The 128,707-nt window shown below is 38.6% G+C and overlaps 11 protein-coding genes, 1 long non-coding RNA gene and 3 pseudogenes across 14 annotated transcripts; 4 read left to right on the forward strand and 11 right to left on the reverse strand.

The window, feature by feature from the left end:
* Positions 1-16,685: 16,685 nt before the first annotated feature.
* Positions 16,686-18,415, forward strand: LOC106377851 (fasciclin-like arabinogalactan protein 1). The gene is made up of 2 exons (XM_048748696.1): positions 16,686-17,141; positions 17,786-18,415. Exons 1-2 carry the CDS (start codon positions 16,686-16,688, stop codon positions 18,413-18,415), a joined length of 1,086 nt encoding a protein of 361 aa, XP_048604653.1.
* Positions 18,416-18,968: 553 nt separating this feature from the next.
* On the reverse strand, positions 18,969-20,733 carry LOC106379864 (putative pectate lyase 21). The gene is made up of 3 exons (XM_013819721.3): positions 19,832-20,733; positions 19,613-19,751; positions 18,969-19,381 (listed from the first exon to the last, which is right to left on the reverse strand). The coding sequence occupies exons 1-3, from the start codon at positions 20,629-20,631 to the stop codon at positions 19,157-19,159; spliced, it is 1,164 nt and encodes a 387-aa protein (XP_013675175.1). The 5' UTR covers positions 20,632-20,733; the 3' UTR covers positions 18,969-19,156.
* A 3,480-nt stretch (positions 20,734-24,213) lies between these two features.
* LOC106380882 (protein TIC 20-v, chloroplastic-like) lies at positions 24,214-25,272 on the forward strand. Its single transcript, XM_048747143.1, has one exon. The coding sequence runs from the start codon at positions 24,494-24,496 to the stop codon at positions 25,127-25,129; it is 636 nt and encodes a 211-aa protein (XP_048603100.1). The 5' UTR covers positions 24,214-24,493; the 3' UTR covers positions 25,130-25,272.
* A 12-nt stretch (positions 25,273-25,284) lies between these two features.
* LOC106380881 (inactive beta-amylase 4, chloroplastic) lies at positions 25,285-28,135 on the reverse strand. Its single transcript, XM_013820720.3, has 10 exons — positions 27,767-28,135; positions 27,532-27,660; positions 27,193-27,439; positions 26,870-27,090; positions 26,711-26,788; positions 26,472-26,631; positions 26,105-26,358; positions 25,931-26,000; positions 25,661-25,729; positions 25,285-25,563 (listed from the first exon to the last, which is right to left on the reverse strand). The coding sequence occupies exons 1-10, from the start codon at positions 27,970-27,972 to the stop codon at positions 25,411-25,413; spliced, it is 1,587 nt and encodes a 528-aa protein (XP_013676174.1). The 5' UTR covers positions 27,973-28,135; the 3' UTR covers positions 25,285-25,410.
* A 14,177-nt stretch (positions 28,136-42,312) lies between these two features.
* LOC125582150 lies at positions 42,313-43,569 on the reverse strand. The gene is made up of 2 exons (XM_048748697.1): positions 43,500-43,569; positions 42,313-43,397 (listed from the first exon to the last, which is right to left on the reverse strand). Exons 1-2 carry the CDS (start codon positions 43,567-43,569, stop codon positions 42,313-42,315), a joined length of 1,155 nt encoding a protein of 384 aa, XP_048604654.1.
* A 400-nt stretch (positions 43,570-43,969) lies between these two features.
* On the forward strand, positions 43,970-46,479 carry LOC106377856. Its single transcript, XM_048748699.1, has 2 exons — positions 43,970-44,057; positions 45,501-46,479. The coding sequence occupies exons 1-2, from the start codon at positions 43,970-43,972 to the stop codon at positions 46,244-46,246; spliced, it is 834 nt and encodes a 277-aa protein (XP_048604656.1). The 3' UTR covers positions 46,247-46,479.
* Positions 46,480-46,807: 328 nt separating this feature from the next.
* On the forward strand, positions 46,808-49,749 carry LOC106380886 (cleavage and polyadenylation specificity factor subunit 6-like). The gene is made up of 2 exons (XM_013820726.3): positions 46,808-48,953; positions 49,167-49,749. The coding sequence occupies exon 1, from the start codon at positions 46,996-46,998 to the stop codon at positions 48,949-48,951; it is 1,956 nt and encodes a 651-aa protein (XP_013676180.1). The 5' UTR covers positions 46,808-46,995; the 3' UTR covers positions 48,952-48,953; positions 49,167-49,749.
* A 356-nt stretch (positions 49,750-50,105) lies between these two features.
* On the reverse strand, positions 50,106-54,497 carry LOC106380885 (DEK domain-containing chromatin-associated protein 4). 2 transcript variants are annotated; one of them, XM_013820724.3, is made up of 12 exons: positions 54,397-54,497; positions 52,705-53,828; positions 52,596-52,629; positions 52,354-52,436; positions 52,210-52,269; positions 52,003-52,116; positions 51,826-51,909; positions 51,674-51,748; positions 51,016-51,529; positions 50,796-50,896; positions 50,663-50,693; positions 50,106-50,573 (listed from the first exon to the last, which is right to left on the reverse strand). In XM_013820724.3, the coding sequence occupies exons 2-12, from the start codon at positions 53,803-53,805 to the stop codon at positions 50,392-50,394; spliced, it is 2,379 nt and encodes a 792-aa protein (XP_013676178.2). In that variant the 5' UTR covers positions 53,806-53,828; positions 54,397-54,497; the 3' UTR covers positions 50,106-50,391. The 2 variants fall into 2 exon arrangements, with proteins under 2 accessions (XP_013676178.2, XP_013676177.2); XM_013820723.2 differs by having other exon boundaries at positions 54,357-54,492.
* Positions 54,498-66,317: 11,820 nt separating this feature from the next.
* On the reverse strand, positions 66,318-67,435 carry LOC125582151. Its single transcript, XM_048748700.1, has 3 exons — positions 67,356-67,435; positions 66,890-66,972; positions 66,318-66,805 (listed from the first exon to the last, which is right to left on the reverse strand). Exons 1-3 carry the CDS (start codon positions 67,433-67,435, stop codon positions 66,318-66,320), a joined length of 651 nt encoding a protein of 216 aa, XP_048604657.1.
* Positions 67,436-70,504: 3,069 nt separating this feature from the next.
* LOC106379264 lies at positions 70,505-71,708 on the reverse strand. Of its 2 annotated transcripts, XR_007319150.1 has the most exons (4): positions 71,220-71,706; positions 71,032-71,117; positions 70,828-70,950; positions 70,505-70,727 (listed from the first exon to the last, which is right to left on the reverse strand). It is a non-coding gene; the product is annotated as an uncharacterized LOC106379264 (long non-coding RNA). The 2 variants fall into 2 exon arrangements; XR_002655763.2 differs by having other exon boundaries at positions 70,505-70,950; positions 71,220-71,708.
* Positions 71,709-73,424: 1,716 nt separating this feature from the next.
* Positions 73,425-76,354, reverse strand: LOC106377857 (annotated as a pseudogene).
* A 23,437-nt stretch (positions 76,355-99,791) lies between these two features.
* LOC106380271 lies at positions 99,792-100,846 on the reverse strand (annotated as a pseudogene).
* Positions 100,847-103,594: 2,748 nt separating this feature from the next.
* Positions 103,595-104,389, reverse strand: LOC106377858 (annotated as a pseudogene).
* A 1,223-nt stretch (positions 104,390-105,612) lies between these two features.
* On the reverse strand, positions 105,613-107,584 carry BNAC02G12900D. Its single transcript, XM_013820727.3, has 6 exons — positions 107,273-107,584; positions 106,683-107,043; positions 106,508-106,592; positions 106,333-106,419; positions 105,988-106,239; positions 105,613-105,900 (listed from the first exon to the last, which is right to left on the reverse strand). Exons 1-6 carry the CDS (start codon positions 107,428-107,430, stop codon positions 105,824-105,826), a joined length of 1,020 nt encoding a protein of 339 aa, XP_013676181.1. The 5' UTR covers positions 107,431-107,584; the 3' UTR covers positions 105,613-105,823.
* An 8,002-nt stretch (positions 107,585-115,586) lies between these two features.
* Positions 115,587-117,806, reverse strand: LOC106379874 (pectinesterase QRT1). Its single transcript, XM_013819725.3, has 5 exons — positions 117,293-117,806; positions 116,601-116,796; positions 116,318-116,521; positions 115,988-116,223; positions 115,587-115,881 (listed from the first exon to the last, which is right to left on the reverse strand). Exons 1-5 carry the CDS (start codon positions 117,643-117,645, stop codon positions 115,734-115,736), a joined length of 1,137 nt encoding a protein of 378 aa, XP_013675179.1. The 5' UTR covers positions 117,646-117,806; the 3' UTR covers positions 115,587-115,733.
* Positions 117,807-128,707: the final 10,901 nt, after the last annotated feature.

Below are 128,707 nucleotides of genomic sequence, written 5' to 3' on the forward strand. Positions count from 1 at the left end.
TATGGATGATTTCTCTGTCTACGGATCTTCGTTTTCTGCTTGTTTGTCAAACTTGTGCAGGGTCCTACAGAGATGTGAAGACACCAACCTTGTGCTGAATTGGGAGAAGTGTCACTTCATGGTCAAGGAAGGGATTGTGCTGGGACACAAGATTTCAGAGAAGGGGATTGAAGTGGATAAAGCCAAGATCGATGTTATGGTTGGTTTGCCCCCACCAAAGACAGTGAAAGACATCCGGAGTTTTCTTGGTCATGCTGGGTTCTACAGGAGGTTCATCAAGGACTTCTCCATGATCACTAGACCTTTGACCAGGCTGCTGTGCAAGGAAGCCACTTTCAGTTTTGATGTGGAATGTCTACAAGCTTTCAAGAAGCTGAAAGGTGAACTCATTAGTGCTCCAATTGTCCAGCCACCTGATTGGGATCTCCCTTTTGAGATCATGTGTGACGCTAGTGACTATGCTGTGGGAGCTGTTTTGGGGCAGAAGAAAGATGGCAAAACCCATGTGATCTACTATGCCAGCCAAACCCTCAATGATGCTCAGATACGGTATGCCACAACAGAGAAGGAGATGCTGGCAATTGTTTTTGCCTTTGAGAAATTCAGGAGCTACTTGGTTGGGTCTAAAGTCATTGTCTACACAGATCATGCTGCTTTGAGACACCTTTTGGCCAAGAAGGATGCAAAACCCAGGCTTTTGAGGTGGATCCTTTTGCTTCAAGAGTTTGATATGGAGATTAAAGACAAGCCCGGAGTTGAGAATGGTGTAGCTGATCATTTGTCCAGGTTGAGGGTAGAGTCTGGTATTCCTATTGACGAAGGACTTCCTGAGGAGCAGATCATGGCTATTGAAGCAGTGATAGCAGTTTGTGAGACTGGTAGGAAGCTGGAAGAAGTCAAAGCAACAGAAGAGAAGGAACCTTGGTATGCTGATTTGGTGAACTACCTAGCCACAGGAAGAGAACCTTTGAATCTTGTGGGCTATGCCAAGAAGAAGTTCTACAAGGATGTGAAGAGATACTACTGGGATGAACCCTATCTCTACATTCTCTGCAAGGATCAGCTTTATAGAAGAGTGGTTGCAAATGAGGAGATTGATGGGATCCTTACACAGTGTCATGGATCATCTTATGGAGGCCACTTTGCCACCTTCAAGACAGTTGCGAAAGTATTACAAGCTGGATTCTGGTGGCCACATATGTTCAAGGATACACAAGACTTTGTCTCAAAGTGTGATTCTTGCCAAAGAAGAGGAAACATCACAAAGAGGAATGAGATGCCTCAGAATCCAATCCTTGAAGTTGAAGTGTTTGATGTGTGGGGTATTGACTTCATGGGACCATTTCCATCATCTTTTGGAAACAAATACATCCTTGTGGCTGTCGATTATGTCTCCAAATGGGTGGAAGCTATTGCAAGCCCCACCAATGATGCTAGAGTTGTAACCAAGATGTTCAAGAGCAACATTTTTCCAAGGTTTGGAGTCCCAAGAGTTGTGATCAGTGACGGAGGTTCCCACTTCATTAACAAACTGCTTGAGGGACTTCTCAAGAAGAATGGTGTGAAGCACAAGGTGGCAACCCCTTATCACCCCCAAACAAGTGGCCAAGTTGAGATTTCTAACAGGGAGATCAAGTCTATCTTGGAGAAGATTGTGGGGATCACAAGGAAGGATTGGTCCAATAAGCTCGATGATGCACTTTGGGCTTATAGGACAGCGTACAAGACACCACTGGGCACCACACCTTTCAACCTAGTGTATGGGAAAGCTTGCCATCTGCCAGTGGAGCTTGAGTACAAGGCACTATGGGCAATAAAGTTGCTGAACTTTGACATCAAGAGTGCCAAGGAGAAAAGGATTTTTCAGCTACATGAGCTTGATGAGATAAGAATGGATGCTTTTGAGAACTCAAGGATCTACAAGGAGAAGACTAAAGCTTTCCATGACAAGAATATCCTGAAGAGAGAGTTTAAAGAAGGAGATCAAGTTCTTCTCTACAACTCTAGGCTGAAGCTATTTCCAGGAAAGCTTAAGTCAAGGTGGTCAGGTCCTTTCAAAGTCAAAGAGGTTAGGCCATATGGAGCAATAGTTTTGTGGAGTACTGATGGAAGAGACTTCACAGTCAATGGGCAAAGGGTTAAGCTCTACATGGCTACTGCACCAGAGGAAGATGGGGTTTCAACTCCACTGTCTGACCCTACCCCGGCCTAATCCAAAAAGAGGCAAAGTCAAGCTAGAGACTTAAAACAAGCTCACTTGGGAGGAAGTCCCATGCGTATCCTTGTATATATTGCATTGGTATTTTCATTTTCATCTTATAAAAAAAAAAAAAAAAAAAAAAGAGAGAGAAGTCGTGTGCAGGTGCTTGATCGATGCAGGTTCGAGCAATTGTCGTGCGTGGGAGCGACCTCACACAGCGACACTTCGAAGTCGCTCCAGCTGGGAGCGACGTTACGGGAGCGACACCTCGAGGTCGCTCGGCTTAAAGACGTTTTGTGCTCCAAACACGCTCTCGGAGCGACCTCTCAGAGCGAGCACATGAAGTCGCTCCAACTGGGAGCGACGTTACGGGAGCGACACCTCGAAGTCGCTCGCGTTTTCGTCGTCACGGAGCTCAAAAACTGCCTCGGAGCGACGTCCTAGAGCGACACCTCGAAGTCGCTCCAGCTCCAGAGCGAGGTTTCGAGAGCGACACTCCAGAGTCGCTCGCGTTTTCGTCGAATCACGACGCGAGAGAAGGACTCGGGAGCGACCTCTCGCAGCGACACCCTCACGTCGCTCCCGAACCGGTCCAGGTAAGTTTTCTGACTCTAAACCCCGGTTTACTTCAAGTAAACCGACCCTAACCACCCTAGACCGAACCGGACGACCCTAAACCTACCCCCAGCCCCCGCGAATCCATCTCTATCACTCTCCCCTCCTCTCACAAACTCTCAAACTCTCTCAAACTCACCCACACCAAAAATCCCAAAACTTTCTCAATTCTCACCCAAATCGACTAGTTCTTGTTTCTAAATCCAAGCTTTCGCCCCTGTAGCCTATTCCTCACCACCCATTCACCATTTCTTTTCATCCAAAGCAAGGTATTGAGTTTTAAAATTCAAATTCGTAGGTCCATGAACCCTAGGATTTAAAAATCGAAATTTGGTCATTTTCTTGCTAGATTGTGGTGAAATAGACTAGGGAAAGCTTATCTATCAAGTTGGGTTGTCGAATAAACGGTGAAATTGAGTTTAATTTGCACTTTGGCAAAGTTAGGGTTCATGGATTTGGGGGTTTTCGAATTTGACCTTAATTGGGTGTGTCTGTGAGTGAACTAGATGCGTTAAGGTGTTACAAGAGTGAGAATCATTGCATTGTGTTGAACTTGAGTTTAAATTGATAATTCATTTGTTAAGTTCACTTTTGCAAATTTTCACTTGCAAAGTCTTGCCCTTCTTTACTTCCATCTACTTATCCCTTTTCAAGTTTTTAATTTTTCAGGTGAAAATGGTTAAGAAGACAAAGGGAAAGTTGGAAGCTGAGAGGCAAGAAGCTGAAAGACAAGAGTTTGCACTAAGAGGAAAAGCTTTGCCCTCCGAGCCAACTGGCTCAGGGACGCAGAAGACTGTTCGACAGCAGACCTTGGCTGCAAGGAAATCGAAAGAACAGGAGAAGAGGGCAGGGAAAAGTGTAGCAGTTCCCATCCATGAGGAAAGTGAAACTGAGAGTGCTGATGAGCAGGCACCTACGAAGAAAGCCAAGATGTCCAAAGGCAAAGGGGTTGCGGTTGATCGAGATAGGGCGAAAACTCCATCTGTGGAGGAGCTGTATGATCACTTGAAGAATGAGGTCACTTGGACTCCAACCAGGTTCGCCGACCTTGATCTGCTGAAGGAGTTGGGTCTTGACTCTGACATTGAAGAGATGCTAGGACATTTGAAGATGCCAAAACTCCTCACCATGGCATATCCTTTCTACAAGGATGTCACTTGTCAGTTCTTATCTTCTCTTGCGGTCACTTACCACGACACCGCGCATGTGAGGCAAGGATGGGGAAAAATCAGTTTTAAGGTCAATGGACGAGAATACAACATGAACTTCAAGGACATTGGGAGAGTCATGGGGTTCCAAGACCTAGAAGACCACTCCCTACCCAAGTGTGAGAACCTTCCCACGGAGCTTTGGAAGTTGATCACTGGAAACAAACACACTACCGGGGCTGACAAGAATTCACACATCCGACACCCGTCCGTACGTTACCTCCACAGGATGCTAGTCCATGCATTCTACCCACGGAAGCAAGCTGGTACGGTTACTGAGGAAGACATGCGACTGCTCTGTCCGGCTATCCGTCCCTACGCCCAACCTGGAGTTTTACCCCTTCCCAGCACCGACATCTATGCTACCTTCGGGATGGTCAGTTTCTTTGTGGGTCGTCTCCAGCACTACAGAGACTGGGCGTGGTCCACCACTGACTCGCGCCCAAAGATGGGGATAGGTGGAATGATCACACCACTGCTCCAATTTCTGAATGTTCCCTTGGGAAAGGACGCAGTGGGACCGAAGTTCATTGATGGCACCTACTTGAGGATTGCTACCTATTTTAGTGGGATGTATGGGAAGGACTACGTCTACCACTACTATTTGCAGGGCAAGCCAGTCGAAGTGGTTCTTCCAAACCGGAACCTGACGAGTTTAGAGATACCTGGAGCTATTAGCTTCAACATACCCCAGGAGTACTTTCTTGGAGAACACGGGCCTCTCGATCCAGTTAATGCTGCTCCATCAAGGAGAAGAAGTGTTCCTACGCGACATGACTCGCCTGTTGCAGACCCTTCTGAGCATATCTATGGACCTCCGCGCTACTACTTCAAGCCACATGACGGAGTTCTTCCCCCTGGAGCTCTTCGTGATGCTCATGACCACATTAGTCGCCTTCAGAGGTGGAACAAGGCTCAGGACAGAACGATAGAAAAGCTGAAGGATAAGTGCAAGGCGCTAAGCAAGACGGTAAAGAAGCAGGCAAAGACCTCAGCCAAATTCATGAAGAAAGTAGCTGATGTCTTAACCAGAGGGGATAGCTGGATGTAGCTCAGCAGACTTCGCTTTCGCGAACACCTCGAACCCCCAGCCTCCACCTCCGCCTGATGCTCTTGGCTTCCCCCTCACTGCTGCGCAGCTTCAGCGTAAGCGGAGGAACCCACCCACTCAACCTTCCATTTCCGGTAACAAGTCCCCATCCCTCGCTTCTTCTGATAGTGAGGACGAGATTGACGAGGTTGAGAGCCACCCTTGGTATGGAGGCTCCGGTTCAGCATCCGGTGGTTACTATACCACCTTCCCACCTGACGACGACGATGCTGGGGCATCAGCCCCCACCTACTATCCATAGGAGGTACTTCTTTCTCTCCCTTGTATATACCATTCCCTTTTTGCATATTAGTTTTCATTTCGGTATCTCTCTCTTTACTTGACAACACAGAGACTGTGTAACTCAAGTTTGGGGGAGGTACCAAGCATTTGATCATGTTTGCTTTGATGTTGTTTCATGAGTCATGCATTGCATACCTATTTGCATAAAAAAAAAACAAATTCATTTAGTTTGCATCATTTTGCATTTCTAGGAGAGTCTAGGGCATATAGGTTGCATTCACTTGCACTGGGAGCAATGATTTTAAATGCCTTATAAAGAACACTACGTTTCACCTGAAAAGCTATGCACCTCTCGAAAAGACTTGTATGTTTCGTGCCTTGAAAACTCTTCTTGAAACTTGTTGATTGCTGAAACCTACTCTTTGAAGCCAACTACAACCCTATTTGAACTAAACGAACTTAATGCTTCTTGCTTAGGGTCCCTTGTGTACTGAGTCATGGCTATACACACTTGAGTTGTCACATCTTTTATGCCAATCTTTTTTGACAAACTCTAGTGGTAGACCACTCCCAAAAACCTTTCCCTCCTTTTAAGCTTTCATTGTTTGATGAGTGAGGCCTTCTTAGGAAAGTCTTACATGTGCATAATGTTGAGAGTATCGGGAACGACAATGCTTGATCTTCATTCTTGCTAGATTAGGCACATCATTGTCTAGCCATAGATGGGGGTGAGTGTTGTAAAGTTTGATTTGGGAGTTTGAGAAAATGGAAGGAAAAGAGTGAACTCTTGTGCTTAATTGGCTAGTCTTTATGGGATAAGTAGAGAAACTTCTAGCTCAGTTTATGAAAAGTCTTGGCCCCCGAAAAAAAAAAAAAAAAAAAAAAAGAAAAAGAAAAGAAAAAGAAAAAAAAAAAAAAAAAAAGAAAGGGGGCTAGCAAAACTGTTTAGAGCTAAGTTTTGTTTTGAAGTTGAGAAAAATCCTTATGAGATTTCAAAGAAAAGAGTTTTGTCGTGCAAGGTGTTCTTGAGATCTTTTGGTGAGAGATGTGAGTTGGGCTTGACATTTGGGAAAAATTGTGTAATTGTATGTTTGGGAAAAGGGTAGAACAATGGAGATTGAGCATTGTATGCATGAGTTGGTCCCTTTCTTAGATATATTATGTGCAATGTCAAGGCTACTTGTTTCGAGAGTAAACCACCGTAAAGATTTTATGTTTCGAACCTTTTGATCACCTGAATAAAAGCCTTCCCTTACCCAAATGACTTGGACCGACTGACCATTTGCAAGAATTCACTAGATGTTTTGTGCTTAATGAATGTGAGAGTTGGTTGATTTGAATGTGTGGATGCTTGATGACGAGTGTAGGGACAAAAGGAGTTGAGATAGGCCTAGAGAAGCTAGAGTGTAATAAGAGAGTGTGCTAATCGTGTTTGCTAGTTGTGTTTCTTTTGGCTATGAGCTCCCACCTTCAAACCTCTCTCCCTATGAGTTCTAGAAAGTTCACTTGTGGACAAGTAAAGAACAAGTTTGGGGGAGTTGATATCTTGCATATTTCTAATGTTTTATCCATTCACCCATGTGCATTTTGATCATATAGATTAGGATTTAGCCATGTTTAGGTTGCATTTTGCATACATGAGTCCTTATCAGGTATTGGAGTACCACATGGAGTTCTTGGAGACATTTGGGTGCAATTGGAGTCCAAAAGAAGTGTTTAAAGTGATCATTGGGCGAGCACCTTACCGGAGCGACCAGTCCGGAGCGACACCGTCAAGTCGCTCTGATCTCCCTATCAGAGCGACCTTACCAGAGCGACAGGAAGAGTCGCTCGCGTTTTGGTCACCCGGAGATGCGAGAACGAGTCCGGAGCGACCTCTCGCAGCGACACAGCGAGGTCGCTCCCGAAGCATGGAGCGACTACTCGGAGCGACGAGCGGAGGTCGCTCGCGTTTTCATGTCCGGAGCGACCTCTCGCAGCGACACAGCGAGGTCGCTCCCGAAGCATGGAGCGACTACTCGGAGCGACGAGCGGAGGTCGCTCGCGTTTTCATCACTCGGGAACGCGAGAACGAGTCCGGAGCGACCTCTCGCAGCGACACAGCGAGGTCGCTCCCGAAGTATGGAGCGACTACTCGGAGCGACGAGCGGAGGTCGCTCCGCGTCTTATTTCTGCTCGAACTTATGATTTCTCAAGGGCCTTTTGGTCATTTCATGATGCACGTTTTTATTTTCTAAACCTATGTTTTAATACTCTGTAAGCCACCAGGAGGCAGATCATCTTTGTTCTTAAGAAAAACCACCAAAAACTCTTGGAAAGTCATCTCTTGAATCAATTGATCAGTTTTGTTATTGAAATTCTGTGTTCTTATATTTATTTTCTTTGTGTTTCTCTACATGATTAATCTGAAATCCAACATGGGTTTAAGAGGAATCATGGAGATTAGTGAGTAATCCCCCTTTGAATTCATGGGTTAGGGAGATTAAGGGTGATTAGGTTAGAGCTAGGATGTTTTAGTGTAGATCATTCATATTTCCTTGCTAGCAGAGTGAACCTAATGCATCTTCTGAGTTGGCCACTCAGTTGTTGATTCTTAGGCATTTCTCACCCGAAAGGTGTTCGAGGAAATGCCCGAGACAACTCTTCCTAGCTTTTAGCATACTTTGCCAAAGACATTTGTTGTTAGAGGTGCTAAGATAGCCATTGGACTTGCTAGTTATGATTACTTTCATATCGTTCAACCAAAGACATTTGATGCTTGGATTGTGTTAGTAAATGAACATTCATCTAGACATAGAGTTTGTTTAGGATTGTGTCTAAGCTTAAGGTTGATAGTTTGATTGATCGTTTGCCATCCTTAGTTCGAAACTTGATCACCCGATGTCTAATCCCTATATCCATGAGTTCTCTTTTCCCATAGTTAAGAGAGTATCATTTAGTTATCCCTTTTAGTTAGTTATAGTTTAAAAACCCTTTTATAAACCATTGGTTGCACTTAGATTAAGTGATTACTTGCATTCTCGGTGCTTTCACATCTCTCAGAACTGGTTCGACAATCATTTATACTACAACATTTGTCTTAGGAGCCTTGAAAACTCCTAACATCAAGTAACCCTACACTGAAAGCGAGATCAGGTCGGGTATGAAGAAGGTATCGCAAGCACCCAATTGTTCTTCTATACTCCTTCTCATTGATGCATCGTTATCTAGGGTCTTTTGAAAGCTTCAAGTTTAACTACATAGGGACTTGAGAAGCATTACAATCACTCAATCCAGCTTTTTCCAAAATCTTCAAGGCATATCTTTCTTGTCTTTACATTATGCACCCATTGGTCTGAGATACTTCGATACCAAGATAGTAGGTTAATCTCCCAAGATCACTCATCTCGAACTTTGTAGCCATTTCCTCCTTGAACTCGATGATCATCTTCACATTGGTACCTGTGATAAGCAAATCATCTACGTACACAACAACTATGAGAAGATGTTCTCTCTCTTTTCTTCGTTGGAGTGATGGCTCTTTTAAGCACTTCTCAAACCTCAATCCCTTGAGTATCTCGTTTAGCTTATTGTTCCAAGCACGTGGAGCTTGTTTGAGGCCATACAACGCCTTCTTCAACTTGTCAACTTTATTTTCTTCTCCTTTAATCTCAAATCCTTCGGGTTGTGTCACGCACACGGTTTCCTTAAGTTCTTCATGTAAGAATGCAGTTTTCACATCAAGGTGATGAACTTCCCAATTGTTTGACGCTGCTAATGCAAGGATGAAACGTATTGTTTCAACACGAGCAACAGGGGCGTATACCTCATCAAAGTCGACTCCATATTTTTGCACATACCCTTTGGCGACCAATCTTGCCTTGTATTTGTTGACACTGCCATCAGGGTTTCGTTTAACCTTGAAAACCCACTTCAAACCTATAGGTTTGCATCCGATAGGTGGATCGACTGTGTCCCAACACTTGTTCTTCGTTATGGAATCGATCTCATCCTCACAAGCGAACACCCATTCCCTTGAATTCTTTGCTTCATTGTAATCCCATGGTTCCTCAATGATCATGAGAAGAAGCCACTCTCCCTCTACTTCAGTAAGACAAATATAGTCGTTCAAATAGTCAGGTTTCTTACGGATCCTGCTTGATCTTCTTGGCTGATCAGAATCCCCGTGATCTTGATCTTCATCTCCATTGCTCTCACTCAGAGCGGTATCATCTATGACCTCTGTCCTTTCATCGTTCTCCTCTTCTATCTCACTAGTACTCTCGGCATTGCTCATAACTCGAGCAACGCTATCACGCTCAATGGTAGCTTCATCATCTTGCAAACCATTGTTACCAACTCTATCACGCTCAATGGTAACCCAGAGTCTCTGTTTTTATCTTCTTTATTATTCCACTTCCATCCTCTATTTTCATCAAAAATAACATCTCTACTGATGACAATCTTTCGTGTGGCTGGATCATATAGTCGATAAGTCTTTGACCCGGGCTCTGTTCCTAAGTGTACCAACGTCCTCGATCTATCATCCAGTTTCTGTCTACTGACAGCCTCAGTTATGGCAAAACTTACACAACCGAACACATGAACGTGTTCGAGACTCGGTTTCTTCCCCTTGAACACTTTGTATGGAGTCGATACCACCAACGATCTTGTTGCGACCCTGTTTATGAGATAGGTCGCATGTCTCACATCCTCTCTGCATAAATAATTTGGCATGTTCATGTGTTTAAGGATACTTCTTGTCAACTCCATTAATGTTCTGTTCCGTCTTTCCACCACGCCGTTCTGCTGCGGTGAATAGGGCGCAGTTAAGTGTCTCTTGATGCCTTGCTTCTCGCAGTATTCTTGAAACTCATGACTAGTGAACTCGCCATCTCTATCTGTTCACAAAGTTTGTACAGTAGCATGCGTCTCTTGCTCAACTATTGCTCTAAATCCTTTGAACTTATCGAAAGCTTCACTCTTTTATCTTAGTAGTACCGTCCACATATAGCGGCTGCAATCATCGATCAATACAAACACATATCTCTTATGTGCTGGTGTAGGGGGTGTGATGGGTCCACACAGATCACCGTGTACAAGCAAGCACTACAAGCATGTTTCCTTTTCTATCGTCAGCTTCGGTATCCCTGTTACCAGCTCTTTATTGATCATTGTCTTCATAGTGTCAGTGCCAATGTGTCCGAGACATGCGTGCCATTTAGTTGAACCGGAGAAAGAAACCAGTTGTAGACACTTGACTTGTTCGACCTCAAGAATCACTTTGTAGAGTCTGTTCCTTGACCTGTTGATCTTCACCAATAGTTGACCAGTTCAATCATATAATACCAAGAAATCATCTTTCATACGAACTTCACAGCCTGCTTCAGTGGCTTGTCCAAGGCTGATGACATTACTTTTCAAGTCTGAGATAAAATACACGTTGTGTAACACTTTCTTCTCACCATTCTTGAATATAAAGCGTATTGAACCCTTTCCAGCAATATCAAGACGAGAATCATCACCAAATCTCACTTTTCCTGTAACCGTCTCATCAATATTAAGGAAGAAAGATCGATTTCCACTCATATGATTGCTGGCACCATTATCAAAATACCACAAATTGTCTGTATCCATATCAGGTTCAAACATGCTCGGCTTCACCTTCTTCTCATTTAAAAACACCACCTCGTGCATCATCAGATTGTCAGCTTCCTGTGTCTCATCATCCTTCTTCTCAATTGCTTTTTGAAGCTTTAGCAATCTATCAGGTTAGTCTGAAACATAGTGTCCTAGTTTATCGCATCAGTAACACACCACTTTTGAGTCATCTCTTTCACCTCGGTATGACTGATAGTAGTAGGATCGACTACGACCTCTTCCTCCTCTCCAATAAGAACGACCACCTTGTCCTCTTCCTCTGTTACCTCGATAGTTCTCTTGAACAGGTTGTCTTGATTCAGTATTAGCATACATAAGCTTATTTGAGTCGTCTTGCTCTTCTTCTTCACCAATTATTTCTTCATAAGCTTTCAATCTCCCTACAATGTCTTCAAAGCTAGTTGTATTGAGATCAAGGACCTGTTCAAGGGCTGAGATGATATGGATGTATCTCTTGCGTGGCAAGCTTTTCAAAAATTTCTTCACAAGTTTTGGTTCGTCAATAGTTTCTCCAAGAGCTGTTGACTTTGATGAGATTTTCGAAAGCTTACCCACAAACACATCGATTGTATCTGTCTCTTTCATCTTGATTCGGTCGAACTCTGTCATCAAGGTTTGCAATCTAGCTTCTCGTACTCGATCAGCACCCACATGTCTTGCCTTTATAGCATCCCAGACGACTTTCAAACTGTCAAGCTCTCCTACTTGTAAGATCAATGCTTCAGGTATAGATTGAAATAACAAAGCAATTGCATATTATTCTCGTCTTCGTCTTTGCTCCCATGCTCTATCGTCTCCCATACTTTGTTAACCTTTAAAGCAATCTTCATCCGCATTGACCATACTGTATAATTTGCAGCTGTTAACATAGGGCACTTAATGGAGGACGGCCCGGTCTCCTTCTATTTGGTCTCAACGATTTCTTCATCCATCTTGTCTCCCACGATCGATTCTTCTCACGTTTGAAGTAGTGGCTCTGATACCAAATAAAGTCTAAAGGATTGTATAAGTATAAAGAATAACTCTCTTTATATCAACTTGATAAAATAACTCAAAACTCAAGAACACAATACAATCTCTTTAAACTCATAAGTTATGCAACACCCTCGCATCTCCTTATATAGAAATTTGATAACTCATAATTTCCTAATCTCTATGAGTTTAACATATTTTTATATTTCCTTTTCATAATCCATAACTGGTAAAAAATAGGTAACTTGCTCTTCAAGTTATTTCAAGCTAGTCCGACAGTCCATAGATATTACAATACACATTACACATCTACATGATAAACTACATAAAATAATTACAAAATAGATTTTCAATAATTTAATGTTTACATAGTAGGTGGGAGCAGAGTATGACATGGTCACAATTCACAAACTTACAAGTCCATAACCATAACTTAAATTCATAGTTGATAGTATTAAATACTAAAACACAATCATAGTAAAAAATTAAATAAACACTTAATGGTACAATAGTAACGGCAACCAAAATCCAAAGTCGGTATAAGAAAACATCATCTTAGTTTCAAGTTCAGAGCTCACACTCTCTAACAAATCTCTCAAAATTCCACACATAATATTGTCTCTCCACAGTCTCAACAATGGCGAAGAAGATGAGTACAATAATCACCTCCAGCATTCTCCCCTTCCTCCTCCTCCTCCTCGCCCTCGAAACACACGCGCACAACGTCACCCGCCTCTTAGCAAACCACCTTTTTTTCTCCTCCTTCAACCATCTCCTAACCCAAACTCACCTCTCCGACGAAATCAACCGTAGAACAACCATAACTGTAACGGCCCGATCCCCCGGCGTCCGACCAGAGTTATCGAAAGGGCGTTATGGACATGTGTCTACTCATTTAGACAACCCTACGTGTCCCGTTAGTGGTCCCGAGAGCCGACGGGCGCATAACCTTCTTTGAAATACCGTCACACCCACATCCATATACTTCTACTTACAGTCCTGCACACAGGGAAATGGAAATGGAGGAGTGAGCAACAAGTTACTCAGTGAAGTGGCTCTAGACCAGCCTGCCCGCATGACACTCTATACTACTCTATGCGGGAACTAGGACTGACTAGCCACTACAATCAGGTAATGTATTTTTATCATTTCATACTGTCATCACTAATTGTCCACATTCAATTCCATACATTTCTAGCAACCTAGTGATCAATCATTACAATGAACTCACTCATTGCCACACACGTTAAACCCTAGACTTAACCGACTCATCATACCAGACCAACTCGATCCTATGACACCTTTAACTCTCCGTTACCCGACCATGATGCACGTTTTTATATCCCGCCTCTCGCGGTTGGCATTTCGTTCTTATCATCAGTGGGTAGCTCCCACTAGGCTTCTACCCCATATTCATGTGGATTCGTCACATCTCCTATGGGTGCTTCCATATTCTTGTGGATTCGCCACATCTCCTATGGATACCTAGCGTGAACTACTGCCACACATACTTTCCTTAGACTCTATATGCTTTCCCCACCCATGCTTAACCGTAACCTTATTCTTTCATACTTTCACTTATCCTTTCACATCCTTATCATTTTCACTTATCCCTTCCCATTCTCATTCGCTTTCCTTTTCATTTAGACTTGTACTTGGACTCATTCACTAGACGCCACCCTGTTATCGGTGCCACACACAATACACATTGCACTCAAGTTCTACTTCAATAACATTAACAATCATTACTCATCTATCAGCTTAGCATTCATTTCTCTCTAGCATCCTAGCTTTAATCACAAACCACTCATGGGACTACACATCCAAACATACAAGCATAAATTACCAATCAATCATCGCTACCACAACTCCATTTCAGTTTACTAAGTCCCATTTAACAATATGAGGGTTCTTATGCATCGTGTTCCATTCATCTAACATCCTAGCAATAATCATGATCTATCATCCTAGCTTTCAAACAGGGTCTAATGAACCCTAACTCCAACATAAAGGAGTATACAGTACATGAGAACGAGATGGGTTCAAGACACTCCACCTTAGCCTAGATCTGGATCTGGATCTGGATCTGGAACAAGAGACAAAGGGGATGAGATCTGAACAGATCTGGAACAAGTAAACAAGAGAGAAGAGATCTGGTCACCACTACAACACCACACAACCACCACCATCACCACACTCGGACGACCACCCCACCACCGCTTGGACGACCACCACCACCACCGGCGGCTCGGCTTGCTCTCGGGGTGACTCGCGGCGAGGAGAGAGGGAGAGATCCAACGGGGAGAGAAAGGAGAGAGAGAGGCGTGAGAGAAGAAGAGAGAAATGGAAAAGATAAGCTTGGCGGCTAGGGTTTCCTAGTCTCTCTAAATCTCAGCAGAGTCTCTGCAGAGCTTCGCTCAAGTTTCAGAATGAGACAAAAGAAGGGGCTGCAACCCTTTTTAAATGAAAAGGTGAAGGGAACCCTAGGTTTTTGTCAAATGGGCTGTAGAGAAACCCATTCTTTTACGAAAATTTTTGGGCCAGGAAGCGGGCCGTTACAATTATCCCCCTGTTAATCAGAATTCGTCTCCGAATTCCAAGCCCTAGACTTCCAAACTTAACATCCGATATCGAAATGGACTCACACAATCACACATCAATCAAGGGAGGCATACAAGGCGAGAACAACATTGCTCGGGATCTTTAAAAGAAAACAATGAATGAACTAAGCTCAGAAGAAATTATGCAAGTAAAATGGATCTGATCAAAACCATAATAGACGTACATATATAGTGGGTGGTTTTGAAATCGTTTCACAACTTTTAGGGGAATCAAAACTTTCACAAACTCTTTTCTTTTAATGAAAACAAGTTTTTTTTTTTTTTTTTTTTTAGAAAATGTCGGAAATGCTAATCCCTTAGGACATAACTAAGGGATCTTAACCCGCTCTGATACCAATTGTAACGGCCCGATCCCCCGGCGTCCGACCAGGGTTATCGAAAGGGCGTTATGGACATGTGTCTACTCATTTAGACAACCCTACGTGTCCCGTTACTGGTCCCGAGAGCCGACGGGCGCATAACCTTCTTTGAAATACCGTCACATCCACATCCATATACTTCTACTTACAGTCCTGCGCACAGGGAAATGAAAATGGAGGAGTGAGCAACAAGTTACTCAGTGAAGTGGCTCTAGACCAGCCTGCCCGCATGACACTCTATACTACTTTATGCGGGAACTATGACTGACTAGCAACTACAATCAGGTAATGTATTTTTATCATTTCATACTGTCATCACTAATTGTCCACATTCAATTCCATACATTTCTAGCAACCTAGTGATCAATCATTACAATGAACTCACTCATTGCCACACACGTTAAACCCTAGACTTAACCGACTCATCATACCAGACCAACTCGATCCTATGACACCTTTAACTCCCCGTTACCCGACCATGATGCACGTTATTATATCCCGCCTCTCGCGGTTGACACTTCGTTCTTATCATCAGTGGGTAGCTCCCACTAGGCTTCTACCCCATATTCATATGGATTCGCCACATCTCCTATGGGTGCTTCCATATTCTTGTGGATTCGCCACATCTCCTATGGATACCTAGCGTGAACTACTGCCACACATACTTTCCTTAGACTCTATATGCTTTCCCCACCCATGCTTAACCGTAACTTTATTCTTTCATACTTTCACTTATCCTTTCACATCCTTATCATTTTCACTTATCCCTTCCCATTCTCATTCGCTTTCCTTTTCATTTAGACTTGTACTTGGACTCATTCACTAGACGCCACCCCGTTATTGGTGCCACACACAATACACATTGCACTCAAGTTCTACTTCAATAACATTAACAATCATTACTCATCTATCAGCTTAGCATTCATTTCTCTCTAGCATCCTAGCTTTAATCACAAACCACTCATGGGACTACACATCCAAACATAAAAGCATAAATTACCAATCAATCATCGCTACCACAACTCCATTTCAGTTTACTAAGTCCCATTTAACAATATGAGGGTTCTTATGCATCGTGTTCCATTCATCTAACATCCTAGCAATAATCATGATCTATCATCCTAGCTTTCAAACAGGGTCTAATCAACCCTAACTCCAACATAAAGGAGTATACAGTACATGAGAACAAGATGGGTTCAAGACACTCCATCTTAGCCTAGATCTGGATCTGGATCTGGAACAAGAGACAAAGGGGATGAGATCTGAACAGATCTAGAACAAGTAAACAAGAGAGACGAGATCTGGTCACCACCACAACACCACACAGCCACCACCATCACCACACTCGGACGACCACCCCACCACCGCTTGGACGACCACCACCACCACTGGCGGCTCGGCTTGCTCTCGGGGTGACTCGCGGCGAGGAGAGAGGGAGAGATCCAACGGGGAGAGAAAGGAGAGAGAGAGGCGTGAGAGAAGAAGAGAGAAAAGGAAAAGATAAGCTTGACGGCTAGGGTTTCCTAGTCTCTCTAAATCTCAGCAGAGTCTCTGCAGAGCTTCGCTCAAGTTCAGAATGAGACAAAAGAAGGGGCTGCAACCCTTTTTAAATGAAAAGGTGAAGGGAACCCTAGGTTTTTGTCAAATGGGCTGTAGAGAAACCCATTCTTTTATGAAAATTTTTGAGCCAGGAACCGGACCGTTACAATAACCCTCTGCGCCGTCGACAACGCCGCCATGTCCGCCTTAACCTCCAAAGGCTACACCATCTCCACTCTCAAAAACATCCTCTCCCTCCACGTCCTCCTCGATTACTTCGGCGCCAAGAAACTCCACCAGATCGGCGGCGGCTCAGCTCTCGCCGCCACTCTCTTCCAAGCCACCGGAGCTGCTCCCGGAACCACAGGATTCGTCAGTATAACGATGCTGAGAGGCGGCAAGGTCGGCTTCCGTCCCGACGGCGGAGATATGTCTTCCTTCTTCGTCAAGTCAATCAAAGAAGTTCCGTACAACATCTCCGTTATACAGATCAGTAGAATATTGCCGTCGGATATTGCTGCGCCGGCTCCGACTACGGCTCCGGCGGAGATGAACATCACGGGGATCATGTCGGCTAATGGCTGTAAAGTGTTCGCCGAGACTCTTCTGTCGGAGCTTCAAAAACCTATCAGGTGCTTACTAAACCCTAATCAAGTTACACGTAATTAGAAAATGATTATTTCAGTAATTAGCAATTTCGTAATCGAAAAACTAATTAATTAATAAATGCATGTCAATGTACGTAGAAATTAATTACAAAAATAGACGCTGGTACTAACATTACTAAAACCGCGCGTGATTAATTTTGATGTTTTGCAAATACTACCCAAGCATGAAAATAAAACATTAATCAAGTAATAGATGCATGTGGCGATATAAATGTACAATTTAAATTAAAAGAAAAAGACATCAGGTACTTTCACTAATTAAACTCTGATTAGTGAATAGTGATAGTAGTTACTCTAATTGGAAACTATACTAATTATAGTATTAATTCGCATTGTTATTATTATTATTATTTTTTAACACATTTTTTTCGCATTGTTAAGTAATCATATTTAATTAGATAGTATGCATGTGGTTGTTATGTTAGCTTGTAACCAAAAGTCAAAAGGTTTTGAGAGTGTTTAGGTAACCAATGTATATAGTCAAACATATTGACTTCATTACCAATTTCATTTATTAAAATTCCATTCCATTCCATTTCAAATTAAAATTATAATTAAAAGTCAAACCTATAGACTGGAGAGATTCAGTTGTTGTTTTTTTTTTTTGGAATGTGTTTATGTTTGTAACAGGAGAGTGTAGAAGGAGGCATGACAGTGTTCTGTCCAGGAGATGACGCAATGAAAGGATTCTTGCCCAAATACAAGAACTTGACTGCTCCAAAGAAAGAAGCTTTCCTCAGTTTCCTCGCTGTCCCGACCTATTACTCAATGGCCATGCTCAAATCCAACAATGGTCCGATGAACACACTTGCCACAGATGGAGCCAACAAGTTTGAGCTCACTGTACAGAACGATGGAGAGAAAGTTACTCTCACGACAAGGATCAACACTGTCCAGATTGTTAACACTCTGATCGACGAGCAGCCATTGGCTATCTATGCGACAGATAAGGTTTTATTGCCTAAAGAGCTGTTTAAGGCTTTGGCCGTTGAAGCTCCGGCTCCTGCCCCGGCACCAGAGGATGGCGATGTTGCGGATGCTCCTATACCGGCTAAAGGGAAAGCCAAAGGGAAGAAGAAGAAGGCTGCACCGTTGCCTGATGATTCTTTTGGTGAGTCCCATTCACCTGCGGAAGGGCCTGATGGAGATGCGGATGATGAGAGTGCTGATGAAGCCAGTGCGGTTAGGATCGTGGGGGGAGCTAAGGCTGGTTTTGTGGTTGGCTTGCTCTGCATGTTTGCTTCTTCTTGGCTTATATAGGCCACTTCTTGTTTCTTCTCTTCTTCTTTGTTTTTTCTGTTCATTCTTATAATATAATATTCTCTTCTAGTTTATAGCTACTTCGGTATTTTCCGTTAACACTCCAACTTCTATAATGGTATATTTAGAAGAATTATATAACACCAAAGAATTTTAGATAGAATCAAACGTAAATTACGTAATAATGCAAATGAAACCACTTTAAAATGAGTAAATGACAATCAAATAATATATAAAATGAGAAAAACTGAACTTACATCCTTCTTATGTTTCACAAAATGATATTTTTGTTGAATGCACAATTATTTATGTAACTTCACAAATTATATTTATTTATGAAATCATTACACAATTTAAAATAAAAACATCCAACATATAACAACAATACTAATTAACAGCCAAATAAAAACATTATTGCTACCATCTTCTGCTGTCCCTTGTTTTATTTTCGTCTTAAAATGCATGTATAATTACTTGGTCTTGATGTAAGTATGTAACATCTAAACAATTAGTGAAAATAATTGAAGTATGGGTAGGAAATGGAGACGTCAAGAAGGTGAAATCTCAGTGACTTTTAATTGAAACATTCTGGTGTAATGACAATGAGCTATGCAATTGTTTTGTTTGGCTCTGCCTCTATGATCATCACATATTCAATACAAATCCTATAATGCTCTAATAATAACCACAACAAGAATAAGAGGATAATACAGTATTTGGTTACAAGCTGATGAATGTGTTCTAACAAGGTTGGTCAATTTGGCAACTAAGAACACCTACTGATGGATGTGTAGTCTTAAGAAGTGAAGCTGGCCGAGCTACCATACTCGACATTTTTGTATAGCTAGGAGAATCCTCGTTCCCTGATGGTGTAAAGAAAGCACCGTTTAGCATTTCATCTCCTTCTGATTTCCAATTCCATTCCTTCCATTCATCGTCTCCATCTACACTCTCTCGCTTTGTAACCTGCATACAGAGCATGTGAGGAACTTATTTATAAGTCAAATCGTATCGGCTTATGGGTTTGGTTTAGATTTTAGTTTGGTTTATTGCAAGTCATGAAAGATTTAATAAACAAAGCAAAAGGTTGCATGCAAACTCTAAAATTCTAGTTAATGATGAATTAAATTGTATATATTAGCTTAAAACGCTCTTATTGTAGTGGTAGACATGTCAGTATGTCACAAACGTACGTACCTCCTTTGTGAACTGATTATCCGAAGCTATAAAAACATTTCCTTGACTAAAAATGGTTGGATTAGCACTTCCACCAATTGCATACATCTCCCACTCTCTATAAATATTATTCACAATGTGAAAAAATCCATGCCTGCACCTACACATGCCAGTAATAAATACAATGTAAACGCACATATTGATTTTACGTTTATCTACATATTACAAGTTGTATGTTACCTAGGCATTCGCTGGACAAGTCCTTCACCAAAATAATTAAACGCGATCGAAACCCTCATATCTCGATCACCTTCAAACTCATCACTATGACCCAAAAGCATGACTTCATTATGATTCAACATGTAGTTATTCGAAATCGTTATATCCGTCGACCCACCCACCGCATCAATAAGCCCATCGTGACACTTCTCTAACGTACAATGATCAATCCAAACATCTCGTGACTCGAATATCGAGATCCCATCTCCATCAGAATATCCTCCCAACGACCGTTTCGCCGGTACACAATGGTGGATGTAAATATTGTGTATGATAACGTTACTTACTTGATACAAAGCTAAACACGGTCCATAAGCTATCTGCACGTTATTTCCTCTACCGTCTATGGTTTTGTATGAAGTCACTTGAATATCTTCTTTTAGTGTTATTACCATGTCTCTATCGAATATGATCCATAGAGGTTGGTCTTGTGTTGCGGCGTAACGTAATGTACCTGGAGATGGGTTTAGAGGATCCTCGTCTCCTGAATCTGTGACGGTGTAGAACTCCCCTGCTCTACCGCCTACCGAGTCGCGTCCGAATCCAACCGCGCAGTCCGCGAGGCTCTTGCGGTTGGATTTCCACTTCTTGTCGCATCTCCAGCAGTCATCGATTGGATTTCCAGTTGCTGAGCAAGAAGATGTTGAGTTTGATGTCTCTGATGTTGACCATTGCGTTACGGGTGCCGGTTTAGGAAACGCAGACGCAAACGCGGAAGAAGCGGTTAAGAGAAACAAGAAAATTGTACATACAATAGACATTATTATTTTCTTGTCTTAACAAAAGGTTAAGTAAACTAGATCATTTCACTATGAACAAGTGCTAAAATTATTCAGTATATATATGCAAGAGGCATTAAAATAAATACGGAGGTAATTATATTAGGTGAAAATTGAAAGTCTTGGGTCCAACAAGACATTACGCCGTTGTATATTGGTGGGTTTCATATTAGAAAGCACTATTATAGAACAAAAACAAAACAATAACAGAGGCTATTTAATGAATCGAGTTTACAAAGTCTTTATGTAAAGCATCTGTTATGAAATGAGGAATGTAAAAATAGTATTCATACGGAACATCATTGGGTATATTAGCTTTTACCAATTTATCAGCCACTTCATTTCTCGTACGCTTGGTCCATGTAAATGTAACCTCTTCAAACTTTGTGCTCCACCATCTTACTTCTCGAATCCAGTTATACACTCCAAAATGTAAAGCGTTTCCATTGAGAATATCCAACATTTTCTTGTTGTCTCCTTCAAATATAACTTTTGTAAAGCCGCGACACCAACATTGCTGCACTGCCATAATGAGAGCCTGGAATTCTGCTTCCAACGGTGTTGTAGTAAATCCTCTTCCTTGTCCAGCCCCTTGATAAATGCTTCGCTCATCTCTTATTATCCATCCTGCCTTAGACGGAATCAAAGGTGAAACAAAGGAGCCATCAAAGTTACATTTTATCCAACCTTGTGCTGGTCTTTTCCATATATTCCCAATAGTGGCATTGACCCCCCTGTTTTTTGAAAGTCTGGCATATCTGTCATGTTTGAAGACCATTCTTTTGCATCTCTTTTTGCTTGGTCAAGCACATTCCACCAATTTATAGTCGTCCGTTGATAGAGTAAGATGTTTCTGCTTTTCCAAATCCTCCAAAGAATACTTATCGGAAGATCCTTTAAATGTGGCAATCGTGTGGAAATGTTGCAGGAAAGGCATACATCAATTTTGTCTTCCAGTGTTGTTTGTGTACTTAGTATCGTATGATTTGAAACTCCCGAAGCCCTCCAGATTCTTTGTGCGTAAGGGCAGTCGAAGAAGAGATGAGCCTCTGTTTCTGTTGCGTTACAACATCGTTTGCACTGATCATCTGAAGTAATATGACGTCTTTTTAAATTACTTCCCACAGCGAGTGATCTTGATAATAATCTCCATAGGAAATGATTCAGCTTTGGGGGTGTATTGCATTTCCAAACCTTCTGCTTTAAAACCGGATCACCCCATATCGGTTGGACTTGTTCTCTATTCGGTAGATGCGTACTTAACCAGTAGCCAGACTTAACAGTGTAGATCCCATCATCTGTGTAATGCCAACCTAGTAAGTCAATTTCAGCTGTAGAACTTATCTTGAGCGCAAGTATTTTGTCCACATCTTCTTCTATCACTTTGTTTCGAAGCTTTTCAACATTCCATCCTTGACCATCTTCTCGTATGTAGTCGCTCACAGTTTCCCAATGATTTCTTGTTCTCTTGCTCTCGGTGGTCTTGGTGTATGATCTGACAACCATGGATCGTTCCACATGCCAACAGTTGTTCCATTACCAATAACATATTTCATCCCTTGTCGCAATAAATCTCTACCATGTAATAAGGATTTCCATGCATAAGAAGCCTTTTTCTTCAAAGTCGCCGTGAGAATGCTTTCATCTGGGAAGTAGCGTGACTTCAATATACGTGCCATAAGGCTGTTAGGATGTTGTAGAATGCGCCAAACTTGTTTTCCAAGCAAGGCTTGATTGAAACCTTCAAGGTCCCGAAATCCTAATCCTCCTTCTTTCTTAGGAACACTTACTCTCTTCCAACTATACCAATGCATCCCTTTCTTATCTCCTGATCCCCACCAGAAGTTTGCCAAGATAGCATTTATCTCATTGCAAATCTCTTTCGGTAATCTAAAGATATTCATCGTGAATATTGGCATAGCCAAAGCCACTGCTTTCAATAGAATCTCTTTACCTCCATGTGAAAGAAAATTCTTCTTCCATCCTTGTGTAGCAGCCTTCACCTTTTCTATTATGTATTTAAACATTTCTCCTTTCTTCTTATTAAACTGTTCTGGTAAGCCTAAGTATTTCTCATCGCCTCCTTCATTATGTATTCCAAGGAGATTCCGCATTCTTGTCTTAACACTTGCTGCAACTTTACTTCCAAATGTTATAGATGACTTCCTCAAGTTCACTGCTTGACCCGACACTTGCTCATAAAGATTCAGGATTTGTCTCAGCCGACGTCCAGCTTTTGGGTTTGCCAACGAGAAGAATAGAGAATCGTCAGCAAAAAGCAAATGGTTAACTGCTGGAGATTGTAGAGCTACTTTCACCCCAGTTAAAGACCGATCGCTCATTGCTTGATGCATTAGGTGAGATAATACTTCCGCACATAGAATAAAGAGGTATGGTGAAAGAGGATCACCCTGTCGGATCCCTTTCTTAGGAATTATATGACCTTCTGGAACTCCATTTATCAATACTGAAAACCGGACTGATGATACGCATCCATCTGATCCATTTACTGTCAAAACCCATTCTTCTCATCGTTTCTTCTAAAAAATCTCCACTCCAAACGATCATAAGCCTTTGTGATGTCTGTTTTAACAGCCATATAAGAAGAAGCTTGGCGAGTTCTTACTTTCAGACTATGGATATAAATTGATGTTATAAAAAAAAAAAAAAAACAGAGGCTATTTAATTTCTACTTTTATTTTATTTTATTTTTATTTTATTTTTTATAGTGAAACTAATATTATTCAACCCATTAAACGGGAAATTCAGATCCAGTTACAAAATCGATTTGAACAAAAATTCCTAAATCAATGTATTACAACCTAGCTTCGCCCACCCACTAGACCCGGCACATTCCGCTAGGCCGTTTTTAAAATCCTTAAGAATCGGTTGCCGTTCTTAACCATCAACGATGATCACGGGACCGTGAGGTTCTCCTCGTTGCCTCGGATGCCGGGAACTCCCGTGTCGTCTCCGGAGTAGCTGGTTCCCGATGAACTCCTCAACCTTATAACCGTCACTGTCGATGAAGTGCTAGACAAGCGTAAAGATGAAAAACTCTTACCAAGAGACGTCCACCTCCATTGCCGCCACGAACCGAGCAAAAAAAGCGAGTTGATGCCTTTGTCACACCCTGTCAGGAAGCCTCATCCACCTGCAAATAAAGTCAAGCCCACTGCCGCAAAGAACAAACGAACCACAGCGACACTCGGACGCGAGCTTTAACAATTTGTTGACCCAAGACGAACAATGACTCCCGAGAATCGCCTCAACAAATCCGACAATCGAGAACTAATGTTTGCTTGTTACTTCACTTCTTAGTAATAGAACTACGTGCCGTCTTGAAAGATCTTTAACATGTGTGTCGTTTACTTTTAAACAGCACCGATTTAGTTGTCTATCAACCGACGTGGAGCGTTTTGTTCCATTATTAAAGGACTGCATGCCACTAGAAAGGTAGAAGAACGACACACTGTTTATAATCAGGATTACCAAACAGCATGGAGTATAGTTTATTATCCTCTCGTCATTTAAAAGCAAAACAACTTCCGTTGGTGGGGAACGTTAGTTTCTTTACTTCCTTGATAGAACTAGGTGCTGTTTTGAGGTCTTTAACACGTTCTGTAGAACTAAAAAACAGCACCGATTTTGTTGTCTATCAACCTTCGTGGAGCGTTTGGTTCCATCATTTAAGAACTGCGAGCCATTACAAAGACTGAAAGACGACACACTGTTTAAAGTCACACTTCTCAACAGCGTGGAGTTTAGTTTATTATCTTCTCACCATTTGAGCAAAACCAAAACTCTGTTTCGTTTTGTGTGAAGTGAAAACAGACACAGAGCAATGGCAATATCTCATCTTGTCTCTCCATTACCATCTCTCGCCTTCTTCCAAACCGGAAACTTAACCGGCCGTTCATCTTCTCTCCATGTAAACCCTAATCCCCAATTCTCAAAATCTAGACTTTCAAGGGAAAGAGCCGCCACACTCGTCCTCCGATCGAAAGGCGACGACTCCGTCGACGCATCAGATCGGATAATCTCAGCCGTCTGTTACTTCTACCCGTTCTTCGATGGGATTCAGTACGGCAAATTCATCATCACGCAATACCAACCTTTCCAGATTCTCATCCAGCCTCTGTTTCCCGCCATCAAGGCCTTCAAGAGCTTCCCTTTCAATGGCTTCCTCATCTTCATCGCTCTCTACTTCGTCGTCGTGAGAAACTCTAACTTCAGCAGGTACGTTAGGTTCAACACGATGCAGGCCATTGTGCTCGACGTGCTGTTGATTTTCCCGGATTTGCTTGAGAGGAGCTTTAATCCCAGAGATGGGTTTGGTTTGGATGTGGTGATGAGTTTGGACAGCACAGTGTTCCTCTTCTTGCTTGTCTGTTTGATCTATGGATTCTCTGCTTGCTTGTTTGGTCTGACCCCGAGGTTGCCCATTGTTGCTGATGCTGCTGATAGGCAAGTCCTTTGATTTATGAAGTAAACTGCAGCAACAAATAATATGTATATGTATGTACACATGTGCTGTGATTGCACTTTCTCTCTATTGAATCTGTTTCTTTGTAATCAAAACATAGTGTAACTTTTTGATCCATTGAATACAGTTTTTGCAAAGAGAGGGAGAGATATCATATAACAATTTTCATATTTTGATTTGATTATTTACCCTCATCACATATCTGAAAAAGCAATATGGTGAGGGAAGATCAGTTCTGTAACAAAGGAAAATACAAGACAATGACTAGTGTTGGTCTACACATCTGCACTCATCTGCCTAATAAAAGGAACAAAGTTGTTCCAGTTCTCCACCCTAAAGATCTTCTCGTTCAATCTGAAAAATGTAAACGATCTTACAGTTTCCCCATTCGGTTGCACACAGTTCTCTCTTATTTGCCTTAGTCCCATCTGTTCCAAAATTCATCATATATAAACGGTTAATAACCACCACTTTTTTGTTTTGACCTCGTCGTATAGGAGATTATAGATTGTGCAAATCTCTTACCTGATCAAATCTTTCGCTTGTGTTTCCACCAGTCACTTGTATTGTCCTCTTCTTCGAAACATCGTGTATCTAGCAGAAAAAAAAAAGACAATGTTGGTTTAAGGAATCCTTGAGTGTCCCAACAGGAAGAGCCTAGTGTTGCAGCGCAGTAAGAAAACAAACAGACTAGACCATTTTCATGTGTGTGTGCGACAGTACAACAGTGCGCTGACGCTAACCGATCTAAAATTTGAGTTTTAGATCGAAACATTAGGAAAGAAAGTCCATTACCTGCCTAAGCAATCCTTCAGGGCTGCAAAGATACTTCTCAGGTGTTTCACAGTCCGCCATATCCAAACAACTAGAATAGATATGGAAGATTATTTCGTTAGCAACACCAAACTCATGCACTTCTATAAAAAATATGGTAGACAGCAAAAGAAAACTTCAAAAAGAGGCTCTTACGGGATATGCAGAGCAGCACCATGGCGTGACAATACAGAAGCAACAGGATCATAACCATCCCTCAGTGCGGTATTGTAGTAACCAGCAGTTAGTTCAGCGGGGTGTGAAGATGTCTTATACCACCAATAGATTCCACCAATTTTCGCAACCAACATTACAGATCTTTTCTCCTCTTCCTGACGCATCCGCAAAACATCGGCTGCTTTTGCGAGAATAGCATCAGCGTGACAAATCAACTTCCCACTGTACCATTCCTACAACGAAAAGCAATCCACTGAGTATTAATCATCCAACTCACTAGCCACTTGTGCTCAAGACTACTCAAGATCATAATAATGAGCATTATTAATATGATACAAGAACATACTAGAAAGAAACGGCCATAGTCAGAGAGAAAATTATCATGGCCCTCCTCAAAGAAAGGCACCCCAGATGGAAAGCTATTATAGCAGCCCGCACTTGGAGGATCTCTGCTTCCCCATTGAGGTTTGCCTTCTTGAGACGCCACTGTCATCAAGTCTTCCATCCTAACCCAAGCAATATAGCTCACAATCTGTAAATGTGATTGGCAGGAAAGTATACACTTTGAATTAAATAAGTACTCACATGTACTTGTCATGGCATTGGAATTCACCGATACCAGGGAATTTCCATCTCCCATCTCCAGAAGGATGTGCAGGATATCTGAAAGAAATACAGCGTAAGATAAATCTATTGTAGCTACTGCAGCTTTATGATTCGTAATCTACAGAAAAACGGAAATACCTAAGCTCCCCGGAAGGACCAAGACCGACACCTATTTCTTCAATCACGTTTCCAAAGTATGGTTCAAATTTTGTAGAGAAACTGAGCATGAAATCCTCGTAGCACTGGACAGCGGTTCGACCACCAAACAATGGAAGTTGATCGACTCCAAGAGTCAGATAGTCATTATTGGAGAATCCGTTTTTATCTCGATAGTAAATATCCTTGTTGACGTCTCCAATCTGAAAAAATAAATGCATACGAAAAAGCAGCCGAGTGAAAAAAAAAGCTATTCGAATCTCCATCTTTAACCAAAGTCTTTGCTATGTCTACAACTTACAAACCTCACGGATCCAGAGTGGAAGACTGATGCCTCCTTTTCCACCAAACAAGTGCATATTCGAATGAAAACAAAGAGAAACGTGTAACTTCAACCCCGCCTCAGAGATCAGCCTGAAGAGCTCTTCGTACAAAGACCATTTAAACTCAAGAGGACAGAAACGCTCCACAATCCCCCACCAAACCTCAACAGCGACTCCATGAACGCCAGCTAACTTGAGTGCCTTGAGAGAAACAGTCAAAGCCTTGAGCCTGAAACAATAACAGAACGTTACACTTGCTTGTTATAGTATACATACCATGTAAGGTAATGATACATTGGAACATTTGGGGGAAGATTTAACCTTTTAATGATTGGGCAGCCCGAAGCATCGATTCCAAATGTATCAATGGGCATCATCACGTAAACAGGGACTTTCTTGTGCCTTGATGACACCAACACAAACGATCTTGATTTCTCCCGAGCATCCATGCTGTGTATAATGTTCAATCAACAAAAGACCTAAAGATTCAATTTCTCCCCTAAATTGATTCCACGAAAGAAACGAAATGTTCGTCTTATCGAGAAAGTGACGATACCTGAAGATTCGGCTGTTCCCGGAGACGGAGCTCCGTTTTGTGATCAAGCAACCGCGTTTGAAAGAAGGAACATAAGAAACGTTCCGGAAGAAGTTGCGATTCCTCGTCGCTCTCTGCTCGAGGAAGCAAGAGAATCCTCCGGGATGGAAGAAGGTACCGCCGGAAACTCCGCGGCAGCCGCAGCGGATTCCTCCAATCTCCGCCATTTTCGTGTGTCTCTTCTCCTTCGTCGGAAGATATTTTTTTCTGATGGTTGAAATGCGGAGGAAAAGAGACGGAGATGGAGTACCTGCAACGCAATTTTTATTTCTTTTTTTTAAATCAAGAAAGATTATTTAACTTTATATTTTAGCCCTCTTCTTTTTCTTTTGCTGCTTTTATATTCTAGTTTTTGCCCATATGTTTTAATGTTTCAAAAATTGACCCCTTTAGTATTTTACTTTCACTTTATACTCCACTATTGTTGATTGAAAATAGGGCTTTTTGCAAAAGTGACTCAAAACTTGGAGTCAAACAGAAAACTAACCTTTTCTTTTGACTCCTTTTTTTTTTGAGATTTTAACCCCACACCTGCATTTTATCTACGAAAATGCCATTAACATTTTTTTTTTTTCGAAAATGGCTTCTTTACTGTCTCAACCTCATCTTCTTCAAGTATTTACAATATTGCCACTGCAATGAATAGTGGCAACAACCTTGTACGAACTGTTTGGAGCTTTTAATGCCCTTTAATGCACGTAAATCTCTTTACACTCTCTCTGTTTCAATTGTTATGAACTAAAAACAACATTTCTTTCACTTTCTCTCTATATTCATCCAAAAAACTCAAGCTTTTGATTCAAAATATGGGCTATGGTTGACAGAGCCATATTTCTTTCGTTTTGACTTACGGTTGCTTTCGTTTGAGGTTCTGGGTGGTTGGAGAAGACCCTGTGTGCAAACGAAGTCATCTCACCTAGTTTAAGGTACGAATTTGAATTTTTTTTCAAGATCTGTTCGCGTAGAAGACTTACTAGTAAGTCATCTGTATGTAGAAGACTTACTGATGAGTCTTCTGGTCAAACGGACGACTTAAATTAAGTCGTCCAGCTTTGTTTGTTAAAAAAAAACACTCCAGACGACTTATATATAAGTCGTCTACGAGAAACGGGCTAGTTTTGCATTTGACCGAATCGTGTCAGATCTTTGACTATTTCTGGACGACTTATAATTCAGTCGTCTCTGGGAAAGTTAAAATTTCAATATTTTATGAAAACTTGACGACTTACGTGTAAGTCGTCCTAGGTTAGTTTTGTAATTGAAAAATAAAACTTCATAATTTAACTTTAACCAGACGACTTAATATAAAGTCGTCCCTCCAGAAGACTTAATTTAAAGTCGTCCGGGGAAAGCAAAGTCGTCCAGAATTTTTCCCAATTTTCTGGTCAAACCTTGCTTATCCCGGACGACCTTAAATTAAGTCGTTTAGCTGGACGACTTTCATCTAAGTCGTCTGGAGAAAGTTAAATTTCAAGTTTTATTTTTCAATTACAAAACTAACCTAGGACGACTTACACGTAAGTCGTCAAGTTTTCATAAAATATTGAAATTTTAACTTTCCCAGAGACGACTGAATTATAAGTCGTCCAGAAATAGTCAAAGATCTGACACGATTCGGTCAAATGCAAAACTAGCCCGTTTCTCGTAGACGACTTATATATAAGTCGTCTGAAGTTTTTTTTTTAACAAACAAAGCCGGACGACTTAGAATTAAGTCGTCCCTTTTAATTTTCAATTGCAAAAGTGACCTCTTTAGACGACTTACTTTAGACGACTTACCTTTAAGTCTTCTGGACGACTTAATGCTAAGTCGTCTGCGGCAATGTTTATTGAACTTCTTCATTTTCTCTATGTTTACTAATGTGTTTTATTTTGAATATTTGCAGATGATTTTTCAGTTACATGCAGTGTATGGAGAATGGTTGTTGAGAGATTTCCGTTGGGATTTTGTGGTTGATGATCTCAAAGGAGCAAGATTGTTTTTATTGAATGAAGATTCAACACATGCTGAACTTGTTGCAATGGCTCAAGAAGATTATAACCTGGACATGAGAACAGTGAGTGTGGAGATTAGCTACTCATTACCAGCAGAAATGATGATGGCTCCAGGCAGTCTTCCCATTCATGTTACAAGTGATAGACAAGTTCGAAACTTGCTGGAGATACTCAAAACCCATAGAGTATGTCTTTGTGTATCAAGCCGCAGCAAGGTCGAAACGGTTTCAGAGAAAAGGGATATTGATGAAGCTGGTGAATGGGAAAAAGATGTTGGTGATAATGATGAAGCTGGTGAATGGGAAGAAGATGTTGGTGATGATGATGAAGCTGGTGAATGGGAAGAAGATGTTGGTGATGATGATGAAGCTGATGAATGTTTTGAAGATGTTGGTGATAATGAGTTTGTTGAAGATGAAAATCAAGATGGGGAGGAGGAAAAGGGAGGAGGATGCTGATAATTCTATTGTTGGTGAAACGGATCAGAATGGTGGGGATTACAGTCTTTATGGAAAGGTTCCAGATGAGGACGAGGAAGATGATGATAATATTTGTTTTGAAGAAATCCAAAAGACATATGCTAAGACAAATGCTATTGAAGGAGGAAAATCGAATGGTACCAGTATCTATGTCAACCAGAGTTTTGTTAGCAAGGGTGCACTGCTTTCAGAGCTGCGGTTGGCAGCAGTGAGGGGTAAGTTTTCTTTCAGATTATACAAATCAACGAAAACTCTCGTTGTGGCAACATGTCGGGTTAGCTATTGTGGATGGAAGGTCAGAGCGAGTGTCAAACATGGGACAAACACGTTTTGGGTAACAAAGTATGTGGAAAAACATTTATGCTCAGCGGGAGACCGAATCGCTCAGCGGAGACACTGTACTCCGAAGTATGTAGGTAGTCTTTTCATTGATCGTGTTGGAATCATTGATGGGATAACTCCGCAGCATATCACTGATGCAATGAGGAACATGTTTGGCATGGCGCTTGATTACACCACTTCATACAGAGCACTGTTATATGCACAAAGATTGGTGAGAGGATCAGCAGAAGAAGGGTATTCGCGTCTGGCATCATATCTCGAGCAAATCTCCATTGCAAATCCTGATTCTATCACGGCGATAGAACTTGATTCTATGAAAAGATTTAAGTATCTATTTCTCTCTTTTGGAGCTTCTATCAAAGGTTTTAAGTATCAGAGAAGGGTCATTGTGGTGGATGGAACTCACCTAAGTGGAAAGTATGGAGGAACTATGTTAGTTGCAGCCGCACAAGATGGCAATTTTCAGATATTCCCATTGGCTTTTGGGATCGTGGATGAGGAAGATATACCTTCTTGGGAATGGTTTTTCACAAAATTGGCTAGTTGTATATCTCATGACAAGCCTCTGGTGATAGTCTCCGACCGGCACAAGGCCATTAAAAGTGCGTGTGATAAGGTGTTTCCTTGGGCAACCCGAGGAATATGTTATTATCACCTTCAAGATAACATTGTCAAAAAGTTTAAAGGGAAACATCTCATGTACTTGGTGAAAGGGGCTGCTTATGCTCACACGGTTTACGATTTTGACCGGTACATGGCTGAGATACGGAGTGCAAACCCGGAACTTGCAACGTATTTGGAGAAAGCCGACGTCAGGCTATGGTCAAGGGTTTATTGTAAGGGGAACAGGTTCAACATAAAAACAAGCAACATTGCTGAATCTATTAATTCCGCACTGAAGCGAGCAAGAGGATTTCCGATTACGTTCCTGCTGGAGTTCATAAGGCAGAAGTTAGGAAAATGGTATTGGAAAAGGAGACAAGATGCTTTGAGTCTCACAACTGAACATAGCGGGGGTGTTGAATACTTGCTTGCTGTTCGAGAAGAGATAGCGGATACGATGACGGTCGAACCAATTGATGGATGGCATTTCTTTGTCAAAGGTGGCAAAATGGACTGTGTGGTTGATTTGGAACATGCAAAGTGTGATTGTGGTGTCTATGGAGTGGAGAAAATACCTTGCTCTCATGCTATAGCTGCTGGAACACATGCTGGTTTGCATATCTCCACACTTGTATGTCCACTGTACTCAAAGAATTATCTGTATGCAGGATACTCAGAGAATATATATCCTATCGTGTCACAACATATTGAGGAACGAGAATGCTTTCCTCCAGAACTAAAGCGTGGTCGGGGGAGACCGAAGAAATCAAGATGGCAATCTTGGTTGGAGCTATCTAGGATGAGAGGACACAAACCCAGGAAGAAACACAGGGCACGGAGATGCTCAAACTGCAAGGAAACTGGCCATACGAAACCACAATGTACACAACCAGTTGACTAGTTGTCCAGACGACCTAAATTTAAGTCGTCCAGTCTTGATTACCCGTCCAGACGACTAAATATTTAGTCGTCCAGTGTATTTTATTTTTAGACGACCTTCTACTAAGTCGTCCAGTGTATTTTATTTTTAGACGACCTTCTACTATCCCTTCAAGTGTATTTTATTTTTAGACTACCTTCTACTAAGTCGTCCAGTGTATTTTATTTTTAGAAGTCCAGTGTAAGTCGTCCAGTGTATTTTATTTTTAGAAGTCCAGTGTAAGTCGTCCAGTTGGAAAACCTTCCAGACGACTTATAATAAGTCGTCCAAACCTTCCAGACGACTTATAATAAGTCGTTAAAAAATCATGTTCAAATACAAAGACAAGTTCAAATACAAACACAAATCTAATCATATATGCCCACGAACTTATCACCATCCACATTTTCTTTCAAATGCTGATCAACAAGCTCCTTCCATATATCCACCGCCATATTATCCCTCATTTTCTTCGCGTTGCACCTAGCAAAGTCTTTAGGGTCAAAGGAGACCCCAAGAGCATGACATTCAATGTACTTTACAGCGTACACGCCACAATCACCATTGTTGGCCGTGGGTACACCTTTCAGCGGTCTCTCATATGTGTATGGCTCCAACCCGTATTTGACCCGTATTTCGTCGGTGGCTGCGCACTCAACAAGCAGATAAGGGACCATCTGGAGAAAAGGCTCCATTATCGCATCCCATGCGTCTGGTACACTAGATGAAGGTATGCTGTCCCAGACGACTATGTGCCTCTTAGGGATCGATATCCAAATAGCAACCCAATGCTTGTCGTTCAAGTTCACTGGCGCATAGATATCATCAATGTCCTCCCCCCACTTCTTGTTTGATTGGCAAAATGAAGGTATTGATCCGTCATAAAAATTCGACGCCCCACCAGGTAGAACTCTTCCTAAACCTTTGTGATCAGGTTCCGATGTTTTGAAGAGCTGATACTGCTCTCTCCAAGACTGGGAAAAGTTGTGATCCAGGAAGCACATTCGCTCGCTCCTGAAAGCTTGTGGGTTCTCCTGATACCTCTGCCTTAGCACATTAATCCAAGCATCTATATGCTGCATATTAAATATAACAAGTTAGAAGTTACCAGACGACTTAAATATAAGTCGTCTACGTGGTCGATTTATCTTTAAGTCGTCTGGAAAGTAGTCTACTTGGACGACTTTGTAGACGACTTAAATCGTGTGCAGAAGACTTACGCAGTCTTCCAGCCATTCTCTGGCTGTCCGGAGGAAGTGGTACCACCTTGTTGGTGATGTACGTGGTTTGTCCTCGGTCTTAGTTGAATAATGACTGCAAACAAAAAAGCAATCAGTTTTGGACGACTAAATCAAGCTATTATGGGTAAAGCAATCACTTACGGATCAGTTTTCAACCAATCAGCGAGTTCCTTCAACTTATCTTTGTTTACTGGCGGAAATGGATTATAGGCTGCCACTTTATCTTTTTTTTTCTCTGCCGTATAAGGAGATCTCACAGTGGGAGCAGGTTTCTTCGCTCGTTTACTCTTTGCACGCTTGTCCAATACAACTAGGCTCGGTTCTGAAACTGGATCGCTTGGCTCGGTGGAAGCGAGGCTCGGTTGTTGATCGGTGGAAGCGAGGCTCGGTTGTTGATCGGTGGAAGCGAGGCTCGGTTGGTGATCGGTGGAAGTGACAGCAACAATCTCTTTGGAGGTGACACCATCTGCTTTATCCTCCGGCAAGATCTTATATACCGAGTTCGCCTCGGTTGCTGTATCCTACGGCAACCATCTCTGCAAAAAAATTTGCACACAAGTTAACCCTGGACGACTTAAATAAAAGTTGTCTGGACGACTAGTTGACCCTGGACGACTTAAATATAAATCGTCTGGACGACTAGTTGACCCTGGACGACTTAAAATTAAGTCTTCCGTGGTCAACTAGTCGTCCAGACAACTTACGTTTAAGTCGTCCAGGGTCAACTAGTCGTCCAGACAACTTTTACAGTCGTCTGGACAACTAGTTAACCCTGGATTTGATACTAACCTCTTTGATTTGAGGAGGCTGTTTCTTTTGAGGAGGAGGCTGTTTCTTTTGAGGAGGAGGAGGAGGCTGTTTCTTTTGAGGAGGAGGAGGCTGTTTCTTTTGAGGAGGAGGAGGAGGCTGTTTCTTTTGAGGAGGAGAAGGCTGGTTACTAACCACGGTTTCATTGGCATGAGGGGTAGCCTGTTTGTTACTACCCCCGGTTTCTTTGGCAATAGGGGTAGGCTGTTTATCTTGAGGTGGAGGGGTAGCCTGATTGGTGACACCAACCTTCTTCTCCACAGCTTCCAATCTATCGGACAACTTCCTAAACTCCCTGATGCACTTCTTAAACCCTTCTTTCATGCAGTCAGCTACGCCCTTGAACATAATTTCCAAATCCTCTCTGGTCACCCCTCTAGCCTCTTCTCTAGCCTCTTCACTAGCCACTTTAGGAGCCTCTTTACGAGCTTTCTTCCGAGGTCTTGGATTGTCTTCCTCCTCCTCCTCCTCCTCCTCCAACACAACCATCTCTTTGGCTTTCTTCGATGGAGTCACAACCTTAGGTTTTGTATAGACCTTAGTACCAGTGACTTCCCAGCAATCCATGGTCCACTTCCACGGTCTCCGCTCATACATGACTTTAATGATGTTCTCCGCGGGCAGGTCCTCAACATCAGAGTCCCATTTTGGCCACATTTCACTAATGTCCTTCTCAACAAAGTTGATCACGCGGGTCTGCAGTAAATAGAAGAATCGAGTTAGATATTTGAAAAAAAATACTAAATAGACGACTTAATTATAAGTCGTCTACAAACAGACGACTTATAATAAGTCGTCTAATAAGTCGTCCAGCTGGAAGACTTTCCAGACGACTTAATTAAGTCGTCTGATAAGTCGTCCAGCTGGGAAGACTTTCCAGACGACTTAATTAAGTCGTCCGATAAGTCGTCCAGCTGGGAAGACTTTCCAGACGACTTAATTAAGTCGTCCGATAAGTCGTCCAGCTGGACGACCTTCCAGACGACTTATTATAAGTCGTCTGCGCAATCTTTTGGATTGAAGTAAATACCTGACTCAAGATAGCAGCTTTCATTGATCTGCGGCCTCTGCTGCCCTCGTAAGCCAGTATCGGTGGAGACGGACTGTCTGCTTTGGGACCACCAATACTAGCACCCAATTCCGGCATAGCTGTGTACCCAGACCTGAAGAACTTGTATAAACCCATCCACGGTGTAACAGCCAGTAATTTCTTTGTTCCACAAAGAGTCCATCAGCACCTTAAACGCGACTCTCCCCCATGGATAATTCTCAAACCGTTCTAAATCCATCACTAGCCTTGCCATAGTAGATCGTGTAGCGGTTGAAAACTTTCTCCCTTCAATGAATCCAGTGAAGATGGAGAGGTACGCGAGCCGCTTGCGATCTTCCCTGGACCAATCCCCGCATCTCTTCAGTGCTGCTATTATCTGATCAGTAGTTGGCCCAGCTTCCAGATGAACTCCCAGCATCCCCCAGAAAGAAACCATCTCTTGGGTAACGTCACATTTTGGTGTCTCAAGGTCCTCGATGTACTCGCAGTTTAGACCAGTGAGGTTTTCAAACTCTAACAGTGAAAACCTCAAAGGTTCTGGACCAACGAGAGACCACATCTCATACTTCTTCTTAATGTCCAGCTTGAAACTGAGCATGTAGTGAACCAGCCTTGAAGCCCAACCAAATCCCTGCTCCTTGAACTTGATGAAAACTCCCAAACTCGACTCCTTGAACTCTTCAAATTCGTCATCAGTAAGAGCTTCCCTAAGAGCAGTATGCAACTTGCTGTTATCCGTATGATACGAAATGCTATTGTGGGCTTCTGGCTCTTCCCCTGATGTGTATAACCTACGGGGGAGTTCTGGAATATCCATCCTTTTTGTCTGCAAAATAATCAAAGACAACAATAAAAGTCCAGACGACTTAGTAGACGACTTATAATTAAGTCGTCTGGAAAGTCGTCCAACTGGACGACTTTCCAGACGACTTAAATTTAAGTCGCCTGGAAAGTCTTCCAAATGGACGACTTATATTTAAGTCATCTACTAAGTCGTCCAGTTGGAAGACTTTCCAGACGACTTAAATTACTTACAAGTCTTCCAGTACAAAGCGGACCTGATTAGTCGCAGAAGGAGTTGGAGTACTCGTCATTGCGGTTATAGATCTGAAAAAATAAACGTGAAACGGTGAGAATGAGTAAATTGATAGAGACAACGTTTTATGTTCATCTTTTCCTCGAGATTGATGACTTACCGGCGTTAGGGTTTACAGAGAAACGGCGCTAAGGTTTACAGAGAAGAAGCGGCGGCGCTAGGGTTTAGAAGAAGCGGCGGCGCTAGTGTTTAGAGGAAGCGGCGGTGAGAACGTTGGTGACCACGGTGGCGAGGGCGACGGTTTGTTCGGAAATAGTGGAAGCGGCGGCGCTAGGGTTTAGAGGAATCGGCGGCGCTAGGGTTTAGAGGAATCGGCGGCGCTAGGGTTAGAAGAAGCTGCGGCGACAACGGTGAGAATGAAGTGAGATAGATAGCCGACGTTGAGAACGATGGTTTGTTCGGAAATCGTGGGAATTCGAAATCGCCTTTGAGAGAGAACTGTTAGGGTTTCTGAATTTCGCGAAAAATAAAACAAAAAAAAAAAAAATCACCTTATATATTGGGTAAATAATCCGGTTAGCTTTAAAAGTACATTGGTAAACTTTAAGGTTTGGTCCGGTTTAGACGACTTATTCTGGCTGATAATGTACAACAGACGACTTAATATTTAGTCGTCTGTTTTCAGACGACAAAATATTAAGTCGTCCTAGACCCTAAAATGAACCCCTAAACTAAAATGACTAGATTAACTAACTAACCACGTTATAAAATCAAATTATACTTAAATAGTGTTTACTATACACAGAAATGAACACGCATAAGTAATTTTAAAAATTTTCAAAAACGGTTTTAATGCTTTCCAAAATCTAACCCTAAGAACACATACAATACTACAACATATGTTGATGAAACATAAACTAAAGAATATCATGACTCACTACTTTCACTCATCTATGCTGAAAACAATTGAAATTTGTTATATCTTAATTTATACCTCCTAAGACATATGTTAATTACATAATTCCCATTTTTCACTTATCAAAATATTTTTTACAAAATTTTTAAATTATGTTTAAGACTAACTGTCCAGACGACTTTCAGTTAAGTCGTCCGGACGACTTATTTTCAAGTCGTCTAAACAGACGACTTGCGAGGGGTAGAAACGTAAAAAAAATTCCGTTTTTTTGTTTGGTCACAAGGGGATAGTTGTAATTTCAATAGCCTTTTAGGTTACTTTTGTCTTTGACCCAAGTTGGGGTATTGTTTTGGGTTTGACTCCAAGTTTTGAGTCACACTTGGCAATTCTCCCTTGAAAATAAGTATAGTTGATTGTTGTATGAAATCAATCAGTAAACTACTAAGAATTTTAGTTTAATCAATGCTTGAAATGGCATAATTTATTTTTCAAACTCGTGAAACAAATGAATGTTTTGTATCCAATGTCTAACCTGAGATGTTAAAATGTAAATCCTATTACGCATTTGATAATAAATAAATACATACGAGGACTTGAGTGCATAGAGACTCAAAACTGTTGTTCTTCAGAAAAATATTAAATATCCACTGGAATAACGCTTTTTGACAAAATAAACAAAAAAAATCCGTTGAACTGATAACTTTTGCTGACGTGGGAACATCTCGTCCCGTAGTGGATAAAAGCATGTAAATTATCCATTCGAAACAGATCCCATGCTACTCGCCGTCTCGCTCCCATCACCACCTACTCTGCTTACCAATTTTAGTGTGTTTTCTGGCACAATAAATAATCAATACTATCAGGTATAATATCCATGTAAAATTATTGTTTCCCTATTTATATTTTCGTTAGGGACGATGAGGTTAAAGCATGGGTCCACGTTATGTCGCGTTTCAGTCTCCTACTCGTCAAGTGGCAAAACTATACTTGATTTATTCGAACGTGAAGTAGATGACAAGATTTTCGGTTAGTTAAGTTTCATAGTTTGGACATAGCAGGATATTAGGTGCTTGTTTTGATTTATGGTGTCGCTTGTATCTGCAAGGACATATTTCTTTAAGCGATTGTTAGAAATATTAGGTATGTGGTGTTATCCTCAATTTTATAGCAAAGGAATGTGATTTTTGTTGTTGTTTTCTTGAATGTACATTTCAGTTTGAGCACATAGGGCTATCAAGGGTTTGTTAAGATAAGTCGTAAGTGGAATAGTATTCTGTTACTTGTGATGGAGATGGGAAAATTCGAACCATGCATGAACATCGATCCATGCGTGCAACAAATCTAAGAGCTTTAGTTAAAACATTTTATTTATCAAGTTTCCATTCGTCTGTGAATTGGTTATAACAATCATTAAATTAGAAAAGCGTTTTTCGTGAGTGACTCAGTGCTATCCAATTTAATATGGAAACTTAAGATAGTTTTTAAAAAGGTACAAAACAGACGACTTAAGCTTTGAATAGTGACCTATGAATGAAGAGAAACATTCGGTTTTTTATCATTCATAAAAAATATCACTATTCACAAGAATAATTTTTTTTCTCTCATTACTTGATAAATTTTAAAAAAAAAAACATTCTTTTTCATTTCTGCTATTTTATTCATCTACTTTTTTTTTCTATTCGTTCCTCTTGTTCCCAGAAAAATTATCAGCCGAGCCTTTGCGAATCATCAACAATGAGAAACCATGTTGAATTTCTCGATTATTGAATGACTAAAAGTCTTTTCTATTATGAGAAATCTTCGAAGGAGTTAACGACCTTAGATAGAAATGTGAAATATAAATCATTTGTGATGATCATAGAATAGAATGGAAAGTTGTGACAAATAAAAAATATAGAATGGAAAGCAGATGGTGCTTCAAGAAGAAGCTGTGAATAGGAACTTTCACGTGGCAACTTGGACTACTGACCAACTTGGTTTAACTGGTTAAAATCAGCCGTGGCTCTAGCAGCATCAATTGTTTCTGTTGTATTCAATGGAGAAGAACGGGTTCTCTTTTCTCTACTCCATTTACTCGTCCAGATGACCTCAAATGCCGGGGAAGGGAGCCTGTCCCAGGGCAGGAAATGACTCAAGCCATGTTTGATGAGAGTTGTTTGGATGGCCACGGTCCGATGGTTCAGCTGACTGCTTATATAGAGACAATGTAAGGAGGTTTTGGGAACAACAACGTAAACCCGTTACGCAGACTATGTAAGTATCTAATCAGGTTTGTAAGGGAAAATCGCATTTTAAACCTTGAGAGTGTCACATTTTCGCAGTTTAAACACCGAACGTTTTTGACTAGCACTTTAAACTTTGAAAGTGACATTTTTATCATAACAGACCTCCAATGAGGTTTACTTGTTTACCAAGTCAACGAGGTGACCTATACTGTTTATTTTGTGATGACGTGTTGGTTTTTTTTTAAAATAAAAATAAAATACATAGAAAATTCGAAAAAATCGATTTTTTTGAAAAATTAAAAAATATAAAAATAACATTTCAAAATTAAAAATAAAATAAAATATTTTTTAAAAATTAATCCAATTATAAACCAATAAATATATATATAATATAATAACTTGAATGGTGATACTAGATTATGTTTTTTTGGTTTTTGATTTTTTAAAAAATTTTGATTTATTAATACTTAACTTATTAAATTTTTGTGAAACTAGAAAATATCTCAAACACCACTTAAAATGTTTTTGACCTTAACTAAAATATTGTAAGTTAGTTTGAGAAATAATTAAGAGATAGAGAGGTATGTCTTTAGATTTGTATATGTTAGGTTTTGGTATGAGTGGAGCTTCTTCTTTTTTGATAACTGTAAATTATATTTTCAAAATAAAATTGGTTACATGAGCTTCAATAGCAGAGTACTTCTATGGCCAAAAAAAGTTAAAAACCAGTGAGAAGCTAAGAGTTTGGTGCATCAAATTTTTAGCTAAGGTTAGCTATACTTGAACTATAAGGAGAGTAAGGTTGTACACCCCTTGTTGCGTCGTCTTGCTAGAAGAATGTCCTTCGTAACCCTGTCAATCCTGTTGAAGATAGCTAGGGGCGGTGATGGAGGTCTTCCATGTTTCCGATCGTTTCTTTCTCTCCATATGTGATAGACTGTAGCTTGACAGACAATTAAACTGAGAAGCCTTCTCCTTGGTGACCATCTCTGCTGGAGAAGCCACCCGATCATCGTTTGCCAAGAGGTAAAGAAGGTACGTGGAGCTCCCAACCTCTGTTTCACACGATCCCATATCTCCACTGCAAACCTGCAATGCAAGAGCAAGTGATCCCTAGTTTCCACATCAATGGAGCAAAAAGTACATGTTCCAATATCCATCAAACCCCATTGCACCAGTCGCTCATTCACTGGCAACCTATCAAGGTTAGCCACCCAGAAGTTAAAGGCATGTTTAGGAACCATGTTTTTGAACCAAACCACTTTTGACCAATCCTTAGCTGCAGCTCTTGGCCGGAGAAATTCCCATGTTTCCTTTGTAGAGAAGCCACCTGAATTATTTTCTGGAGGTCCCCAATAGAAAGTGTTCGGCTCTGTTGCATTTGACCTTTGGGTCAAAACTCTTAACGTTGCTCTTAGGAGGGAGATGTTTTGATTACGAGATCTAGAGGGAGCTTGCCAGTCCCTGACCAATAGGGCATCAGCAACGGAATAATGATCTTGAATTCCCATTAGAAGAGGTCCATTGGTGCCAATATACTGGAACATGGGACCATGAATAGACCAATTATCATACCAGAAGCTTATTCTGCTACCGTCACCCACTCTACAGCTCAGAAGCTGACCCGCTAGAGGTCTGAGAGATAAGAGTGTCTTCCAGATCCACGAGTCTGAGGCCTTCACCTCTAGAGACCAGAAATTCCGTCGTTTGAGCTTGTGCTCTTTCATCCAAGCGACCCACAAAGAAGTGATTGAAGCAAAGAGAAGCCATATGAGCTTGAGGTTAAGTGCTTTATCCCATAACCCAAAATCCCTCAATCCCAAGCCACCTTCTGATTTTCGTAGGCAACAAGACTGTCATGAAACTTTGGCTGCACATCGTTTTTGAATCACCCGACCATAAGAACCGATTACACAAAGACTCGATTTCCTTCAAGCATCCTTTAGGTAGACAAAAGGCAGTGAACCAAAAATTTACAAGACTGTATATTACTGATGATATCAACTGGAGCCTTCCAGCAAAGGAGAGACATCTTACTGTCCAACTGTTGAGCTTTGCCTTGATTTTGTCTGTAAGAGGAGAATATTCGGACTTTCTCAGTTTCCTGTGCATAAATGGGAGGCCCAAGTACCTGATGGGAAGAGAACCCCTTTGGAAACCAAAAATATCCAGAGCTTCTGTTTCCTCGGGGTTCAGTCCCGCCAAAAATAAGTATGTCTTATCTCTGTTCATACGCAAGCCAGATAACTCTTTGAAATTATCAAGAGTGGACGAGATTCCTTGAAGAGACGCTGCTAGCCCATCAAACAGTATAATCACATCATCCGCAAAGGCCAGATGAGTTACCTTAGGATACCTTCCCAACGGATGGAAACCAATAACCCTTGAATCAAATTTTGCAGATAGAAGGTTTGAGAAGGCCTCCATAGCAATGACAAACAACGAAGGGGAAAGCGGGTCGCCTCGCCTTGACGCAAGCCTCTGGTACCTTTAAAGAACCCGCATAGCTCCCCATTAACATTAATAGAGAAGGAAGTCGTCGTCAAGCATTGAGAGATCCAGTTAATGAAAACTGGAGGGAAATCAGCTGTTCGAAGAATCTGGATAATGAAATCCCAATTTACAGAGTCGAAGGCTTTCCTCAAATCAACCTTCAGAAGACCCCTTTTAGAGATATCAGCTCTGTTGAAACCTTGGACCATCTCAGTAGCAAGTAGTACATTTTCCACAAGCAGTTTGTCTTTGATGAAAGCTGATTGCGTGTTAGATACCATAGTTGGTGTAATGTCTTGCAGTCTACGGGCCAAAATCTTGGAAATAACCTTGTAAACCACATTGCATAGAGAGATTGGTCGGAAATCTACAAGTCTGTCTACACCCACTCGCTTCGGGATCAGAGATATGACGGTACAGTTCCATTGCTTCGTAGTTTACCTGATTTGAAAAATTCCAAGACTGCTCTTGTAAGATCCAGGCCAATCACATCCCAAGTTTTCTTGTAAAATTCTCCGGTATATCCGTCAGGGCCTGGCGTTTTGTTGCGAGGTAAGGAGAAGATCTCATGCTTAACATCTTCTGCAGTAACCGGAGCTTGGAGAAGGGCTTTCATGGAGTCGGAACATCTGAAAGAGGTGGGCTCGGTAATTTGATCCAGAGAGGCAAGGGGAAGAGGTTGAGTCTCAGCTCCAAACAAATCCTCATAGAAAGACACACAATGAGATTTGATGTCCAGAATAGATGATAATCTGTTTCCTCCTACATCGATCAGGTAGTGTATTTGATTTAAGGCCCGTCGAGAAACCACTATTATGTGAAAAACAGGCGTGTTCGTATCTCCATTTTCCAGCCAATTCACCCTTGATCTTTGTTCAAGAAAGCACTCTTCAGCAAGTGCTAAAGTAACCCATTTTTTGTGGGCTTCCTTTTCGCAAGAAGCTAAGAGGGGAGTTGGATCCGCCATAAGCTGGTTTTGGTAGGACACAAGATGTGAATGTGCCTCTTTCACTCTTTCCTCGAGATCCGAAAAATGCTCTCTATTAATATCCATTATCTCCTTCTTCAGAAGTTTTAACTTCAGTGAGAGCGAGTACATTGCCGACCCTATAACATGCATTTCCTGCCACTGCATAGCAATCCTGGGAAGGAAGTCCGGATGATAGAACATAAAGTGGAAAACCATAAATTGTTTTTTTGTCTTAACTCTATCTCCAAGAATCAAGCAGCTAGGAGAGTGATCTGAGAAATCAGGACTACCAAAGTGAGCAAAAGACGTAGGGAACTTAAGCTGCCATAGATCATTAATCAGGATACGGTCCAGTTTCTTGGCAATAGGAGAAACAACTTGTTTATTCCACCAAGTGAATTCACTTCCTCTGATTGAGAGATCAAACAAACCAGAATACTCTACACAGTTCCTGAAATCCGCAATTCCGCTCGAGATTCTAGAGCTACCACTTGAGTTCTCAGTAGGGTTCAACACTTGATTAAAATCCCCCAATGTTGCTTACGGTTTCCCATGGATGATCGGATCCCTAGCCAGACAATTAATCTCATCCCAAAGATGTTGTCTACCATACTTACAATTGAGCCCATAAATGTAAGAAACCACTACCTCATCAGTGGTGTTAGGAAGTTGGACAAGGTAAGTCATCATCTGGCTCGACTTTGAGTGGATGGTTAGGTTGATTGCAGGGTTCCAGGCGACCCAAATCCTGCCTAAATCCGCAAATTCATAGTTTGTTGAGTAGTTCCATCCCGGAAAAATGTTATTTAGAAACCGCTGAGACTTGTGAGCTTTCACTTTTGTCTCTATTATACTCCCAAAATACGGCTTGGACTGCCGTAGCCATTTCTTGAGATTAGATCACTTTAACTTGCTATTTATTCCTCTAACGTTCCAGAAGAAGGAGTCGACTAACATGATTTATGATGATTTTTTGGGGTACTACCCCTCGGCTTTTTCTCATACCGTCACTTTTTCTTCGAGACAACATCAATAAACAGAGAATCTGGGACTGTATTATCCTCTTCTCTTGTTGGATTATCAGAGGATGACTCAGAAGATGAAGATTCAGCACCAGTCTCAAAATCCGATTCAGAGGACTTCTCTTCTTCTGAGGAAGGAGCAGTTGAGGCTGGGTCATGTTGAATTGCTCTAGAAATCTTCTTCTTCTTTCTAGAGGAGCCAACATCATCTAGGAAACAGTTTCTACTAGATGCCCTTTCTTCTTTTCAAAGTTTGATTGGTTATTTATTTAACATATATTTTAGTTTCTTAGATAAGTAACATATATTTTAGTTTCTCTAAAGTTTGATTAGTTATTTATTTAATTTCAAAGTTATTTACTATTTTTAAGAACTTCACTTATAAGTTAATTTCTTTTTTAACAAACTTAAAATTACTAAAATAAATATCATTTTAATAAATAATACCAATAATAGGATTAATTTTGAAAATTTAACAAGTTAAGTATTAATAAATCAAAATTTTTTTAAAAATCAAAAACCAAAAACCAGAATCTAGAATCACCATTCAAGTTATTATATTATATATACTTATTAGTTTATAATTGGATTAATTATTAAAAATATTTTTTTTATTTTTAATTTTGAAATGTTATTTTTTATATATTTTTTTTGAAATTTTAGATTTTTTTTCAATTTTTTCAATTTTTTTTGATTTTTTTCGAATTTTCTATGTATTTTATTTTTTATTTAAAAGAAAAAAGAAAATAAAAAATCGACATGTCATCACAAAATGAACAGTTTGACCTTGAAGGTTGTTATAATAAAAATGTCACTTTCAAAGTTTAAAGTGCTAGTCAAAAACGTTTAGTGTTTAAAGTGCGAGAATTTCTCGTGACACTATTAGAGTTTAAAATGCGATTTTTCCTATTAGTTAATGACTTGGAGTTTCTAGCAAATAAATTGTCATTTGATTTGTTTATTTCCTTAATAATGTTGGTTGAATTTGAAGAACTTTAAAACATTTTATTTATCAAGTTTCTATTCGTCTGTGAATTGGTTATAACATTTTCATTAAATAAGAAAGCTGTTTTCACGACTCTATGTTATCAAATTTCACATGAAAAGTTAAGAATACCCAGAACATAGCTTTAAATAAATGGTTTTAATTTGACATTATTACATGATATTAATCTCAACCGAAAACATGTATTTTAAAGACTAACTGCAAAGAAATGTTAAATAAGTATATGTGGATGTTCTGAATGAAACTTAATTACTGTCATCTTCTGAAATTGAATTTTGCATTTACAGTTTTAGGATCTCCTATCAACTTCTCAAGACATTTTAAACCCCAAAAAGAAACTCCTCAAAACACTATTGATTGATACAAAAAATGTAAAAATTACATATCGAAATGAAGAATCAAAACTAGACAAAAATGTCAAATATTTTTCTCCTATAGAACCAAGCCGGCACCCAGGATCAGCAATGCGCAAAGAACATCGTGTTGAACGGAATTAGAAGCCGACTTTTCTCCGGCAGGAACCGCAGCAGTCTCCGGCGCCAAGTCTGCCGTCGCTGGTGCCGAACTACTCACCGGTCGACGCCCGTAAGGAAATATTTCAGGCGCATTGGCCGGGGTGGAGGGAATACCAGGGGTTGTTACCGGCGATGAGATCTCCGGAGCATCGGCTGAGGCTGAGGGCTGGTTCGCTGGAGCAGAGGCAGGCGATTCTATAGAGGCAGCGGGACTCGAGACTGGAGCAGCGATGGGAGACTTTACTGGGATCGTAGTTGGAGGGGAAGCAGGGCTATTCGCCGGAGTAGAGACTGGACTCCTGGCGGCAGAGGGAGAAGAAACAGGGGAAGTCGCCGGAGCAAAAATAGGAGACTGCAAAGGAGACGCAATGGTCGGTGAGGAAACAGGGGGAGTTGCTGGAGGAAAGTCACGGGCTTTTGAAGGAGACGCAATGGTCCGGGAGGATCTAGGGGAAGTAACTGGAGCAAAAACAGGGGATTTAACAGGAGTTGCAATGGTCCGAGAGGTTCCAGGGGAAGTCGCCGGAGAAAAAACAGGGGATCTCGGCGGAGCTGCAATAGTCGGAGACAAAACAGGAGACTTTCTCGGAGAAGAGCGAGGGGATTTCGCAGGAGTCGAGGTGGTCGGAGAGGAAACAGAGGAGCTCGTCGGCGTAAAAACAATAGATTTCACAGGAGTCGAAACTGTCCGAGAAGAATCTGGGGCTTTCGCTGGAGACGTCGCAGGTGTCATCGGAAAATGTGCGGCGGGGGAGTCATGGTTCGCCGGAGGAAGTAGAGTGGGTGTTCGAGATAAACTCGGAGACTTCGCAGGAGGATAACTGCGATGTGGTTTCGCAGGGGAGTGCACCGGAGGACTCGCCGGAGGGGGTTGTCTCTCAGCGAGTCTGGGCGATTGAACGGGTGCATTGTCGGCTTGTACATTACCAGAAATGGAAAGTGAGAAAACAAATAAAGAAAGTAGGACAAAACGATTCATCGTTTTCTTTTGTCGTCTCGTCTCTGAGAAAAAAAATAAAGAATTAAGAGTGTTCGCAAGTAATAAATGGATTTTTCTATAGAACACGAAAAGTTGTGAATTGTTATACCCGAGATATATGACCGTTGGAGGCGGAGGAGGCGCCTGTAAGTTGACCGGCTGTAGTAAGTGTAGTAGCCGTTAACCGGAAGAAGGAAACCGGTTACTATTAGACTACAGAAAGTTTAACTAAGAGAGGCTCAGACGACGTGTCGTTTATTAAATTCTCAAAGCCTAGACGATAAGTAGTTTGCGCTTGCCCTCCAAATAGGCCCATTTAAAATCTAAACCCAGAGAGAGTGATGCTTGTAGTAGCCCATTAAACATGCGAATGTTGAATGATTTATAATGCGCTTTTTCACGGCGTACGTTAGCAATATTACTTGGATGATCCTAGAAATTTCACAAAGGGTGAAATATTAGGGTTTCTAGCTTCCGGGGACGAAGATTCTGGAATCGCTTTTGCTCATTGAGGTTTGTTCATGCTCGAGTGAGCTTTAAGCTTAGCGGTATTCTAATTTGAAAATACGATTGAAAGGAAGGATCTTTACTATGGATGAGAGAGATGGGAGAGATGAGATGGAAACATTCCATCAAAACGAGGCGATCTCTGCCGTCGCAGACGATGGTTTTACGGCGGAGGAAGAGGACGACGACTATGATGATCTTTACAACGACGTTAATGTCGGAGAAGGGTTTCTTCAGTCTGTTAAAAAGAACGACGAAACGGGATCAAGAGACGAGGAGAAGGAGGAGGTCAAAACCGAGGGTGAAGAAGATAGGGTTGAACCAGTTTTAGGTACGTCGGAAGCTGAGGTCTCGATCCCTGGTTTGGTTGGTGAGAGCGTTGCCGTCAAAGAAGAGCCTGAAGCAGAATCAGAAGCAGGAGAAGGAGGAGGAGAAAGTGGAAATGGAGCTCAAGAGCTTAAGGTAAGTGATGTTAGTCTTAAGGCCAATAATGTTGAGGCTCCTAAAGGAAATATTGTTTTGCCACCACCGCCTAGCTTAGGAAATAACGAGAATTTGATGAGACCTGTGATGGGAAATGCTAATGGCGTGGCTCCTTCTGGACCTGGTAGTAACATGGCCGGGAACGGAGCTATCATTCATATGCCTGGTGTTGTTAATGGTGGGGGAACCGGTGGTGGTGGAGCTTTTGTTTACGTTGGGGATTTGCATTGGTGGACGACTGATGCTGAGCTTGAGGCAGAGCTGTGCAAGTATGGTGCAGTGAAGGAGGTTAAGTTCTTCGACGAGAAAGCTAGTGGGAAGTCGAAAGGTTTTTGTCAAGTGGAGTTCTATGATCAAATGGCAGCTACTGCTTGCAAAGAGGGGATGAATGGGTATGAATTCAACGGTAGGCCTTGTGTTGTTGATTATACTTCTCCGCATTCGGGCAAGAGAATGGGGGAGGCACATGTGAATAGGAACCAACAGGTGCAGTCTGGATTTTCACAAGCTAAGAAAGGAGGCACTGCTGATTCTCCGATTAAACCCCTAGCGACCACCAACAGCAATAATAACGTCGGGAGTTTCCAAGGTGGGGAAAATAGAGGATTTGGCAGGGGTAATTGGGGTAGAGGAATGGGTGGTAGAGGACCAGGTGGTCAGATGAGGAATAGGCCTGGTGGGATGGGTGGAAGAGGTTTTGGTGGAGGTGGGTTTGGTCAAGGAATGGGCACAGGGCCTCCTATGAACATGATGCATCCTCAGTCAATGATGGGGCAAGCTTTTGGTGGACCCATGGCGAGAATGGGTGGCTATGGAGGATTCCCTGGGGCTCCAGTTCCTCCGTTTCCTGGGCTTATGACTTCTTTCCCTCCTGTTGGTTTACCTGGAGTGGCACCTCACGTGAATCCAGCGTTTTTTGGAAGAGGGATGCCGATGAATGGAATGGGAATGATGCCTAATGCTGGTGTTGATGGAGGACATAATATGGGAATGTGGGATCCCAATAATGGAGGATGGGGTGGCGGTGAAGATTTGGGTGGTGGGAGAGCTGCGGAATCGAGTTATGGGGAGGAACCTGCATCAGATCATCAGTATGGCGATCGTCCAAATCATGTGAAGGAAAAGGAAAAAGGTTCAGAAAGAGAATGGTCTGGTTCATCCGATAGAAGGAATCGTGAGGATAAAGATGCTGGTTACGAAAGGGACATACCGAGGGAGAAAGATGTTCATGGTTATGATTTGCCGGAGAGAAGGCATCGTGATGATAGAGACAGTGGTCGTGAGCGTGAGAGGGAACATCATCATAAGGAGCGTGAACGCTCCAGGGATCGTGACAGAGAAAGGGACAGAGAGAGGGATCGTCATAGAGAAGAACGAGAAAGATATGGTGGTGATCATCGTAACAGACTCAGGGAAGAACTGGAGCATGATGATGAGTGGAACAGAGGTCGATCGTCCAGAGGACACAGCAAATCACGGTTGTCTCGGGAGGATAACCATCACTCAAGATCAAGGGATGCTGATTATGGGAAACGAAGGCGGCTTACAACTGAATAATGGTATCTTTCATTCCTCATGTAAATTATACCATTCTTTTTCATGTTTTTAAGACATGGCTAATTACAGGTCAGATGAGTTTGTAGACTAAAAGTTAGCTGTCTGCATGGACATGTTACTGTCTCATTGTCTAAAACTAGTGTATGCACTCTTACAACAATTTTTCGAGTTGATACTAATCATTGTGGTGTATACGTTTGCATCGTTCTTTGCAGACTATGGTTCCTGCTGTCTTCTTAAATTCACAGCGTTATGGGGTAGACTGACTTTGTGAGCTCCTCCAAAAATCTGAAGCCTTGTAACACAGTAACAGAAAGAAGTCTCTCACTGGTGAGATCTCTTCTTCAACTCAGCTTAGTTAAGTGGAAAGAAACTCGGCAAACGTTTGCCTTTTAAGTTCTAAGACACCTTACCTTTTACCATTTTTATGTGAAATTTCTAAGACCAATGTGTTGTGGTGATGCTTTGGCCTTTCGAGTGTCCATCCAATTGTGTTTAGATCTTATTCTAACTGTTCCTGAACTTTGTTGTTCTGTAGTTGTATTAGTTGTAGCCAAATAGTTAGCTTGGCCAGTACTACTGATCTCGTTTCTCCATGTTTTAGCCATCTGAGTTGTATTCTTCTGGTCATGGAAAGAAACATGACAAATGTAACAGCATGTGCATCCTTTGGGGATTGTATTTTTGTGATTTCCGAAAGTGATGTGGTAGATCATTTTTTGTTCTTATTGTTGTAGAGGATTCCTCTTGATAGCTCCTTGTTCAAGTATCTACATAATAGAAATTCAGATTTATCCACGTTTTTGTAGCTATTATTTACACATACTCATCAATGGCATAATACCATATATTTTCTCCTTTTCAATAGCACTGGCCAAGTTAATTCTTCCTTGTTCTGTCATACTCATCCATTGCTTGAATCATTAGAATAGGTTTCTATTAGTTCTACTTTCTTGTTTGCTTGAATGTGTCCCTTCTCTCTGCAATCCATGAATGCGGCACCGCTCAGCTTGGTCTTTGTTTGGCTGTAAAGATAATGTCAACATCGGTGGTCTCTCCTACACCGATGGGCATAGTGTAGAGAACAGCTTGAAAGTGTTAAATCGTTTCGAATTTGAACAAAATGCCTTAAAAAGAAAACCTAAAAATCATAATGGTGTTTAAAATGGGGAATAAATCCTAGAGGAGCTTATGTCAAATCGTCTACACAAATGAAGCTGCTTAATTATATGGTAAGTAAGCCACCACTCATCAGCTTCTTCCTCTCTCAGACTCTACCAAACGTAAAATAAAACCTGCTTGTAGCACAACTCCAGGCAACAACAACAAGCAAATTACAATCTCTAATATATTTGCCTAGTGACTGACAATAGGCAAATAGGGATAGAGACCCCTTGAAGATGTAGTAGTAGCTAAGACTAAGATTTATGTGCTCTGTGATCAGGCCTTAACCTCCTCTCCACCACCACCAGATCCTCCTCCAGCTTTCTCTCTCTCTTTCTCAGCATCCTCTTCTTCTCCTTCCTCAGCATCGGCTTCATCTGCTAGCTTTGTGAGCTCATCTTGGATCATCAGCTTTATTGATGATTTTTTTGAGGTGAGATCGATATCAAACTTCCCAACTGAAAAGACAAAGGTGAAAACAATCCACGTTACCCAATACCATATGCAGGAAAAGAACTGCTAGGGAACAATGTCATCTGGTTCATACCTAGTCGCTTGAGGATGTCACTGAATGTGGCCTGTCAAAAAAAATGATAAAGCCTTTGTTAGATATCTCTCTTCTAAGCTCAAATTACTATATAGTTTTATTACACGAAGCTTTCATAAGTTGAAATCCTCACCGTGTTGAAGTCCACCACTTTCAAGATGTCAACAATTGCAGTTTTCAACTCCTCATCACTAGGTTCCTTGTTTTTGTCTTTCCCTTTTCCTCCTCTTTTCCCTATATAAGCAGATGAAGTTATTAATATTTCACCAGCTTATGACAAATGCATGTAGTCAAAATGCTCTTCACTCTCAATGAAAGATTAAAAAAAAAAGAGAGGATATGAACAAACCTACCTGCTTTCTCTTTGGATGCAGATTTTGAAGGAACAGAGGACTGCTCCTTGGCAGGTTTCTCAGTCTTCTTCCTCTTAGAGGATGATGCCTTTGGACTTGTCTCAGTGTCGTCGTCATCAAACTTCTTGCGTTTTCCTGCTGAGCGCTTTTGAGTAACTTTCTTCGGTGGTGGACTGGGTTTCTCAGAGACTGCAGCTTTCTTGCTTCTTGATTTCCCTGCTGCTGCAGACTCTTTCTTTCCACCAGATACTGTCCTAGAAACACGTTTCTTCTTTTTAGTTTCTTCCTCTGACTCCTCCTCAGATTCAACGTTCTCCTCGCTTTCAGAAGGCTGAGGCGCCTCATCATCCGATTTGTCAGGAATCCCGTTTTCATTCTCCTCCTCTTCCTCCTCCTCTGCCTCCTCCTCCTCCTCCACTTTCTCTTCTTCTTCCTCCTCTTCTTCAGACTCATCATCAGAATGAGTTAAGCTCTTTTTGTCACTCCTTGTTGCTTCATCAGTCTTTTTTTGGCTCTGAGAAAAAAATACACAAATAAATTAATCAGATCTCAGGTCCCTTGACCAGACAGCTTCATACACATTAAACCGACACACATGCTCTTCACAGTTTTCAACATAAGGATTCAAAACCTCAAGTTCCAAGCTATTGAATAATACCTTTGCTGATCGTTTTGAAGATGAACTTCCAGCTGCTTGCGAACTTTTCTTAGGAGTTCTTTTGCGCTTTGCGCTCTTTACAACAGAAAAGAATATTGGTAAATACAAAAAAAAAACATTTGATTACATTGTGTTTCTAATACCAAACTTACCTTCTCTTCCTCCTCATTAACTAGATCATCAGTAGTCGCATGTGGCTTCTCCAAAAAGTCAAACAGCTTCGCAACAATATCTTCCTATATTCGAGAAAACAACCACAAAGTCAGTTGCCAAGTTGATTACATTGGAAAGAGTGCAGCTACACAAAAAAACGAATGGGCCATAATAACCTTCTTCTTTCTTGTAGCCTTGCCAACTGATATGTCAAAGAGATCACAAAACTCCAACAGCTTTTCTTTGTTGCATTTGTCAAGCTTTTCTTTTACTTTGTCTTTTGCCTTTTCCTGGCATGTGTCAATTGAGAAATAAATTACAATGCAAGGACAAATGAGACGAGCATATATGTACATCAAGCCTAATGTGTGTATGCCGCCTACCTCATCTCCTTGCCATTTGTAGCCAGAAAAGCGCAATATGTTTGCCTTGACCTGAGCAGCCTGTCAGAGCAAGACAATCGAGTCACATATAAACATGATTAGCATCGTGAGGATAGCAATGAAAGGATACAAAGAGATGCTCACTTTCCCTCTTCTCCCACCAAATAGAATTGTGTGTAGCAGCTTCAAAAGATCATCAGGCTTCCTCCTTGCTATCTTGTTAGCAACTGCAGAGAAACATACAACTTATCAACTTCATTACAAGTGATTGAGCAGGTGAGAAAAATAAAGCATTTAGAAACTATGGTCATGGCAATCATCTTCACATAATCATTTAGATTATGAAGAGAAGAACTTTAAAACGGCTATTTGGAATAGGAACATACCATTGGGAATGTCTTTGAGAGGTGTTCCTTTTCCCTGCAATATCCAAAGGTAAAATCATAAACAGATCTAACAAATAGAGACCAAAACACATGAAACTATTGGCAAAACCTTTTCAACTTGGAACTCCTTTGAAGAATCTTTATCAACCACAGCGACAAGCCTCTCAACAGATTTTCTCTCACGGACAGGGCGATCAGAGCTGTAAGGAGTCTTAGGTTCAGTATCCTTCTTTTCTTTCTCACTCTGTGTCTTCCCGCGAGCCTTCTCATTCTTCCCTTTCTCTCGCTTGCTAGACTTCTTGCTATCTTCTTCATCTCCACCTTCTGTTTCATCATTGCTCTTTTCTTTTTCATCTTCTTTCTCATCCATGCTGTCTTCTTTATCATCTTCCTTGTCCTCCTCTACATCTTCATTCTCATTATCATTTTCATCCTTACTCTCTGTTTTGTTGTCCTCCACTTTAGCCTCCTCCACCTTAGCGTCAGCCTCCGCTTCCTCTTTGTTTGTTTCTTCCTCCTTCCCTTCATTCTTTTCCTTTGCTGCCTCTTCTTTGGCATCATCCGCTTCTGTATTGTCCTCCTTGTCTCCACCAGCCAACTTCTCTTCCTCTTTATCCTCTTCTTCGTTTCCATTTACTTTCCCTAATTCCAGTTTCTCCTCCTCTGACTCTTTCTCAGCTTTATCTTGGCCTCCTTTAGTAGCATCAATCTTGTCCACCCCTTCATTTTTAGCACCCTTTACGTCTTTATTATCTTCAGACACCACAGCTTCCTTCATCTCAGTATCTTCTTCAGTAGCAGCTCCAGAAACACCATCATCAGCTTCCAACTTCTTGCCATCTGTGTCTTCATCCTCCATTTTGTCAGCTTCTGGTTTTCCATTATCTTCTTCCGTTTTAGCAATCTCTGCTTGCTCCTTGTCTTCTTCCTTCACATTCTTCTCTTGTGTTTTCTCAGTCTCAGCTTTGTTTTCTTTTTCTTTTTCTTTTTCTGCCTCTGCCTCTTTATCTTCCCCCTCATTCTTTTCTTCATCTATCTCCATTTTCTCAGGTGCAGCATCCTCGTTTTTCTTGGTTTCGTGTGTTTCTTTGCCGCTAGCATTCTCAACCGCTTGTTTTCCAGTGATTGCATCTGATGGCTTCGGAAGAGAACTGGTCCCATTCGCTGTTGGCTCCACGGTGACCTTCGTATGCGTATCTTCCTCCCCCATCGTTAATTCAGTGCTCAGCAGATCTACAAGACCAGATTCATGAAAACATATTAGTTGAATTCCAAATCTCACAAAGAAACGGAGTGTGCAAGTAAGAAAGCATTCAAAGAAACGGAGTGTAAACTTCATTGCATTCTATCTTTCTACATACAGGTTGAAAAGAAAAGAAAAAAGTTTCAATTTTTTCAAAGGAAATAGACACCCACTAAGTTCCTAATAATTCAGATCAAATCTAAACAGAAAATTATCATAAATTTGAATACTTTCTGGAAACAAAAAAAAAAAAAAAAAAAGACATAGATTTAGATCCAAAACAAACTAACTCAGACAAAACCAAAGGCTCATACTGTTCCTATCTCTCTCTGGAACCTCAAATTCGAAGGCTTTTCAGCTAAGCTAGCACAAATTTGCAGATCGGAGAGAAGGCAAACACAAACCCTAAACGCGACTTCATCAAGCAAGACAACAAAGTAAAATAGAAAGAACCCACATGCGAATTCAGGCGAAGCTGGAAAGATTCAGGGGCCAAGATCAAAAGAAAAGAAGCTCACACAGTGTGACTCGATAAAGGAGAAGACTTTGGAATCTCACCTCGCTCGCTATATCCAAAGCACTCTACTTTTTTTTTTTTTTTTTAATTATTGTTCCGCTCGAATCAGAACCAATACCATTCGGACGCAGTACCGGTTTTTAAATACAGTTAAATTGCCACGTCGGACGTTTGGGGTTTATGGACGGTTCAGATTTCGTGTTCAGAATACTCTCCTGGATCGGGATACAAACCCACCTTCCGGTACGATAATTAAATATCGGTCGAAAATAAAAATTTAGTTTTAAGATTTTCTTAGTTTAAGAGTTTAAGATTGTCCCTACTATATAAATATGTGTAACCAATTTTCAATGAAGTCTTAATCAGTAAGTATTTAAAAATGTAAATTTTTAAATAAATGTGATAGTATTAAAGGTCTGACCGGTGTACTGTAGCAGTTGTGGTTGCTGAAGTTTGCGGATGCATATGATTGCGGTTTTAAGCGGTTTTAAGAGATTTACTGATATTGCAGTTAAAAATTGGTGCGTTTGCGGGATACTTATGACTGGTTAATCACCAAATACAACAGCGGTTAAATAATAAATTAACAATATTTATATTTTATATTATTTATAAAAATATTAAACATCATAATATTATAATAAATATAACAATTATATTTTAAATTTTTTTAAAATTATAGAAATTATTTTTATTTTAAAATTTTATGATATAAATTAAAATATAATAGATATATTTTAGTATTTCTATTATTTCAATTTAATTTTTTTATTTTTATTTTTATTTTTGTATTTATATTGTTTTAAAAAAAAATTTACCCTCCTGCAACTGTCCGCAACCGCTAGGTGGAACCATCTTTTGAATTTAAAAAGTTTAGAGCGGTTTGAAACGGTTTAAAGTGGGTTGAAGCGGTTTAGAACGGTTTGAGTGGTTGTTGCAAAATGCTAACAACCGCCACCAATCGCAAAAGTCGCGTTTGCGGATGGTAGCGAGGAAACTAGCCTTAAATTAACATGAACTAAGATTTGGCCACGGTTCATGGCAATATTATATATTTTTAGTTTAAAACTTGATTTTGTATATATTTTTGATGTGTTTTGATTTTTATTCGTTATTATACTTATTTAATCTCCTATATATTAATTGAGGATCTTTAAAAAAAATAGAACATTAATTTTGTATTAATTAAAAAAAACTTCATTTTATGTGGTACTTTTAAATGCCTTCTAAATCATATTTTTTAAAATTCTAGAGCACCTAATATAAAACATAATTTAATATAAAGTTGTCACATATTTCCGTAACTATATATCATATGAAAAGTCGCTTTTAATTTTTTTGTCGTACCCGTATTAAGACCAACGAGTGCCTTATATATCAGTTCTTTGTGTATTATGAGTAAGGTTCTTGCATGTTAAACGTTTATTCCAAAAATTGAACCTACACCAAAGATAAATGAAGAACAAATCACATGATTATTAAACAAATCAAAGAATACTGTTGCAAATGTGACTCTTTTTGGAGAAAAATATATATTATATACAATCAGTCTAAATCCATTAAAAACCAAGTAGTAAACAAAAAAAGAATTGTACAAACTGTTCATTATTATTAGGTTCATCACATATAAGTTGAGTAAACTGGAATCTCTACATTAGTTGAATTTTTGTTATTCTATGTCGAAGACAACAATATAATTGGAACTCTATAAAATATATTCGAGTGGACATTCAATCTCTTATACAGTGTAACATATAGTAAGAACGAGAGTGTATTTAACTAATCAAAAAATCCTTTTATATTGTATACAAACAATATTTCAAAACCATATCAGTATAAAACATAATTAATATACGGTTTGTCTGTTATTAATATTTGTTAAGTCATTTTAATTCAAACTGAACCAAACCATAATCAATCAAATACTTTTGGTGGTTTCGGTTAGAATGCATAATTTTTTTTATGTCAGTGATATACGTACAATATAGAATAATATAATTTTGGTAAGTATAATATATAATTTTTTCTATTAAAAGAAACAAACAAATACATAATATTTATGTATATATCTAACTAGAAGGTCACCACACGATCATATATATCAAATATTTATGCTTGGTACACAATTCTTCATTAGGTAAATATAGAAATTAATATTGAAGACTAAATATGACTTCAGAACTAAGGAATGAATTGCCTAATTTTTTTTGATAGTTAAGGAAAATGATAATAATGTGCTTTCGTAATCGTTAATGATAATGCATGTATCACGTAAACCTAACTGTCAGTTTTATATAAACTAGATCTGAGTATTCGGGTCCCAATCGGGTTTTGATTTTGTCCAATCGAGTTTTGATTTTTCTGGTTTATCAAAATTAGCCCAATTCGAGTTAAATAGAAGTTTGCTTTGAGACCGATTCGGGTTCTATCGGGTTTGAGCCGGAGTTTAACCGCTATATATTTACATAATTGTATTTTGAGCAAGTGTAACTTATTTACTAAATGAAAGAAATATATTTATTTACCAGACACGAGTTCAAACAAAGCAGATTCTTAAATCATAATAAGGTATAGTATTAACGTGTATAAGTTTCAATTGAATGGTTAACTTTTTCCAAATTATATTTTATTTTTAGATTAGTTATTAACCTCAACACTAACAATACCGAAGCCCCGTACCAAGAAATCTCAATCCCCTATATATTAATAGAGAAACATTAAAAAAATTATAATCTGTAATGTTTGCTAATTACAAAGTGTCCTGCTGAATTGTCCCATAATTGGAATGAAATTTTGCTTACTTGGAGACTTTAGAATCAATTAAGAATTTTGTTGGTCCAAAATTAAATTTCTAGAGAATATTATATTATATAGTATGTCTATTATGGACCATTCATTTATCAAATTGAAATTTATTATCTATTCTTTCTTAAAATAAAACCTACGGAATTACCTAATGTGATTAAATATACACGGCAATTAATGATTTTAGATAATAAATATTTGATAAATGTATATTTTTTTATCATTTTTGTTTATTTCATTATTATTAAAATAAATAACATAATTACATTAATAAAATAAAAAAATCTAGATATTTTTGTATATGTTGTATTTTGAATTTTTTTGAACGAGTATAAATTACTAAAACTGTTAAAAGTCTCACATAAACTTCTGTGATCAAGGTTTGAATTTTTTTATATATTAAGATATAATGATTATAAGACCATATGAATAAATAATTTTATTTTAATAGGTTTTTATGTTAATATATATATTTCATATCATTTAAATTAAACTATACATCATATGAAAATACATACTTATATTTTGATATTTGCATTAAACATATATTGAAAAGTTAATATTTTTATTTTGAAATCTTCATTGATTTTTTTTTAAATGATTATAAATTATTGAAACTACTAAACATCCCACATTAAAAAAAATCGTTGGTGTAAATTTTTGTTACACAAATATGCAAATAATTATAAAATCATATAAGTAGAAACCTCATTTAATAAATATCCATATCAAAAGTATACTATATATTTATGTTAATATCATTTAAATTTAATTATATATCATATACGATAGATAAGATTAATTGTTTTGATTTATTTACTCTAAAATAATTGCGAATAAATAAAAATGATCGTTTGATTTATATGCACACGCTAATTTATTACATAATAGTAACTGATATCTTAGTTATTTAGTATATATACTTATTATTTTATTATTTCATAATATGCAGAAAACATAAAATAAGTAATAAATATAAAATATTTATTCTGCAAAAGGTGCGGATCTTAACCTCAGTATGTATCTCTTTAATAATTTTCAATTTTAAATATTTTCTAAATCTCAGACCAGAACAAACAAACGAAATGAGAATAAACTTCAAAATCAATATTTATATCGAGCAATAACTAAAATGAAAAAGAGACACAAAAAGAAAAAAATATTGAAGATATACATAGGATTAGCACGTGAACATAAACTTCTCACGACCATAATTAACTTTTAAATTTCTAAATCATGATATAAAAGTGAGCTGACATAGTTTTATTATAACCATATAGTAGACCTGAAATTCTTCGGCATAAACGATAAGAACGTTATTATGCGATAAGTGACTTTTTGACCTAAAACATTTTTTTAAAATAGGATCAGCTCATCTGTAAATAAATTATGTAATTAACAAAAAATTAAAAAAAAATTTAATAAATATTAATTCGATCAAGAATATAAATTTATTTTTTCATACAATATTTTTTAAATAATTTTCATATAAATTTACTCTGCGCAAGACGCATATTCTTATCCTAGTGATTATATTATTTTGATGATTATCATTTATTATTTTTGTTGTTTTGCCTGCGTTGATCGATTTCTGCATATGTAGTCAATTTGGGAGGTTCGTCGATAGCTTGGAAGACAAAAAAACATGACAAGCTCATTTATCGAAAGCAGTATACAAGGCGATGGTAGAGACTTTGAAAGAACTCATGTAGACGAAGAACCTCCTGAGAGACATGGGAACTGAACAATGGTCCCATGGAGATGTACTGCGAAAGTAAATATGTGTTACACATAGCAGCCAATCAAGTTTTCCATGAACACACTAAACACATCGAATCATAATGTCACAGTGTGTGTGACGCAGTCAGAGATAAGCTGATCAGCTCAACACAACATGTTCTTACTATTGATCAAATGACAGACATACTCACTAAAGCACTGGATCGTTCCAGTTTCGATTATCTTTTATCTAAGTTGGGTGTTTATGATTTACACCTTCCAACTCCTCAACTGGAGGAGGAGGTTTAAAGTAGTCTGGTTAAATCGGTTTAAATGGTTATAGTCTATCGAACACTCAATATTCTCTTGGCTTGGTGATCAAGATAATATTTTGAGAGAATTTTATAGGAAATTTGCATATATCATGTATACGAGTTGTGTATACAAAAGGTGAGTTGCACGTGGAATGAATAAACCATCAAGTTTTTTCAAAAGCTTTTTCTTACTTTACAATAAATAGACAACATGTTGGATATCAAATGAAAGATAAGATACGAATATGATTTCCAAATCAACAACGGCATAAGCTCTCAACCTGAGAATGGTTAACAAGCAGAGGTGGTCCCGGAGGTTTTTTTGTAGATGATATTTCCAGAGAGGTTCTGATGTAGTTCGTGATGTACATCAGAAGGTGTGTCAAGACGTATGTCAAGACGTACGGCAGGACGTCGAGTGGAGAAGCTGCTTACAAGGAGTTTGTCTAAGGTGATTGCGTGTGTAAGTGGAGATTGGAAAAGGTAGAATATCTTGTTGAAGACAAATGACGTTTTCCATTAAGCAAAGAGGCTTTGCTTGGAGAAGAAGTGTTATTTGGAGAGGAATAGGAAGTTTCCTTATATGGGAATGGAAGTTCATTAAAGTGCATTTAATGAACTTGGAGAGCAAGTATACAGTTTATATATAAGGGAGGGACGTGCCCTTATGAGAATATATGCACCCAGAGATTAAGTGAAAAGAGAGAGAGAGTTTTCATTAAGTGTTGAGTGTTGACCTACGGTCTGACGTAGTGTCCGATGGAGTCTGATGTGGACTTAGTTTGGTGGCGTTGGAGTTGGCGCTTTGTGTGGTGGAGTTAGCCATCGTATGTAGCTCTTGTGAGCTTTGTGTGTGCTTGGGTGATCAAGCGTTTTGGTGTGTCAGTTGAGGTGTGGTGACCAAGCTGTGCGTTGGTGTGACGTGCTCGTTGGTATATGTGGTGTGCGTCTGGTGTTGACGTACTCAGTGACGTACTTGGTGAAGTACTCGGTGACGTACTTGGTGAAGTACATGGTGATGTACCTTCTGAGAGGTGGTAGGTTGAAGCCTTGACTCAGGGAGAGTTTAGCAAAGAAGGTTTCATTGAGGAGGTCTGGAAAGATTGCAGCTGTGTGAAGACAGTAAGCTCTGGTGGGGCCGGATGGGATCTATGCATGCGTGCTTGATTCCTAATCTTCATAGATATCTATCTAGAAAAGAGCGTGTCAGGAGGTTGTCTGTCTGATGTATACGTTAGCAAATAATGATGTATTTGCATTCTTGTTCTAGTGATCAATGAAATCTGGACGAAGTCCCGGGAATGTTGGAAACGAACCCCGTTAACAAACTCAGTGTGTCATTACTTTCTGCTCTATATTTCTGACTCATCCGCACTTACATTTTTTACTAATTCAAGCAGATAAATATGAATATAGTTCTTCACTTGAAGGAAAAATTTCTCAGAAGTTGCTTCTTGTTGAATCAGAGATTCTTATTCCTAAGTCGAAGCAGTTGATGAAATCAAACTCGACTTTTAGACAAAATCATCCGGAAGAGAAGTGGAAGCCTCTTCAAGAAGCTTAGGGTGAATATTGTGTCTTGTCGTAGCCACCACACTTGGGCAATCATTCCAGCTAGGTCTAACCAATGACCGGCAGTATGAAAAGTCAATTATCTCAAGATACCTCAGTTTTGAAATGGTTAGGGAAACACTTCGTAAATGGTTGCATCCATTCATACATAGGCAGCAGAGATGAGAAAACTTTTCAATCCACCATGGGACTTCTTCTATTGCTGTTTCACATAGAAAGAGATGTGATATGTTGGTCGAGATATCAGGAAAGCTCGCCAACCTTAACGATCCACTGAGATCAAGGCAATAGAGATGTAGAAGGTTGATTCCGGTGGGAATGGTCTCTATATTTATGCATTGAGTAATCCTCAAATGCGTAAGTTTATTGAGATAAAGAATTGAAGAAGGAAGCTCCACTAAGCTTGGGATATTTGAGAGGCACAACATCGTCAAAGAGGGAGACAGCATGTTCACGAGTTGTGTATGCGGCTGAACCAGCCAAAAAAAAAGTGTAGAGATGTTAAACAAAATCACATCAAGCTATTTTCACGGTGACCTTTTAATAAATCAATAATACATCTTCCATAAATCATGATCAAATGTCTTATGATTAAACAGTATGCCAGCATGTGGCAGTTAGTAAATAAAAGTGTTATTTCCGTAAAGTTTGTAACAAAATTTAAACAACTATTGCTTTGATCTAAGTTTGAGCCTTTCATGTAAAGAAATAATTATTACATTACAATTTCTAATATATAGTTTGGCATAAAAAAATACTACTTTAAGTAATATAGTTTTTCTCTAAAATTTTGTTTCACAACGTTTAAGAAATTCATCCTAGTGACATTAACTTCTTATAAAAGTGCTAGTTAAGAAATAAAAACTGTAGAAAATGTTAGGTCAAGTACATACCCGCACTCTTTTCCACAATTGCTCACTCTTCATCCGACACATGCTAAGATGAACAAATTTCTCTAGACACAAGTTCGAAGGGAAGTCTTTAATCGTTGTTCCATCTAGATCAACCTCTAAAATGTTGGCTGATATATCAGGAAAACTGATCAACCTTGAGCATCCATAAAGATTGAGGTGATAGAGAGATTGGAGATTAATTCCAGTAGGCAGAGTCTCCAAATTTTTGCACAATGACATGTCCAGTTTCTTCAGTTTATGAAGATATTGAATAGAGAACGGAAGCTCCACCAAACTCAAACAAAAGCCAAGATTAAGTGTTTCGTTAGTGGCCATAGAAAGATCTGGGATTTCTTTAACTTTTTCAGATCCCCACATATCCAAGTTCTTGGGCCCTACAAGTGACTGAAATATAAATAAATTGTAAGAAAAGATACATTAGGATGTGAGAGTAAAGGAAAAACAGAGTATGAGAGTAAATGGACAGTGAAGAACAGGGTAAACAGAGAGAGTATGAGAGTAAAGAGTAATCAAGAGAAAAGAGAATGGTGAAGGAAAAAGGGGAACTCCCTACTTTCAGCTTAGATCTGAAGAGTATCATTACAAGAGATTATAAAGAAGAAGAAGAGAATAAACCAGAACTGTCTTACACAAGGAGCCAAACACACTTGGCTTACTAGGGAAACTACAATAAAATATCTGTTTGTTGTTACTGTAGCTCCGCGGATACTATTTATGTTGGCAGACCTTGCTTGTTTCTCTTTGGCAAGCCTTGCTAACATTAACCTTGGCAGACCTTGCTGGATAAATAATTCTTCCTTTTATTTTCATACTCAACAATTTCTTCTTCATTTCAACACCTCCCCCCCCCCCCCCCCCTTCAAGCTTGACCATAGGAGATCCTTGGACAAGCTTGGAACATTGAAGAAGCTCCCTTATTAAAAACCTAAGTGTGGAAAACCTCATGGGATAAAACTCATGTTCCGAACTACGCTAGGCGCTAGTCGGGCGGCAATCCCGGGCCTATCGAGTTACCGAAAAATCGGGGAGTAAGCGGGGAGTAATCGAGGATTTATTTTAGGGCATTTTATGGTCTTGTGGTTATAGGCTATATATATATATATATCTGATGAAATTCTATAAAGAGTGCACGGCGTAGTGGCTAAGTGGGGTTTTAAATGCCTAGTTTCCTAGGTTCGAACAGGCCAAGGTGTATTTTTGCCTGTTTTTTTTTAAGTTTATGTTTAATGAAGGGTATTTACGTCATTTACCGGTCATCTTCTTCCTTAAATTTCTAGGTTTTCTGTGATTGGAACTCGACGGCTCCTTGGTTTTCTTAGAGTTTTACACCATGTTTCATCGTTTTTTTGCCTGATTTCGTGTAAATTTCATGAATCTTGCGTCTATCAATCGATTATAGGCTGAACTGAGTTAAAAATTAGGTTTTTAAGGAATTCCCGATTTTTTGAGCGAATCACTCCAACTCGCCACGGTTGATGGGCGTGTTACGATTTTTCGGCGACTATGCGGTCCTCGGCGCCGCGTTTTCGAACCGGGGATAAAACTAACACTTAGGAAAAAAGAGTGGAGTTCAACAATGCCTAGGGATTGGCCACTGAGTCTAAGGCACTTCAGATAACTCATGGTGGAGTCCTTAGACTCTGGATCATGGCCTAACTTGTGCTGCAAGTGTGAACTCCACAACTTGCACACACCAACATCTCAGACTCTTCTTTAGGCTGGTTGTGTCTACCCCTCTCTTCTGACTACTCGCCATCTTCAAAAGGGTTTAAGGACCACCAGCTTCTACTACAGAGAGCTCCAAGTACTTTGAAATCTCTATTGTAGCCTCTCTTGAAGCTTCATCAATCAGGTACAAGCACACGTGCTATGGGCTGATTCATAGCTTCCCAACTAAAGGTAACTGTTCTAACTCCATGCATTGGGCTGATCCATAGCTTCCCAACTGATCCATGTAGAAGCTGATCCATAGCTTCCCAACCAGAAGGTAAATGTTCTAACCCCAAGTTGTTGTTGTCCTTGTTGATTTTTTCTTTCAATGGCTCTAGAGGTAACTGAGGCAATGGACGACTTGGACCTTCAGGATAGCTCACCATTACCCCTCCTCAAGCTTGATCCGGAGAAAAAGAGTGAAGGACCAAGCTTGGAAGTCAGCAACACTGAGTTTTGAAACCAGGAGCGCATCACCCCTACAGCTGCGCTTAAGCCAAATGGTTCCTCCCTTGATCTCTTCTCCACTGCCCCTTGTGTGTCTTTTGAACCAGGAGCTCAACAACCAAACGGTATGCGCTTAACTCAACTGGTTCTTGCAATCCATGAGGAGCTTTAGCTTGGTATGTGGCTGATCAAACACTGGTCTGCCTCTCCATCAATACTCCTTCCTGAAGTATCTTCAAAGCCCAGCCATATTTTATTTGAGCCCCCACTTACTACCACCTGGTCTCCTCACCAACAACCTTTCCATGGTCAGGAATATACATCATGTGTAGGCTCTGGATCAAACAGGAATATACATCATGTGTAGGCTCTGAACAACATGGGCAAAGCGCTCTTCTTTGTCTTGATTTGATGATGGACAGAGAACAACATTTGTGTACCTGAAACATCACTCAAACTCCAGCAAGAATCATACCACACACACTAGGATCAGACATTGACAACTGACCAATTCTGATCCCAATGTTTTAAGAAAATGCAATGAACAGAATCTAAACAACTCATTCAGTTCAAATCCATGCAACCAATGCACTAAATGTTCAAGAATGATAACTCATCAATTTCAAGACATTTAGGCTAATTTTATGAATTTTAATGACAAAATCAGAGACTAGACAACTCATCTAATCACCTTAAACAATATATGAATGCACTACAAGATCAGTTTCAATCACAACCTCATATCAAGAAGGTTTAGGATTAGCTTACAACCAAGGAACCTGAGCTAGTTCCTTGAGCCTCCTTGGTAATAGGTCACGAATCTGGTGGATAAGAGAGCTGGATCACCACCCAACACCTTCTCCTCGTGTTCATAACCTCCTCCTTGACACCACAACACAAAAGGTTCAACCTTTCTTCACAGCTCCAAGTCTCCAACTTCAGGAACAAGATGAAAGCTTTCTTTTTGAAGGGTTTCAAGTTGGAACAGAGTTGAGACACGCCTTTAATGGACTGGAGAGAGGAGGAACAATCAGGAGACACCACCATAGCTTCAAACACCTTCTTCTTGAAGAGAGAGAACATGCTGGAATCTTCAATGGTTTGGATCTGAGATGTGGCTAGGCTTGTGATGGATTTGCGGAAGCTTTATAGGTTTTCAGGAGCTTGAAGGTCTGATACCATGCAAGAAAAGATATATGAGGATTTGAGAGTAAAGGAGAAACAGAGTATGAGAGTAAATGGACAGTGAGGAACAGAGTAAACAGAGAGATTATGAGAGTAAAGAGTAATCAAGAGAAAAGAGAATGGTGAAAAAGAAAGGGGAACTCCCTACTTTCAGCTTAGATCTGAAGAGTATCATTACAAGAGATTATAAAGAAAAAGAAGAGAATAAACCAGAACTGTCTTACACAAGGAGCCAAACACACTTGGCTTACTAGGAAAGTTACAATAAAATATCTGTATATTTTTACTGTAGCTCCGCGGATACTATTTATGTTGGCAGACCTTGCTTGTTTCTCTTTGGCAAGCCTTGCTAACATTAACCTTGGCAGGCCTTGCTGGATAAATCATTATTCCTTTTATTTTCATACTCAACAATTTATTCTTCATTTCAACATAAATTACAGACAACTAAGCTTTTAATCTCAATTAATGCCAATTATAGTTTTACTAACGACTTACATAAACTCCATCCCACAGCTTCTCGAGTCTACTCTCTTGCATTTGGAGCTTAACAAGGTTTTCAGGACAAAAGTTAGAAGGCATATGTTTCACTAGATATCCGTCTAACCTCAATAATCTAAGTTTAGGGGGTAAATAGTCGAAGCCATTTGGTGAGTTCCATCTAACTTCTTTCTTTTGTCTGGTATAAATCTTTAGAAAAAGGAGATTACACATCTCTTTGAAAGAATTCTCCGCTATATGCAACTCATCCATCTCGTCGATATTGAGTGATATACCTAAAATGTTTTTAGTTCCCTTAAAATGATAAAACAGTTAAAAATGAGACCAAGTCATAAGGTAAGCCAACAAATAGAATAAGGGAGGTGTATTGAAATGTGGATTTTAAAAGTTTGGGTGGATTTGAAAAAATATTGGAGTTTGAAGAGATTTGGGTTAAATTCCATTTATATGGGTGGGATTTAAAAAAAGGAAAAAAGATTTGGATAGGATTTTTTTTAAAATTTCAGAGTACTTGAGATCATTTTATCTTAAATTTCAGAGTACTTTTCAAAGTCCAATTATTTCAAAACATGAAGTAATCACTATTTTTTCCAACAAAGTAAAAACGTGAAATTTCAATATTTTGTCTTCTTCCTTCGTTTGTGAGAACGAGAGAGAGGAAACAGAGTATTGTTTATCAAAAAAACAGAGTATTGTTTATCAAAAAAACCAAATTCATAAACCACAACATGAAAGATAAATTAAAAAACATAGTGGCAAAGATAAATTCTAAAAACAACGTAAACTGTTGCTTCATCAAGATCCCATATGCATAGCATCTGTCCACATGGTTGCTGCTATATTTGCTCTCCAGTTATTAGCATTCACTCTTTGTTGTTCTTGAGTGACATTTTGAACATCATCATCCATGTTTTCATCTTCACCTATTTCTTGAACATCACTTTCATTATCATCAGCGACAACAACTTCTTCAGGAAACACGTCTGAACGACATTCTTTACGAAGATAATTATGTAAAACAACACATGCAAGAACTAACTCTACTTGTGTTTTATACGGAAATGGTGGAGTAGATTTGAAGATGAGGAATCTTGACTTAAAGATGCCAAAAATTCTCTCAATCACATTTCGCAAGGATGAATGACGATGATTGAACAACTCATTTTGATTCACAGGATCTTTGCCTTGTCCCCTAAAATCTTGAAGATGATAGCGAGTACTTCGAAATGGAGCTTGAAAATTACGACGATTGGCGTATCCACAGTCGACTAAATAGAATTTTCCTGATATCATATAACATATACAAATAATTTTAAGAAAATACAAAAATAACACATCAATATTTTAATCATAAGAATAAGACATACCTTCTAGAACTTGTAATCTGTTAGAATTTCTTGTTAAAGCATCTTGTAATACTTTAGCATCATGAGCTGAACCTTCCCATCCACTAAGAACATATATAAATTTTAAATCAAAATTGCATGCAGCTAAAACATTTTGTGATAGTTGTCCTTTTCGATTGCGGTAGCTAGATGAATCCTTTCCACTTATCATCGCAAGAATATGTGTTCCATCAATAGCTCCTACACAATCCTAATAAAATATAGAAGCATGTAAATTTATTGCAGTATTTAAAAAATACATAAGAGAAGAACTACATGTACCTTAAAATAAGGATAGAATCGTGTGCTATCTCTTATCTTTGGAGGCACTGTTTCAGGCTTGGCCATGTAACTTGGAGCAAGTGCGTTTAACACTTTCAGAATTGTATGAAAACTCGTAATTATTGAGAATCATGACCTCTTGAATCTATCTTGAGCCTGAATATACCTTGAATTTTGACCAACGATGAACAAAAAGGTGGCTAGCGTTTCTTCAACTGAAACATATCTTGTATCTTTTAATCCCATCTTTACTCTTATAATAGAGTATAACTTCAAAAACACATCCGGATACATACGATATAGATGTCGAAAATGTTTAGGATCTTCAACCAAAGCATTTTGTATGTATTCATGTCCAAGTGTTGTAGTTGATCTTCTAATTTCACGTTGTATTTGTGGAATACGTGAAGCAACATTACGTACCTTCACAATGATAGAAAAGACCAGTAAGAGAATATCAACGTCTATCTTGAAATTTGACATCTTTTTTCTCTTTTTCCTAACTTGTATCTCTTCATTTGCATTAACAATATGAGCCATTGAAATCTCTGCACAACAACATAAATAACAAGTCATAAGAAACTGTCTAATTGGTGAACAAAGTGTGAATAATGCTAGATACTCACGTAATATAAAGCGGCGGTGATGAACTTTAGCTAAAGAAGAAAAGGAAAAATAAATAAGGCTACACAAATCGTTAAGGAATCGTATCCTAACGAATTAGCCGCCAAATTTAGCCGCCAAAATCAATGTTTACTTTGAACAGAAAATACTACTTTCCTATGTAAAATATAATTATACCATTGTAGGAGAAAACAAGAAGATAGTTAGGCCTGGGACGGATCGGGTATCCGGACAATTTTAAGATATCCGGATCCGGATACTTATCCGGCGGATCTGTAATTTTACTATCCGGATCCGGGGTTCGCGGATATCCGGGTGTCGGATATCCTTCTAAAAATTATAATATTCAGCGGATATCCGGATCCAGATTTGGATCCTTAAAATAAATAAAAAATAATATTAATATATATAAAATATTAAAAATAATTTAAAAATAAAAAGATAAATAATGTTTTTAATTATTTATATGTATAATATTACAAAATTTACATAAAATTTATATATAGTATTATAAAAATGAAAATTTATTAAATAAAATTAGTTTTTATATATAGATATTACTATTTTTGAAATAATTATTAATAAAATTTACGGATCCGAATATCCGGACTAAAAAATCAAGATATCCAGATCCGGATTCGGCTTTGACGGATCTAACATTTTACTATCCGGATCCGGATTCGGCCTCTCCGGATATCCGGATTTTCGGATCGGATCTGGATCGGATCTCGGATCGAATCCGGATCTCGGATAAAAGTCTCAGGCCTAAAGATAGTGTCGTATATAAATAAATAAAATTAGACCATTGTAGGAAAAAACAAAAACCATAACATTCTGATATAAAGAACAAAAATCATAACAATTCTGCAAAGAAGAAACAAAACCATAGCTAAAGTAATAATAAAAACTCAACTTTAAAGAATAAAAAACTCCAAGATGACGAACTATCTTTAGAACTCCGATCATGTTACTTCAGCCACTTGGTTTACGAAGATTTCTTTTAATCCATCCACAACAATCTGTTATGGACATATTCACGAAACCAAATTTCATGCCTAAGCAGCGAACAAGGGTCTGTTGTCAAAATCTTCTATGTCTTGTGTATAACATGGGATTTTAAAAACAGAACCAAAACAGAGAAGATTTTGACAACATACCTTTTGATAGAACACCAAAGGAACAAATCAATCGACGTGTGTTTTAGCTCAACCTCAGATTCTTCAGATCACAAAACCTTTTTCTCGGATCCAACGAAAAGCTCGAGACGAAATCGAATCGAACAATCAAAGTGCTTCCTTCAGGTTTGAAGACTCCAAAATCGAATCTTTGGCTTCCAAAATTGTCGACTTGGGTATTGATTCAGGAACAAGAGGGAATCGAAAGTTCAGTACTTTTCTGGAAAGCTTCGTCTCTGATCTCTCGCTTCCTTGTTCTCTCTCTGTTCTCATAGGTCATCTTTTTCAAAGTGGCCAAATTTTTATTTGATTTTGGGTATTTCCAAATAACAGGTACAATGGTGGATTTGTGTAACGATAGTTTTGACTGTGAATAACAAAAATGTTAGTTTCAAATCCATTTCATAAAAGTTTCCTTTCAAAATTGTTTATCATTGAATAACAGTAGATTTGATTTACTTTTGGTAAATTGTTAATTGAATAACAGTGGATTACAAGTGATTTTAAACTACTTTAGATAAATGCCATATTCAATAACACATGATTTGAAGAAAAAAAATAGAAATCATTAGTTGAATAACGGGAGATTTTAAAGAAAAACCAAAACACTTTAAAATCCTCAATTCAATACACCCCCTAAATATTTATTATCAGGTATGAATTTACACTTATAAAGCTATTATATAAGAGAAATAGGAAAAGAAAAACTTACGGTGTTGTTGTTAAGTACATGGCAAATATATCTTTCGAAACCATCAGAATTTCGCGTTCTCCCGGCTCAACTGACTGTGTGCGGACGATCAACTTACCCATTTCTTGTAGCAAATGATGCATCTCAACCAGGGGCGGACCCACGTTGATGGGTACGGGGTCACGTACCCCGACTGATTATATAAAATTTGTGTGCGTTAGTAACACGTGTGGTCAACTAGGTTGGTGGTATTCATTGTGGCCTGGGTAGACATGAAGTAAAGGGTTCGACTCTCTATACTTGATTTTTCTGTTCTTTCATTTTTTGTTTATATATATTAATATAACCTTTATTTTTTTTACCATCTATATTATTAAAATAGAAGTACTCATTTGAAAATGTTCTTACTTCATTAATTAAACTCCCTTTTTTTTTGCTTGTCTTTTTCAATTGCATTTATGAAATATCCTAAAACGAATAAAACTGCCTAATTTATTAATTGTCTTTTCAGTTACATTAATGAAATATGATTAAATGAATTTAAACTTCCTATTTTATTGTTTGTCTTTTTCAGTTACCTTAATGAAATATATCCTTAAATAAATTTGGACATAATGTCTAGAGATGTCAAATGGGCGGGTTGGGCGGGTTTGGGTGTGTCCGAATGGGCTTCAGTTTTTTGCTGGACATTTTTGGTCGAAACCCAAATAGGACCATGTCCAAATGAGACCATAACCAAATAGGACCATGATTTGTTGGGTTATCCATGGACGGCCCATGTGCCCACTTAATGTAAACAATATATTTCAGTTCTAAAAATGCAAAAATTCTTAAGTTTTTCAATTTTAAAGATGTCATATACAGTTCAAAAGATTTATAAATATGATATACTTGTGTTTTCAACTTCATGTTTCAAAGTTATAAAAAACACAAGATAAATTCAAAAGATAAATCGTCATTTGTCAATCAAATGCAATAGGGAAGGGGAGGTGCAACAGCAACGACAGCAACAACAATAAGAGCTTCAAACTAGATGATTTTCCACCACCTAACCAAACAAAGAGAAAAAAAATTGACATGATCTACTAAAGGCTAAACTCAATCATTAACATGAGCCAAGAGCAAAAGCAAACACATGTATTGCCTACCCTGGTTTGATAAGACTCGTTTTCACAAGATATAAAACCACACTGGTTTCTCCATAACCAGCTTACGTGCATTAAAGAATTCTTCTGTCTTTTACTTATGCAGAAGACCACACGAGCATTCAGCTGCATTAACGATAGAGAAGTAGTCGTGATCAGATATTTATACAATTAACCCCAAAAGCTTTGCATGCTAAAATTGCCTACCCTTTATGAACTCGTTCCATCATTTGTTCCTGCGGTCAGATCTCCTAGTCCAGCATTTGTTTTCACTTTCACCGATCCATCTGAGTCTAACACATAACACAAATCACTAGTCCATCAAATCAGTAGCTAATAGTGAAAACCCATAACACAAATCACACATAAACAGTTCAAAGATGACAAAATCAAACCTCGAGAGATGACGAAATCAGAGACAACGAAGAAGAATCGAAGAAGAGCGAAGAAGAACCGAAGAAAAGTGAAGAAGAATCGAAGAAGGAGAAGGAAAATCGAAGAAGGAGAAGAAGAATCGCAGGAGAAGAAGAAGAATCGCAGGAGACGGAAAAAAAAAAAGAAATCATGTTTTCCCCCAATTTCCTAACCCTAGACATTTAAGCTTATTGGGCCGCCCATTGCCCAACTGGTTAAACCCAAATTTGGCCATGTAGTTGGGCTCACCCATTTGGACAAAAAATATTTATGGTTCAATATGGGTCTGTCCATTTCGGACCATATCTATTTGGACACGGGCCACCCATTTATAGCCCGCCCATTTGACATTACTAATAATGTCATTTAATCAACCAAAAAAACTCATGAGTTATCCTTACGTGCATAATTTTAATAATGGAGATTTTTAAAAACGTGTATCATTAAAATGTTACCTAAAACATGCAGCACTAATATATAACACGCATCAATAAAACTAGAATTTGACTCACACAATTGTACGGATATTATTTTCAGTTGATTAAATTTAAAAATAATTATTTATTCAAAAAATATTTAAGAATGACTATGTTTTTAAAAATTATATGGTATTATTTGCTCATAACTCATTTGTCATTTGATAAATTGTTAGAAAGAAAATTTTAGCATAATATAACTCAGTTGTCATTTGCTAAATTTATGGTTTTTATTTATATTTTTATTATTTAATTATAATATTTTCATTTTATATTTGAAATATAAATGAATTTTCTTTTAAATAATATTTTTGTAAATGTATTTTTTTAAATAATCAATTAAAATTGTTATTATCATTGAATATCATTATTTTTGACATAATTTGAGTTTTCGTTTACATCAAAACTTATCATATTTTAGGATAATTTTAATTTAAAATGTAATTTTCATATTTTTCAAACAAATTCTAAAAATATTTTTTAAATATTTTGTTAAAATTTTTAAAAAAATATTGAGTTTCATTTCAAATAAAAAGGTAAAGATATTAAAAATATTCTAATTAAAATATGTAAAATTTAATATAGTTTTAAGGAAATGGTCAAAATAAAAAAAAATTACACATAAAATAATCATGATTTTTGTTAACTGGGCGGATCATTATTTATATGATATCGCACACGAAAGAAAAATTTATGTTTTTAAAATTATCTAATTAACTCTATACTCATTTTTTTATATTTTTTATATGATATCACACATTCGTAAAAAAAATGGATAGTTTAAGATGCAAAAAAAAATATTTACTTAATGAATATAATATGAACGAATATTACAAATACATCATTTAATAAAATAAATAATTAAAAACTGAAAATTTATATCCGCGCTGATCAGGGTCTAGTTTTATATTACGTAGGTTCGCTATATGGCTATAGTATTAGAAACATATTTTATACTAAATTTGTTTTGTCTATGCATCTTATAAAATATTTTTTTTGTTCCTTTCACTTTTCTTTAGAACTATTTCTTAATCTTATTTAACTTCTATACTAGTGTGTATTAGATTTTTTAAACAATCTAAGTATTTTCTTATGGATAAAAAAGATGATTCACAAAAATATAATATACTTCAAAATAAAAAAATTGATTATTATCTGACTAGTATATATTATTATATTTAAAATTTAATATTAATTTATATATTTAAATTGTATACTACATTTATAATATTGTGCTTCCTATTAAAAAGTTTTCTAGATGTGCCACTGATCTCAGCAGTATCCTCTTTTACATGTATGAGGGGCTTATCAACTAATTATTAAATCCGATATTTATATCCAAGTCACTATCTTCTAGCAGCTGTTTTATGCTACTGACTTTTTCACCATTGAAGAGACATGATATGTAACGAAATATGGCTTTATCTTTGCTGTTATTTAACCCATCATAGCTGACTTTTAGTGTTTTCTCAATTTTTTCATCAAAACCTTTTCGAAGCCTCGGCAATATATTTATGAACAAAACTTAGCTTCACCCCCTACCTTTAAATTCACCTCACCTTTTAAGATCAATCAAAATGACACATAAATTATTAATTAAAAAATATTAAATTAAATAAAAAATAGCTAAAAAAGATAAAAATGATAATTTTAACGACGCTAACGCCGCTAGCGAAACCCTAAACCCTAAATATTAAATTCTAAACCTTATACCCTAAATTCTAAACCCAAATCCAAACTCCTAAATCCAAACCTTATACCCTAAATCCTAATCCTAGACCCTAAACCCAAATTATATACCTTAAACCTAAAAAATAGCTATAAACCTAAACCCTATACTCTAAACCCAAGTCTTAGACCCTAAACCCAAACCGTAAACCTTAATCCAAATTCTATAGCATCTAAGTTTGGGGTTTGGGCTTAGGGTTTACCGTTTGAGTTTTGGGTATGGGGTTTGGACTTAGGGTATAGGTTTTGAGTTTAGGATTTACGGTTTGGATTTAGGATTTACCATTTGGATTTATGGTTAAGGTTTTGGGTTTATGGTATATAATTTGGGTTTAAGGTTTACGGTTTGGATTTAGGGTCTAGGACTTGGGTTTAGGGTATAGAGTTTAGGTTTATAGTCTTGTTTTTGGGTTTAGGGTATATAATTTGGGTTTAGGGGTTTGGATTTGGGTTTAGGGTATAGGGTTTGGGTTTAGGGGTTTGGATTTAGGTTTAGAATTTAGGGTATAGGGTTTAGAATTTAAAATTTAGGGTTAATTAAAGTTTAACCGAAAGCGTTAGCGTCGTTAAAATTAACGTTTTTATTTTTTGTAGCTATTTTTTATTTAATTTAATATTTTTAATTAATAATTTATGTGTCACTTTGATTGATCCTAAAAGTGGAGTGAATTTAAAGGTTCTATGGGGTGAAGCTGAGTTGTGTCCTTTATGAATCAAGTCGTCTTTGTCCTTACCCCGTAGATAATAACCTAAAACGTTAAGACCCAAAGGAAGATTACTAGCACATGACGCCACCTCAGAAGCAAGCTCCATCAAACCCTCTGGTGGATAACTTTTCTTGAAAGCAAATCGACATAATATCTCAAGGGCTAGCTCTTTTGATGGGAGGCAGACTTCGTAAACGTTAACAATCCCATGGGCTCGTAAAAAATGCTTATCCTTGGTAATCACAATGATACGACTCCCATATCCAAACCAGTGATTTTGACCAACCAAAGTGTCTAACACTACTTGATCATCCAAATCATCAATGAAGATAAGAACTTTCTTGCTTTTCAACCTATCTTCCACAACACCTAAATGATCTATTTGTATATCCTTCGTTCCCAAAATCTTAGATAGAAAATTTTCTTGTAAATGCAACTTCATATTATAGTCGTCTGCATTACTTGTGCTATAATATTTCATACTTTTAGATATGAAAGCCTTGTCTATGAAAATACTACCTTGGAAATGACGAGAGAGTCGGTTATATAAAACTCTTGCTATTGTAGTCTTGCCAATTCCAGATGTACCCCATATCCCAACTATTCTCACTTCTTCGGATTCCAAATGCAACAATAAACTCAACTTTGCAATATGATCTTCAAGGCCGGCATAATCCTTACAATCCCTAGATGGAGTTAAGTTTAGTTTACACACAACATCATTAGCTATTTCTTCAATCATTTTTGCTTCATCATCCCTTCATCATTATATATATATCAATATATCAATATTTATATTCTTTTTTGTGAACAACAACATCAATATTTATATTCAAAACCTAAAATGAACGCAATATGGTTTTGCTAATTCATACGTACCAAGTCTGAGAATGAAAACCGACGAGATTTGCTATATAAGTCAACGCTTGCTGCCATAGTCGTATGTCATCTTCTGTTTTGTTCTCACATGTCTTCTGAAAGAGCTCCCCGAAAATCCCCTCTCTGGTATCTTATATGAGAAGGACCCAAACCGTAGAATATTGGTATGACCAGTTGACCAAATTCATCTTTGCATTTCACTATTTCTAGCAACTCATTAAGGCACCAACTAGAAGAGGCGTAGTGTTTGGAGAAGACAACGATCGCAATTCTTGAATTCCTTATCGCCTGTTTGAGGGCAAGATCAAGCCACTGGCTTCTCTTAATCTCGTTGTCTTTGAAAGCACTAACCAATCTCCGATCCAGCTCTTTTAGTAAGTGGCTGAGGAATGTCTTACGTACATCTTCCCCTCTGAAGCTCAGGAAGACGTCAAATATCCGATTCCGAGACGAGTAAGAAGAGAACATTTAGAGAAAACTAAAAAAAGCTCCTCAAAAAATAAATAATATGCTCGTTATTGTGATGAAAAGATTAATCACTTTTCAGATAACAAATACTCTATAAGCCATTTTCTCCTGCTTAACGAAAATATGGACTTTATGAGTTGGATCTAAGATCAAACGAGAGAGAGAGAGAGAGAGAGAGAGAGAGAGAGAGAGAGAGAGAGAGAGAGAGAGAGAGAGAGGGTTGACCAAGAAAATTTAATTAACTGACTACTAATCAGAGTTAACTTACAAGTTACATCTCTTACAAGATAGCTGGTTGACACAGGAAAAAGACCGTCCAATATAGTTAATGGCATGCGTCTATAACCATTTTCGAGTTTTATAATTTGCTTTCAAATAATTACACTACGATAGTACCCGCGTTAAAATGCGAGTTATTATTTTTAACCGAACAGATAAAAATTATGTATAAATATTTGTATAGTAGGCTATTCATTGTGTTTTATCTTAAATTCATAATTTGTTCAATAAATATTTTTCAGTTTGGTTCTAAAGCGAATGACTGAGATTGAATTTACAACATAAAAACATTTCTGTAAATTTACTTCTCGAAAAAGTAATTTATTTGTTCTGTTTAAATTTTCATATTAATAGAAATACAAATAAATCTCATATTGCTTATTTAGTATTTTGAAATCATTCAAACTTTGTGGAAGTATTTTTTTTTTTTTGAACAACATACGATTTTAATTAAGATGAAAGGTAGCAATAAAATTTCAAGCCCAAAAGCGACTAGCCCACAAAGACAAAGAGAAATGGAAATGGAAGATGGGCTTGAAGGGCCTGCTTAGCTAAGAGGTCAGCATCCCTTTTCTGAGAACGAGGGGTGAACTGAAAAACGATAGAGGCTGTAACACCTCCGAACCGTTTTAGACATCGGTCAGTCCACCGGGCAACAATCAAACAAGAACATGCCCGAACGACCTTCTTCTGCCAAGTCCGGAAGCGTTACGACGGGTTGAGAATAGACGTTCCAAGTCACAAAACATAATTCTGTAACCCAGAGTATCCATTCAAAACTCGTGTTCTCTAATCTTTGGCATGAGGCTTTGCAACCCGTACCGAATCATAGAGTTGTGTTAGGTTGGACTAACATAATATCATATTCAACACGTCGCGAATATAAAACATACTTTATTTCATATATATAAAACATGAAGTTCACAAGCCCAAAATATTATACATAGGGTCCATGGACGCAGCCGAAAGTAAAACATACATTCATATATCTTGAAAACGAATCTTTAGCAAAAGATGTCCAATCTACACCAGCTCCTACAGTTACGCGAGCGCTATAGTCCTTTCTACTGGTCACCTGCAAAAGGATGTGAGGAATGAGTGAACTAGTTTCACTCAGTGAGCCAGGGTTCCCTATCTAACATATACAACTACCTGTCTTTTTAAACCCCACCCCAAACACAAGCAAGACGAGTAGTTCAACAACCATATTCAAAGCTTAAATGATTAACCAGTAAACAATTAAACCATAATAAATTAAAACACTCTTTATGAGTGTCACATCAATCAACCATATATATATATATACTCCTAGGGCCCAACAGAATCATTCTTCCTCCACATAAGGGACACCGGCAATCCCTTCACTATTACACCACACAGGCGTAGGCGCTCAGGAATCGCCCGGTCACGGTCCTCAATCGAAATCGCCGTGCCCCGGTCCTCTATCGGACTCGCCGGAGGCTGTCACATCCACGTGTGACACTCGGCCTTGGTGATCAAGCCAAGTTAAACCGAGCCCACCACTTTCCGGACCACGACCGGCTTAGTGGTACCATTTGAGGAAGCAATGACCTGCAAACTACTACTAGAACCACCACGAGGTTCTCACACAACAATACCAACACGAGGTACACACTATAACAACATATAATAATCACACAATCACAATAATCCGGGTGCTTAGACTAGTCTTGCTATCCACTTAGCCAAGACATCGTCTCAAGTCTCGGATCCACAAACTGACACCTAGACCGGTCCGGCTATCGTAGCTCGGAAGCCGTCTTCGATGTCAGGAACCTGTATTAAAAATTTGTTAACAATCAATTAACTGTGACTCACAGTGATTAACCGATGTGGCTTGACTTTCTGATTCCGGATGTTGACCAAACCCTTTTTATTCCCTTCAAATCTTTGTCTTGGTACCGTGATGTTAATCCCCAAAACCCAACCTCAATGTCTTGAATGAACTGGTCTGGACAGATCAGAACTTGGAAAGAACTTTCTTTCTCTTCTGGACAAACTTTCGGAACTTCCCGGCAGTTTATCGGTCTTCGAAAATGTCTACACTTCTAAAGCACCTCACTTATTTCTCTCTCTCTCTCAAAGCCACGTTTTGGAGTGTCCTTGGTGTGTCTGAATGAGCAAAAATGAACCAAGGTAGCTGGGTATATATATAAGTTGCCGGCCAATAAGAATGAGCCAACCGATCGCATGTGTGTCGTCCTGCATGCTTCCGGTCGCATGCGTGGCGACATGTTGGGGTCAAAAACGGTTACGACGAAGTTAACGTCCAAATCCCCGAAGAAGAAAAACGTAGAAAACTTCTTCAACAAATACTTTTTCGAAATAGATTCTTCTTTACAAAAACCTTTGCGGAAGAAACGCGAATCATCGGACAAGAGCTCGAGAAGGATCGTTACGCAGCGACCAAACACGTGCTCCGCTCGGTCGTTACGTAGCGACCGAGTTCGAGCCAAAGCTCAGTCGCTACGTAGCGACCAAATGCCCATTCCGCTCGGTCGCTACGTAGCGACCGAGCTCGAATAGGAGCTTGATCGCGGCTCGAGCTCGGTCGCTACGTAGGGACCGAGCTCGAACCAAAGTTCGGTCGCTACGTAGCGACCGAGCTCTTCCGAAACATTGATACAACATCAGTCCATGCATTCTCGTCTACCCTTCAATGCTATCTCCCGAATACTGTAGCGAACCCATCTCACATTCCCCGCCCTTTCTAAGTTATCAATCAAATTTTACCGTAAAAACCGCGGAAAGTTCATTCTTTATCGAAAGAAGCCGTAATAAACGCTTCGAGTCGAAAGATGGCCCAAAGGGACCTAAGACATGACTCGAGGTCCAACTTATGATTTCTTAACCAACAGCCCGTAAACCGCATGTCGGTTTACGCTTGGTTCGCAAGGGAAGATACATGTCAAGTTTCCGCGGATAAATACGAAATTTTGAAGATAATTACGAAGATTGGACAAAATGGAATATCTCCATTTTTATGCTATGGCGGCTTAAGGGCAGGAGAGGAAAAGCGTAAACCGACTTTGGAGCCAGTATATAAGGGGTCCTAGGCGAGAGGCATGGAAGATGATTTTTCACAGCAAACTTAGCACTTAGAGCGATTTTAGGCAACTTTTCGTTTTTGTTATTGGAGCCGCGACTCAATTAGGTTTTTGCCATCTTAGGGTTTTAGAACTAGGAATCTTGCCGACAGCTCTCGTAGCCCAGGCACTTACCTTGTTGTAAACGCTCAAACGCAGATTCAGAATAAGAACTATCTTGCTCTCTTTTTCGATCTCTTATTTTATTACTGTTCTCGTTTCGTGTTCTGATTGCTTGGCGTGTGGTATTAGCAGATATCCGAGACCTCTGGGAAATTAGGGTTCTCCTACTTTCCATATTTAAACGGAAATCGACAGTGCGAATTTCGGTTCAACCAGACATGTCAACTGACGACACGGATAACGTGCAGACTCCTCTTAACGGAGGCAGCGGCACTGATCTCCATACTCCTTCAGCGGAATTATCCGCGGCCAACGCACCAGCCAACGCCGCGGCGCTCGAGAAGTTTAAAAAGATGTTCGCCACCTACGAAAAAAGGTCGGAAGAATAGGATAAGCTCGTAAGCACCTTGACCAAACAAGTTGAAACTTTAACGGCAAGGACTCGAGCAATCCACCCCCGTGGAACCACTAAAGTCCGCGGGAAAAGACTCGACTTTGCGACCCCACTCAACAGGCCTGGAGCCGCCCAGGAACGACCTTCGGGTCAAAACCCTAGCGAGAAGTCTCTCGTCGAAAGGGGAAACTCTGAAAGCCCTCCGCCTCCCGCGAAGGCTTCAGAGGACAACGGAGTCGAGCAAGTCGACCTGGATCCTAGCGATGTCTCCAACAATACTGATGAGGACGCCGACAGACATCCAAGAAGGACCAGAAGCCGATTCACTCGGGAAAGCTCTCCGTTCGACAAACCAATAACAGAAGAGGAGGAAATCCTCTATTGGAACGAACAGGAAGAGCTGGCTGAAAAACAAACCGAGCTCACTCGCAGTAAACGCCGACAAGCGCGGAAACCAGCTGACGAGACGTCGGATATACGCGATCTTCGCGACTATATCACCAAAATTGCGGCAAAAGTAAGAGCCGTAAAATCTAAAATCCATCACGCTACGAGCGCGGCCCCCGAGTTCGACAGACTGCTGGAAGGGGCTCGGAAGACCCCTTTCACCACTCGCATCTCAGATACGAGGGTATCCGATCCAGGAAAAATCAAAGTACCGAAGTATGATGGTACGACCGATCCGAGAGCGCACCTTCAGGCTTTCCACATCACGATGGGAAGAGCGAGGCTGAAGGACGGCGAGAGAGACGCCGGCTACTGCCGCCTGTTCGTCGAGAATCTAGAAGGAGCAGCCCTCGAATAGTTCGCGCGCCTTAAACGAAACTCTATCGGGAGTTTCCGACAGCTTGCATCGGAATTTCTCAAGCAATACTCTATGTTCATAGATAGAGAAACTTCCGATGTCGATCTCTAGAGTCTGTCCCAGAGGGAAGAGGAACCCCTCCGCGAGTTCATCAGCCGGTTCAAGTTGGTGATGTCCAGGGTCAGCGGGATAAGCGACAAGGTGGCCATCGACGCGCTCAGAAAGGCGCTCTGGTACAAGTCGAAATTCAGAAAATAGATATCCCTCAAAAAACCGCGGACGATCCAAGACGCCCTCCACAAGGCGACGGACTACATCATGATCGAGGAAGAAACGAAAATCTTATCGCAGAAGCATAAGTCGGCGAGATCGTCCTCGAAAGATGTAGACCTGAAAACAAGGAAGAAGAACCCTCGTAACGACAAGTATGTCCATCACGAGGGGGAAGAACTCCAAGGAGCACATAATTACGCGATCGGCTCAGACCAGGGCCGAACCACGGGTAATACGTGGACTCGCAACCAAGGATATGACGAAAACACCTTATGCGAGTTCCACCAATCCCGAGGACACTCCACGACTAACTGCAAGGTCTTGGGAGCGCGGCTGGCCGCGAAGCTACTAGCCGGAGAACTCTCGGAAGTAACCAGCGTGAAAGATCTCATCCTCGAGACTGATCGCCCCCCGAAGCCGGACATAAATCTTCCCGCGGAGAGATCTCCCCAAAGAAACCAATCCGGGGATAAACGCGGCAGGAGACCGGACGACAAAGGGAACGATAACAATCGTCGTAGAGTCAACATGATCATCGGAGGATCGCAATTCTGCAACAATACGGTCTCCGCCATCAAGGCTTACCAGCAGAAGGCGGAGTCGAGCGCAAACTGGCCTACATGGTGTCCTACCAAAGATGATCAGAACTGCTTAATCACCTTCACAAAGGAGGAAGCCAACGGGATTGATCAGCCTCACTGCGATCCGATCGTCATAGACCTCGTCATACGAGATCTGGAAATCGGAAGAGTACTCATTGACACGGGGAGCACGGTCAATGTAATCTTCCGCGACACTCTCAATCGGATGAGCATCAAACTCGGAGAAGTAACTCCAACTCCGAAACCGCTCACAGGCTTTTCTGGCGAAGTATCGATGACCCTCAGATCAATTCAGCTACCTGTCATGGCCAAGGAGGTCACAAAAATCACAGAGTTCGCGGTAGTCGATCATTCTGCCATCCACAACGTGATCATGGGAACCCCGTGGCTCAACGCTATGCAAGCCGTTCCATCGACGTACCATCTGGGCGTCAAATTCCCGACCCCAAACGGAGTCGCAGCTATCTGGGGATGTCAGAAACAGTCGCGACTGTGCTTCCTCGCAGAACACAAGTTAAGATAGATGACAACCTCTGCAACGGAAAATCGCAAACGCACGAAGATCAATAAATCTTTGACCAACAACGTTTCAAGAAATGATGATTTCACATCATCTGCCGACGCAGACGCTTCGGGTGTCAAAACTCAACATGAGGCCGAAGCCGACACAACGACTCAACCGGAACTTCCGGAAAAGAACACTGACCCTGCCATGATCATCTCGATCAAGGCGGTCAGCATGGTGACCACCGCCGAGTAAAAATGCCCATGGCGTAAAACAGAACTACGAGATGGCTTGATCCTCGAAAGGGGTACGTAGGCAGCTCATCGAAGGACGAGTTCAGCTATCCCCCTCTCTAAAAAGAGGGGGGGGGGGAGAGTGGGTCCGTATACTCGTATACTCCCACATAGGAAAAGATGTGTTATTGTAATCGAATTCTATCGAGATTTCGAAAATTTTTACGAAATATGCGTCGCTCTTTTTAAAGACAAAATCACAAAACAATCTCACTTCAGCAATATACGTATAGTCTTCGAAATAACTGCGAGACGTCGCCAAGTTAAAAATCGAGATGATACGAACAAATTGTCCGAACGCGACCACTACAAATCTCACACTCCGTTCGTCGATTGGCCACGACGAACACATCAGACGTCTTAAACAGACGCAACCTGATCACTCTTTTGATCTTCAAACGTCCAAACACAAGGACGAAAGTGCGCTACAAAAAAATCCGAAATTTTGGTCTAGCACTTCCAGTTGGCTTAAAAATTGTCTCTGGAAAGATGCTCGATTCGTACCATACAAGTCGTATAAGCCGAGAACCTATCGCGGACTCTAAATCGGTACAAATCAGGTATTAATCGCAACAGGAAAACCGATAGCCGGCTAGTCACCGCACAAACCTTAAAACCGAGAGTAAACCTAGGTCTTGCCCTAAATCCATCGCATTGGTCTCAAACATCTCAAAGACATGATATTTAAACGATACGAGATTCCTAAAACATGTCTCTTCGTTCATATCTCAACGTTCCCGAAAATCGTAAATAATTTTTACGAAAACTGACGTCTCGAACGAACTAACAGATTGAACGTCTCAACGAAGATAAATATGAGACGACAACTCATGTTCACTTCAAACCCACTCTAAACAAAGTAACCCAAGCAGACATCCATTATATAAACCGCATAGCGGTAGGGGTTCAAAGCCACCAACGGCCTTTCCCGATAAAAGCAGCCAAAAATGGCCCGTACAAAGTTCGAAGGCCACACTCGGCCAGACATATATGAACAAAGGCCACACTCAGCCGCTAAATACTAGATAAAGGGAAAAACTCCTTCCCGTCAAAACGTTCACAGGTCAAAGTTAAAACTCCCGGACAAGGAAGCTCCGAATGCATCTGCGGGAAAGTTCACTTCCTCATCGTCACCGGCAAAATCAGTCGTAGTTTCTACGGTATCAGAGGAAACCGGGATGGGATCCCAGAATCCCTGGATCTTCCAATAGATCGGAGGAATGGTCGCCTCAGCGTGAGCATGATCCTTCATGCCACCCTTCATTAACTCCATCTCCCTCTCGAAAACGTAGTCATCTTCCTGTGTCTTCCAAAGGCTCCCGACGGAGCCGCGACACTAACGGAAGTCGCCCAGCGAGTTGAAAGCACCCTTAAGATTCCCGTACTCAACCTGGAATTGAGAAGCGCGAGTTTTCATCACCTCGACAATTTCCCTCTTGCCCTTCCGTTCCGCCCTGCGAACGGCCCTGGCATGATCACGAGCGAGTTGAGCGTCTCGCGCCAATATCTCGTCTCGCATGATCCCTTTCCGCCTTCTCCACTTTAAAGCGATAGATCATGGCCTCTCTATGGCTCGCCTCAATGGCCGATCCAAGCAAGTTCAAACCCTATAAAACCGATTGACGCGTTATAAGCAAAAAATAATAATAACGATCATCAGAATTCTTAAAATTTATACCCCGTTAATGATGCGAGATCCTTCAGCAACAACTTTCGGCCCCCCTGGCTCGCTCGTGGCCTGAGGAGCATCAAAGCCCGACGGAAGACCAGCGAAGAAATCATCGAAGTCCGGAATAGGGAACTCGCTCGTACCACTTCCATCGCCAAAAGCAAGGTTCGGATCCCATCCTGGAAGCATGCAATCGTCCACCGAAAACTCCAGGTCGCCGAGAACAATATCCTTCCCCTTCGAAGAATTCGGCCCCGTCACAATAGCGGGAGCGGCGTTGGGACCGGCATTGGGACCTTGGTCTTCAGGCTCGGAATCACTCCTAGTTTCTCCGCCCAAAGCAGGACCAGGATGCACAAACCTCAACGCCTTTCGAACTCTCTGCGGCGTAAAAGAAGTCCAGAAAAAAGGACCATTCCTGAGCACATCCCTCATCGCAATAATGTCCTCAGGAAACAGAGCAAGAGGGTTGATAAAGGGACGATCGTTCGGCAACCTCCGAAACAGTGGGATACAACTCTCCTCCACGGACGCTGCGTCTACACGAATGAAGAAGAAAAACTTCCTCCACGAGTTGAAGTTAGAATTGAACCCCTTTACCACTGACATGAAGTTCCGAGGAACCAGCCTGTACGTGTCCGTTTCCCTGATGATCTGTAATCGAAGAAGCGCTTCGAAGTGATCAACGGTGAGAGAAAGACCATGCTCGTAGCTCAAGACCAGGATCCCTATGAGGTGCTGAATGCCATGAGGATTCAGTTGGCTTATCGCCACCCCGAAACGACCCAATACACGGACAATGATCTCGGGGATCGGAAACCATAAACGGCAATGCACTACGAATGCCCGTAACAAGTAAAGAAGCCCTCCGGGGGACTACTAGCGCATTCTCCTTGACGAGGAATACTGAATTCCACCGCGTCCGAAATATGGTAGAACGACCGCATGACCTCGAGGAATCCACTAGTACTCCTACTCGGCGCACCTGCCTCAACCGGGCGATCGTTCATAACCGGGCACGATTTTTCTACGGAAGGCGTGATCGAACCGTAACACGCCACCCATCATGCCTCGTTCTCGGCGGGGTCTACCGAATGAGGAACGAATTCCATCTTCGGCACTCGAAGATCTTCAGAAACATTCGCGGGCAAAGACCCTTTCTTCGAACTCCTCTTCTTACTCGACATCTCGTGTTTTTTTTTTCTTTTCCTTTAAAATCAAGAAGGAAATGACAGAGAGAAAGAGAAAGAAGTTTTCAAGAAAAACCTCTCTATGAGAATGAGTAAGTGTGAAGATTGTGAAAAAGTTACCTCCCTTCTTATAGGCATGAGAAATTACTATTTACTTGCGGATTTTTGGACACGAACTTCGCCCAAATACACCAATCTCGTCCAAACTCGCCATACCACGCATTGGGACCTCGCTAGAAATCCACGTTCCCAAAGAGCTGGGGGGCTAACTGTTGGGGTAAAAAACGGTTACGAAGAAGTTAACGTCCAAATCCCCGAAGAAGAAAAACGTAGAAAACTTCTTCAACAAATACTTTTTCGAAATAGATTTTTCTTTTCGAAAACCTTTGCGGAAGAAACGCGAATCATCGGACAAGAGCTCGAGAAGGATCGTTACGCAGCGACTAAACACGTACTCCAAATACCGAGCTCTTCCGAAATGTTGATACGACATCAGTCCATGCATTCTCGTCTACCCTTCGATGCTATCTCCCGAATACCGTAGCGAACCCATCTCACATTCCCCGCCATTTCAAAGTTATCAATCAAATTTTACCGTAAAAACCGCGGAAATTTCATTCTTTTTCGAAAGAAGCCGTAATAAACGCTTCGAGTCGAAATTCGGCCCAAAGGGACCTAAGACATGACTCGAGACCCAACTTACGATTTCTTAACCAACAGCCCGTAAACCGCATGTTGGTTTACGCTTGGTTCGCAAGGGATGATAAATGTCAAGTTTCCGCGGATAAATACGAAATTTTGAAGATAATTACGAAGATCGGACAAAATGGAATATCTCCATTTTTATGTTATGGCGGCTTAAGGGCAGAAGAGGAAAAGCGTAAACCGTCCTTGGAGCCAGTATATATGGGGTCCTAGGCGAGAGGCATGGAAGAGGATTTTTCACAGCAAACTTAGCACTTAGAGCGATTTTAGGCAATTTTCCGTTTTTGTTATTCGAGCTGCGATTCAATTAGGTTTTTCCCGTCTTAGGGTTTTAGAACTAGGAATCTCGCCGACACCTCTCGTAGCCCAGACACTTACCTTGTTGTAAATGCTCAAACGCAGATTCAGAATAAGAACTATCTTGGTCTCTTTTTCGATCTCTTATTTTATTACTGTTCTCATTTCGTGTTCTGATTACTTGACATGTGGTATTAGCAGATATCCGGGACCTCTGGGAAATTAGGGTTCTCCTACTTTCCTTATTTAAACGGAAATCAACAGTGCGAATTTAAGTTCCCACACGACACATGGGCGTCCACATGCCATATTGCATGCTCTCTAGCCATGCCAGAAGACACCTCCACGTCCACTTGCCCTTCAGCATGTCTGGTGTTCATGCATCGCGACACACGGGCCTCAACATGTCGGTTCGCATGCGCAGGTCGCAGGTACTGCGACACCACGTGCTTCTGTGTGTCAAGCTGCATGGAACTGCTTCATGCACGTCTACACCTCCTTCTTGTGTGGACACTCAGCAGGTTAAATGGTTGACACCACGTCCTGATCCCTTAGATCAAGCCACCTCGAGCTTCTCGGTCGATTTGTGCGATTTCGGCCCTTCTGGTGAATTTCGTCCCGCGATCAATCCCGAATATTTTTCCGCTCCTGTTCTGATGAGTTAAATATTTTTAATAGACTCCAGACTAACCTTAACTTTGAGGATAAAAATTTTCCGAGCCTTTGGCTTCCCCGAGAATTTCCATAAAACCGAAATCTTATATATATATTTTTTTTAAGACGGGGTATTATAGAGGCAAAGTGAGATGAGAGCTTGATGATACACTAAAGAACACCATACATCTCTTTGATCTGACTTTTTTTGACGATTACTGTAATGAGCGTTGCGCAATCGAAGTAGAAGATGATCGAGGATATCCCTAGATCCATAGCCTTGCGGATGCCCATTAGGAGAGCTAGGGCTTCACCCATAAGAGGAGATCCGACCTTCTCGATGACTTGGGTTCCCGTTAGGGGGTGATCCGACACTGCCCAGGTGAGATTCCATGCGATTCCTGCTCTATATGTAGAGGCGTCCCAGCCGGCGTCGACGAAACAAGTCGGCGTTGAAGAGCGTCTCAGATCTCGCCGGTGATCCTTTCTAAACGGTAGGCCTGTACTTGTTGTCGATTTCTCTATTTCTTGAGGTTGATCCCATTCTAGAGCAGCTGCTAGTGCTCTTGTTGCAACTTCTGTCGGACTGATCGTTCTATCTTCAAAAAATAATTTATTCTTGGATGTCCATAGGAACCAACAGATCCGGGGGAGGATCGGGGCTCTAATTCCTGTTGGAGGGAGGCAAAAGGTTTTTCTGAAGAGAACAAAGGCTGTTTTGAAATCAACGGCATCAGCTATGTGAACTGATTGATGGTGCGTGTTGGGGTCAAAAACGGTTACGACGAAGTTAACGTCCAAATCCCCGAAGAAGAAAAACGTAGAAAACTTCCTCGACAAATACTTTTCGAAATAGATTCTTATTTACGAAAAGCTTTCCGGAGGAAACACGAGTCATCAGACAAAAGCCCGAAAATGATCGTTACGCAGCGACCGAACACGTGTTCCACTCGGTCGCTGCGTAGCGTCCGAGTTCGAGCCAAGGCTCAGTCGCTACGTAGCGACCGAACGTCCATTCCGCTCGGTCGCTACGTTGCGACCGAGCGAGCTCGAGCCGGAGCTACGTAGCGACCGAGCTCGAGCCAAAGCTCGGTCGCTACGTAGCGACCGAGCTCCTACGTAGCGACCGAGCTCGAGCCGTAGCGGTTGCTCGGTCGCTACGTAGCAACCGAGCTCGAACCAAAGTTTGGTCGCTACGTAGCGACGGAGCTCTTCCGAAACATCGATATGACATTAGTCCATGCGTTTTCGTCTACCCCTTGTTGCTATCTCCCGAAGACCGTAGCGAACCCATTTCACGATTCCCCGCCATTCTAAGTTATCGATCAAACATTACCGTAAAAACCGCGGAAAGTTCGTTCTTTATCAAAAGAAGCTGTAATAAATGCTTCGAGTTGGAAGACGGCCCAAAGGGACCTAAGACATGACTCGAAGCCCAACTTACGATTTCTTAACCAACAGCCCGTAAGCCGCATGTCGGTTTACGCTTGGTTCGCAAAGAAAGATAAATGTCAAGTTTCCGCTGATAAATACGAAATTTTGAAGATAATTACGAAGATCGGAAAAAATGGAATATCTCCATTTTTATGCTATGGCGGCTTAAGGGCAGAAGGGGAAAAGCGTAAACCGACCTTGGAGCCAGTATATAAGGAGTCCTAGGCGAGAGGCATGGGGGAGGACTTTCCACAGCAAACTTAGCACTTAGAGCAATTTTAGGCAATTTTCCATTTTTGTTATTCGAGCTGCGACTCAATTAGGTTTTTGCCGTCTTAGGGTTTTAGAACTAGGAATCTCGCCGACAGCTCTCGTAGCCCAGACACTTACCTCTTTGTAAACGCTCAAACGCAGATTCGAAATAAGAACTATCTTGATCTCTTTTTCTATTTCTTATTTCATTACTATTCTCGTTTCGTGTTCTTATTGCTTGGCGTGTGGTATTAGCCGATATCCGGGACCTCTGGAAATTAGGGTTTTCCTAGTTTCCTTATTTAAACGGAAATCGACAATGCGAATTTCGGTTCCCACAGTTTTGCGCTAGAAGGAGGGGGGGGGTACGGATCAATCTAACTCTCAACCACATCACGCTCAAACAGACATGTCAACTGACGACACTGATAACGTGCAGACTCCTCTTAACGGAGGTAGCGGCATTGATCTCCACACTCCTGCAGCGGACGTATCCGCGGCCAACGCACCAGCCAACGCCGCGGCGTTCGAGGAGTTTAAAAAGATGTTCGCCACCTACGAAAAAAGGTCGGAAGAAGAGGATAAGCTCGTGAGCACCTTGACCAAACAAGTTGAAACTTTAACGGCAAGGACTCGAGCAATCCGCCCCCGCGGAACCATTAAAGTCCACGGGAAAAGACTCGACTTTGCAACCCCACTCAACAGGCCTGGAGCCGCGCAGGAACGACCTTCGGGTCGAAACCCTAGCGAGAAATCTCCCGTCGAAAAGGGAAACTCCGAAAGCCCTCCGCCTCCCGCGAAGGTTTTGGAGGACAACGGAGTCGAGCAAGTCGACTTGGATCCTAGTGATGTCTCCAACAATACTGATGAGGACGTCGACAGACATCCAAGGAGGACCAGAAGCCAATTCACTCGTGAAAGCTCTCCGTTCGATAAACCAATGACAGAAGAGGAGGAAATCCTCTATTGGAACAAACAAGAAGAGCTGGCTGAAAAACAAACCGAGCTCACTCGCAGTAAACGCCGACAAGCGCGGAAATCTGCTGACGATACGTCGGATATACGCGATCTTCGCGACTATATCACCAAGACTGCGGCAGAAGTAAGAGCCGTAAAATCCCAAATCCATCACGCTGCTGGAAGGGGCTCGGAAGACCCCTTTCACCGCTCGCATCTCAGATACGAGGGTATCCAAACCAGGAAAAATCAAAGTACCAAACTATGATGGTACGACCGATCCGAGAGCGCACCTTCAGGCTTTCCACATCACGATGGGAAGAGCGAGGCTGAAGGACGGCGAGAGAGACGCCGGCTACTTCCGCCTGTTCGTCGAGAATCTAGAAGGAGCAGCCCTCGAATGGTTCGCACGCCTTAAGCAAAAATCTATCGGGAGTTTCCGACAGCTCGCATCAGAATTTCTCAAGCAATACTCTATGTTCACAGATAGAGAAACTTTCGATGTCGATCTCTGGAGTCTGTCCCAGAGGGAAGAGGAACCCCTCCGCGAGTTCATCAGCCGATTCAAGTTGGTAATGTCCAGGGTGAGCGGGATAAGCGACAAAGTTGCCATCGATGCGCTCAGAAAGGCGCTCTGGTACAAGTCGAAATTGAGAAAATGGATATCCCTCGAAAAACCGTGGACGATCCAAGACGCCCTCCACAAGGCGATGGACTACATCATGATCGAGGAAGAAACGAAAATCTTATCGCAAAAACATAAGTCGGCGAGATCGTCCTCAAAAGATGTAGACCCAAAAACGAGGAAGGAGAACCCTCGTAACGACAAGTATGTCCATCACGAGGGGGAAGAATTCCAAGGAGCACACAATTACGCGATCAGCTCAGACCAGGGCCGAACCACGAGTAATACGTGGACTCGCAATCAAGGATATGATGAAAACACCTTATGCGAGTTCCACCAGTCCCGAGGATACTCCACGACTAACTGCAAGGTCTTGGGAGCAAGGCTGGCCGCGAAGCTACTAGCCGGAGAATTCTCAGAAGTGACCAGCGTGAAAGATCTCATCCTCGAGACCGATCGCCGCCCCCCCCCCCCCCCCCCCCCCCCGAAGCCGGACAGAAATCTTCCCGTGGAGAGATCTCCCCAAAGAAACCAATCTGGGGATAAACGCGGCAGGAGGCCAGACGACAAAGGGAACGATAACAATCGTCGTAGAGTCAACATGATCATCGGAGGATCGCAATTCTGCAACGATACGGTTTCAGCCATCAAGGCTTCACAGCGGAAGGCGGAGTCAAGCGCAAACTGGCCTACATAGTCTCCTACCCAAGATGATCAGAACTGCTCAATCACCTTCACAAAGAAGGAAGCCGGCGGGATTGATCAGCCTCTCTGCGATCCACTCGTCATAGACCTCGTCATACGAGATCTAGAAGTCGGAAGAGTACTCATTGACACGGGAAGCACGGTCAATGTAATCTTCCGCGACACTCTCAATCGGATGAGCATCAAACTCGGAGAAGTAACTCCAACTCCGTAACCGCTCACAGGCTTTTCGGGCGAAGTATCGATGAACCTCGGTTCGATTCAGCTACCAGTCATGGCCAAGGAGATCACAAAAATCGTCGAGTTCGCGGTAGTCGATCATCCTGCCATCTACAACATGATCATGGGAACCCCATTGCTCAACGCTAAGCAAGCCTTTCCGTCGACATACCACCTGGGCGTCAAATTCCCGACCCCAAATGGAGTCGCAGCTATCTGGGGATGTCAGAAACAGTCGCGACTGTGCTTCCTCGCGGAACACAAGTTAAGACAGATGACGACCTCTGCAACGGCAAATCGCAAACGCACTAAGATTGATAAATCTTCGACCAACAACGTTCCAAGAAAAAACGATTTAACATCGTCTGCCGACGCAGGCGCTTCGGGTGTCGAAACTCAACATGAATCCGAAGCCGACACTACAACGCAACCGGAACATCCGAAAGAGAACACTGACCCAGCCACAATCATCACGATCAAGGCTGTCAGCACGGCAACAACCGCCGAGTGAAAACACTCGCGGCATAAAACAGAATTACGAGATGGCTTGATCCTCGAAAGGGGTACGTAGGCAGCTCGTCGAAGGACGAGTTCAGCTATCCCCCTCTCCAAAAAAGGGGAGGGGGGAGTGGGTGCGTATACTCGTATACTCCCACATAGGAAAAGATGCGTTATTGTAATCGAATTCAATAGAGATTTCAAATTTTTTTACGAAATATGTGTCGCTCATTTTAAGACAAAATCGCAAAACAATCTCACTTCAGCACCAAAAATATACGTATAATCTCCGTAGCGGTTGCTCGGTCGCTACGTTGCGACCGAGCTCGAACCAAAGTTCGGTCGCTACGTAGCGACCGAGCTCTTCCGAAACATCGATACGACATTAGTCCATGCGTTCTCGTCTACCCTTCTATGCTATCTCCCGAAGACAGTAGCGAACCCATTTCACGATTCCCCGCCATTCTAAGTTATCGATCAAACTTTACCGTAAAAACCGCGGAAAGTTCGTTATTTATCGAAAGAAGCCGTAATAAACGCTTCGAGTCGGAAGACGGCCCAAAGGGACCTAAGACATGACTCGAAGCCCAATTTACGATTTCTTAACCAACAGCCCGTAAGCCGCATGACGGTTTACGCTTGGTTCGCAAAGAAAGATAAATGTCAAGTTTCCGCGGATAAATACGAAATTTTGAAGATAATTACGAAGATCGGAAAAAATGGAATATCTCCATTTTTATGCTATGGCGGCTTAAGGGCAGAAGGAGAAAAGCGTAAACCGACCTTGGAGCCAGTATATAAGGAGTCCTAGGCGAGAGGCATGGGGGAGGACTTTCCACAGCAAACTTAGCACTTAGAGCAATTTTAGGCAATTTTCCGTTTTTGTTATTCGAACTGCGACTCAATTAGGTTTTTGTCGTCTTAGGGTTTTAGAACTAGGAATCTCGCCAACAGCTCTCGTAGCCCAGACACTTACCTTGTTGTAAACGCTCAAACGCAGATTCAGAATAAGAACTATCTTGCTCTCTTTTTCGATTTCTTATTTCATTATTGTTCTCGTTTCGTATTCTGATTGCTTGGCGTGTGGTATTAGCAGATATCCGGGACCTCTGGAAAATTAGGGTTTTCCTAGTTTCCTTATTTAAACGGAAATCGACAGTGCGAATTTCGGTTCCCACAGAGCGGTGCGAGTCGCCAAACTTCTGTCGCGAACGGGCAGAGAAAGAAGACATGCATTGCTGTCTCCTCAGCTTTGCAACGGGGACAAAGCGCCGCTGAAATCATCCCTCTTCGTTGCAACTCAAATCCTAAAGGTAATGCTCCTTGCAATATAGACCAGAGGAATAACTTGAGCTTTGGAGTTGTTTTGTGATTCCATACATCTTATATCCAGTTGAATTCCGGCTTGACTGTTGAAAGGGCAGGAGCTGTCTGGGGAGCAAGGTAGTCTTTGTTGCGAGCTCGCGAGTTGTAGCCAGACCTAGTAGTGTACACACCAGTCTGGATGGGGAGCCATACAAAGATGTCCTCTGCACCTTCCTTACTCGGTTTCAGACATTGTATCTGCGCATTGAAGTCAGGTAGGATCTCTTCTATTCTTCTTTTGTTCCATTGTAGATCACTAGTGAGGAGATCAGAAATTCGAAGGTCTAGTGATGTTTCATGAATGGGTCCGCATGGTTTGATTTGTTCAGACAGAGAGATCCAAGAGTCTTTCCAGACTCTTATGTTCTGACCGTTTCCTATTGTTCACACTTTGTGGAAATATATAAAGAGAAATTTCATGTTTATCACTTGTATGGTACCACTTTTCATCTTTAGTGATAAGAACATTTTCAAAAATATCTTCTCCATTAAGTGCAAAAGACTTTTATGCTTTTGTTCTCTCTCTATATATAAATTATTATTTAAATAAATAAATAAAAAATATGTTTTCGAAGTATACTTTTTCAAATTCGAACTTTTTTTATAATTTTTTTTTTAATTTTTTTTTCGAATTTTTTTTCAAAATTTCTTTTTGAAAATCGAAAATTATGTTTGAAACTATTTTCTATTTTCTATTTTTTATATATTTTTAAGTATTTATTTATATATTTACTAGAATTCTAAATTTCACATTCCGAAAACCATGTCCCACCTCTCGACTCTAAACTCTAAGTCTAGATTAGTTAAACTTAGGGATGTAAGTGTTTTTTACCTTTCATTAAAATTAAAGGTAAAAGTGATTAGTGTAAACAAGAAAAATGGTACTATGAATGTTGTATTTGTGTCAATTTTCCAATATATAAGTAATTTTGTGATAAAGAAACGTTAAAGAGTCGACTTTTCCTCTGCCTTCTCTCTAGCTTAATTAAAGCTTAGATCTGTATCTCCTGCCGACGGTGAGGGCTCTCTTAGCCGCCGTCGGTCTGGCCTAGTGTTTCTCCTTCGATTTTAACTTGCATGTCCCTGTCTTGGCTTTGAGTACCTCTGATTGTAGTTCGAGATCCAGATCTGCAGACCTTGATTTTGGAGAGGATCGTTGTTGGCATTGGTTCCCTTGGAATCATACTTCCGGTTCTGGTTTGCCTTTTCTGTCTAACCTTGTTCTCTCTCTGTTTTGGACCATCTGCATGTTTAAGAATCCTTTATCTCTTGGTTGAGCGAAAGTATTCTCAGACCTTGCTTGGTCAGGTTGATTTGATCTGCATGCGTGTTTATTTTGTTGCTTCTTGTGGTGGATTGGCTGAGTTTGGGAGGATGTGCTTATCCTTGGTTTCGCTTGTGACGGGTCAGTCTCGGATTTGTGTTCTTCTGTCCGCTTCCGGGTTCTATCTTCCGACTCGTTTTCAAGGATTTGGGGCTTTGGCTCGTTTTGCACCTTGCGTGGAGGTCGAATGTCAAAAAGCTGGGTCTTCTTCTTCCTCCTGGGTTTAGGTTCTGCGGTGTCTCGTGGCTTGTCAGGCAGTGGTCCGGAGCAAGCAGACTTCCCTTAATAAAGTTCGCGTGTGGGTGTGTGCTTATGTCTTCCTTCCTCTTTCGGCCTGTCTCATTACTTGGGTATTTTGTTGTTATGATCTAGTTCTATAATCAGTCTTACTCTAAGCTTGTGTGTATTATGTTTTATTGTATTTGTCGAAGAAGTTCTTTGATTCTGTCGGTCTTAGTCTCCAGAGTAAGGTCCTGTTTACTACTGGCTTAAGTTTCTAGGAGTTGCATAACTCGCTAGCTATGTATCTCATCCCGTGTAACACCATGTTTCGTTTCAATGAAATCTGTTAGTGTTGAAAAAAAAGAAACGTTAAAGAGTCATCATTGAACAGCCATATTACGGGTGGGCACTTTACCCGATATCCGAAGTGGCATCCGAACCCGATCCGAAAAACCCGAACCGAAATCCGAACCGAAGTAGCAGAATATCCGAACGGGTATTAAATTAGGAGAGATTGGATATCCGAACCCGAACGGGTAATATCCGAACCCGAATGGATATCCGAAAATAACCGAACATATATATAATTAACCTTATATTTCTAGTTTACATCTCTTATTAATATAAATATTTTATATAAAATATTTATATTGATACTACACATATTTTAAGCTCATATGATATACATACAATTACGGAGAAAACGATTTGCTACTCATTTAAAATGCATGTCAAATTTTTTATTTCAAAAATTAACAAAAAGTTACATCCAAAATTTAAAAACAATAACCAAATTAATGTCTTTTTAGTTTCAAAATGTTATGTCCAAATCTATTAACCATTCAATCTATTAAAAATAAAAAATTAGTTTAAGTGAAAGTTATATTTTTAAATACAAGAAATTTGAGAAATGAAAATTTAATTTTGTTTTTTCAAAATCTAAATATCCGAACCCGATCCGAAATAACCGAATCCGAACTAAAAATATCCGAACCCGACCCAAAATACAGAAATATCCGAACGGATTCTACACCTCTATACCGAAATACCCGAAAATCCGAAATACCCGACCCGAACCCGAACGGATACCCGAACGTCCACCCCCATATCATCATTTGACTTGTGAAACTATGCTAATGATTAGTTAGGATGTAGCATTAGAAATTTTACTGTTGAATTTAGTTTGTAAAATATTATGATGTTGATGTATCTATCGTACATGTAGAAATTAAATGAAAAAATAAATAAAAGTTCATACAACAATATTTTTCACTTTAGAAAACAAGGCTCCTCAACCCATATTTTATTTTATTTTTTGCTTTAAAACTAGTTGAAGCATGATTACTAATTTATATAGAAATTAAAGCTAAACCACTTGCTACAGTCCAGCCAATCACCTCTTATATTTTTATTTCTTAGTTGATCTAGTTACTTATATTTAAATGTTGTATGCAAATTTATTATGGGTGAATTAAGTAACTAACTTTCCTTTACTATTTGATATTTATTCAAATTATTTTAAATATAAAATATTTAGAATATCTACAATAAATTATTTCTATAAATCTAATTGTTTTTAGGTCTTTACGTTTAAAGACTTAACAATTTTTCCATAAAATATGGAAATAATACATATTTATACATTATCAGTAGATTAAGTAATTCAGTCAATATCTATATATATAAAGTTGGTTGTTTCCCTTTTTCAGATAAGACCATCTCCAATGTATTCCCCTATTTTTACCTCTAAAATAGAGCATCTCTAAAATAGAGATGAGTTTCTCTCTAATGTATTTCTCTATTTTTGCCTCTATAAAGGAATATTCTCAAAAGATTCTACTTTAATTTTACGAAAGATACATTTTGTTTATAAAAGTTGATAACTAACCCTATTTATTTTTAACTTTTAAAATATTTTCATAAACTTATGAATTTTTTTAAACTAAAGTTTTGTTAAAAGACTATTATGTAAATAAAAAATGTTATTATACTCCTACAAAAAACTGTATTTATCTATAAATATAATTATTTTGGTTACAACTATAAAATTTTGAAAGTTAAAAGACTATTTTGAATATTTTGAAAAAAAAAGTATGACTCTATAATAGAGTAATGTTATTTTTTCCTCTATAAATAGAGGAAAAAATAGCAATCTCTATTTTACAGGTGGAAATAGAGATGGGATAGAGCATTTTTACCTCTATTATAGCATATAGAGGTGAAAATAGCTAGGGGTTGGAGATGCTCTAAGTGGCAGGGGGTTTTACGACACGTGTCATCCATGTATTTTTTTTTACATTTTAAGTTCTTCTTCTTTTCGGTAATTGCAATTTGGCCAAATACTTTCTAATTGTGCCTTTTTAATCTTTTCCGCACTAACTATTTTTGCATGAAGTTTAATAATCTATTTTATTGTTCACTAAGATTCAAGATGAATAAATAAAATAATAAAAATTTATTTTTAAATTTTCTCTATTATTTTATTTACAATTATATATTTATTTAACTATTAAAATATAAAATGACTAAACTAATAAGAAGAAATTATAGTGCAATACCTAATCTAAACTTAAAACTTCAACAATTATAGAAAAAAAAAATACCATAATAACACTAACTTAATAAAGGTTTGGAGCTTAAAAGATATCAACAAAGAAAACTAACTTATCTCATCTTACCATAGAATGTTTTGATTAGAACAAGCAGATGTGAGAAAAAGGTAAAAAGATAAAATATGAGACAAAACAATCCCCATAACACAAATGATCGCGATCAAGCACCAACGTAAAAAGCCAAAAAAGCAGGTCAAAGAAAGAATAATCATCACAAGAACAAAGTTACCATGAAACAAGAAGACGCATGCCTAAAGCACCGGAAGCACAACCACCAGCTAAGAGGTAAGAAGCACATCATAAATTAAACAAGCACATACAAGGCGTCCATGCCAACAAAAAACCACAAAGCTCTGAATAGAAGAAACAAAAACTCCAAAAGACTAACTCCGCACACCTACACCAAGGGACGCATGAGAAGAAGATAAACAACATGAGTGGGGGAGAATGGAAGGCAACCACCAAGAAACCAGAGCTCAAGCTTGAGACCATAAACAACCTTCCAAACGCACAAAGCATACATAGAGAAAAACACTATCCAATCATGGAGTAGCAAATATGGCGAAAGAGAGAGCCACCAGAGACGTGATCAGCGATGAAAGTGCAACGAGATGAGAGAACAAAGAGATGAAAGGAGACGAAACGAAATCAGTAAACTGTGTAGCCATCCTCGAGCTATGGAAAAAGCATAAAAGTAAGATTACCAAAAACCAGATCTTGAAAACCAAACATCAAAAACTATCGACGGCAAACCAATGACGAGGAAGAACAACATCAAAGACAACTAAATTCTAACTCAACCCAGTGAAATGTAGTTTCTAAAATTAGCCAAAATCTAAGGAACCCACAATGCCGTAAGAAACAACCGCACAACATGGAACTAATATGCGTGATCGATAACAAATACAAGATAATATCTCATAAGAAGAATGTGAGGAAAAACAAGAGCACAGAGTTGAGTCTTTTTCAGTGATGGTGAGAAGTCCAGCACACCGGAAATGTAAACAAAATACATAGATGGTGACTGTTCAAGGTCAAAATATGGAAAGAGTGTAAAAGATATCTTAAAAAAGCAATGTTCTAAAATGTAAAAAAATTAGAATACAATTTTGATACCGTTAATCTTAAAATCAACAAATGCCTAAATGCAAAGTTATTGAAATTTAATATGTTTTACATTTGAAGCTCATTTCATCACTAACGAGTAGTATTATACACACAACAATACGTTATTGAAATGACAACCACATAATATATTAATTTATTACCTACTACTACATAACACAATAAAACACTAAATAATCTTCTTCACAAATAAATATTAACCACATAATCACATTATGCAAAAAATCATATTTAAAAATAATAAAACAATATTCCGCGTGGAGCGCGGACACCTTCTGGTTAAGTAAATATGTTGCATAATGAGTGCGTATATTCTGCACTCACAGTAGATTAAGGAATTTATTTTCAATTATTTAATAAAAACTAATAGTAAAGATTAAACAATTTCTTAACAACTTAAAATAAACTTTTTTGTTTGAACTATTATATATTAATGAATGCATCTTTAATATTAAACTAAATTAAACTGTTTTGGGCATGATAAACTTTTAATATTTATTCAAAACATACTTTATCAAATGTACATTATCATAAAAATTTGACAAATCAAATATTGATATCATATAAAGTTTACTAAATAAAAACGCAATTTCAATACGACCATGGACCCAAATATAAGAAACTGAAATAATTTCGGTAAAAGAGCGGAGAATAACTATTTTTCTTACGAACATTGTATACCCTGTAGAATAATGTGTTATAGACTTACTCTTTTTTGTAACAGTGTTATATACTTACTCTTTTACATATTTTTCATTGACTATCATATTTTTGTTGAAACTCTAAAATACATTTCACATTATTTGATTAATAAAATTAATTAAAAATTGTTGATATATATATATATATATATATATATATATATCTTATATTCTTGTTCATCCATTTTTAATCTTTTTAACTATTGGCATCCAAATGCTATTATAAAATTGAAAAATGAACAACTTAGCATCTAGATGTTGCATTTGAATGTAAATACAAACTATAAAAACGAACAATATTAAAATTAAATATATAGATATTTAATTTAGATGTTAGATATAGATGCTGCATCAAATATTAAAACAAACATGACCGAATAACTAATCGTTAATTTGCGGGGGAAAAAGGAATCTATTGCATTGATAAGAAAAAAACTCAAACGCAAAGGAACGACACAATCACCTTCAAAGAATTTAATTAGCACTATCCATCAAAGCTAGGGGTTAGCATTTAGATTTAATTACGGGTTCGGTTTGGTTTGGGTTATTTGGACCTAAGAAATCTTGAACCAAAGTCAACCAAAATTAGTATGGTTTGGTTTATGTTCGGTTTGATTCGGTTTTACTTCGGTTTGGTTTGTGTCCAGTTCGGTTTTAGTTCGATTTGGTTTGTGATTAGTTTGGTTTAATTTGGTTTTGTTTGTATTTCTTAGTTCAACCGAATTTACTTTTTATTTTTTTTCTAGTTCAATTACAAAAATATGATTTATAAAAACATAAACAAATCATCATTTGATATTGAATTACTATTTTCTTCATATTTAAACGTAAAACCAAACACCACAATAAATACGTAGAAAATGTAATCCAATAATTTTATATTATTACCTTCAAACCTAATATAAATATCATTAAAAAAAATTTCGTTTTGATGTTAATGTATGAGATTCATATTATTTTATTTTTATTTTTAATTGTGCTTATTCTATTCATTAAAAATTATGTATAAAATTATGTTTAGTTGTTTACGCTAAATGGTTAAATATATTAAATTTTAATATTTGGTTCGATTTTTTGGTTTGGTTTGATTTGAAACCAACCAAACCGAACCATTTGGGTTGATAAAATACTGAACCAAATGGGTTAGACATATACTTTGGTTTGGTTTGGATCGGTTTAAGTTCGGTTGGGTCAGTTTAGTTCGGTTCGGTTTGGGTTTTTTGTCCACCCCTAATCAAAGCTAATTCAATCAATAAAATGAGTGATTTTTTATCATAAATTAAACACTAGATCCTAATCACCATTTATCAAAAACTCCAATATTTTATTTTGCGTTGAATTCCCTTTGTACATTTGAAAAAAAAACATAAACTTAATTTTCATTTACTTATCTTTTAATAGATCCAATAGAAATATCAATCTCAATAAAATTATCTTCTTCTTCCATATTCACATCATTTATCTCTTCTTCTTCGTCAACCCTAATTCTCTGAAGACTCTGATCAATGTTCCTCACTGCCTCTACAGCTTCTGCTTCTTCATTCACAAGAAAAATCTCAATAAGACCATCATCGTCTTCATCCCCATGTTCATCATCAGCATCATCATCATTACCAGCATTATCATCATTGTTATCCCCTTCTTTTTCAGATCTTTCAGCCAAAAGACTCCAGTCCTTTTCTTGAAGAATCTTAGAAAGAAAAGAGAAGTAGAGATGAACAAGATTGCGATGGTTACTAGAAGAGAAGAGAATCCATAAGAGCTTAAAAGATAGAGGAAAACTAGAAATGTAATAAGGGTTACAAGGAAAAACAGCAATGGCGAATGTGAAAGAAAACAGCACCAAGAAAAGTGATTTTCTTCATCAGTTTTCTTCACCATTTTCATCATTCCACGGAAACTTGATTTAAGAAAACAACAACAGAGCTAAAGAGAAGTTCAGAATAATGTCTCGTTATCCATTAATGTTAACTAACGGATATATTGAGTTATATCGGATTTAAATCTTTAATCTTAGTTTCACTCTTTATGGATCTAGATTAGAGTAATATATATTTTAATGAAAAAGACTAATCTGAGTTCTTGAAAAGTTTCAGACAAGCTCTGTTTTTTCTCACTCTTTATATTTATAATTATACACCTGCAACTAATTTTCTCGAGCAAAATGATGTGTCTTGGTTTTTGCATGTATTTTGAATTAAGAAAAATAAAACACTTTAAAAAAAGTTTTAGAGGTTGGTAATACATGTGAAGCCCATTAATTAAGGATGATTATTAGTTTTATGAAAAATAATCAAGAATAATTATATAGTACCAAAATAATATTTTAAAGATGATTTCTTAACCTATCAAAGATACAAAGAGATACAATCAAACTACAACCTCCAACAGCAGCATACCAACTATACGCGGTTAAATTCAATTAATACAGAGAACCAGATTTGATTGAAGTATAGATTACATATGTTTCATCTTTAACCAGATCATTCTAGCATGTCAGAGTTTTGGAACGGATTATAAAGATTTGATCACTATGATTAAGAGTTTCGTACTTGCCAAGCTTTGCAAGAGAATTAGAAAAGATAGTGCAAAATCATATTTCTAACTTCTTATCTAGGATTGCAAAGTATTTCTATAGAAATTTTTGTTTTATTAGTTGTTTTTCGGTTTAGTTTAACCACCTCAAGTCTGAGGAAGAGAATCACTTTCCTAACTTTGTCAGATTTTTGTTGTTGTCAACTAGTATTACGTCGTTTTGATTCATATTGGTGGGTAAAATTATTCAACGCATGATTTGATGAGTTTTTTTCTTATCTGACTGTTTTACTTTTAACAAATTAAAGAGGTCACTTTATCTTTTTCCAAACTATCCTTTATCGTCTCATACAAGACCCCATCGATTTTTGTGTGCGTTTGAGTTGAAAAGACCTCTCATCAGTGCTGCGGTTGTTTACAATGGTAATCATAAGATGGATCTGTTCATTTCATCATCCAGATACATGATGCATGTTTGGGTATTGTTCCCTTTTATTACATTGACTAATGACTACTCATTTTATTATATCAAACTTTAGTTTGTAAAATAGTTGCTATATATAAGGGTCCCTACTATTCGGTACCGACATTTTACACACAAAATATAAAATAGACCAAAACTTTCAAAATCTGTTAGAGATGAATATCATATATTTCTAAAGAAAAAGCCAGCCAACCACCATATTCTAGAGTAGTCTGTCTCATTATGAATTGCGAGTATATTTCCTTTTTTTTTCAGGCAAGATAAACTCATAGCTTACCTTCTATTTTTTGCATACATCGTCAAAATTTCAAACAGTAATTTTACAGGCTTAACTTCTCTTGTTCACAACTATCACGACAATTCATTCCTAAACCAATGACGGTGCCATCATAGATCCACAAAAGTATCGATTTGTATATGGGAAGCAGTAGTGGCGGATTTAGAAACATCTTCAACCATAGGCACTATTTTTTTTTTTTGAGTTAGTTGGGGTATTTCACACTGTTTAAACTATTTGTTAAAGTAAATTTTGTACTAATTATTTTAAGAATATAAAAACTTATCTGGAGGCACGTAATCTAGTTCCCCATCAAGTGCATTTGCCCCTGGTCCTAGTATGAATTTTAAAGCTTGGAAAGAAAACAAATTATAAAGTATATATGTTTTTATTTCTCTACTTTCTATATATGATTTAGTGAAATAATATATTCTTACAAGATACAAAAATCACTAAAACCTACATATCTCAAAAAGTTATATAATAACTGTGGTATGTAACTAAATATATATAATATTCGTTAAATTTGTTAACAGAATATAATATATAAATAATATAATTTATATTATTCTATAATAAATTTGTCTAAAACAAATTGTTACATAAAATGAAATAAAATGTGAAGCTAAAACTTTGAGAAAATTTTATGTTTGATTTGAAAATGAATGAAATAAATGAAATAAAATATTTAAAAGCAGCTAATAAGGAAAAAAATATCAAACATACATGATTGGTCCTTATCATATTGCTCAATATCTTTTCTTCTTTATTTGTTGATCAATAAATTATTGCCTACTATTAATATGCATGCAAATTAATTATTATTTTATTTGTTCGGTATCAAAAAGGTGAATAGTAAACAAATACAATACTATCTGCAAAATAATTGATGATTTTTTTTTGAAATATACTCGGGTGTATTCAACTGAAAATTTGAGGTGATATGTATAAAATGACAAATACGTTGTTATCAAACACGAATTTTAAAAACTCATTTAAATTCCACTATTATTACACTTGACATTTTATAAAGTACTACTTTGAAATTCATTTTTATTAAAAAATATTTTAAGCTATGGAGATTTACAGTTTTCGAATGATTTTAGAGTGTCGGTGGAGTTTCTTATTAAAAAATTAAAAATCAAATCTTATGATTTTAGCTGATATTCGAGAATGGTTTAACAAAAATCATTTAAACTTTCCAATTATATAAAATCATCTAAAACTCATTAAAAAATCAAATCACCTTAACCTTTATATTGAATACACCCCCTAAGTTAGATATCATTTCTTAAAAATATCACAACATTTTGGTTTAGCATTTAGTGATTATTTCTTAGAGTTAAGTATTTAGAGTGATGAGATTGTGTTTATAAACTTCTATAAATAGCTTTAAAACCTTTATAAATAATTTATGAGGGTTAATTTTTTTTTCATAATAAAATTAAAGTATTTATGAAATAATTATCATTTAAAGATAAATTTAGAAAGTATATAATATCAAATTTGAAGTAAAATAAGAATTTTTCCCATGAATGATCTGCAAAGACATATATAAGATTTTATGCTACTTCTATCTCATGTTCGTCGTTTGCTTTCCTCTAAAATTGATGTCATTATTTAATTTTGTATCCAATTTTACATCTGAAGTCATTTTAATTTGGTAAATAGTTATAGGGGTAACAAGCTCAGGCTTGGCCCTGAATAGGGGCAAGATTTGCGCTACAAATCAGGTATACCGTGAATAATGCAAGTGTTCGAACGTATTCCGACTTTTGTTGCATTCACATTTGTGAGTGTATCTTATCAAAAAGTAATAATGATAAACATTTGTTAAGTGTCATGTGTTAGGGGGTAGTTCATAAAATTAATCCGAGTTAACAAAAAATAGACAATTAGATCCTAATAAGTCGATAGATTACATTCTTAGAATGAAATACATGAAAGAAGCTATTATGCACTGGTGATACATTTGTGTAAATTACATGCTTCAAAACTTCCCCATTTGTGTAAATTACAAGGTAAGTGATTGATATACACGATGATTTAACATAAACACTAAAACATTTAACTATCTCAGGCTCATTGATAGGATCGGACGTTGGTGGATAGAGAGAGATTGAGATATTAACATACCAAAGCTGATCAGGCCAGAGAAATGATTCAATTGCAAAGACCCTCTTATCTTCAAGAGATCCTTCGAAGGAGATTCCATATTGTTTGAGGAGCAAGTCATCATACATGACCTCATAATCAGACTTGGAGTATTTGGGTTAGTGAAGAGGAACTTGAAACCCGCTTGGGAACTCCTCTTTCTTCATCACCTTTATTTTGTTGCTGGTGCTTACGTAGTTGCTGGTTTGATCGATATGGTTTGAGTAGCCGAACATTTTGAGTGAAAGCCGAGGTTAATAGCCATTTCATTTCCATGGACTCGGTTGTTTTTAGTAGTTTGCCAAAACAAAAAAAAAAGGTTTTGAAGTCAAGATAGAGAGGAAAGGCCAAGAAATCATAAGAAGCTCAAACTCAAAGGCAAGCTGATAAGATGGCCAGGACTTGTAAATTATAGAGTGATGCAGGTAAGATTACTTTCCAAACAATAAAATTTTAAAAATTATTATCACGAATATCATTTAAATTTTCTTTTCCTTATCATCAACATTAGTTTGTAATTCCCCCCCCCCCCCCCCCCCCCCCCCCCCCCCCTCAAAAATATATATATATATATTGGTACAGTGCCGTTCCAAAATTTGATGTGGCCTAAAGCACAATAAAAATTATGTGGCATTTTATATAAATACTAATGCAAACAACACAAAAGTGCTTTAAATCATTGAATATGGCTGAATCTGTGATAAAAATGTGATCCTAAAATTTGTTATATATCTTGTGGCCTAAAGCATATGCTTTACTTGCCTTAATAGCAAGGACGGGCCTGGGTACATAATACTATTATATGTTTAAAGACTATATAAATATATATAAAGAGTATTTAGTTGGTATAGTAGTGTTTAAGAAAAACAAAATTGGTAACAATATAACATTTTACCAAAAAAAAAATTGATTACGAGTATCTTAAACACTAGAAACAATTTAACAGGATCAGATAATTTCTTTGGAGAACTCGTTGAGGCAGTTTTTTGTGGCTTGGTGTTCAGGTAGGAAGCTGAAGAAGAAGTAGATGGAAGTATTTTAATACATACACATACAACTAAAGAGGGAGGCCCGTCTTTCAATAAAGACACTCAAATTATTTGGAGCCATTCGTATGATTTTAGTGTTTGTGTGATGATGTGTCTCTCTTTACGGTCTCTACACATTGCACTTGAAAATATCTCACCTCTGAGCAATGATCATGCATTGATTTTGTAGATTTGTTTGGGTAATAAGTCAATAAACAGCTTAAAAGAATCAAATCAAGAAAAGTTTATTCAGTAATAAAGTGTTTGGACCTAAAGTATCTGCCTTCGTAGTCCATCTTACTAGTGAGCCACCCAGCAAAAGCCCCTTCTTTTCCACGATATGGGAACCAGCAGAACAGGTAGCTGATAGCAAGCTTGAACAAAAGAGAGATTGATGCTCATAGAGCTTTATTAAACATAAATGAAATAGCTTTAAAAAGCTTTTATTGAAATGCTAGAAACTAAAGAGAAGGACGAAGATTCAGTTGTCACCAAGTATCAAATAACTATTGATTGTTTTTCATAAACTTATACATATTTATCAAGGCATGTGTATTGTAGTAGCAATAAGATTTTCACTTTAGCTAGTATGCTAAACATTAGTGTAAGAGGTTTTGTTTATGGGTTTTAGCAGAAACAATTCGAACAACCATTCTTTCACGCGGACAATTTGCATAAGAGTAATAACATGTTCAGTCAATACTTAACAAGAAGAAACTTTCAGAATCTAACATTAAATCATTCAGGAAATAATCACCTGACTTATTGTACTATTGTACATCTTGAGTCCATCAATCAAAATGTTCCGAGATTTCAGTTAAAGCTCTATAAGAAAATTTCGGAAAACCAAAAACAGAACTCTCTGACCTAAATTGGATCACAGAGTAGAAAGAATTCAAATTCCACAAAAGAAGTTAATTATCAGCTTGAAGAGTCTTCTGCAAGCAAATCGAAACAACCATCGGACCAGCCACGTCCCCCAGCGCGCACCCTGCATTAAATAAACAAATACACATCAATCATCGTTACAAAATGTGAAAACTTCCATCAAGTTATCATCAATAACAGTTGAGCTTACCGATCCATTGGCCCATGGAGGGACGGATGAGACAAGAGCAGATGCCAGCTCCAATGGCAGCAAAAACTAAGGAAGCACCACATCTTACTGTGATTCCCACAACTTTGTTTCCAAGATCCTTTGCTTGCTCTGATATCACGACTTGCTCCCCTTCTTCTTCCACCTCCACGGGTTTAACATACCGTGACACACATCTGTAGATCTCTATGCCTACTTGAACCGTCCATGATGCTGCAATCCCAAGAAAGTGTCCTGCGTAAACCCCACCAATGACACAACATATATATGTAAGCTTAAGGAGATCGCTCATGTAAGATAGAGAGAACGAGCTTTTGATGATCAAACCTCTAAGAGTTGTCTGGCTGACTTTATAGATGTATACATGTGTGGGCCAGCCTCTCCCAGCTTTGCGTAAAGTCGACTGAGGCACATCTGCATATTATACACAATGTTATACATTGTCATTATGTAACGACAAGTTTAATGTTGGTAAGCAAAGTAATAAAAGATGATGTGTTACCCTTTAAAAGTTTCCATGCCATACGCTGCGATACATAACTAACAGCCACCCTTTCAAGAACTCTCCTAGTAGTCACAACTGTGGTCTGAATCATATACACACCCAACATTAACAGTTACAAATCATGAAGCAACCATCGATGCGTATTGTTCACAGTTTCAGCCTCTCAACTAACCTCACGTGCAATCTGCTTGGCAGATTTTTTAAGAGGAACAATCAAGTCTACACGGCGTTGTTCTTCTTGAGCATTGTTCAAGAAATCATCATCATCGTCGTCCTCTGAAGCAGGTTTAGCCTCCAAAAGAGGAAGATAGAACATGAGGAGGGATCTCACCGTGGTCATCGCAAGCGCCCTGAACTCAAAGGCCGAGAAAAGCGGCTTTGGCTGGATATTATAAACCTTAGAGCTAGGAATGTACGTAGGCGGTTGAAGCTGCAAAGCATCAGCAGACACTTTTCGTATAGCAGCAAGGTAAGCATCATCAATCCCAGCTGCTGCGGCGGCATCACAGTACGCAACTCGAGGCTCAAAGGAACTGTATAACAGAAACAGTTTTTTGAATCAATTTTTATTTTTATTTTTTGAATAACTAGGAGGTTCGGGCAAAAGCTGAAGACTTTCTTATTCAATCTAAACCCTAATCACGAACAAAAGGCACTGAGAGATTTAATCAAAATCCAATTACACTTATCTATATCCATCCAATCAAATAGAAAGCAGAGAATCAAATCAATATAAAGAGGAGAAGAGAAGAGGAGACGTACCCGAAGAGAAACCTAGACGCGAAGGGAGCACTGGCGGCAGCGGAAACGGCGGCGGCAGAAGCGACGACGGAGGCTGGAGACAGAGAGGACGATGAGTGGATACGGTGCGTGTTATGAGATTTCTTGAGTAGATCTAAGACTATAGCTATTCCCGCCATTACTACGAGGATAAACGAATCTCTCGATGTCTTTCAATCAGAAGAAGAAAGAAAGTGTAAACCTTCGCTTGCTTGCTTGTTGTGGATTTTTCTCTTATTACAGCTTCTTTCCGTTAAAATAAATTTTTTATCCAGGACAAAAAGAAAGAGAGTAGATTCTGAAAAGACAAGAGAGTTATGTTGACTTTTCTTTTTGATATTGTTCCGTTGGCCCATAATATCACTAAACCGACCCAATAATAAAACCTTCCCACACGGAATGAAAATGCATGAGGCAAAAAAAAAAGGAGTCTCTCTCATCCCTCCGTTCTCTCTCTCTCTCAAAACTTTTCAAGGAGGAGATGACAAGAGTACTCAAGTCTTTTTGTTTGTCTGATCTTTGGATCAGATGTTTGTTTCTCGGAAGCGGTGGTTCCCATAGCACTATCTTCGCCGGCTTTTAATTCCGAGAAATGGTGACTCTCTTCACTTTTTTCGTCTGGGTTCTCCTAGTTCCGTTCTGATCAACGTTTCTAGTGTTTCTGTGCTCAATCGATTCTATTTCTTAACCTTCCCTTGCTTATTCCTTTCTTTCGATAAGGTGGTTTTCATCTTCAGACTTTTCCTCTATCAATAAAGATGATCGGAGTGCATGCACGGAACGCGAAGGTCTGGGTTCGATTGATGTCAATTGGTTTCTTTTTGAAGCGGTTGATTTGTCAGACTAGACTCCTCGGCTGACTTAGGTGGAGAACCATTCGGTTTAAACGGGTTTTCTCTGAGTTTGGCTTTGCAGTAAGCGGAGCTCCGTCATGACGCTTTTATGGCATCATAAGGTGTCGCAGATTCATGCGTGTCTATTGATTTCAAGGCAATCAAACACATGGTGAAAGCTTGATGTTTTTTTCTCCAACGGTTTTGTCTATGGGTTGACGGCCCATAGTTCATTTGTTTAGTTTGGTCCATTTGTTTGGGAGTTTTTTCGTTTTGGCCCGTTTATTTTGGATTAATTTGGCTTTCAATTGATCTTTTGCTTGTAAAGTATGTTGGGCATTGTCTTGTTGGGTTTTGACCCATTTAATAAATTTCAGATGAAAAAAATGCATGGAGAAACAAGTAGACATAAAACATCATTTCACCATTTTATTCTGAGAACTCAAAGTATATTTCTGTCGAAAACAGAGATTACAATGGAATTACAGAGAAAACTATCTTAAATCTCCTAGGAAAAACAAGCCCAAGCCACAAGGCTCCAACTAACCAACTAACTCTCTCTATTACAATTTCATCTATTTATATTATCTTTCTTAGTGTAACCGTTTCTCTTCTCACTTCATGTGGACAGCTCATTACCTTCTCACGTGACAATTCCTTGGCTCTTATGATCATATCACGTTCACCGACCAAGTCGGAAACGTTCTAACATAAAAAAAATTGGAAAAAAAATATCGTTATAAACTCAGAGGTATTAAAGCACAGCCTTTTACAGTTTGAGAGCTGTGAAGAGAACTTCCACAGCGAATAGAACCAGCAAGACAAAAGTCTAAATAATAGCCTCATACAGAGGTAAGAAAGGGATATAACCCAAAGAAACATTCTCAAACTGAGGTAACTGATCAAGTTGCTTATTGAGAAACAGGAGCGTGAGATATCATACTGAAGTGAAAGGAGATCTAACTTCTCTCACAGTCTTCATCAATGATGATACAAGCCAATTTCGTTCAAAGTAGCTTAGACATACGACTAAAAATGAAAACAATTTCATATTCGGTTTATATAATCAGGTTGGAGAGAAGGGAGAAATTGAAGAGAATTCAATACTTTGTTGTTCCTAAATTGTAGATGGCAATAATGGAGGAAGGTGGGTTGATGGTGGGAGATGTGTAGGAAAAGCATAACTATCACACCCTCTAAAATATTTTACGTGAGCTAATTTATATGTCAGCCCACACCGATTAAACATAAAAACATAGAAAGGCAAAAGATGACAGTGGCGTGTTTAGGGAGAAGTGACGTGGATGAATGTGAACAGAGAAGAGTTTAGCCTTATTAAAACCGATTTTTATTAATAACGGATTTGTTATAAACTAATTGGTGATCGACCCATATCAGATCCAAACCGTCCGGCCCATCAGCTATTCATCCGGCCCATTCGCTAATGACTTAGACGAATGAGAGTTTACATTTATCTATACTTGATGTTTATCCTTTTCCATATGTATTTATGATAAGTACTATTTCCTATTCGTATTAGGAATATGATTTACTTTTCTCTTATGACGGTCTAAATAAGACGGTATAATACTTGTATAAATATAGACCTCTGGTCATGAGTAATAATAAGCTTACACAGCATCTCTTTTATAACATGTTATCAGCACGATAGCCTCTTACCCTAAGCCCCCACGAAATTACTTAAACTCAGCCGAATATCACAAAACCATAATTCCGGCGGAACTTCAAAGAGATCGTTCTCCCAAACCGTGAGGACCCAGACGACGAGCAATATATCAAATTGAAGCTCTCACGGAGACGAATCAGACACTGCAAACCGCTTGTCGATCCGATCACTGATGCGCCATCACTCTCTGCTACAGTACGCGTCACCGATTTGCTTTGGAACCCTAATCGTTTTCCTAACCCAAATCTGAGCTCTCTCTCTTGAAGCTAGCTCTTTCTAGACGTGATCAAGTAAACCAGACGTTCTCCTTCTTCCATGTTCGTGATCCGACCAAGCAAGCAGCCCGTCCGCGACCCGACTCGAAGAACGATCAGCTCGCGGCCTCCTTCTCTCTTTGGTGGTCCAAATCTACACTCCATAAGTTTCTAAAGGTGAAACTCGAAACTTAAAAGAACCTACACTGAATTTGGTTGATTGATAAAGATATGAACCATTAAAATTTGAAGAACCCTAATCTAGGATAATAGAAACCCTAACATATGGAACTACGTTTTGGTTAGATTGTTTTCCTGTTAAGTTGATAGATCAATGGCTGTTAGGGTTGCTAGAACATTGATTGATCAGTAAGGGCATTGAAACCCTAAATCTAAATTATATGATCCGTTTCCTTTATGATGTTTTGAAAATCTGAAATATCAAAAACCTAAATTGATCCAACTGTTTTGATTGATTGATTTTGATGTATCTGAGGTTTAGGTTGCTAGATTAAAACCTTGAATTATCTTTGATGATTGTTTGAGTAAATAGAACTGTTTAGAATCGAATTTGATCTTAAAATTGTTAAATTGCTGAAAACCCTAATTTTCCTTTTTGCATAAATCGATTGATAAACAAGTTTCCATATTGTGATTAATTGTTTGAATATCGAATGAACTTATTAGGAAAATTGCTAGTTTTGATTAAAACCATAATCTATCCAGAATTGTGAATTTCCTTTTTGCTAAAAGTAGAAAATTTCATTTTTCCTGAAATTTCCTTTTCTACTTGCTGGAAAATTTTCTTTTACTGTTAGGATTGCTAGAGAATTGATAAAATTGACTGATTGATCTGATTTAATTCTTTTGTAAAGCTTAATATTGATAAAATCAAATCGAAAAAATGGCCCTTGAAACCCTAATATGATCTGATGATACTTGCATTATTGTTCTGATTGCTTGATCATACTAAATGTTTTAAGAAAAGTAAAACATAAGAATTATTGACCTGGTCTCATATTGATTAAAAATCGACATGAATATGATTGTTGTTATGATTGATACTTTGATTGCATTCAGATATAAAATCCGACCTCTAGGGTTGTTGTATCACAATTTTATAAGGCCGTGTGGCCTAAAGCATCATATAGACCTCGCATACTTGTTTTTCTCGCACCATGGTCGAGTAGTTAATTGTTTGGTCGAGAGACTTGTGAACCCGTATGCATTGATTTTATTGACTCGGTTGCATCTTGAACTGATTAATAATATGTTTCAGATGTCGAAATTTGAGCCTTTGGATTATGCTGCCCTAAATCTCTCTGGAGATAATTATCTAGAATGGGTAATGAACACTTCAGTTGCCCTGAAGTCTAGAGGACTCGGGAAATGTATCATTGATGGCAATAATGCAATTGAAAGTGAAAAGCATTGAGCCATAACAATTATGCGCTATCATCTCACTGAGGATCTGAGAGATCAGTACTTAAATATTGAGGATCCTTGTGACCTTTGGACAAAACTAAATTCCAGATACTCAATGGCATTATGGCGAAAAGCCATGAATAAATGGAAGATTCTCAGGTTCCAGGATTTAGAATCTGTGGACGAATATAATTCTGCTCTGATGAAAATCGCCTATAGTCTTGAACTATGTGGTGAAGTGGTAACAAATGAGGATTTACTATATCAAAACCTATTCCACATTCCATCCAAAGGATCTGTTGTTATCACATAAGGCTAAGGGTTTCACCACCTATAATGACCTATTGTCATGCCTATTGGCAACTGAGCAAAGAGAGCAGAAAGTTATAGATACCATTAGCAGATTTGAAAAACTTCAGAAAAGATACATTGAGCAACAAAACAGTGAGATGAGACCTCCTGAAGCCAATGAGGCTAAAAATGATAAGGAGGAATCCAAAGAAGCCGTGTGGAAATATATGGATTGTGAGGCCGGCTTATACATTGACTAAAGAAACGAGATTTCGACATTCTGATTTTATGTTTTATGTTTTTCTTTGATTTGCTTGTCATTTACAATTTTATAGCAATAATAAGAGTTGTTTTTAGTTATCATGTTTGACTTGCTTGATGATTTCTTGATTGATAAATGACAATAAAAACTTAATAAAAGGATAGTCAGTCTATTATAGACCACAACATTACCTAAAGGGGAATGAATTTATTCACCCAATAAAAGACCCATTGAGTTATAAAGACTTGAGCATGAATGGTTTCCACATTGAACCAATGGGCAGAGGAAACAAAAGTTCCTTTCAGATTATAAGAAAATCACCTAAGGCCTTATAAGAAAGTGGTCAAGACTATACCTACATACTCTACTGATCTAGACTATGCCAAGGATCAGTATGATAAAGGCAAAAGCCATGGTAACCTGTATACCCACGAAATTTTATACACTTTATGGCATGACTGGATTAGCCATCCAGGTCTTTAAAAATTGATGCACATATTGCAAAAGGCACAAAGAGTTATCCCATAAAATCTCACGTTGTGTAACATGTACACAAGGGAAATTCATTAGGCTCTATTGTCCCAAGTACCACGTGATTATAGTATGTCCATGAGGGGGAGTGAGGACAAACTGTGATCCATGAACATACTACAAATCCGTGTGACATGGTCTATGACCATAGTAAGACTTGGCCGAATTTTTTATACTACAAAGGCCACTACCTAATGCTTGGGGACACAAGGATTTACATGTGTAAGGTTAATATGCATCAGGCCATATAAGTGAGCATAGATAATCCCATCTCAGAATGAATACGGGTCATAAACCAGACATATACCATCCTAATAGATTTTGAATAAACCACCACATACATATGTGCCGTCTAGGATGGAACCTCAGAAGAGGATGAGAAAAAAGATTGGGAATATATGTTGGATAGGAACATGTCTTTCTCTCACGTTTTTTAAGAGACCTTGTGCCAAATATGGGTGATCAAATTATGGCCAGGTACACGGATTGCATGACTGATGAATCCGACTATCCAACATCAGGGGGAGAAAGAAATAAGCTGGTAAAAGAGAATAAGAGAAATAGAATGGTATTTACCATCATTGTCTTGGCAAGATCCTCGGACTATAAAATATGATTTAAGACGTCCAAAGAATGTGATCAAATGATATAAAAGCTAGCAGAAATAGATGCCAGACACATTGACCCGAAAAGAAAAGAATGACTAAGTCATACCATCTTAGCACCACGAATTTGATGTCCTAAGAGACACAATCAAGTTGCTATAGTGTCTATACAAGATAGACCAATAAGTTCCAAAAGATAAGAAACCCCGGAAAGAAATGAAAGGTGCATAGAATGATACAAATCCGAGTTCAAAGGAAACCAGTCCAGATAGAGAGATAAGGCTGGCCAGCTAAACATCTAAGGTACCAAACCATGTAGTTTGGGACGCCAAACTGCAAGGTAGTAAAGGTCCTAGATAATAAGATCTCAAATCTATTAGATCATATCTGGAACACTATGGAACTACATAAGAGTGTTAACACCAATGATGTATTTACATATAAGAGAGCTCATAAAAGAAAGTAGCACTTGAGTTTAAAGATATAAATCTAGGATCATAAACCCACGTAAGAGTACTCATAAAGAATAAAGATCAGATTAAAAGAAAACGTGAGGTTTAAAGAGTTTAAAGAAGAGATGGACGTATTGGCCAAATATATAGAAACGTCATCTGATGATATAGACCAGTGGATAAATGGGTCTTGTGAGGGAAAGAAAATCGTGAGATGAGGAACGTGACCAAGCAGTCAAGAGGTCGTTCACATTACTACTTACAGCATTCAAAGAATAACTTGTTACACAAGGATACCCATAAAGACCAAAGGAACAAATTATAAGGAAATATACTCCTATGTGGTGGATGCTACTACACAAACTCGAAATTGATGAAGTCTGGAAACAAAAGAAATAATGATGTAGTAAGCAGTATATTGATCACTGGATAAAGAAAACAAAGGTACCAGAAAGATGAGAAAAGAAGTTCTCAAAGAACATCATTGTTCCTAAGTTGTTCATGGACTGAAGCAAAAGCAGCTGCATTGAATATGATAAGACTAAGTACAACTTAGTGAAGGAGTTCGAAAAAGAACAATCCAAATCAGTCCATATATTCTTATAAAAGAAATCCCTTGTGTTTATAATAAATCAGCACTGCAAGTAGGTCATGAGATGCCATCAAAGAAAGTGTGGACTGCGATGTTTTTCAAGTAATAAGATTATAGTATGGGACTGCAATGTAAGCACAAGCCATTATGTTTATATCAGTGGATAAAAGGAAACCATAATGGTCCAAGAGAGTGACCAGAAGTATGTCTGGTCGAGGTCAAATGGATATGGCACTGCTGAAGGCAAGAAAGATCGATAACCATGTATAAAGGTGCTTGAGTGTATTTGACTGCAGATCTATAGTTTGATGAGATTATAAAACTCATTGCAGCAATGATTATTAATGATATGACCTTAGACACTCATGGGGTATGGACGAGTATAGACAAGGTCTATAACTCAACATGGATCGACCAATGAAGAAAGATCGGCTATAATGGATAAGCCATTAGCACATACGGGTGATGTATGTCCGAATGGACGAAGGCATGTCCGTGAGAAGCCAAGTGATTCGTATGTGTTTGGGTCGATGACTCAATATATATATTAAAGTGTCCACGGTATGGCAAAGCCATGTGACTAGAGGATCCGTGGGACATGAGAGGACTTGCGAGTAAAGTTTGATCGCAGATTAGAGGTTCATCCGAGTACTGGTCGAGTGCCATCCGTCCGACCAGGATATAGAGTGGTCAGCTGCAAAAGATGCACGTCTTGACCATGTCTTAATGAAGTTCCAGAAGATATGAGAGTTACAAGATAACTCAAGTTACAATTCGACAAGAGCTATTCCTGCATCAACGTTCAAGAAGCTCAAAGGACTACAAGTTCAGTCATATGATATGTCAGCCGACTTCTTCACCATGTCTACACAAACCACACGTCCATGAAATTTATCTATCAGTTTGGGACGTGCCAATTAAAGGACCAGTTCAAGACTTAGCGCCCATGAAGCTAAACTATCAAATTGTCCATGCGCCAACTTGAAGAACATACACGGGGGTACAAGTCAGCGGGAGTTCATGTTGTACTCTTTTTCCTTATCCATGGTTTTGTCCCACTGGGTTTTTCTGGAAAGATTTTAATGAGGCAACATTAAGCATGTTATAAGCCCTGAACCGGATGTGTCGATCAAGGGAGAGTGTTATAAACCAAGTGGTGATCGATCCATATCAGGCCCAAACCGTCTGGTCCATCAGCTATTCATCCGGCCCATTCGCTAATGACTTAGGCGAATGAGAGTTTACATTTATCTATACTTGATGTTTATCATTTTCCATATGTATTTAAGATAAGTACTATTTCATATTTCTATTAGGAATAAGATTTATTTTTCTCTTATGATGGTCTAAATAAGACGGTCTAATACTTATATAAATATAGACCTTTTGTCATGAGTAATAATAAGCTTACACATCATCTCTTTTATAACAGCATTACAAATGTATAAAATAATAATTAGGTAATCATAGCTCTGCTAAATGGACCATTGTGAGTTTTTTGTATCTGAAGTTTAGAGTTTCAGCCATTGATCTCCAGATATGAACTCCATCCCAAGAAAAGGCTTCGCTTCATCTTGAGTAAGACTCTTCGACCACGGTACTCGACCTGTTCTATCCGCTCCTTTTCCTGTGCAATTATACTCTCCGAATAGCACCTCACTACAAAAAAAAAAAGAAAAAGAAAAAAAAAATAGTCTTTGTGTTTTTTTTTTCAGACAGAACAGCTGAGTTGCTCAGTTTCAAGATCCTTTTTTGTTGTTGTTACCTGTCCCTGGCAGGGTCACTCCAGTCATCCCAGCCCGCAGGAGTGATGACATCAGCAATGTAACAGTTTGAATAAACAATTCTGGCGTAGTTTCCCCAAGCTCGTCCTAGGGTAACATTCCCTGTTCCACTGATGGTACAGTTCACAAACGAGAAACCAGTATCTTCATTCTCTTTGTCTCTATGGTGAGCCGCGATGGATCCAAACCTCTTTGCGTTTGAGCTGATATAACAGTTCTGTGGTGTTTTTACCAAAAGACACACAAAAATGTAAGATGATTTTGTTTTTGATATTAAAGAATTAATGGACAAGTGAAAAAGGGTTATTTACCCGGTAAAGCGACTTGGCGTTGCCAAAGATGAAGTCAACATTTCCTTCGATATAGCATTTGAGGAAGTAGTGAGATCCACTTTCATCATCAAGAGTGTCTTGTGATCCCAAAATTCTTACACTGTACAACATTGCTTTGTCCCCTTTTATCCTCAGGGCCGCCGCTTGGTTCCCTTGATCTCCCGGCACTGCCACCACCGTGTTCTGCACTCATTCCCAAAATCAGATCAAATAAATTCAAACTCCATAGAGAAGAACAAAAAGAAGAGACCAGATATAGGACCTGGATAGTGATGGCAGTGGCGCAGAAGAAGTCAGAGTCTACTGTAACAGTGGCTGTTCTGTAAGTGCCGATTTCACTACCATTGGAATAACGGTCTGAAGCTTTATCGCTCCAAGTAATTACTGTCTTTCCCACGTACTTCTCATCGCCTATGAACGAAATGTACGGTTTTGTGATCGGCACATTCACCTTCTCCCTGCAACGACCAAGACATAACGTTTAAAAAAAAAAAAAAACAGAAAAACAAAGATTCGGTGAAATGCGTTTTTTGGAATGAAATCTTTGCGCTTAATTCTTTTGCATTCCTTAAAATGTTGACCAGTTAAAATGAAAAAAATAAAAAAAAATATTCTATTTCATTCCATATTATTCCATAGATGCATGATAGAGTAGAGAGAGGTATAGTTGTATTATGAACATTCATTTCACAACAAAATAGATTTAGAATAAGTGGAATGATGATTCTATTCCACAAATAATTATTCCTATAATTTCATCTGTTTACTAGTCACCAGTTACGCAAGAGTATATGACACAGACAGAGAATCTGTGGAAAGATGTATTACAAAAACTACACACGTAACTGATGTGTAAGATTATCCTACCAACTTTATTATAAATGTTAACAAAACGTTTATAATCTTCTACTTAAAAAACACGGGTTTTGTCTTTGTTCAGAATCTTTGATTTACCTGTAAATCCCAGGAAGAATGTAGATTTTAACTCTCTGAGAATTGGAATCAGGAACCATATCAACAGCTCCTTGAACTGTAACAGAGTCTCCTCTTCCGTTCTTTTCAACCACAATCACTCTGCTCCCATATTCAGCGTTTGAGGGCGCCAGATATTCTCGGCTGACCCCATTATCGTGTTTAAGGCTCCTCTCCCTTCTGACATCTTCCACAACACTTAAGTCTTCCCAGCTTATGTATCTCCCCAACTCGTTACCTTTATCATCATTCTGCAACAATCCTGATGTCCCTAAACCCAACAGAACCCAAAAACAGAGAAATGAAACCGAGGGAATAAAGGCTTTGGCTTTCATGGAGAATGTCTCTGGAATGATCAGAAGAAGAAAACAAAAAGTTAATTAGTGTGGTTTCTTTTGTCAGAGTTGTGAAGAAAAACGTTTTCAGGTTCTGTTTCTTCTATACCCTCTTACGTGGGAGTGAGTTAAATAAGATGGGTTTTTAATAAGTACGAGGACTCTCTCTTACACCATGTACAATGAAGGGAATAAAATATTCTAATTGTTGTATACAATGATTATATTCAAAGTCCAAATTTGATGATCTTTTAGTATTTGGTATTAAAAAGATTTAACATATTGAATAAAAAGAAAGTATAGACCACCGGTGATACATTTCACTTTATAGAGATTTTTCATATTTTCATATCTTTCTAACTATTTAAGAGCAATAATTTCGCTGCAAATTAAGTAAATTATTTTTATACCAAAATTTGTTATTTTATATTCTCTATAAATATAAACTAGGTTTTTAGTTTGGACATATAAAATAATTATTAATTAGTAAAATATGATATTAAATTTTATTAACCAAAATTATTGTAATATGTAAAAGTTGAATATGTGTTAAGTGATGAGGTGAAATAAAGATAATATGATGTTGAATGTTAAAAGATAAGAATAAAGATATTAAATCTTGAAACCATTGTGCATATTCTATTCTTTTATTATATTATCTTCTTTAATTGTTGACTATCCATAAGATAAACTCCATAATTAAACATATCACCAAATTAAAATTTCTAATAGTTGTATTATATTTTAAAATTTTGTATTATCTCTTATTTCAGATTTTTTTCTATAATTGTAACAATGGTAAAGATAAAAACTTTTAATTATGTAGTAATCAATTTAAATACTTTTGATGTTAAATATATAAATGTTCTCTTATCTCCACTGAATATATATATCAGTGGAGATAAGAGAACAGTTATATATATATATATATATTCAAACCATAGACTTTAATGGATACAAATATTAAGTACAAATAGGTTAATGGGTATAATAGACTAATTGATTTAGTGGATTGAGTTAAAATGAATTGGACTGGAATAGACAATGAGTTGTACAAAATCAAACCAATAAAATATATAACTAACAGAAATTTAAATCAGATATATTAAAAATAGCAAAATTAATTTTTTTAAACAAAGTTTTAATAAATTTTCTCATATATCTAAATCTATTTTAATAAACTAAACCTAACAAAAATTCTCATAATTGTTTTAACATTATTTTTGACTTTTTTATCAATCTTATTTTATCCTGCCAAAATCGCAAAATTATATTGTATAATCATTTTTTCTCATACATCCGCAAACTAATATTTTCCCGCCAAAATAACAAAGGTGCTTTCCTCACAACTACATGATCGTATTTTCCCACCAAAAATCATAAATCATGTATTTCAAGCAAAACCGCAATATAAATTTTTCGTCGAACCCGTAAAATCATGTTTTCCGTCAAATTCGTAAAATCAAGTTTTCATGCTAAAACAATAAATTCACGTTTTGCCGCCAAAACCGTAAAATCATGTTTTCCGCCAAAATCACATTTTCACCAAAGCCGCAAATTATGTTTCCCGCAAAAACCACAAATTATGTTTTCCCGCCAAAATTGCAACATTGAATTTTTATGTCAAAACCGTTAAATCATGTTTCGTGCTAAAATCTCAACATCGTGTTTTACCACAAAACTATTAAATTATGTTTTTCTGCCAAAACACACAATTGTGTCTTTGGTTAGGCCCACTTATAAGGCAAGTTTTAGCTTCTATAGTGGCTCTTCCATTTCCACTTTGTTTTAGTTTGTATTTTGACTGAATGAATATATCAAACCAAACAAAGGCTAGCAGTATAAGACCTTCTCCAACCCTGGGAAAAGCTCTATCCAAAAGGAGCCAAGTCCATGCGGTTCTCCTCTCTCTCCCAAAACCGCAAAATTATATCATAACACAAACCAGAAAATTATTTTTTCAGCCAAAGCTGAAAACTGAGGCCATAACTGTTTACTTAGTTTTACATTTTTGGTTTTTATTTTTTGGTTTTTTGTTTTTAATTTTAGAGTATATTTTAGCTTTTTGAAAAACTTGAATGGTGATTTTATATATTGGTTTTAATTTTCAGAGTAAAATATAATAATAAATATTTATTATGAAAACAAAAAAATATATTACTATCACTAGAAATAAAAAAATTTATATTAAATTTATTTAATATAAAACAACAATAACAAAATGTTACAAAATAAGCTTGATAGTTGCATGTTAAAGTACATCTATCTTATTAAAGTAGAAGTAATTTAAACTTTTGTTTGGCAACATAGATAGCAATTAAAAAAAAAATGTTGTTTGGAAACATTGATAGCAGTAAGTCAGGAAAAAAAAGTAATAGGCTTATACTATTAAAAAAATTGGAAGTCCATTACATTATATTAAAAAGTAACTGGTTTATGTTACTTGATATACATATTCAAATCAAAATAATAATTTAAAATTGATTTATATCAAAAATTCACTGAAAAATATACATATATTCAAAATTTGATTTTTACTAACATATTTTCCAATAACCATTATAAAAATATTTTCAATATATATAAAAAAATACAATACAAAGCCCAATTTCAAACACCAACTTAAATGGTTTTTATATTTCACATTGAAATTAAAAAATATAATATATGTGATTATTGATATGATTGTACGTATAAAATACGATTAATTATATGATAACACATATTTTGTAACTTATGATGACACATATATGATATATAATAGTGATTAGGGGTGGGCGTTCGGGTTCGTTTTCGGGTCTGTTTGGGATTTCATGTTCGGTTCAGATCTTTGAGGACTCGGTTCGGATTTGGATATCCAATTTAAATTATTTTAAAAATTTTAAAATTTATTATATGCTTTAATTTTTAGAAAATCTATAAACAATAGAATATATTACATATAAATTTGAAAAACATATGTCAGAGTACCTAACTTAACATATAAATTGGTTTGCTTTAAATATTTGGATAGAGAATTAATAATTATTTAAGTATTTTTGGAGTTTTGAGTATATTTTAACTATTTTAGATATTTACGTTTAATTATTTGTATATATTTTCAAGTATTTAAACAAACTTAAAAGTAACATATATATTCTGGATGTTTTTATATATATTAAATCTAAAAATAATTAATATATATAAGTATATAAATCTATTTTGGATACCCAATATACTTCGGTTCAGATCGGATTAGGCTTCAGTTCTTCAAATACCAGAATTTTGAATAATTCAGATATTTAATCAATTTCGGTTCGGATTTGGTACTACTTATTCGGATTATGATCAGTTCGATTCTTCAAATTCGAGTTTTTTGCCCAACCCTAAATAGTGACATAAAAAACAAATAGCATCATATTTTTTAAAAAATACACTTAGGGCGTGCGAATCAAAATCTAGTTTAGTTTTATATTGATAGGAAAATACATTGCTAATTAAAATTTTAAAACAAACAAAAATTAATTTAATAATATTTTATAAAATATGGTAAGAATGAATAAAATTTATGCAATTCTAGTAATATAAAATAAATATTAACAGCTGGGTTTGAAATTACTAAATCAATAAAAACATGATTTATTGGTTTATACAAACTATGATTTTAGTGGTTTATATTTTAAAGTATGATTCCACAGCACCACTGCCTACTAGCGACATCTAAATTTTTATTTATAAGTAAAATATTTTAATTAAATTTTAAATAACTAAATCAATAAAAAATATATGTTATCAATAAATATATGTATATTGATTTATTTTAAATCTTAAATAAATAATTAAGTTAAATTTATTGAGTAGTATAAGAATTTTTTATACTTTTCATATTAGATTTTAGATGTAATAGAAATACTAAACTTTAGTGGTTTGGAATTTCATATTGTTACGTAATAACGATATACAATAACTATTTAAATTGTAAAGTTTTTGTTCATCGGTAAACCAATACAACTATTAACTCATTAATTTAAATGAGTTATGCATTGAACAAATCCATTTGTCAAATGGATTGGATTAGTACATAATCCATATATTCTTAAAATTATTGGATAAGAATTGATTTGGGTTAGTTTATCCATTTTGATACTCCCAAGAAAGAGTTTAAATCTAAGAATGACTAGAATTTTGATACGTTGATTAGTTGGTTGAATTTCAGTAATTTGACCCCTTATTAGGTAGCGAATATTATATACATATGTTTTTTGATTTTAGTGGATTCTTTTCCGTCTGACTAGTATGGCTATTTTGAAAAAGATTGTTTGCAAACTGGAAAACTGATTGTATCCTAAGTGTTATTTACTGTGTAATTGATTAAGTATAAAATTATAATATACCTTAATTAATTGGTTGGATTTCAGTACTTTGACTCTCTTATTAGGTAGCCAATTTTATATGCAAAAGTTAGTGAATTCTTTTTCTAGTTCTGCCACTAACTAGTACGGTTATTTTGAAAAAAAAATTCTGCAAACTCAGAAACCAATTGTATATCTTTTTTGTTATTAACGAAAACTTATATAGACCCATGGTTTAGCCCAAAAGAGGCCCGTTTATAGAAGAAATATATCTGGACTTAGCCAACTCATCATCTTCCATGCTCTCTGAACGAGGGGTGAAAGCGAAAGAGATAAAAACAAACAGTAGAGAAAGACGGTTGATGTCTGCAAGAATCCCGAAGATTTCCTTAAGAGACTGTTTGGATGTAATGGCTCTAATCATCGTTTGATTATCGGAGCACACTTGTAAACTGGCGATATCTAAGGTGGCTGCCGATTAAGGAGCAGATCGGACCACCATGGCCTCAGCCATCAACAAGGGAGCTGACGAATTCCTAAACGTTGGAGGCTCGGTGAGCCAAAAACGGATAACACCTGTAAAAATCTATATAAGACCCGCTTCTTTGATGCATGGTTCCACGAAGCATCAATATTGCTTTTGACTGTTGCATGTCATTTTTGTCTGATGAGGAGATTCTATCCTTCCTCGTGCTTGAATAAACTCCCTAGCAGTAGTTAAGCTTTTAATCGTTTTTCCTATAGATGATGAACCTCAATCTTCGAAGATGAGTTGATTGCGCGAAGTCCACAAGGTCCAACAAACCCGAGGGAGAATGTTGCCCATGATCCCTGACAGTGGAAGGCATACTTTCTTGCGGAACAGGACGAGAGCTTCCCTTACATCCTGAAGAGTAGCTATGTGAATTTATTTGGTCTGGTTTTCTGTCCAGATTTATTCGGGTCGGTTCTATTCGGTTCTGGTTCTTTTAGGCCAAAAAATTTTTGGACCCAACTAAATACTTGTGAATTGTTTTGTTCGGTTTGGATCGAATATTTTTGGACTGGTTTCGGTTTGGATTTTTGGGTCCATGCAGAAATTCTCATCTGGTAACACTACAAGAAATCATAAATTTAACGACAGCAGTTTTCCTCGTGAGTTCGTCGTAAAATAAGGTTTACGAGGAATTAGCGAAGAAACGGGTTTCGTCGTTATACATTCGTCGTAACGCATATTTCCTCGCTAATTCGTCGTAAAATAGCGAGGAAACCATTTCGTCATAAAGATGAAGAAAACAAATCGTCGTAAAGATCACGTAGATAGTCCACGTAAGAATGTCGCTAGCGTTCCTCGTAAATACCACGAAAGCATTTCCTCGTAAATGACACGTACATATCTCGAAAGTAATTCCTTGTAAAATTCACGTAATTACCTTGAAATTCTTTCCTCGTAATTTTCACGTAAATACCTTGAAAGTATTTTCTCGTAAAATACTCGTTTAACATTATTCGTGATTTCCTCGTAAATATTCAACGTAAATAAGTCGTAGATTAGCTACGAATCTACTTCGTTTTATTATTTAACAAATTTAAAAATATAATTAAAAAATATTTAAAATTATTTAATTTATTAATAAAATTAAAATTTAAAAAATAAATAAATACACAAATATTTTATATATAAATAAGTTTTGAATTCATAATACAACCACGGAAAAAAAAAGAACTAAGAGTCGTGCATCGCCCGGAGGAATTCATCACTCCTCATGTCTACATCCTCCTCAGCATGTGTGTCGTCGGATGGTCCCTCGCCTTGAATGAGATTTTGTCGTCGCATGTTCCTCAACATGGTCTCCCATTCCGGATTTGTGGCCGCTATAAAGTCCAAGAAGCCCTCAAGTCCACCCACACGAGCTGTGAACGCAGATTGCATCGAGGCCAACTCGTTACGCAGCTGAGTGACTTCATCATCCCGTCGCTGACCATAAGACGATGTCGCTCTCGGAACATCGTTGACGGAACCAATCCCCAACATCCGTCCATTTTTTTAGGGACAACCTTAAAAAAAAAAAAATATATTGTTAGTAAAAATTTAAAGTTAAATTAAATGAATAATAAAAAAATTAAAATTATAGAAAATTTACCTCCTCGTAAATCTTATGCACTTCAAGTGTGGATAAGGTGACGGGTAATCCGTCGGTAGACAGCTGGGTCAGCTGGGTCTGGCGGTCTTCAACCCGAGCAACCACGACGTTGTAGATTTGCTCGGACTTGCCATCTACAAATACGTCCGCCTTGTTCTTGTGGGTCCTCTCATGAAGTTCCATAAGAGACGGAAGAGGTATCGTCTCTTTGGCTTAAAAAACATTTAAGAAAGTTAGAATAAAATATATATATATATATATATATATATATATATATTAAAAAATTATTTAATAAAATATTTAATTACCATTTCCAAACGGACACTGACGTGGGGTTTTTGGCCCGTAGTGTGAACCATCGGCCCGTTCCCGTGCTCATCGACCGTGTTACGGGAGTTAGAGCAAGACTAGGCGATTCTAATGGAATCAGGAAGACGCCAATAACGAATGAGGCCATCTCACACATCCGTGGTGAGCTCAGCGGGTTTGTCACGCTCATATCCCTTCACGATCCAGTCACCCTTTCAGTTGGATACCGTGTCCAACAAGCGAACTTTCGCCTTCGCGTAAAACGCTTTCCTCACCCTCTCAGTGACCCCCAAGGCCCAACGATATTTTTGCTGTGGAAAAAATTAAATTAATAATTAATTTTTTTAAAAGAAATATATATAAATCATGAAAAAATTAAAGTATATATAATTAATTAATAGAACTTACAGCGTAAATTTTGAACCACGTCTTTCTGACGTAGTGAGGCGTCTTACTCCAGTTCGGAAGTGGCATGGAGAAGTAACCTTTGATCGTGTCGGTTACGTCCGATGCAAGACATCCGTCAACCCCAAACCTGGAAAAAAAAATTTAAAATATAAATTATTTTTTAATGTTAAAAAAGAATTTTAAACGAATTAAAAAAAAATTAATGTAACATACCACAAAGTTCCGTCCGGTCGGTCGGAGTCGATGACTGGTAAACCTTCTCTGCCTGGCAGACGGAGAATGTCCTTGACAGTGTACTGCAAGTAAGGAGCCCTCGGAGGCACCATCAAATCGGGATGAATATCGGCGGGCAACGGAGGAGCCATTGGAGGAGGCACCGGAGGAGGCATCATCGGATGAACCATCGGAGGAGGCACATGAGGAACCGATGGTGCACTAGAAGAAGGAGACCGATAGACTCTCTGAGAAAACTGAGTCTCGGGGACAGTCTCCTGACACGAAGAACCGGGAGCTGAAGAAGACGGGTCTAAACGACTACCCGGCTCACCGAACATATCTCTGTAATGGGCAGTAAGTCTGTTCTTTCGAACCTGGAAAAAAAATTTAATTTTTAAAATTAACATCAACAGTATAATTCCCTACATTATCCACCTAATCAACACTAATTAACATAAAACCCGTAAACCTATCTAAATTCCCTATACTAACCACCTAATCTATCCTAAACTAATCAAATTAGAGAGGAATTAGAGAGACTTACCATTGCTACGAAATAGAGAGGAAGTCGAGAGGAAGTGGAGAGGAAAGAAAGAGTGAGCGCTCAGGAGTATATATAAGATTACTTATCCTCGTTATTTCCTCGTAAAGTTACGAAGAATTACAAAGGCCCGCGTTTTATTGTACGAGGAAGTAGCGAGGAATTACAAAGGCCCGCGTTTAGGTTTACGAGTTTTTTACGACGATTAAGCTTACGTGGAATTTATGAGTCAACCTTTTACGAGGAATTAGCGAGTCCCGCTTTTCTATAAATACCCGTAACTTTCCTTCTCAAACCACACACAAACTCACAAATCACACACAAACTCATAAATCACACCCTATCTCAAATCACACACCTCAGCAAAATGCTTTTCAAATTAGAAAAATTTGAAAAAAAAAAGAGGAGAAGAAGATATTGGAACACATGTGGGCTAGACTTATGTAAGTCTCGCGACATGTGATTCATGTATCTTTCTTCTCTTCTTTTTTTTCTAGTTTTTATTCTACGAGGAATTAGCGAGGCCTGTTTTTTTTTCTCGTCGATTTGCACTTACGTGGAATTAACGAGCCCCGCTTCTTTTTTTTTTCGTTATTTCCTCGTTGGCTTACGAGTGCTTTACGGAAATTTCTGCTTAGGTAGAATTAACGAGGCCCGCGTTTTTTATTTTTATATTTCGTCGTAATTTCCACGTTTCTTTACGAGAAATTAACGAGTATTATGTATAAATCCCTAAAATCCGAAAACCCAAACTCCAAACCCCATCTTCCTTATCTTCTACTTCATATATTCCAAACCCCAAACTCATCTACCCTTTAACCTCAATATATTCTTTCACCTCAATCTATTCTTTCCATTCCAAACCCCAATTCCTTAACTTATTATCTCAATATCTTATTTATAAAACAAACTCCCACATTACCTTACACAAAATCAAATACATCAATCCGATACATCGACATTCTCGTCATCACTAGAAACATCATCATTTTCATTAAACTCGTCTTCAACAGCTTCCTCTGTGGCATCGTCGGTAAGATCTTCGTACTCGTGATTATGCGGATCAATGAGAAGGATGTCATCAATTTCTTGTTCAGGTTCCTCGACTTCATTTATCTGTTCTTCTTGCAATGGTGGTTCATCTCCACTGATGATTTGTCCTCGAGGTGTAACTTTGATCACGGCTAACCAATTTATACCCAAATCTCTCATCGGAGGGTATGGAAGGAAGCTAACTTGGTCTGCTTGTGAAGCTAAGATGAAATGCTCGAATTTGTTGTACCTTCGTCCACCGTTGACAGCAACTACACCGAATTTGTTAAGCCGAACACCTTTGTTGACGACGGGGTCGAACCATTCACATTTGAAGAGGACGCATTTCAGCTTCAATATTCCTGGAAATTCGACTTCAATAATCTCCGTCAAGATCCCGTAGAAATATGTTTCCCCTTTCACACATATTCCATAGTTACTGGTCGCCCGCTGTCTACCATACTCATATGTGTGAAAAGTATAGCCTCGTGTGAAATACATCTGTGATGTGGTGACCTTTACAAGTGGAGATTGAATTACTTCGTGTAACCACTTAGGATAATCTGCATCGTCATCATAATCAACCTGCAAAAATAAAGAGAATGTCTTCGTTGAACAGTCATACGTCCTCACCCCTGTTGACCACAAATCCTCCAGGGACCTTTTTGGATGGTTCGGACCAGGTATTAATATGGTCAAGAATAACAACTCCCATTGCATGAACATCTCCGGTGGCAGGTTGTATGGCGTAAGAAAGACTGGCAATGAATATTGTCTCCCTGACATTCCGAACGGACTAAATCCATCTGTGCATAATCCGAGACACACATTTCGGCTATTGCTAACGAAATCCGGATGTACTTTGTTTAAATGTTTCCAGGCTCTTGCATCTGATGGATGAGTCATCTCACCATTCGTATGAGTATGCTCGGCATGCCATCTCATATTTCCAGCAGTCTGCTCTGATTGGTACAATCTTTTCAATATGTCTATAATTGGTAGGTACCACATCCTTTGGTACGGTACCCTATTACGTCTCCGTCCTTGCGGCTTGAATCATGGCTTCTTGCAGAATCGACATTCTTCTAACTTCTCATCATCTCCCCAGTAGATCATGCAGTTGACGATGCAAACATCTATCATCTCCGAATGCAACCCAAGACTATAAACCAGTTTCTGAATCTCATAATAAGAATCAGCAGACACATTGTCTTTCGGCAAATACTCATTAAACAAGTCTGCCATTCGTTCATGCAATTTGCAGATAGATTGTGATCAGTTTTAATATTCATCATTCTATCAGCCAACGACAAATTAGAGAGACCTTCTCTACAATCACTGTAAAGTGGTTGATTTGACGCGTTTAACATTTCGTAAAAATTTTTTGCATCTATATTAGGTTCTTCGTCTTCATCATGAGCTATGAATGCATCAGCTACCATATCATGAACCCTATCATAATCTACCATCTCCTCCTGACGGTAACTATGTTCATTATACAAATGATGATCAACCGGTTCTTCCTGAAAATTGCTATTACTACTACTAGCTTCATTCTGATCATAATTATAACTTTCTCCATGTTGAAACCAAATATAGTAATTTGGCGTGAAACCTATATTTATTAAATGCTTCCAAACATTTTTACGGTTTGCCAATTTCGAATTGTTGCATTTCCGACAAGGACAGAACATCTTACCACTTTCTTGGGCGAGCGGTGTTGAATATGCTTGATGCATAAATGTCTCCAGCCCCGCAAGGTATTCTTTCGTCACTCTCACGTTAGCATCTCTATGCATATACATCCACTTCCGCAACTCGAAAATATTCTCGGAGCCAGCCATTTTTTTTCTTTCACGTTTTTTTTTGTTGGTGTGTTTAAAATGATGTTCAAACGTCTGTATTTATAGGAAATTTTCGAATCTGATAGTTGTAATTTTCCTACGAATTTACGACGAAAATTAGTTAGGTGGCCGAAAAAAAACGTGTGACAAATAAATTTGGTGGATTTAAAATTTTCTCGCTAAGTAGACGTAAATTATTTCCTCGTAAAGAACACGCTAAGTTTACGTGGAATGTACGATGAAATACGCTTTCCTCAT

The sequence above is a fragment of the Brassica napus genome, chromosome C2, assembly GCF_020379485.1.
Source record: "Brassica napus cultivar Da-Ae chromosome C2, Da-Ae, whole genome shotgun sequence".
Taxonomy (NCBI): Eukaryota; Viridiplantae; Streptophyta; class Magnoliopsida; order Brassicales; family Brassicaceae; genus Brassica; species Brassica napus.

Excerpts from the sequence above, each read along its gene's own strand:
- LOC106377851 (XM_048748696.1), top strand. The coding sequence starts at position 16,686 with ATGTCCGCCTTAACCTCCAAAGGCTACACCATCTCCACTCTCAAAAAC. Across the intron at positions 17,142-17,785 it reads GCTTACTAAACCCTAATCAA|GAGAGTGTAGAAGGAGGCAT; the intron begins GTTACACGTAAT and ends TGTTTGTAACAG.
- LOC106379864 (XM_013819721.3), bottom strand. The coding sequence starts at position 20,631 with ATGTCTATTGTATGTACAATTTTCTTGTTTCTCTTAACCGCTTCTTCC. Across the intron at positions 19,752-19,831 it reads CTTGTCCAGCGAATGCCTAG|GTGCAGGCATGGATTTTTTC; the intron begins GTAACATACAAC and ends TGGCATGTGTAG. Across the intron at positions 19,382-19,612 it reads ATAATCAGTTCACAAAGGAG|GTTACAAAGCGAGAGAGTGT; the intron begins GTACGTACGTTT and ends CTCTGTATGCAG.
- LOC106379874 (XM_013819725.3), bottom strand. The coding sequence starts at position 117,645 with ATGAAAGCCAAAGCCTTTATTCCCTCGGTTTCATTTCTCTGTTTTTGG. Across the intron at positions 116,522-116,600 it reads CCACTGCCATCACTATCCAG|AACACGGTGGTGGCAGTGCC; the intron begins GTCCTATATCTG and ends GAATGAGTGCAG. Across the intron at positions 115,882-115,987 it reads AGTGACCCTGCCAGGGACAG|TGAGGTGCTATTCGGAGAGT; the intron begins GTAACAACAACA and ends TTTTTTTTGTAG.
- BNAC02G12900D (XM_013820727.3), bottom strand. The coding sequence starts at position 107,430 with ATGGCGGGAATAGCTATAGTCTTAGATCTACTCAAGAAATCTCATAAC. Across the intron at positions 106,593-106,682 it reads CCAAGCAGATTGCACGTGAG|ACCACAGTTGTGACTACTAG; the intron begins GTTAGTTGAGAG and ends TATATGATTCAG. Across the intron at positions 105,901-105,987 it reads CTCCATGGGCCAATGGATCG|GGTGCGCGCTGGGGGACGTG; the intron begins GTAAGCTCAACT and ends TATTTAATGCAG.
- LOC125582150 (XM_048748697.1), bottom strand. The coding sequence starts at position 43,569 with ATGACTTACCTTGTCCAACTTCCTAACACCACTGATGAGGTAGTGGTT. Across the intron at positions 43,398-43,499 it reads TTACATTTATGGGCTCAATT|TGTTGAACCCTACTGAGAAC; the intron begins GTAAGTATGGTA and ends ATTTTAATCAAG.
- LOC106380885 (XM_013820724.3), bottom strand. The coding sequence starts at position 53,805 with ATGGGGGAGGAAGATACGCATACGAAGGTCACCGTGGAGCCAACAGCG. Across the intron at positions 52,437-52,595 it reads TCTCAAAGACATTCCCAATG|TTGCTAACAAGATAGCAAGG; the intron begins GTATGTTCCTAT and ends GTTTCTCTGCAG. Across the intron at positions 50,694-50,795 it reads AAGTGGTGGACTTCAACACG|GCCACATTCAGTGACATCCT; the intron begins GTGAGGATTTCA and ends TTTTTTTGACAG.
- LOC106380882 (XM_048747143.1), top strand. The coding sequence starts at position 24,494 with ATGGCAATATCTCATCTTGTCTCTCCATTACCATCTCTCGCCTTCTTC.
- LOC125582151 (XM_048748700.1), bottom strand. The coding sequence starts at position 67,435 with ATGGGATTAAAAGATACAAGATATGTTTCAGTTGAAGAAACGCTAGCC. Across the intron at positions 66,973-67,355 it reads ATCGTTGGTCAAAATTCAAG|TGGATGGGAAGGTTCAGCTC; the intron begins GTATATTCAGGC and ends ATATGTTCTTAG. Across the intron at positions 66,806-66,889 it reads CAGATTACAAGTTCTAGAAG|GAAAATTCTATTTAGTCGAC; the intron begins GTATGTCTTATT and ends ATATGATATCAG.
- LOC106380881 (XM_013820720.3), bottom strand. The coding sequence starts at position 27,972 with ATGGCGGAGATTGGAGGAATCCGCTGCGGCTGCCGCGGAGTTTCCGGC. Across the intron at positions 27,091-27,192 it reads TTCCACTCTGGATCCGTGAG|ATTGGAGACGTCAACAAGGA; the intron begins GTTTGTAAGTTG and ends TTATTTTTTCAG. Across the intron at positions 26,632-26,710 it reads CAATGCCATGACAAGTACAT|GATGGAAGACTTGATGACAG; the intron begins GTGAGTACTTAT and ends TGCTTGGGTTAG.
- LOC106380886 (XM_013820726.3), top strand. The coding sequence starts at position 46,996 with ATGGATGAGAGAGATGGGAGAGATGAGATGGAAACATTCCATCAAAAC.
- LOC106377856 (XM_048748699.1), top strand. The coding sequence starts at position 43,970 with ATGACTCAGAAGATGAAGATTCAGCACCAGTCTCAAAATCCGATTCAG. Across the intron at positions 44,058-45,500 it reads GAAGGAGCAGTTGAGGCTGG|GAAATATTTCAGGCGCATTG; the intron begins GTCATGTTGAAT and ends GACGCCCGTAAG.